This window comes from Brachyhypopomus gauderio, chromosome 6, assembly GCF_052324685.1.
Source record: "Brachyhypopomus gauderio isolate BG-103 chromosome 6, BGAUD_0.2, whole genome shotgun sequence".
Lineage (NCBI taxonomy): Eukaryota > Metazoa > Chordata > Actinopteri > Gymnotiformes > Hypopomidae > Brachyhypopomus > Brachyhypopomus gauderio.
This window is the reverse complement of record NC_135216.1, coordinates 21,462,359-21,566,611: the sequence shown is the minus strand read 5'-3', so window position 1 is coordinate 21,566,611 and position 104,253 is coordinate 21,462,359. Positions and strand designations below refer to the sequence as shown.

General features: G+C 41.0%; 7 protein-coding genes across 19 annotated transcripts in view; 2 read left to right on the top strand and 5 right to left on the bottom strand.

Annotated features, from left to right (window-relative positions):
• Nucleotides 1-8,333: 8,333 nt before the first annotated feature.
• chd4a (chromodomain helicase DNA binding protein 4a) lies at nucleotides 8,334-32,472 on the bottom strand. Of its 3 annotated transcripts, none has more exons than XM_077009613.1 (41): nucleotides 32,248-32,472; nucleotides 31,582-31,777; nucleotides 29,500-29,618; nucleotides 29,069-29,314; nucleotides 28,837-28,955; nucleotides 27,935-28,203; nucleotides 27,148-27,272; nucleotides 26,779-26,911; nucleotides 26,140-26,309; nucleotides 24,832-25,068; nucleotides 24,406-24,609; nucleotides 24,049-24,260; nucleotides 23,548-23,679; nucleotides 23,308-23,407; nucleotides 22,566-22,757; nucleotides 21,375-21,575; nucleotides 21,069-21,206; nucleotides 20,692-20,813; nucleotides 20,401-20,574; nucleotides 20,001-20,142; nucleotides 19,748-19,879; nucleotides 19,548-19,665; nucleotides 19,262-19,386; nucleotides 19,061-19,153; nucleotides 18,805-18,943; nucleotides 18,469-18,638; nucleotides 18,174-18,351; nucleotides 17,311-17,397; nucleotides 17,134-17,225; nucleotides 13,457-13,590; nucleotides 13,208-13,352; nucleotides 12,923-13,088; nucleotides 10,887-10,996; nucleotides 10,573-10,798; nucleotides 10,229-10,291; nucleotides 9,997-10,152; nucleotides 9,809-9,917; nucleotides 9,579-9,711; nucleotides 9,278-9,473; nucleotides 8,847-9,010; nucleotides 8,334-8,621 (listed from the first exon to the last, which is right to left on the bottom strand). In XM_077009613.1, exons 2-41 carry the CDS (start codon nucleotides 31,643-31,645, stop codon nucleotides 8,607-8,609), a joined length of 5,850 nt encoding a protein of 1,949 aa, XP_076865728.1. In that variant the 5' UTR covers nucleotides 31,646-31,777; nucleotides 32,248-32,472; the 3' UTR covers nucleotides 8,334-8,606. The 3 variants fall into 3 exon arrangements, with proteins under 3 accessions (XP_076865728.1, XP_076865731.1, XP_076865729.1); XM_077009616.1 differs by lacking the exon at nucleotides 32,248-32,472 and adding an exon at nucleotides 32,076-32,094; XM_077009614.1 differs by lacking the exon at nucleotides 32,248-32,472 and adding an exon at nucleotides 31,911-32,037.
• A 9,128-nt stretch (nucleotides 32,473-41,600) lies between these two features.
• LOC143517282 (cell division control protein 42 homolog) lies at nucleotides 41,601-50,645 on the bottom strand. Of its 2 annotated transcripts, none has more exons than XM_077009611.1 (6): nucleotides 50,553-50,645; nucleotides 48,940-49,044; nucleotides 45,780-45,852; nucleotides 43,783-43,892; nucleotides 42,946-43,143; nucleotides 41,601-42,546 (listed from the first exon to the last, which is right to left on the bottom strand). In XM_077009611.1, the coding sequence occupies exons 2-6, from the start codon at nucleotides 49,042-49,044 to the stop codon at nucleotides 42,457-42,459; spliced, it is 576 nt and encodes a 191-aa protein (XP_076865726.1). In that variant the 5' UTR covers nucleotides 50,553-50,645; the 3' UTR covers nucleotides 41,601-42,456. The 2 variants fall into 2 exon arrangements, with proteins under 2 accessions (XP_076865726.1, XP_076865727.1); XM_077009612.1 differs by lacking the exon at nucleotides 50,553-50,645 and adding an exon at nucleotides 50,512-50,533.
• Nucleotides 50,646-54,740: 4,095 nt separating this feature from the next.
• eno2 (enolase 2) lies at nucleotides 54,741-66,430 on the top strand. Of its 4 annotated transcripts, none has more exons than XM_077009609.1 (12): nucleotides 54,741-54,909; nucleotides 56,669-56,754; nucleotides 56,975-57,070; nucleotides 57,156-57,214; nucleotides 58,249-58,318; nucleotides 58,630-58,763; nucleotides 59,288-59,510; nucleotides 59,903-60,100; nucleotides 60,281-60,482; nucleotides 60,818-60,926; nucleotides 61,494-61,552; nucleotides 63,921-66,430. In XM_077009609.1, the coding sequence occupies exons 2-12, from the start codon at nucleotides 56,670-56,672 to the stop codon at nucleotides 63,988-63,990; spliced, it is 1,305 nt and encodes a 434-aa protein (XP_076865724.1). In that variant the 5' UTR covers nucleotides 54,741-54,909; nucleotide 56,669; the 3' UTR covers nucleotides 63,991-66,430. The 4 variants fall into 4 exon arrangements, with proteins under 4 accessions (XP_076865724.1, XP_076865723.1, XP_076865721.1 ...); XM_077009608.1 differs by having other exon boundaries at nucleotides 54,742-54,909; nucleotides 56,666-56,754; XM_077009606.1 differs by lacking the exon at nucleotides 54,741-54,909 and adding an exon at nucleotides 54,985-55,010.
• tpi1a (triosephosphate isomerase 1a) lies at nucleotides 65,742-71,415 on the bottom strand. The gene is made up of 7 exons (XM_077009610.1): nucleotides 71,217-71,415; nucleotides 70,546-70,669; nucleotides 70,365-70,449; nucleotides 69,452-69,584; nucleotides 68,160-68,245; nucleotides 67,631-67,718; nucleotides 65,742-66,765 (listed from the first exon to the last, which is right to left on the bottom strand). The coding sequence occupies exons 1-7, from the start codon at nucleotides 71,326-71,328 to the stop codon at nucleotides 66,647-66,649; spliced, it is 747 nt and encodes a 248-aa protein (XP_076865725.1). The 5' UTR covers nucleotides 71,329-71,415; the 3' UTR covers nucleotides 65,742-66,646.
• Nucleotides 71,416-72,371: 956 nt separating this feature from the next.
• gnb3b (guanine nucleotide binding protein (G protein), beta polypeptide 3b) lies at nucleotides 72,372-76,419 on the bottom strand. The gene is made up of 8 exons (XM_077007825.1): nucleotides 76,363-76,419; nucleotides 76,003-76,148; nucleotides 75,080-75,143; nucleotides 74,668-74,824; nucleotides 74,366-74,432; nucleotides 73,704-73,905; nucleotides 72,967-73,183; nucleotides 72,372-72,543 (listed from the first exon to the last, which is right to left on the bottom strand). The coding sequence occupies exons 1-8, from the start codon at nucleotides 76,417-76,419 to the stop codon at nucleotides 72,437-72,439; spliced, it is 1,017 nt and encodes a 338-aa protein (XP_076863940.1). The 3' UTR covers nucleotides 72,372-72,436.
• A 15,729-nt stretch (nucleotides 76,420-92,148) lies between these two features.
• Nucleotides 92,149-100,081, bottom strand: LOC143517277 (CD209 antigen-like protein C). The gene is made up of 6 exons (XM_077009600.1): nucleotides 99,873-100,081; nucleotides 97,892-98,017; nucleotides 96,530-96,715; nucleotides 95,994-96,157; nucleotides 94,206-94,321; nucleotides 92,149-92,883 (listed from the first exon to the last, which is right to left on the bottom strand). Exons 1-6 carry the CDS (start codon nucleotides 99,988-99,990, stop codon nucleotides 92,730-92,732), a joined length of 864 nt encoding a protein of 287 aa, XP_076865715.1. The 5' UTR covers nucleotides 99,991-100,081; the 3' UTR covers nucleotides 92,149-92,729.
• An 88-nt stretch (nucleotides 100,082-100,169) lies between these two features.
• The window catches only part of LOC143517278 (uncharacterized), a 6,316-nt gene continuing 2,232 nt past the window's right edge, over nucleotides 100,170-104,253 (top strand). For 2 of the 7 annotated variants that reach the window (XM_077009602.1, XM_077009601.1), the window contains exons 1-2: nucleotides 100,181-100,706; nucleotides 101,522-101,637. In XM_077009602.1, coding sequence (XP_076865717.1) covers nucleotides 100,666-100,706; nucleotides 101,522-101,637 — 157 coding nt within the window. In that variant the 5' untranslated portion in view covers nucleotides 100,181-100,665. Of the gene's footprint in view, nucleotides 100,707-101,521; nucleotides 101,638-104,253 lie in introns of all 7 variants that reach the window. The other 5 variants (XR_013131912.1, XR_013131911.1, XM_077009605.1 and 2 more) reach the window with 5 other exon arrangements.

The following is a 104,253-nucleotide window of genomic DNA, read 5'->3' as shown; positions in this document are numbered from 1 at the left end:
AATGTAAATGAAAATATACATTTAAGTGGGAAAGTGATCCTGACCCAGGGAAGATTAGGCATGTGTGTGTTTGCTGTCACCAGTCTCATATGTAGTTTACTAAGAACTTCTAAGAATATTCCTCTCAGTACATTAACCTAGAAATTCAGTGCAGAGATAGCAAAATGAAATGTAACAAAGAAGCTAATGCAGATTCCAGAGAAAACGATCACCAGCAGTCTCATGGGCACCCACATGTTACATATATCAAAAATGGAAGTTTTAAGTTTCTTTGATTCGTACTGGTTAAACAACAGTAGCTAACTGAAGCTGGGCAAGATTTTAATACTGCTTACTGAAAGATGAAAGAACTACCATATTCTCATGAAGCTGCCACAAAGACGTGTTGTTTGCATTATAAAATAGAAGTTCTGATATAGGGGTGGGCGATATGGGAAAAAAAATAGTATCACAATTTTTTTCATAAAATCACGATTTCGATTTTTTATCACGATCTTCCATCCAAAAAAAAAAAATTGGGGCTACAAAGCTTTCTTTTTAAGCAGATTTAAATTAATGATATTGCAATTTTCCATGTGCAAACATTGTAAACAAAAAATGTAAACAACACACGTGACACTGTGTCACGTAGGGCTATGCCCCCCTCTCCTAGCTGTCACTCCGGTTTCCCTGTTCCTCGTGTCTGTTGTTCCCTGCTCCTTGAGCCCGCCTTGTTGTGTGTTTCTATGGTTTCCCCACGTCTGCCACGCCCATGACGTTATTGTCTTCACCTGTTTCCATAGTTGCCAGGTTTTCACGCCAAATTGGGCTTGTTTGAAAATCCAGCCACGGGTAAAAATTCTGGGGTCGCGGGGTGCGGTTCTTTGGGCTACTTTTGAGTTGGGCCACCATGGGGAGTTACAAGTCAACACAAAGAATTGATCGCGATATAATACTTAATTTGTCTCCATTTTAAACACTCACCACTTCTTTGTGCCACCATGCCCGTTTATATTTCATGTTCGGACTGCCTACCTGTTATGACCCCTGCCCGGTATTACGACTCTGTCCATTCAATAAATCTCGCTCTCCTCAGCGTTTGTGTACGCCTCCCTGCTCTGCGTCACGCAGTTCCTTACACTGTTAAAGTGCACTATTGCACTAAATATTTCCCAGCACTTTAAACTTAAAGTTAAATATTTATACATATTGTCGAAATGATTCGATATAATTAGCTTTTTTATCACATTATTTAATGGTGGTTTATTTTCAAAACGCCCAATCTTAACATCTTCACGTTCTCTCATGTTTCATCCTGGAATTACAAGAGGCTCGTATTTGTTAACGTAATACGAGAGAACTGTTCAGTCAGACAGCTATTTGTTGTGAAACGAAGTTACAATTTCAAGCATTTTCAAGTAGGCTACTTAGCCTAAATTCCAGCACTTTTCAAACCTGGAACACAAAGCAACATTAAAATTCGTCAAGTAAATGTTCCTTCCCCTGTTTTTGAGGGATGTTTCTTTATACTACCACATATCGTTCGCGCGAGGTGTGGCGGAGTCGCGCGCTATGGTCACTTGTGAGATGGCTGCCCGCATTGTTTCACTTTTGGCATATTACTTGGGATGTCTACGTCTCAAGTGATTGAATAAATTTGTTGTACTGGCATCGGACGTTTTCACGTGTTCTTTGCACACTTTACATATCGCTGTAGTTTGGTCTTGGTCAGTGGAAGAAAATCCGAATCAATTTCAGATTACAGAGCTGGATTTCCTCTTCTTTACCAGCTCCTCGGTTTGGCTTTCAGCCGTCGTTGTCCATGCAGTTTTTAGTTTTTACAAACACAACATGGAGGTGTGGAAGACGCACAGTTCACTGTGATTGGTCAGTCATACCAATCATACCAATACCTACGTCTGACGCATCGGTGGGAACCAGCATAAAAAAAGTCATTGTGCTGATTGGCAAAGGCGATCTATACGATTTCTCTAATTTGGTAGATCGCCTGCGATTCTCCACTCGTCATCGCCATTCACGATTTTATATCGTCATATCGTGCACCCCTAGCCTACATTAAGTCGCCCTCGAAATTCCGGCCTTGATCCGAATGGATCCCATACAAATAGAACCACTTCTCCGTCAAGGCACGCACCACTGTACTGGCCCTTTGATCAGAGGTGGGATAAGCCTGTGTGAGCTTGGAGAAAACATCTGTCACAACAAGCATATTCTCCCGGCCATCGTTTGCCTGTTCCAGTACTGTAAAGTCTACCGCCACAATCTCCAATGGCTTAGATACCAACAAGCTACCTGGAAAGGTCCTCACCTTGGGAACCACCGCTTTTGCTGCCACACAACTGGGACACTGCTGGCACCACTGATCAATATCTTTCCTCATCTTGGGCCAGTAACATCTCTGCCACACCAGGTAAGTAGTTATTTCGCATCCTTGATGTCCATGGTTGTTATGAAGGGCTGTAAGCATTTCCGACTGCAAAGCTTCTGGCAACACCAACTGCAACAGTTCTTTATTCTCACCTGGCATATGGGTCAGTCGATACAGCACACCCTGACAAACTCTGATTCTCTTCCACTGCTTGACCAATTCCAAGACTGGCTGTGCTTCTATCCTCCATTCCTCTGCTGAAGGAGGTCGCCCCCTCTTCCAGTACACCAGAAATGCACTGATAACTGGATCAACTGATTGTAAAGCCAATAGGTCAGTTTTTTGACGCAGTGGAAAGGCATCAATCACAAAGATTGTGCCAGAACCCTGTTGTACAGCTGGCAGCCTACCGCTGATATGGGGGACGGTGAATCCTGGGGCTACTTCTTCAACAGAAACAGAGGGTGGCCGCTCTGGCTGTCGAGATTTTGCACCCCCTGGGCGATAATTAATGTCAAAGTCAAAAAGAGCCAATTGTGATGCCCAGCGCTGCTCAACAGCTCCCAGTTTCGCTGTCCGCAAATAACTCAAGGGGTTATTGTCAGTAAAAATTGTGAACTTGGCCCCCAACAAGTACTCCTGAAACTTCTCAGTGACTGCCCATTTTAGTCCAAGGAGTTCCAGTTTCATGGAGCTATAGTTGGACATGCTCCTCTCAGTTGGATGGAGCCCCCTACTAGCATAAGCGACTGGCCTCTTCTTCCCCTCATGTTCCTGGGTGAGAACTGCACCCAGACCACTGTGACTTGCATCAATATCCAGTATGAAAGACCTAGAAAAGTCAGCATATGCCAGCACTGGTGCAGTCACCAACTTGTCTTTCAAAGTACAGAACGCCTGTTCACAAGTGTCATCCCACTTTCCTTCCAACGAGCTGACCCCTGGCTTCCTTCTTCCACCTTTAAGGATTGCTGCCAGCTTGTGCAGCGGAGCAGCATGCTTTGCAAACTGGTCAACAAAACAGCTATAGTACGATGCAAAGCCCAGAAAGGACCAAAGCTCTTTCACTGTTACAGGATGCCTCCACTCTGAGACTGCTCGGATCTTCTCTGGGTGAGTTGCCACCCCAAGAGGAGAAATAACATGACCTAGATAATGGACTTCTGACTGAAAGAAGTGACACTTCTCCAGCTTCAACTTTAAGTTGTGCTGCTGTAGTCTGCCCAACACCATTTCCAGATGCTGTAGGTGAGAATCAAATGAAGGTGAAAAAATGACTTATGTCGTCCAAGTATAGCAACAAAGAATTGAACCTCTCATCTCCAAAAATGGACTCAATTAACCACTGGAAGATGCAAGGTGCATTATAGAGGCCAAAAGGCATACGATTGAACTCAAATAACCCAAACGGGTTACAGAAAGCAGTCTTTTGTTTGTCCTTTTCGGCCATGGGAACCTGATTATACCCACTGGTCAAATCAAGAGTAGAAAACAATTGGGCACCAGTTAGAGTATCCAATGATTACTTTATTCTTGGCAGGGGATAAGCATCCTTTCTGGTCTTGGCATTTAATTGCTGGTAGTCCACATACAGCCGTATAGTACCGTCCTTCTTCCACCCAATGGAAACCCATTCCATGAAGCTCTTTGCACTCTGTTCTTGAGCTAATCTGAAGGCCACGTGATGTTTGGATGTCTGTAGTGATTGACTCTGCAGAAAGTTGGCGAAAGTTCTTCACACTAAGGAAATTTCATGACTGGATTTGTTGCACAGGTGGCATCCTATCACAATCCCATGCTGGAATTCACTGAGCTTCTGAGAGTGACACATTCTTTCACAAATGTTTGTAAAACAGTCTGCATGCTTAGGTGCTTAATTTTATACACCTGTGGCCATGGAAGTGATTGGAACACCTGATTCCGATCATTTGGATGAGTGAGTGAATACTATTGGCAATATATTATTGTAACTCACTGCTCTATGGTCTGCCTGCAAAAACGCTTCGCCCTCTTCAGTACATCCAAAATTTCACAGCCAGAGTCCTTGTCTCAACTAAAAAATTTGAACATATCACTCCAAACCTGCATAAACTTCACTGGCTCCCGGTTTCAGAACGCATCCGCTACAAAATTATCTTAATGACTTTTAAAGCCCTCCATGGCCTCACACCTGTCTACCTCTCCAACCTGTTGCACCCTCACATTCCATCGCATCAGCTCAGGTCCTCTAACTCCGGTCTATTAACCATTCCAAGACACAGACTCTCCACTATGGGTGGCTGATCTTTCAGTGTTGCTGCCCCCACTCTCTGGAACTCTCTACCTTCCTCTCTTCGCTCCTCTGCCTCTCTTCCTATTTTCAAAGCTCAGCTAAAGACCTTCCTATTCTCTCACTACTTCCACTCTCACTGATACTCCCAACTCTTCTCTCTTATGTTTGACTATGTTTATGTAAAGCGACCTTGGGTTTGTGAAAGGCGCTATAAAAAATTAACGTATTATTATTATATAGTGTATCTTCTAATCTAGATGATATCAATACTGCTATATGGTTTTTCAGTAACATCTAAATCTACCGCAAAAAGTTCCATTCAAAGTATCTTTGTTTTTTAATAAAGTTTTTGGAGAGCGACTGGATTTTATTGACTGGACTTTATTGTTTCCTTAACTTTGCCATGTGGTATATTTGCAAAACGACATTATATTTTCAGAATTATTTTCTGTATGAAAAAAAAAATTATAAAATGAAGTCTTAATAGAAAATTTATAAACGAAATGATTCTGAAAATGATTCTCAAAAGAAAGAAAAAAAAAGCGAAGTTGCAGAGCAAAATCTTCATTATAATCTAACCTATAACTTTCACATAACTTTACTGGTATTTCACCTGAATTATGAAACTCATTTTGTCTGCTCTCATATCCTCTTCTCTGAGGGAAACTCTCTGGTTTCCTCTAAATAGAATGAAGCTGTGCTGCTCCATGATGTTGCAGAGAAAACTTGACATAGGCAGTCTCAGAACTCACAAATTGGAAATCTGAAATAGGTATTTTTAAATTAGAAATGAACGGTTTTCTTTTTTATTATTCTATATTCTTACTACCGATTTGCATGAGTTTTCCGTTTTATTAATAGATGTCATGAAGTTGGATTAAGAAAACTTGTTTTTTCATTGTCCAATACCTCGTTAACAAAAGAAAACACTTTGGACGGTATGTATACGGACCTTACGCTATTGATTCTGATCTTTCATTTGACACGCACATATGCAACGTCACTAGCTGCCTTTTTAATTTGTTATATCGCCAAGCTGAGACACTTACTTTTGTTATCAGATGCATAGAAACTGGTCCACACTTTTGTCTCATCAAGATTAGACTACTGTAACGGTCTTTTAATTGGATGCTCTAAAATGTCCCTAAAGAAACCTTTTCAGGAAACCAGCTCTGCCATCAAAAAATGTCCGGGAAGAATTTCACAAACATCCAGGATTTTGTTTTACTCCGTCTTACATAGAATTTCGATAAGCAAAATTATTTACTATTATTTACCATTTGAAATTATTTACCATTACCTTATTTACTAGCCTGAAGAGTGTACCTTATTTAACAGCCTGAAAATCAATGCTGCAGTTGAAATGTCCATGGATGATGAACATTTATGTTTTTAAGATGTAAATTTAATATTGGTTAAGTTAATTTATATATTTTTTATTAGTTAGGCTGAGTCAAAATTTCTTACCAGTATGCTATAGCTTCAGTAAATAAACAGTGAAAATGTCTGTATGAAAGTATGAAATCAATAGTACTGTTTGATATTACAGTATACAAACAATGTGATAGTGATGACCACCATGATGGCAGTTAGTGACCATGGTAGCTGTGCCATAACATCAGTAACATTTCTATATGTCTTTTTTGTCAGAGATTCTTAATTCTTAAACTATCATCACTGTGAATATTCTTTGAGAAGAATATCAAATGCTTCCTCAGAGATACACATAAAAGCATGTTCACACTATACTGGAGGCAGGAATTATGGTTTTGGGAGGGATGGTGCTGGTTAGAAAGCTTTATGTGGCGTGTAATATGTTCTAAATAAATAAAATATTGAAATTGAGAAGATCTGACCTTTTTACAACTGAAATAAAAATTTTGCTATAGAGAGAGTACAGTACAGAAAAAAAGTGTAATTTGGTACTGGTACCAATTTTCATGTACCAGTTCCAGGTCCAAACAATTCCTGGTTCCCAACAATTCAGTTGACACTTATCCAACATCCCTTCTACATAATGCAAATTCACATAATGCAAAAGAACAGAACAGTGGCTCGTGGCAGATGGAAACGGATACATTAATCAAAATAACTGCTGAATCTTTATGGTACTCCGGTATTCTTTGTATATGTACTAAACCCAGGTCACCGAGTAAGCAGGTAGACTCAGAATTCTCCCTCTTTCAATTGACAAAGAATAGGGGTTTCAAGCATCTCTCCAAAATGTCAGACCATACCTGTGAACTACAACCAATATACAGCATTAGTGACTGTATCCAATTTTGTGATCCTTGATGATCAGTATTTAACCAATATTATAGGCTACTGGTTGATTTGGGGTCTGAATAAAAATCTGCCATGTGGAAGGACTGCCCTGGTTGCTCAGGGGTTTAGTTAGGATCTAGTAGGGTTCCAAATTCATAATGAATTCAAACAATCATTTGTGGTCTGGTTCAGATGTCTGGGAACAGGAATAAAGGATTCCTTGCAACAAGAGAATACACCACTGTTCAAGGCCGGTTAGGCATTGATGGGTACGAGGTCACAAGAAATTTGGGACAACCCATGGCAGACACATTTGAATGGCCAGAAAAGTGTGAACATTGAGGATAGAGGTGCATTAAAGTGTAGAGGAGTGCAAAAAAGAGGTAAAAATGACAGTAGCATATGAAGTCACAAGTTCCACCAACATCAGGAGTCCATAGTTATGTCTTAAAATTAAGGACAAGTCTGGTGCCACATTAAGCGTTGTACTGTCCTGTGATTGACTACCAAATATCCTTGATAGCATCCACTGCTAGCTAGGTGACGTTATCCTAGTTCGATACACTTGTGATAGAGCAATAAAGTAAGCACAGAACTCATTTGGATATGCCGTAGTTGTTCAATGCGTGCAGCTGCAGTTACGCTGTGAAGAGCCATTTCTGCCTTATCCCAAAGATCTTAAACTTGGTTGAAACATTGGGTAGTACAGGGAACTGCTGCAATAAACTCATTCACATGTTTCTGGAACCATTCAACAATATACCTTTGATACCTTGATGTGAACTTGATTGGCAGAATTCAGATATGCCATGACAGATGCTAGATAAACACTGCTCTGACATTCAGTGTTCAGACATTCAGGCACTAGGTAACCATTCTGAACACTTTAATTCAGAGGGTTTAGGTCTGCTTGTTGCCTCGCATGATTCTCAACATTTTGATTTGACCCCTCTGATCCACAAGGAGTTCTCATTCACAGGATAACCATTCACTGTGAGTACAGTTTTCCAGTTGCCTCTATTTAAAGCCCAAGACATCAGCTGTTCATGAAATCCTGGAAATATCATGCCCAATACAATCATTTAACATTTGAAGTCACACCTCAGTCCCTTGACACCTGACTTTTTTTTATGCAACACTTGTATGAAGGTGGGGCTGTACCCAACAAATAAATCAAATTTATGATTAACTTGAAATGGAATCACAAAAAATGACAAACATTTGTTCAAGTGCATTCAAAGCACTAAGGAACCAGGCACTGCTCAAGACAGATTTTTGAGACTAGTTAAGGAAAATTACAAAATAAAGGGCCAGGGCAAATTTATGGAGTTCTCAAAGTTTGTCTACCTCAAATTTGTTTTTTTTTTTTTAAAGCAAACATTAGGCACACACTGACGTCTAGGACAGGTGTATTAAAGAGATACGGTAGTCTTTATTACTTTTTTTATTTTCGGTCCCAAAAACCATAATAACATTATCAATAATAATATTAATAAAGAAAATACAAAAAAGAAGAAAATAAAATAGCTTCAGTTTCCACAGCCTTCAAATTTTAGCCTACAGATTCTTGGCATGTCCATTTGTAGGTAAACGGTGTGGCTTCAAGCTAAGGCGAGATGTCATCTGAGGTGTCAGTCAGGAATGTAGAGGTGGGTGGGCGGTGCTTAAGGGGCGGAGTTTAGAGGTCAGGCCTATTCCAGGCTACTGTTGGGATACCTGGAACCATAGAAACAAAAAAATATTAAAATCAAGAAACATGAGTCAGCACAAGCCCTGAACTGACAGCAGAGTGCTAGAAAGGGAAAGAATAGTCACTTCACGCTTCATGTCAGTCATAGATGAGCACTATAAAGTAAGACATTGATTAATAAAGCCAACAAGCCTTTTCTAGAAAAGAAACAGGCAGATGAAGGTGAAGGACCAAAGTAACATCATTAGTACCTGCTGGGACTGCGTGTCTGGACCTCTGCTGGCCAAGCGGCTCAAGATGTTTCTCTCGGACATCTGCAGCCTCACTGCTACAGGCGGTATCCTGGCAATGGTCGCTGGGAGACGGGTCACATCTGCTTTCATATCGCTCAGCAGCTCCTCCAGCTGTTTCAGCACTGTTGGAAATAAATGCAGAGCGCAGGAAATGAGAGCCAATTAGAGCAGCTTACACACACCCCTTAACTCTTGATGTCTCTCTAAACTGACCATATGTGAAACCTAAAAACATTTTACTTTTTTTACACTTACATTTTACACATTTTTCTTTGACAAAAAAGCAAAACCATAATATAAATTGTTAAACCAACATCAAACATGGAGTTTAGATAGAGCAACCAAAAATAAATGGTTGTATATCGATTATTTTTCCTGAAATGACCCACCTTTGTGCAGGACGGCATTGGCAGGCTTATTGCCGGACATGGACTCCTTGCTGAGGTGCTGGTGAGACTCAGCTAGACACTCCACCTCACTAAAGCGTGTGTTCAGAGCCATGGAGGGGTGAGACGGGTCCTCAGTCATGTTTAAATATGCCGCCCTCCGCAATTGCTCCTCAATCACCAGAGCCTGCTCTAGCAGCTAGGGGACAGACCAAGAGAGGAAGAGCTTGACAACTTTTCAAAAAGGAATAATTAAGAGAATTATGTCAGAACTATTTTAATTCTTTAACAACTAGCCCCTTACCTTAAATCTTCTGGCCAGAAACTTATTTTTGATTTCCAGGAAATTTCCTCTATTCATCTCGCCTTTGAAAGGCTCATTGAGGATGGCGAATTTAACATCGTTCTGAATATCTTGCCAGCGAGCATAGCCATGTCTGAGAGCACGGAGTTAAAGACATTCAAACAGAACAAGCACTTAACAATGGTGTGTACAAGGAGCTCAAGCAGAGTCGGAACCAATGCAAAGGATACTGTATGATGCCAGCAAGAAGCCAGTAATCATGGCGACGGTGCCAAATCTCATTGGTTTTCTTGGTGACCGTGGCTGCTCGTTCCTCATTCTGCCACAGGGAGTGCAATTCTGCACACAACAAAACACTGATTAAGCAAACGGACAGTGGAGGTGCAGTGGGAGTAATGAGGGTAGCTGCTCTCCTCACCCGTAAACCCTCCATCTGCAATGTTGAACATGAAGCGAGTCTTTGCTTTCTTCTTCTCCTCGGTGGCTCCTGTGGCCCCGCCATCTTTGGCACTGTCTCCATTTTGCAGTTTGGCTGGTTCCTCCGTCTTACCAACCTCCTTCTCATCCTTGACGTCTGAAACAAAAAGTAGGAGGGAAACTATAATATACTGCAGAAATGCAAAACTAGGTGTAGATGAGCCAAGTTATACCTTTCTTCTCATCTGAAGCAGGGCTGGTGTCCATCTTCTCACTTTGATCTTCTTTCTTTTCATCTAGCAACAGGATGCACAAAAAGAAAAACTATACATTTAGACTTTTTACTAAATCTTTCCTTTAAAAAAAATTAAATTAAAGTTAAATACGGCATATGCACCATAACAAAATGCACATTATCCCATCCATCTTCCACAAATCTCAAACTGTGCTGAGCTGCAGCAACAATGTGTGGGTTAGCTCATGTTATGCAGTCACTCAAAGCACGCGACAACTCAACAGTAACATGTGTCAAGAGATTAATAAAGATTAATTATGGGTGAGTAAACCTGGTAATCACCTTTGCTCTCAGTCTCTTCACTCTTGATCTCAGGTCCTTGAGGCTTGGCCTCTGCAGACTTGCTTTGCTCCGCTGCTTCTCCAGACTTTTCCTTGTCTTTGTCCTCATCTCCACTCCCTGCCTTGTCAGTCTCCATGGCAGACTCAGACACTTTATCCTTCTCTTCTTTTTCCTTTTGTTCAGCAGGGGAGGGCATTTTCTCATCATCATCAGGAATGGCGATGATCTATTGGAAAGGTCCCCATTTAGATCTTGGGAGTTCAAGACATCTTTTACTGATGCAAAAATGTGTCTACTTTTCACTCGCCACTGACCTCTGACTCCACTTTTTTCGTAGACTCCCTGCTCTCCTGCTCACCCTCGCCATCTTTCTTTACTTCTTTGTCAGGCTCTTTGCTGCCATCCTCTGACCTGGAGGGATCCTCTGTGGAGTGAAGGAGGAAGCCTTCGTCAATCAGCCAAAGGGATTAAAACCCTTTGGGAAGTAACCCTGAGCGGCAGCAGTGTGCATTGCCTGGTCTACTTTTTCCATGTATACATTCTATGCTCCTGTTCATTCTTTGTAAGTAATTCCAAGTGCATTTGGCCACAATATGGGATTTCATGATCAATTCACTACCAAAGAAATGTCAAAATGCTCTCAATTTATTTCTGGATGATTATAATTACAAGCTATTAAAGTAATACCATTTCACATATATACATATATACTATTCTACTCAACAATACTACAGTTGGCTTTTTAGAAGAACAGTTCGTGAATTATTTTCTCAGCAATACATACATACATACATACATATACATACATACATACATACATACATACATACATACATATATATATATATATATAACATATACATATATATACACATATACATACATATATATATATATACATATACATACACATATACATACATACATACATATATACATACACACCAGAGACGCTCACAAGTCATTTTTTGCAAGTCCAAGTCAAGTCTCAAGTCTTTGACCTCAAGTCCAAGTCAAGTCCCAAATATTTGAGTGACACTGTAGTCGCAAATCACTGTATAGTTGTAATGGTCTGTTATGACACTTCTGATGTATAATAGCTTAAACTGGTAAATAAAGAAATACAATTTTTAACAGTGCGCACGCACACACAAATGTTTTCCAGATAAATTTTGTATCCGTATTTTTCTCCAAAAAGTATTTTTCTTACAAAACATTTTTCTGGATACAATATTCTCTTCTTTCAGTAGAACATCTGCTATATTTTGTTTTAAAAGATAAAGGAGGGCTGTGAAAAAAAATAAAAAATCACATTTTTAACTATATATATATATATATATATATGAAAGGTCTGTATATAAGGAAAATAGCAACCAAATTAGTCATTATAAAATAAAAATTAAAAACAGAATTCAAATTTTACAATAATAATGATTCTGACATAAAAAGCCCTGCAGAAACAACTATTTGTCTCCTAATGAACGGGATCAAACTCAATCTATTTGAATTTCAAGGTGTCTTTCAGTTTCCAATACAAGGAAAATGTTTATGCAACTAACGCATTACATTTTTTAAAGATCAGGATTGACAGGGTACTTGCACTTAGCCTGGCTCGGTGAGGGCGCATTATGAGGCCTCCATGACTGAACACCCTCTCTACTGGTGCACTGGTGGCAAGTCAATACCAATATTGCAATATTGCTAATAACCTTTCAGGCAGTGACTAACCTTTCCGGGTGGGTTTTCAGGTGGCGAATAAAATTAGATGTGGTGGAACCAGCGTCCTGTATTTTTATGCCACACACGCTGCAGTTTGCTGCTCTTCTATTCGCTACTTGTACTTGTTTTGTACCCAAAACTTATTATGAATGGTGGAACAGAAGCGAGCGTCCTCACCAGCACCGCCATGATCGCGATTTTTTGCACAGCGCGCAGCGCTAGGTTCGCGTGTGCTAAGTCGCGCGCAACGGTCGCTTGCGAAATACTTGACGCGTCGCGACCGGACGAGGGTCGGCGCGCCGAAAATGTTACATCAGCGGGAAGTAAAAAGCATACAGACAGGCGGAGAAAAAGTTGTCAAATGAAACACAAAAGAACATTACAAATAAAAGATTGTTCACGAGTCTCAAATCACGAGTCCAAGTCGAGTCGCAAGTCTTTTGAATGCAAGTCTAAGTCGAGTCTGAAGTCACTGTATATGCGACTTAAGTGCGACTCGAGTCCGAGTCCCAAACTCGAGTCCCCATCTCTGATACACACACACACACACACACACACATACATACACACACACACACACACACACACACACACACTGTTTTATGTACTGTAAAATAGGGCGACGTCAAACCTGGAGCAGGTGTGTTGGGCTGCGTGTCAGCTGGTGTGCCGGTGGAAGGCGTTTTTCCTGGAGAGTCCGGGAGGCCAGCGGCAGCAGCCGCTGCCTTTTTATTTTCCTCCAGCTCCATCATCCAGGGCATGGACCACTGGCCGTTCACATGCTCAAACTCCTGCACCTGACCACAGACAGCACATGGGAGCATGAGCCGCAAGCATCACAACACAAAATGATGGAGTGAGGAGACTCGGCTCAGCAGAGCTGGCTGGTTCGTTCTGCTTCACTGATGCTAGTTACCTTCTTGCGAATCAGCGACATCACCCCGATCCGAGTTAGGACATGTTGCCTTGACAACCCTTCACGTGGCACACCATCAGCAAAGGTTTCAGCACCATCAGCACCGGGCTCACACAAGTGCCTCATAAAAAGCGAGACATATGCCCTAGGACAGAGGAAAAAAGAATTATACCAACAGGGACAACCAAAACGAACTAATCATAGTTTCCTGTGGCACGCCATGAAAAAATAAACAAGGCCAGCTCTCACTTGAACTCCTTTTCAGATTTGCCACGCAGGTCTCTGACAAGCCACTGAGTGGTGAAAGCATCCTGTGGTGGCATCCCATAGCGCATCACTGCGTTTAAGAACGCTTTACGTTGGCGAGCATTGAAACCCAGGACCTAAAGAAATAAAAAAATAGATAAAATAAAAAAAATTAGACTGATTTTCCCAAGTCCAAAGAATGTCATGCAACGTCCAACGCCTTCATCAATTCAAGGCTATTTACAACAACAATGTACAATGACTGTTTAATAAATTTTATGAGTTTTCAATAACTAAAAATGTAAACTCCATTCACTGTTTGTAACGTCCACAATGACGTAATGCACAATGACCGCAGACAGAGAATGTTGTTTACTGCACGCACCATCCACCCAACTGCAACCTCTGCTGAAAACAATACAGACATACACTGCTTATCTCTGGCTCACTGTCCTGCAACAAGGTCTTCTTATGCTCCCTCATAAAACTTGGGAATTTTACTAGCAAATGTTTCCAAGCTCAATGTTTACAAGCTTCCACAAGCATCTTCCTGAAGACTATCCAAGAGTCCTGTGTGTGCACTAGGCCATTTCTGATGGAAGATTAAGCTAAAAAAAATGTTAATGAAATGGAAAATGAAAACTTGAGTTATGGGGAAAAATAAAATTCAGATCATCAGAAACATCTAATCTAAAATATCATGTCTGGAACAAATGGGAATATTCTATACACATTGCCCTCATCCAGACATTCCATGCATAGCCAATGGCCGACTCAGGAAAAATAATTTGTAGCCCCATTCCTAAATTATGAGAAGGACTACAACTTTCTCACTGGCAGAAAAAAACTGAATCGGAATGTCCTTCCAGTTGCTGCAGCCATCTTTGCAAACTATGTCCACAAACTACTATGCTGGAGTGTATGTCATGGCTGAGATTAACTGTGGCCTTTGAGGTCATTTTGGACAGTAATGGGAGAAACTGGGTTCTTCATAACCATCAGTGAGGTCATGCCACAAATCCTCCTTGTCCTGTCTTGAAACCTGAACTGGAGCACTGGCTTGCCCTGTTACTGTCGTCTGTGGTACAATAGCACCACCAAAGAAGGACCGTGGTCTTGTCTGCGTCCTTGCTACCGAAATATAGATGATCTCAGCCTGCGTATGAGACCGATCTTAGGCTGGCTGTACAAGAGCTAGACAGACCCCTCCTGATAAGGACCCAGGGGGAGTAGGGAGTAAAAAATAAATAAATAAATAAATAAATAAATAAAATAAAAAAACACTTTACTTATTTCTAAACTCATCGGCTTTGTCAATATTAATGTCTTCGATAGCCGAACCACTTCCACACCACAGTTTTATCAACTTTTTTTTTTGCTTCATTAACGCTCGTCGAAGCTCGTTCAGTTACATTTGTATTGCGGTCAGCGGTACTCATTTTGCAGCTTGTACATTTCACATTAGAGTCAACTAACATAGCCTGCTGTTACTGAGCACTGGCTGTGTGCACATGGTGTAGGTCATTAATCACTGAATCACGGACGTAGTTTTGGGGGGGGACGGGGGGGACATGTCCCCCCCACTTTTTCAAAAGCCGGTTTTGGTCCCCCCCAGTTTTTACAGTTAAAACCAAATATTTAAGTAGCGACGAAGTCATGTCCCCCCCACTTTTTAACGGTTAAAAAAACAATATCCAAATAGCGACAAATCTAGCACTAGGATCATGCAGCTCCGAGCTCCCCCCCCCCCCCCGCTCAACAATTTTTGTTCACAGCGCTCAACAATTTTCATTCAACCCCCCCCCCCCCCCCCCCCCCGCTCAACAGTTCGCCACCCCAGGTTGTGTCCCCCCCACTTATGAAATCAAAACTACGTCCATGCACTGAATGCAATGAACTAACGGGAGCATGCTGCTATTAACATTGTAATGTAAATAGCGTTTATCAAAATATTGAAAATGTGTTTAAAAATCATATTGGCGTTATTGAAACATTTTCTATCGCAATATATTTAGAGTTATTGTCCAGCCCAACTTCTATAAGAGTCCTCCTCTCTTTGTGTCTGAAACTATCATAACCATCTAATATGAACCAAAATCTCAAAACACTTTTTAATGCGTCTCTTGTGCTGTGCATACTCCTTGACTGTCTTGTTTGAGGTATTGTAGGAAAGATTTGGTTCTTGGGGTACATGTAACAGTAAATTAACTGAATTTCAATTTAATGAATTTTACCTTGATGAGTTTTTAATTACTTTGCATACAAAGTTTATTTACTTAAATCACCAAACATTAACTAACTGAATGAAACAAAGATATAGCCTCTGTTCGAAAAAACCTTCTAGATTTTACTCATGTACTGATTGGGCCCTAAAGCACTACGCAGTATGTTACCAAAATTCAACATTTTGAAACATCCCTGGATGATGTACTTCCGCCAAAAAAAAAAAAAAAAAAAAAAAAAATGCGAACAGATCCATCATTGCCTGCGTTGCATGATGGGATGCAGCACAATCTGTAAACCATTATTTAGCTATTGAAATAGTGTTAACAGCCTCTAACTGTACCTTTAAAGCATGATAACCAAATTTCCTACCAGAGGCCAGAGACTACGATCAGGATAGTTATCAGGATTTCGAACATCCATTTGGGGTACACAATACATCCCAAATATTGTGTATTTTTCAAATACTGACACCAACTATATGCAGTACATTTAAGCAATATATTTGTTTAATTAATCTGTTTTTCCCCCCCAGAGTTTGATGGCATAAAAGTAATTAACATTGAATTTCAGTGTTGGACAAGAATGGGTTAATCGCAAAATACTGCAAACATCCATCAGTTATTTTGAAGGCTGTTGGCATTTAGCCCTGTGGATACCAGTAGTGTTAAACATGTGGTAGAAAATAGCTGTCTAATAACGCCAAGTAGGTGTTTTGTACCAACATTAAACTTCTATTCCAAAATCAAAGCTATAACTGTAGATGTTCTGAAAGGCTTTTCAGCACTTCTCATCGGTCTTCTCCAGTTTCTTTTCAAAACTGAAAAGGTCCCAACATTTCTAGTTTTCAAAAGCAGCGATAATCTTTGGTGTTGGAAAATAAACATGCTGAGCACTATACGTTCGCGTGACCCCATAGTATGGTTTGCATTGTCACATACTGGATACTGTACCGCACTACTACAAGGACCAGTATATAAGGTATGCAATTTTTTGGATTTTTTTAGGATTTTTCGAACATAGCTACAATTTTGGACATGTTTGGGGCAGGATGACTCAAGGTAAGATGCAGAAAAAAGAAAACCACTGGGGTGGTTAACATGCATGTCAGCTGCCAGGACAGCACACAGATCATGCTGTCATACTGCAGTGAGAAACCGTTTAGAATTAATATTTTTTTTCCTTTGCTTTGCATTCAATATTCACTGACTTTATGATCTTAACATTAAGAGTCTGCCTGTTATTTCACATCCACACTGGACATAATGTGATTTTATGAAAAACATTCATAATTTTCCACAGCAAGAAAAATTTTTATGAAGATTTCTAAAATCTTAATTTTTAAAATTTAATGAAGAATTTTTCAGTTACCTTAGTTATCTAGTTTTATCTGTAATGATTTGAGATTTAGGATGTTCATGAAAAACAGTAAAGAGGATTGAAAATTGTAAGCCCACCTCAATGTTGCCTCCCACTCTGGCCAGCAGGGGGGGTAATGGCTTGTCCTTGTCATTTCTGAGGCCTTTCCTGTTGGGTCTGCGGGAGTTTGCTATAATGGAGAAACAGAATACTGTAGATGAACAGTGTCAAATGATTGGTCATTACCAATCAGTGCCACTGAGAGAGCAATATACCTTCTGTGCGCTCATCAAAGTCCTCATCTCCTTCTTCTGAGGCAACAGAGTAGTCTGACTGACCATCAGACTGGTCATCCTGCCAGTCTGTCAACGGAACAAAAGCATGAAATTCACACTTTTCCGCTGGCATGGTACTGATCTCAGTTCTACACTTTTGGCATGCAGCAGTATTAACATTATTTGAGATATTGTCCTCATGAGAAATACAAGACAAATTTTATATGTTTATATGAAGCCTTCCAACTTCTGGACGATGCGACACCCACATATGCAACTGTTGGGCCCTCAAACCAGTAGAAATGAGAATCCATTCTTAAAAGTCACTTTGTTGGTGGAAAAGTGGCAATCTGTTGCTTATTCCTGTGTGACTTATTCCTCCCTACATTATTCCTGCTCTAAAACACCACCTCAAACACAGCATCTGAATGAAGATGTTGGTTTATAATATACAGTGTGTCATTCAAACTGAATAGACCTAAATTGAACAAAAGCACAACACATCTGCAGCATGTTCAAAAGCTAGAGTGAGTGACAATCTCCATACAATGCAGGAGATTGTAAAACGTTTATTTATTCTGGAACCCAGCACAATCAAACAGGCTTTCCTATACCTGTTTGGCAAAAAGTAAACAAAGTAATTTATGCTAGCTCCCTAGATAAAAATACGTTTCCTGCTATATAAGGTCAACTCTCCCCAAAAGTCCTGACATGTTTGTTTTAAACACACATGGTCATTTACAGATATTTTAAGAATGACTCCATTAAGTTTTTACATTGTACAGAGTACTGCAGAGTCGTTTACACAATTCCAAACATGCAGAAATGTCAAAGATCTCCGTAATGCATGGTGCAAGCGGTACCTCTATCCTCCTGGGACCCGTCGTTGTAGTTGACCTGTTTGCGGATGCGCTTGCCCTTGCCCAGGTTGCGGGCCAGGTCCTCCTGTTGCTGCTCGTAATGGTGTCTGAGCAGCTTCTCCCAGTAGTCTGGGTCCACACTCTCCTCCTGCTTAATAATCTCCCTCTGCACCTCCTCTTCCTGGGACAGAACGAAACAAGAGGCAGGCCAGACATTATATCCTTAGAACAGTACTGCCAATAGCAGTGTGATATAGAAGAGCTTTGTTGAGTGGAGAAGATTCTGCCTCGTGCTCACCTCGTCTTCCTCGTCCTTGACCACATACTGAGCAACTTTGAAGGAACTGAGGTACTCATTCATGCTCTGGAGCTCCGTGTCCTCTGTAGCATCCTGGTTGCGGTCTAGCAACCGGTCTATGGCCTTGTCATCATAATGAATCACACTGCTGTCCTCTTCTTTGTTCTCCCCTGTTGGAAAGAGGAGAAAAGTTCAGCGATATTTACCCCTCATTGGGCACAAAGCTCTAAATTTGATCAAGAAACAGTAGTTACAAAGTCAGAGCAAAATAAGCCCAGAACAGACTCTAGAACTTGTTCTCTAGTCACTGAAACACACTGACTGTTCTAGACTCACCCTCTCCCTCGTCCTTAAATAGCTCCTCTGTGCCAAATTTGAGGATGTCGTCCAGTTCTTGCTTGGACATGGAACCCGTTTTAGAGCCCAGGCCAGGGCGTACCACCAAGTGGGTCAACATCATCTTCTTCTTGGCCACCTGCAGAGAAGTGAACAAGATAAGAGTCAATCAGTCAAACATAGAGGTGAAAAATAGTGCTGTTATATTAGACAGACGATAACATCTTTAAGGTCTTCTAACAAAAAAGGGGAGTACCTGAGTAATTCTCTCCTCCACAGATGCTTTGGTGACAAAGCGGTAGATCATCACCTTCTTGTTCTGACCAATTCTGTGTGCTCTGCTGAAGGCCTACATAGGGGTTGGGGGACATATTAAAGTCAAGCCAAATGCTCACAATACAGATCTATAAAAGGGATGACTAATACAAAGTGAACTTTGTGGTGCCCGAGGGCTTGCCTGGATGTCGTTGTGAGGGTTCCAGTCCGAGTCATAAATGATAACTGTGTCGGCCGTGGCCAAGTTGATACCCAGGCCGCCAGCTCTGGTAGACAGAAGGAAAACAAACTGCACGGCACCCGGAGCTTGGGGAGAGACACGAACAAGTCAGCCTTCCTTCATCAGCAAAAGCCATTAGTTCCAAAGAGTGCGTTGCTCTTTCTAATGTTTTAGAATAATGGAATATACCACCACAGTGAGCTGTAGTTAATGAATTGGTTGTTAAAACCAAATAAACAAGACTCACCATTGAAGCGGTCAATGGCTTCCTGTCTCATTGCGCCAGTGATGCCTCCATCAATACGCTCGTATTTGTAGCCCTCATTCTCCAGAAAGTCCTCCAGCAGGTCCAGCATTTTGGTCATCTACAAGACGAACAGAATGAGCTATTGTGCTTTACTGCATGTGCACAGGCTGCTGTGTGCGGGTGTCTACCCGTGCTCATACCTGAGAGAAGATGAGTACTCGGTGGCCTCCATCCTTCAGCCTGCGCAGCATCTTGTGGAGCAACAGTAGTTTCCCAGAAGACTTAGTGAGGGCACTGCCATCGTACATCCCATTGGGCATCTTGGGTGCTTCCTGTTTCAAATAACCAGTCAGAGATCACTCTACCACCACCTAAGCAGGTGAATTTTATTTCTTCATAGAATTTTCTAATGAGTCCCCTGGGAGGTGTGGACCTCATGGAGAGAGAGCATACCATAGCAGCAACGGGAAAAAGGTAAGGGTGATTGCAGCATTTTTTCAGGTCCATCACCACATTAAGCAGGGACACTTGGTTTCCACCTCCTCGGGTGTTTAGGGCCTCGAAGTTGCGGGTTAAGATGAATTTGTAATACTTCCTGCAAAATAAATAATGATTGTTTCTTCCCATATCTGTAGGTTTTTTAAGATACATCAAAAGGTCATATTAGGGAAGCCCAGATGCTCAATCTTGAGGTCAGCTAGAGAAGCAGCAAGAATTCTGCATTAGAAATTCTTCTTAGTCCAACAGTAAATCCAAATCCAGAGCACCACGAGAAGTGCTTTTTAATGCTCTCGTTCTGCCCCAAGCCCCCCCCCACTCCACTGCCTTCTGCCCCCCCGCCTTCAACACTCACTTCTGCATCTGGCTGAGCTCCACACGGACGATGAGCTCGGTCTTGGAGGGCATGTGCTTGAAAACGTCGGCTTTGAGTCTCCTGAGCATGTGCGGTCCCAGCATGTCGTGCAGCTTCTTAATCTGGTCCTCTTTAGCAATGTCAGCAAACTCCTCCAAGAAGCCCTCCAGATTACTGAGGGAGAGAGGGTACGAGTGACACTACTGGGTGAGTGGCTGGACAGAGAATGGGAGACTAGTGTCCACCTCTCCAATGCCCCCCCCCCCAACACACAACCACACACACATCTACCTGAATCTCTCTGGGGTGAGGAAGTTAAGCAGGTGGAAGAGCTCCTCCAGATTGTTCTGGAGAGGAGTTCCAGTAAGCAGGAGTTTGTGCTGAAGGGAGTAATTATTCAGTACTCTGAAAAACTGCACAGCACACACAGAAAAAAAAAGTGACAGGATTAGAATAGCAGCCTACAATCACAGCACAGTCAGGAAAGCCGTTTCACAGCCACACCTTGAAAACTATTTATCCAAACTCCAGAGTACAGAGGTCAGCCAGCTCTATTTAAAGATTGATTTCAAACTGGATGAACAGGCAACCATTTACAGTAAACCAGAAGCTTCAGCTCATTAAAAAAGGTTAAACAAACAAAGCGGACTTCATGTCTCTGGACTCACCTTAGACTGGTTGTTTTTGAGTCGATGGGCTTCGTCCACCACCAGACAGGCCCAGTCGATGGAGCCCAGGATGGCCATGTCAATAGTGATGAGCTCATAGGAGGTCAGCAGAACGTGAAACTTTACCGAAGCCTCTTTCTACACGTGGGATAAATAGGGGGAAGCAAAGAAAGTATAGACAAGCCCAATAAAACAGAGGGGAAAAGTTATCTTCTATGCATTTTGCATAATACTTATAACTAAAACCAACTAAACCAAAACCACTTTGTACATTGCACCTTACATTGTCTCCAAGACAGAACTCACCTTCATCCTGGAAGCCTTCTTGCCTCCACGGATGGCATTATCCTCAAATGAGAATTCGTTCTCCCGGATGACGGCTCTGCTATCTTTGTCACCCACGTAGGTGACTACATACATGTCTGGAGCCCACATCTCAAACTCTCGCTCCCAGTTAATGATGGTTGAGAGGGGGGCACTAACCAGGAACGGACCCTTAGAATGACCCTACAAAAAGGAAGAAAACCCCTAAAAACCAAAGGACCACCAAAGAACATCTGGATAATGTGAGAAGTCATCACACTTGGAAAAGGATTCATGAAGCCAATTCATTTTGTAATTGGCTCCCCAAGGTATAAAAAAGATTTTCAGACAGAGGTCAGCACAGTTAATCTGAGAGAAATATATTCAGTTCCAAAGAAAAATAGTCTAGTAACTAGCTGTTTCGAGTAACTGGAGCCAACTAACACCAAAGCAACATTCACATAGTGTTGGACACTGGTGGCTCTCCTATAGAACTAAATCAACACTTACATTCTATACCTTGGCCAGCAGGTGGCAGACATGCAATATTCTAAAGCCATATACAAGCAACGATGTCCATCCATGTTGATTAAATCTGCAGTTCATGATTTGCTCTCAATTCAAAATGGCAACCCTGTTCCCTAAAGCATTACCAACCCCCCCACCCCCCCACACACACAAATGCACACACACAGCTTACACACGCACACACAAATATATGAACATACACACACACACAAATATATGAACATACACACACACACATATATATATGAGCAAGAACACACAAGCAAGAACAGACAATTGCATACACACAGGCAAAGACAAGCATGCATATGCGCATGCACGCACACACAAATACAAGTGTGCGCAAACACACAACTATACGCAAAAGATAAATGTGTGCACACGCACAAAAATGCTCACACACACACACACAATCACACACACACAAAGCATGCACAAAAACACACAAAAGACAAGTGCGCGCACACCCATCTCTCACACACACAAAAGACAAACATGTGCACACACCCTCACAAAGACAAGCATGCACGCACTCACAGGCCAAATGCACAGACAAGCATGTGCACAACACCCCCCTCCCCCCAAAGAAAGGCGTACTCACATACACAGCCCCCACCCCATCCCCCATAATAGACAAGTGTGCAACACACACACACACATCCTTACCTCTTTGTACAGTGAGTAGAGGAAGACGGCGGTCTGCACGGTCTTCCCCAGGCCCATCTCGTCGGCCAGGATGGTGTCTGTGCCCTGGGCCCAGGAGAAGCGCAGCCAGTTCAGGCCCTCCAGCTGGTAGGGGTGCAGTGTGCCCCCCGTCGTGTCCAGGTAGTCCGGCTGACGCTCAAACTTAATGGTGGGCTGAAAGACAAGAGTGCCAGAGACTCAGGCCCCAAGCTGAGTCTGACATCTTTCTACTTATTCATAAATGTCAAAATTCCTAAAACATTGATACAGTTTTCAATATTTTGGCGCATGCACATGCACACAGACCTTTCCAGCCTAAAATATCTACCACTAACAACTGGAGTGATCAGGCTTTAAAAGCTGGGTTGAACTTGGTATGCTTAATACGAACACAAGATCTTAAATATTATGCACGTTTTTCAGATTGAACTGCTTCACATGTAAAACCAATCCAACCTTTTGACAAATGTTGAAGAATGGAGAACAATGCAAGAACAAAGCAGAGCTTCTAAGAAGCTGCCTCCATGGAGAACCTTTACTCAAATATGACCGCAGAAAGCAGCACACTATTTGAACTGATCAAGCCAACTGCTGACATCATCTGCTATGCTAAACTAGTCCCCAGGACACTACGCTAACTCCAAGCAAAGTTTATATGGCAACGTTGTTCTGAGCACAGCCCTCTGGGCCTGACAGGCAGGGGCACAGCAAAGGGCTCACTCACATCCACAACAGGGTTCTCTGGAGGCCTGTCCAGTCGCTTTACTTTGCCTTTGAGCTTCAGTTTCCTACTTGGCCTACCATCATCTCCCATCATAAGCTCCCTGAAAGAGAGAGAGAGGGGGGGGGGGGGGGGGGGGGGAGAGAGAATATGACACTGAATGGAAGTATACACACACCCTGCTATTTCCATGAGGGGGGATCGGGTACTTTGGGAATGCAGGTGCGTGCCCATGCATCATACCTGTGATTCCAGTACTGTATTTTGTAAGCATCATATTCGGGGATCTCCATGTCCTCCGACTCCCATGTAGCCTGGTCATATGGCAGATCTCTCCACTTGATGAGGTAGTGACAGTTGTTTTTCTTATCAATACTGGAAAAGTTAAGATTCACACTTTCAGCATTAGGCAGACATCCCCAGCAACAGTACACATGCTACATGGGTCTTGAACCTGTGACCTTAGTGTTGCCAGCACCTGGCACTACCTGCAGGCAGGTAAGCTACAGCAGCAAGAGAAGCACCAAGACAAAGCATTAAAACATTGTAGAACATTTAGATTTACATGCTCCTCAAGATTTTCACAGATGCAAACTTAAAACCTCTGATACTTTCTGGGTTACTGAGAGCGGGGAGTTTGGTGTTCACAAGGGTCACAGGTCAAGAGTCCCACATGCTAAATTTACCTACAAATGGAAGATTGACTTGCAGCATTTCAGTGCTTCACCGCGACCCGCGACTGACCTGTGGTTGAGGATGCGGTGGATCATCATCCACTCCATCTTGATGCCAAAACGGTAATACTTCTCCTCCATCTGGGCATAGATGGGGTCTTTGTTCTTCCTCTTGTCGCTCTTGTCATCGTCCCCGTCTCCCCCAAAGTCTATGGGCGGGGGCTCGTCCATGTCGTTCTTGCGCTGATAGTTTCTGAACATCACCTGGCAGTGCAGCTCCAGCTGGGGAGGAGAGGCAGGGAGAAAGGCTTCAGTCCCCGATCAGGGTCCATCTTACACTGGCACAACTCGTTAGGATCACAGATCCGAACCCCTTCTGCACTACTCCGTTGTAGGAGGAGCTTGGTGAGCAAGCGTGTGCACGGACCTGCAGCTCGGACACCCAGGAGCAGTGCCAGTAGGACATGTTCTGCCACTTGGCGAAGAACTCCCTCTCGGGTCGGCCTGCCAGCGGCGGCGGGTCGGGAGAGTCGGCTGGGAGGTCAAGAGGTCGAGGTACAGGGGTGGGGGGCGGGGGGTCACCCCAGCGCCACGTCAGGATCTTCTGCACCTTCCCCTTCATAGGAGGACACTAAGGCATAGAACAAGAGGGGAGAAGCTCTGTAACGATGGCCCCAGTGATAGCAACAATTAATTACCCAGATGGTTTCCATTAAAACCAATAAAAGCCAATAAATAAAAAATTTACTTCTCAACTCTTGGCACTACATGTTTGCACCAATAATAATAACATCAAACAGTACCAGCCCCACCATCGAGCAACGCTGCTCGTCGGTCACCCTTGTCTACTCACAGTGCAGCGGGGGCAGATCCACTCTCCATTGGGGATCTCGGGCAGGGGCGGGTTGAGGCAGTGGATGTGGTAGGAGGAAGGGCAGGAGTCGCAGCACAGCAGCTCGCCGCCGTCCTTGCACACGCGGCAGAACTCCATGTGGTGGTCGTCCTCCTCCGCCTCGCCTCCAGCCACGTCGTTCTCCTCCTCTCCGTCCGAGCCCTCCTCGCGCGCCTCCCACTGAATACCCTCCTTCTCCTGAAAGGCAAAAGCAATTTTCACAAGACATCTCAGCACTTGGACAACTGATTGGGACACCTGCACGTTGGGTATGGATGCTCCATATATCGTTTAATAAATCAAAATCGCAATATTGGCCACCATGATAGTGAAGTCACAGAAGGGTGCAATATGCAAATAAGGCTTCTACCACATGGCACATGGTGTGTTGTGAGCCTCCTGACCAGTCTCAGAGAATGCAGATGAGCACTCCCTTGTTCAATGAGTCACAGCAATCACATGATTCAACAAATGTAAATAATTTGGGTAAAATTTTTATCTTTAAATCACATCATATCAAAGGATAAACACTGCCTTTAATATATTGCAAAACATCGCTCCATGACAAAACACAGCTACATCTCTCAGTACAATAATTTCTCCATCAACATGCAGCTCAAATATTAAGCAACAGCAAAATTCCCTTAAGACTGAGTGTAGTATCATTAAGAAAATGGAGGTAAAGCTAACGAGTTTAAGTGGGACAAAGTGTCAAAGCAAAATTAGGTCATTCAAATCGGGCATTCTAAAGCCATAAAGACTGAATACATGAAGCTTCTTTTTAGGTTATGCTGAATACCCGTCACATCACCTGGCAACCGAACAGCTAAACTATCTCCAGGTCATCCTCCATTTGTCTGATTTTAAATGAGCAACAACCATTGTTAGTGGCCTCTCTTCTATGGGGTCAGGTCAAGGTGTGTCCAGAATTGGTGTTTCATGGTAAATCAGGGGCCTTCTCTAAATCTAGCATACATACAGAACACCTGTCCTGCTAACAACCCTCAACTTGTTGAGCTAGTCAGGTAAAGGCAGAGACAAGATTTTCCTAGCCAATTTGACAAACAGCAAATTTCAGAAGGAAACATATTGCTTAGGACCAGAGTGGTAAAAGGTGGCAAAATTAGAGGCAAAAAAATAAAAAAAATAATAAAAAAAATCAATCATGTAGACTGTTTGCCCCAATCAAATGTTTTTTCCTTGGACAATGTAAAAACAGCAAGTGACTGCAGTGAGTGATAGGTGAAACTTTTTGAGATGGTCACATACACAGTGCGGGCAGCTCCAGGTGCCTTCTGGGGCTTTTTCCATGTCTGGATCCAGGCAGACCATGTGGTAGGCTCTGGGGCAGGTGTCGCACAAGATGATCTCTCCCCCCTGCTGACACACCTCACAGTAGTCCTGGTGGTCAGTCTCGTAGCCATCAGCATCATCATCAACTGAATCAGAGAGGGGGTGGCAGAGGGTTGGAAATGATCTTAAGTCAAAACCTAAAGAGTTATTAATATGGAGCAGACCTACATCATAGTCAGGAAATGACAAAGACTACAGTTAGAGCCGATCTATTTAGGGCTGTATGGAAGAACAAAGCAAAGATTCTCATAAGGAGGAGTCCATGAAAAAGTGTAAAGCAATAATCCAGTATTAAATGTCAAACAATCCAGGAATAATGACTGAAATTATGTTGTTTATGGAAGTACTTTTTTTGGCCCACTTCTAATTGTAAATCACAGCACTTGTCAACAAGCCTCCCTAAAAATGTAAAATGACTCAGATTGCTGAAAAATGTATAACTTCATTTTATCTTAAATTTAAAAGAGCCTTTGTGTGTGTGGCGTGAGGAGATGGACACTATTAGTTTGTACTCCAGGTGAAGAACCATCATCTAAGTACCAGAGATGCCCTCACCCTTCTTCTTCTTCTTGGGCTTGGGCTTCTTCTTTGAACGGCTGCTGCGGCTGTTGGAGCCATCAGACACGGACACGCTGTTCATGCTGCCATCGTCAAAATCGCTGTCTACGTCCATGTCGTCTTCTTCACTCTAAACAAGCAAGTGTGAAAGGGAATGCATAACTACAGTCTAGCCACAGGGAAAGACACAAAAGCTGAAGATTTATCTGTTGGGTTTGCTGGGTGTTCATTTGATCCTTTAATACAACTTTTAGGAATCAGACGGGACTTGTCAAAACGAGCGCGAGATGCGCTTGTGAAAAGATGTTGCTTGAGGAAATTCCAATTGGAAACGTAACAAAGCCAGAAAGCGGAAGGCAGACATACAGAGGAGCGCTTTCTCTTGCTGTTGAAGCCTCCTAGTTTGATCTTCAGAGGGGCAACCTTTTTGGTTTTGACCTTCTTCTCCTGAGGTTTGGCAGCAGGCTTGGACTTCTTACGTGCATTAGGACCTGAAACAGAGTTGCCAGAAAGTTCCAAAATATCACAATACCCAGATAGCAAGGGACTGTGGTCAACATTTCTACAACATTAAAGAGAAGGAAAAAAAAAAACCCACACACATACACACCCACTCAAGGTTATCCTTAAATAAGTGTCTTAATCTATTCCAGGGTGCATCTGATTTAAGAAATTCTTTCAACCAAGACCTGGAATGTCAATTAAATTTTCCTTTTCTTTTAAACAAATAGCACAACATTTTTAGCCACCCAAGCTCTCAAGGGAGCTCAGTCAGCTTTCTTTCTCATGTGCCTCCGCCCACTCAGGCAGTATCAGAGTGGCATCAGTTATCTAGGGCAGCCATTTTGTGCCCAGATGTACTCATCAGCACTAAGCTTTCGTTAGGGAAGCAACATAATACTACGAAGATGCAGTTAAAGACACTTCCAGCATCGCTTAAAGAGAGGGGCTGTATATTAGGGGAGGAAAAAGGGTGGTTTTCTGCTCTCAAAAGGACATCACGCTGACCACCACACTCGTTTCAGCCTCTGAAAGCAATTAGTTATAAAAGACTGCAATTCAGAAACCTAAATAGTACAAGCACACCCACTGCCTCACAACTTTTCTTCTGAAACTGTCCTCACACTAGGAAAACCCAGGAGCCTCTGCTCACCTTTGCCCTCTTTGGTCTTGGCCTTGCGGAGTGGAGGGGCAGGAGGAGGCTGGGGTTCGGCTGGAGGGGGCAGGGCAGGTGCAGCGGCCGGGGCCTCGGCGGCCACCATGCTCTCCACGGCCGCAGCCACGTTGGCGGCCGCCAGGGCGGCGTTGGCTGTGGCGGAGCCACGCAGCGGGTTGTTGGTGCTGAACTCACGCCACTTCGCGCCCAACACCATCATCATCTTGGAGACGGCAATCTTGGGGTTCTTGGCAGCGATCAGGGGCCTGGGAGAGACATGGAGGAGAGAATACTTGGGATGAGGAGATGAGCAGATTAGCATTATGAGGAGGTGACCCTTGATTAATACAAATTAGAATTCACACCGTAACATGGTTAAGTACTGATCACAAATGCAGGAGCCAAACACGGGGATTGACCCATATTTAACATTTAGAATTTAACTTGTATACATCTACACCCGCAAGTCTTGATAAATTGTTTTACTGCTCCGGATACATTTTAGGAACGTACTTACATTTGTAAATATAACATTTTAAAGATGAACATGATAGAAATGTATCTTTAAGAACAGTCTTTTAAAATATTCATCTTCTTATTAATTAAACACACACTGTACAAGCTCTCTATTGCAAATTAGGCATGCTGTTCTGCTCTGGCCTCTTTAATCACGGTGTATGTGTATTGTTTTTATTTTATGTACTGCAAAAGGAAACTTCATTGCCAGTTTGGTTTAAAACTCTATGTAGGGCATAACTGCTTGCAAATAAAACATGGTGAAACTTGCAATAAAAAGGTGCTATAATATACTGTGAAACCCAATAATCCCAAGTATCGGGAGTTGTTTCTAAAGTGTGACTCATTAAGAAGTGAATTATTTCTCTGTGAAGTTTCCATACCTGACAAATTGACTGAAGGCCTTATAGTTGGTTAGAGACCGGTAGTCCTCCTCAGTAAAGACATGGTCAATGTCCTCCATTCCCCAGTTATCCAACAACTGGGAGGACGTTTTGGGCTCCTGGAAAGCAATTTTAAAGACACTGCCTTAGCAAATATTATAGCAATATGTTGGTTTATATTCACATAAATTGAAAAAAGCTAGTTATGCTCCAAATTTCCTCCCATACCCACCGAGCTATCATCATCATCTTCATCATCATCTTCCTCCGCTTCCTTCCTCTTGGAGGCAGCTGAGCTGGAGTTTCTTTCGGCAACACTGTTCCTTTTCTTGTCTCTGGAGGTGCTGGCTCTCTTCTTCTTCTTCCTACCAGGTGTGTAGTCACTGCCCTCACTGTCCGAGCGCCCCCCGGCCCCGTCCTCCTCCACCTCGTCTACGTCGCCTCCATCTATGGGCTCAGGAGAGCTGACTGGGATGTCCTGGAGCACACAAGTATGACATTAGAGCAAAGACAGGCCACATCTATAGCAAACGAGTGAAGGGGTTTGCGGGGTGCTACTTAAGGAAAGGACTTTCAGATCCCAGGTGTACCAATCTTTACCATGTTTGGTTCAGAACTATTTGGCTATTTGGCCATATGTGGTGGCTGTACCACTGTCCCTACCTCCCTACGAGAGCGCTGCCTCTTGCTGCTTTTACTTTCACGGCTGCTCTTCTTGGCCTTCTTTTTCTTCTTCACCTTAGGGACTTCGTTTTCTGACAAGTCTTCTTCCAGGTCATCATCTGTAGGATAAATTGATAATATCTGTGTGTTCATTCATTCAAAACAAACAAGAGGTTTACACAACCACATTCAGCCAGTCAGACTACAGTCATAAAGCAGACACGATATGAACTTGACATGTGACTGTTGGTCACTGCTCTGGGTGAATGAGCCTCAACAATTTAGTTTTAGCACAACATGGATGCCTTATACTGCGCTGACTTTATGGATTAACTGTCACAATATGGCCATAAAGTGCAGAGAAATTGCAATATTTCACCAAATTACTGCTGTTCAAAAATGTGTGACTGTAGATTTAACAAACATGAACTTGTGTTCAATGTTCAAATTCTTCTTCTCGCAAACAAAAGACGTGCACACACACTATAAATCAAATATGGAGACAAAATGTTGAGTACAATGGTAGTATCTGCAAGGTCATATAACCCTTTTAAATTAAATGGTGAGCATATGCAAATAGTTGTAAGCCATTTCTTTTCAGACAGACCTTTAGTAGGTCAAATAAGAAAGACTGGGTACTGGTCACGTGCTTTGTATTATTTCCCGGTCAAGCTCTCACCTTCTCACTAAATATTTTAGTAGCATAGATAAAACCTGAACCATCATGGAGGAAAGTGATTTGAATAGAATATGATAGCCCTGTGCAGTGTTATTGAATCATACCAATAAAATTGAAGTTCCAATAAAGAGCCATGTTTTACTAAATACACCAAACAGAAAACGTAGGTGGATAGGACCAATGTTCATTTGAAAGCAACACAGTGAGTTTCAGTGGGAGTTTTTTTCTAAATGTGTTTAAACGTGAACTACAACCATTTAAACAAAGTAATGCTCGATCGGAGAAAAGCTAACGTTAAGTCTCGAGTCATGTTCACCCTCTTAACTCTTCCATTTGTTCACATGCCAGTTACCGGAAGAAATGATGCACTACACCTGAAAACAATCAGCTGAACGTTGTGAAGTTAGAAATGCATTCACCAAATTTCAATAAAATGCAGCCAAGAAGAAGAAATTCACAACAGCTCCATATTTTAAAAATACAAGCTCATGCGATCGCCTAAAACGTAAAGTAAATTGAAGCAAGTTGTGTGTCCACATTATAAAGTAACGCATACTGCTCAACGCAATAACCTCTGAAGGCATAAGCCTAATAAACAAGCTCGGCTTCGCCAGGTAGCGACGGAAACCCCCACACACCAGTCTCCCAACCTTACTAGACTGGAACAAAAACACACCAACATCTTCATTAGCTTTTTATCGGCGGACACAGCCCGGTACCCTCGTAGTTTTTGAGTTAAATAGTTAAGTAGTTGAGTTAGATAGTTAAGTGCCGCACTAACGTCCTCAGACAGCCGCTAACCGCCCCGCTCTCACCCGCACGACAAAATACCGGTAGGCCGCAGGACGGCGATGCCGGGAAAAGTACCCACACGTTATAGGCGGCACAAGACGAAACGAAAGTTGACAATTACACAAATTTACAGTTATATAAAGTAATGGCCGACAGCTTTGGCCACATTTCCTATTTCTTAAGGGCAACTTTTGATTTTGGACGGTCGCGTTTGAGACCGATGACCGAGCTTGTTGTCATGTCGGGCTAAACGCGCTAGCCGCGAGCTAGCTGACTAGCGGCTGGCACAGCACCAGCAAAACGGTCGAGTAGGTTGGTCATTGATTTAAAGTGTGCATGGCCAAATAAATTAAGTTTATTTGTGTTTTAAACAAAAGTCTAGAAAACTACTTAGGTAAGATAAGTTGATTAAAGTAGGTTGATTTTGCTCAGTTTAACTCCAAAGTGGCAGCAGTTTAATTCAATGGATAAAAAGGGGTTTATTTTAAACAGTTTCGAAAAGCAGCGAATGTGTCTGGAAAAAACTGCGAATTCAAAAGTCCATCGATGCGCATTTGGGGAAACTATTGGTGAAAATTCAGGCTAGCTGCGCACCCCGGCTAGCCACATACCTTGCATCATGGACCGGTCTTCTGCTGGTCCAAAATCATCTCTATCGTCATCACTTCCAGACATATTTGTGTTTTTTTCACCGTTTTGTCAGGCTGAAATCCACAGATATTTTTTTTTACTCCTTCCACCCAATCTTGTGTCTTCCCGAAGCAAGGCGGGAGAAGGGAGAGCCGGTTTCGAAGAGGTGGAAATTAGCTTAAAGAACAGTGAGAAAACGGAAGTTAGTCTCTATTGATAGTCAGTATATGTCACATCACACACAGCGATACATTTCCCATCATACAGACTCGGGATTTTCTTTTAGCTAAACATAGGCACACGTCGGTACCTTAGTAAGAAGTACAAAACGGTGGCTAAAAGTTAGACCAAAGCACAGATATCAATGTTCCACAACACAGGCTAGCTAACCATCAAACTAGCTACACGGCTAGCTAGCGCCTTCACCAGCGGGAAGCTAAGCAGGCTAACAAGTAAGTGTGGCTGTTAGCAGTACCGGCCAAATTCGGAGACGCGGCGGAATCGTGGTGTTATGTTGGCTGCAAGCTCTGTGTGCGGAAAAAATACACAGAACTTCGCTTTTGTTTAGTATTTGATCGATTTACAAATGTCCACGGGATGATTCCCTTGAGAAATATAAATGGATAATCTAACGTTAGTATACTCACATAACTTGAATATCCCCGTTGCTTGAAAAAGAGGAAAAATGTGAAGCAGCCTACAAGTATACAGTTTCCACACTTAATGATATCCTCTTTGAGCAGCAGTTAAATGCAGGTTAAATATTACGTATTTGTTAATTAACTAGCTAAGCAATATAATTTTCTCCGGTGTGGGATAACGTACGACGTCGCCGTCTCTCCCTCTCCCACTAACACCCCTTGCATACACACAAAGAGATCAGGGGGCAGACATCCCATAATAACCCCCCCACATACACTTACCCCTCCCCCCACTCTGCATAGTTACCTTGCAACATACAGACCATAATAATCCACCCCCCCACACGCACTCTCTTCCCCATTCCACCATGCCCCTTAGTAACCGTTACTATGGAGACATTCACCCCTCCCACCCGCGACAACATCCCATAATAATAATGAGCGTAGTCACTGACATCCCACAATAAGCATAACTCCAAAAAGAGAGAGCAAGCAGGAGAGAGAATAACACGTCACATGGCAACTCCACGCCACATGACTACATCCTTTCAGTCCCACTCAAACCTACTGTACTTGTATGTATACCCCATGTATAGGATCAGATGTAGGCCTATCTCTGATTCTGTGAATGTAGCATATGTTCTCATTAATTGAAGAGATACATACAGGAAATCATATAAATAACATATATATATATATATATATATATATATATATATATATATATATATATATATATATATATATATATATATATATATATATATCATAACATGGAGGGTACATATCAGTTTCCCTAAAGTGTTAAAAACTCATGCACGCAAATCCAGAATTTCAAAAAGTTCCTGTAGTCATAATTATTAATCCCAATCAAATTGCAAAGTGTGTGTTTTTGAGAATAATGGATGAAGATACAGATATAATGCATGCACAAGTTGAGCAGGAATCCTCTTTGAGGTCAAGGCACTGTTCAGCACAGATCTTGCCCCTTTTGAAGCACATACTATTCACTAAGTATATCTGTATGAGGGCCTCCCAGTCCACTGAACAGTAAACTTTAATTTGTGATTATGATAAGTGGCTAATGTTACAATGTTGCTTAGAACAATCACATAGGCCTACTATGTGGATGAGAAACTGACTGGATGAGAAACAGTCTGAAGGTCAGCTAGTCGACCATCCTGTGTACGCATACAGCTCACAGTGGCAAAGTGCACAAGCAGTTTGAGGATCTAGCATATTAATATCATGTAGCAACTGCTAATGTCTATCTGTTCATGCACTTCCATAGAACACACAATAAGTTTTATTGTGGAACTCCAATCGAGACCAATTGCATTCTTCTGTGGTGAAGTTACTCTAACAAAAAGATGTAATGGTTGTCATCCAATATACATCTCCATTTGTAGACATGTTTATAATTTCTTAACCAGTGCTTCCTTACTGTGCTCTATTGTTGTACTAATGCTTTGACTAGTCATAGCTCCTAGTGATAATTTGTCCCTGGGAAAATCTAATGCAATCAATGATTGCAAAAGTTGCATTTTCATGGTTATCAGCTTTTAAAAATTTTCCCATTCATTGTCTACATCCCATTCTCTTCTTTGTCTCTTCTTCTTTCTTTTTGTGTGTCCCTCTCACCATGTACTGTTTCCTCTGACTCAGCAACCTTCTCTGATGCTACTTTACCTCGTCCCCTACCCATCTGTATTTTTCCTCCCTCCAGCCCTCTCTTTGTTGTATTTATTCCCTCCTTCTCCTTCTTATTTCTTCCTGAGTTTCACTGGCATTCTCCCAAAGAGGCCAACCACAGACACAAAGAGCGCTGGAAATAAAGCACATGTACATTTCAAAGTTCTCTAGCACACACTCAGACACATACACTCACAAATACATTCATATTTTTATAGTGCAGACTGGATGTACACTAACATCCCATAATTATAGATAGAAAAAAAGGATATGGAGGTAGTTGTCGTGGCAACCTGCTCAGATGCACCCCTCCCCCATGCTCCAGTGGCGCTGAACATCCCATAATATAATTTCTGAGTCAAAAGAAAGTACAGACCATAATATTCTTCCTGTGCCGACAGTTGCCATGGAGATAAGCAGGCAAGAGGGGGTGGGGGTTGGGGGGTCAGATTACCACGCATGCCAAAATGCAGACCATAATACTTCTTCCGCTAGCACCCCCCCCCCCCCATACACCTCCATCCCCCTCACCAATCTACACACATCCCTTAATGTTACCCTGTCACTAGGCAAAAGAACTACATGCGGACTTTGTCATAGAGCCTTACTGACAGACATACAGAAAGCCACAAGGGAAGCCGGAGAGAGACAGCTGAAGATGTGGACTCATTGGTAGATGATTAGACAGATAAATGGGCCAATAGACCACATAACAGTCAGTCTGACTCATGGACAGAAGGAGAAAGTAGTTGAAGGAAACACCCAACAGGGCAGCATGTACTGTAGCTTTCACCGTGTTAAACGGATGTTTAAGGGCTCTTTGATCTCTCTCCACCCTATGGTTTATTCTAGGTATCAGTCCAATGTTTTGGTTTGTCTCTCACCATTTGCAACTGCTATGCCCTTGACAAAGGTCAGATGTCCTTGTAAAGAGTATTGATTGTACTGAGCTAAATATTACAGGTTCTGGTCATGTTCTCTGTGATGAATGCTTGAAGAACATTCCTAAAGTACTTCTAACACTGGCTATTATTTCTTTCTGTGTTTCATGATAGATTTTCAACTTCATATCTCTAAGCTCATGTCTTCTGTCTCCTTTCAAAAGCTACACCTGGGAAAAAAATCCCATTATATGAGCACACACACAGGCACACACATACGAAGGCCTGATCTTTGTGCTAGATCAGGCAGCCATGGCTCAGAAGCATTCTCTTACAAGCTTGAGTTTAAACAAAATAAAAGGCAAGAAAGAAAAAAGAAACAGGCCTGCCCATAATATTACACTCCCCTTTCCTACCCCTCCCTCTCTTTCACCCCTCCCCCCACCTAACAACGCAGACATCCCATAATATGCCGGGCGACAAGAACCACCCCTCCCTCCCCCATCTTGCTGCCACTCCATAATAATCAAAGAGCAGGAGAACTAATTCACACACCACTTGGACAGTATTGTACTCTCTCATTCTGCTGAGATATAGGTGTCTAAGGAAGGCTGCCTATAGCATAGTTCTAATGCTTTACTTTCTTCAATGTTAGTGTGCTGTCAAACTGTTAAGTCATTGTGACTATATATGTTCACCTAATTCCAGCCTCCACTCTGAATGTTAAGAAAAGAACACTGGTTTAGTTTGAAGTAAAATGTCTACCTGAGTGGAGCAGAACTGGGATTTGTTTCTGATGGGATTTTCTGTAGGTTTTGTACTACCTGTATAGTAGGATAGTAGGAAATGTATATCTTATGTTGAGTCTAGAAAATATTTATTATATTAATTTAACATTAAATTCTCTTTCCTCCATGTCTTCAGTATATATGAGGCACCAACAGTTTAACATATATCTCGACACTCCACCCCCTCTCACACACAACCCCCCCCCCCGCCCCCCCACATACCAGGGCACGTTGTGTGACAAAACAAAGAACATCCCATAATATCAAAATCAGCCCTGCTGCTGCAGTAAGCATGGCAACCAACTAAAGTGTAAGGCCACTGACTTGTCGTGTAAATATGAACGTGTATGCATATTTTTGCTCATCAAAAAGGAAACATACATATTTTGGGAACTGATGTCACACTAGATAAGAATCTTTGGTATCCCTCAAATATAATAATAAAATGTGGGTACTTATTTTTTAACGGCTATTTTGATCTATCATCACGCAGAGTCAGTGGTTAATAAAAAACTGCAATTCAAACCAGCACCCCTCCACCCGTTGCCAATGGCAACATTTTCATAATGGGGTCAAATGGCCTTTCAGTAAAAATCACTACGCTGAATTACTCTGCTACATTGGGTCTGTTCTGTGTTATTTTGTCATTCCAAACATCTTGTCTTGAGACATCTTATTTAGCAACCTTACAGTCTGTTGTTCACTGCAACACAGCATACTATACATAACACATTGAAGCTTAGGTGCAAATGGGCCCAGTTTCTTGGACTTGGAATTAAAATGGTAATAGTACTGGACTACAATGAAGTGCAGTCACCATTCTTGTTAATATAGGTTCTGGCATTATCTGGGCCTAAGAAACCGGACCATAGTGTTCTACGGTACACTAAAAATCAAATCACAATTGCATTGGACTCTATTTAATATGTACAGCAACTAGTTCAATGCATACAGAGATAGCAAATGCCTTGAATGTGAATGTGACCACATTATATTCTACTCAAAAACTGATATGTAGCAAACTTTACTCTCTTGAACATTGCCTGAGGCAGCAGGACTGGGATGTTAACCAGGGCTACATGGTATACGAATAAGACTGGAATATGTGATTCAGTTCAATTACGTTTATATTGCACTTTTTACAATAGCACAGAGTAGTCTTATATGACTCACATTCATTCACATAAGAATTATTGGCTCTTATAAAGACATCAACCTATACAGTTGTGAGAAGAATAAAGAATTTAGAACCACTAAATGATCTGCATTTATGAATGTGATCTAATCTTTACCTTTATTATCATAACTTACATAATCTTTCATAACACACATTTAACATTACTTGATTACTATTAACCCTCCTGTCGTGTTCGGGTCAAATCTGACCGATTTACAACTTAAACCACTCATAAATATTGTGTTTTACATCTGATTGCTGCAAGGCCTTATGCCATCCTCCACACTATGCACTGGAACATATAAAAGTGTTGATCATCTTTTTCATTGAATTTTGAGTGTTTTAAACCAATGTTTTACATCTGTGTTGTTGCCGGTCAAACGTGACCGTCACAGGAAATGAATGGGTATTCAGAATATATTCATCTATCAGACAGAAAACATCCCCATACACACTCACACACACACACCTACACACACCTACACACACACCTACACACACAGACACACACACACTCACACACACACACACAGACACACACCTACACACACAGACACACACCTACACACACACACACACACACACACACACACTCGCTCTCTCACACACACACACATGCACACCTATACACACACCTAAACACACACACACACACACACACACACACACACCTACACACAGACACACCTAAACACACACAGACACACCTAAACACACACAGACACACCTAAACACACACAGACACACACACACACACACCTATACACACACAGACACTCACTCGCTCGCTCACTCACTCGCTCACTCACACACACACCTACACACATACAGACACACACATATACACACACACCTACACACACACCTACACACACAGACACAGACACACACACACATGTTATGCCTATGTTTGCAAGGCCCCTCTGATCTGAGTGTGACATGCCACTCATGTGCATGAATTCACACACACACACACACACAGACACACACACAGACACACATACACACACACACCTACAGACACAGACACACACACACATGTTATGCCTATGTTTGCAAGGCACACTCTGATCTGAGTGTGATGAATTCACACACACACACACACACACACGCGCACACACACACACTCACTCACTCACTCACACACCTACACACACACCTAAACACACACAGACACACACACACTCACTCACTCACACACACACACACCTACACACACAGACACACAGACACACCTACACACACACCTACAGACACAGACACACACACGTTATGCCTATGTTTGCAAGGCACACTCTGATCTGAGTGTGACATGCCACTCATGTGCATGAATTCACATGCGCGCGTGCACACACACACACACACACACACACTCTCACTCACTCACACACCTACACACACACCTAAACACACACACACACACACCTAAACACACACAGACACGCACACACACACACACACACACTCACTCACACACACACACCTACACACACATCTACACACACACCTACACACACACACACACACACCTAAACACACACAGACACGCACACACACACACACACACACTCACTCACACACACACACCTACACACACATCTACACACACACCTACACACACAGACACACACACACACACACACACACTCTCACTCACTCACACACCTACACACACACCTAAACACACACACACACACACCTAAACACACACAGACACGCACACACACACACACACACACTCACTCACACACACACACCTACACACACATCTACACACACACCTACACACACAGACACACACACACACACAGACACACCTACACACACACCTACAGACACACACACGTTATGCCTATGTTTGCAAGGTGGTGAAAAAAATTTTTGTGTGTTAAAACAGACCGGTCTCTAAAGACCGGGAACACTAAAGTAAAAAACGTGAGGTCAACAAAACCGAAGGGTTAAATAAATGGTAAACAATTGAAGTCATTAGTCAGAAAAAGTATATGAATCCCTAGAAAAACCTTTTCTTGAAAACAGTATAAGTAAAGGCATGTTTTCAGAACAATTCTAGTATGAGTATTATTCATCCTGCTTGTAAAACACAGTGCTGTTTGTGCTTTTCACAATTCAGTTTGGCTCAAGTGTAATAGGCTCCACATAAAAGAGATTTAAGCAGATCTGAAAAGTTTATACCTTTCTCAAGTTTGATAGAGACCATTTGGTAAAATTTTTTAACTACAGCAACAATTTTCTGTGGACAGAGAGGAAAACGTTGATCTTTCCAATACATTTACACAGCAGTCTGTGAGAAAATGAAGGAATTCATACAGACACCAAACCTTGCTCATACCTGTGAAGCATGATGGAGGGAAAATAATGACGTGGGCCTTTTACTACCTCAGGTTGTGGGATTTTAATAATTGAGGAATGGATTATTGTTGTACCAGGAAATTATACCGCAGGATATCCTCAAAGAGAGGATATTCTGTATATTACAATAGCTAAGAGTAATGACCGCATTGCTCTTGCAATGCTTTAAGCAAGACATCCCAAAATATTCATGACATTTTTGTCCAGAGAAATGGGAGAAAATAGCAGCGGCTCAAGCCTGATCAGCTACTGTTGCAATAATTTGCTTAAGGTTATTGGCTAAAAGCAGTTGCTTCATCAGTCACTAAACATAACAGTGCACATGCTCTTTCCATCACCTTGAGGTCTTTAAACAAAACATTTGTGTTTAGTGCATTAAATGAGTGTTATCACTACGTAGATGCAGATTCACAGAGAGGTCCAGAGGAGTACTCCAAATTTTTTGCAATACTATATGACTGACCTGCTAAATGTTTACTGGTTCCGTGAGCACACATTTAAATAACAATGAACACTGGCTATATTACATCAGAAGGTGAATATGTTAACAGCTCATCTAGGTTTCAGGTTCAGGTTCACCCGTGCCGTGTGCTCTTTGCAGTGCTGTGTCTCTTCCTATGCAATTCATTAACCATGCGGGTGCCTGCCTGTACGTTAGTGTCAAAGGGGTAACAGCCCAAATGCAGGGAAGCATTTCTAAAAGATTCAACGACCCTCACACACTTCAAGACTCATTGTGCAGATGCACCAACAGATGACTACTCTTGTACATTAGACCCTGGCTACACCTGGCTAGCTGTTCTGAACTGAAAGAAAATATGGAAAAACAAAAACAAAATCTAACAACAAAAATGCTAAAAAGTTGCACAGCCTGAGACTGGTCCTGGAGAAAACAATAAAGTGTTTCCTCCCAGAAAGGAGGAGTCAGCCACCATGTCTTTCTGAACTTCATTCATTAACATTGTGGAGCAGTTGAACACTTGGAGGAGAGTGTTGACCCTCTCCACTGTTGTCTCTGTGAGTTGACAGATGCCCAGAATTAGGAGCAAAGTCATCATTTACAGAAAAAAAAGTTGCTCTCCTGGCCTTTGATGGCTATGGCCCAGTCAAACTTTTAAACTTAGACTCTGGTATCAAAATGTAGTTTGTGATGAGTTAGCTATAAGAAAGCATAATGAGATTTGTCAAAAAGTTTAAGATAAAGTTTCTGAAGCTGGGATGGAATGAATCCAATGGATCAATTTGGACTGTTCTTGCTATGAATGTTTCAAGAGGCTGAAACTGTTTAAATCATTTACACAGTAGTTAGGCATTCGTTTAGTACTTTTGTTCATCTGTTGGCACAATTGCCTAAGGCTCTTAAATAGCACACAAATAAAAAATATCTGCACACGATTAGGTGTTTTCCTCCCAGAAAGCTTCAGTTCAGGAGTGTGAATATCACTTCAGGTGGAACTGCTCACCACATTTAGTCTCCCAGTTACTGTTTATTATTAAATTTGTTCATTACATACCTGGAATGTTCTCACTATTTACTCTTTCCGTCATGGCAAAAGCTGAACAGATACCTTTTTTATTAATTACTGCACATAGACCAGTGGAGTATGGACAACATGTAAAGTTAACCAAATACCTCCCTCTACTGGTCAAACCACAAAAGATTGGACTCAACCAGACATAAGCAAACAAAACCCAAAGAAAACTCTTTGGATTTATGAAACCCTTAAAATGAGTGAAAAAATATATATCAATAGAAAGGGGCCAGCAGAAAGTCAATGCAACGTTACTGATGGTCAGGGAGCACGCTTATATACACACAGCTTTAAACCAGAAACACACATGTAATATTGATACCTGTGAAATGTGCAAACACGTTTTTTTTTTTTTTTTTTGCTTCATATCTATCTATGGTGGTCCACAGCTGTTATGGCAACAAATGACAGTACTTTATCCAGCATGATCCTAACATGGAGTAAAATGTTTTAACCTTATTTATATGCAGTCAATTACAATGAGTATATGACTTGCAATCTGGATAAATAAAGGGTAAATTAATGTACTTGAAATGTATTTTGGGTGTTGCACGAAAAAAGATGCAATTTCTCATATTTAAATATTAGTATTAATAGAAAAGGTGTTCCCCCATTTTCACATGTCAGCTTCACAGTCTGGGATCTGAAGACACTACATTTGGCTTGTTTCCCATGGCTTCCTTTTTCAAACATGGCTTCCTTTTTCAACAAATTCCATGGCATCTTACAAATGTACACTTCAAAGGGGATTAGTGAAAAAAACAAACAAACAAAAACTAAAATGTAACTCTAGAAGCTTCATAGTGCAGTGAAATAAATCCTGTTGTATTTCAAATTCATAATCAGAGAAAGGATGGGAGGGGAATTTGGGATACTTTAACAATCGATTAAGTATGGAAAGACAGTATGACCTATAAAGTCTGTGTTAAAAACAAAACTATTTATTTGTCAGTTTTATAATTCCACTCAGGCATCAATTTCACATCCTACAATGTTATCACTGGGAATTATTATTGCTTTTATTATCATTACTACTGACACAGAGATCAACTAAATTTAATAGATTTGCTAAATCAAAAATACCAACCAAAAATATGAAGTTACACTCAAGAAACAACAAAAGAGATCAAACAATATTAAAAATAGGAAATAGAAAAATGTCCTAGCTGCTACACCCATTCCCCAGAAAGAAATCCAAAAATCATACAATACTCATTGTTACAGTGTTGTCATTATTAAACAGACTGCAAAAACAACAACAATAACAAAAACAAAAAAAAACCAAAAAAAACAAACACCATTCAGTTCATTCTAATGGCCTGCAGAGAGCAGGAAGGAGGTAAGAAACACTTGGAGTTCCAGTTGCGACAGAGCAGACGAAAAGTGGAATACAAGAACTGATCCTCCGATCGGTTTCGGCAGAGGCTTGACAGAGTTAAAGTCGCAGCTGTGCATTCAAATAAGAGACAGTCAACCCTTTCTGGGAGCTGTGGCTTTTTGTTAGTTATTGCAAATGGATGGAAGAACAAATTAGGGGGAAACCCCTGCCAGCCATTTCTCATTTTTATATCTTTTAAGGCATTTATTTTTTCTTGTATACAGGTCTTATCAAGAGGGATTGGTCATTAGTTGGGAACAGATACCTAGCATGTTACCACACAAACCACTCTGTTAATTCTGTAAAACTAAAGGCACTTTCTGAATGCCTCATCACCACCCCCTTCCTTTCCACTTGTTCCCAAACGGCATGGTTCTCTCTTTCTCACCGTTCTTCTCTATAAGAGAATGCAGCGTTTCTTGGGTTTGGTTTCAGGAGGTTCCAGGGCAGCTAAGATGGCCTCGTCAAACACATTCTTTAAACCTCTCTGCAGGGAGAAAGGGAAAGCAGTGAGAAGGTTAAATTCTACTGACAGATGGATCACCACACCGTTACCATAACAAGAACGAACACGAGAAAATACACAAGATCGATACTCTACATACAGGAGTAAGCATTTGATTGTTCTGTAGTTATCAAAGACGGTGTCCACAAGCAGACTTCATAAACTGGTAAAACCTGAATTCTGCGTCTGGTCATATTACAAGTTGTTACAATTACAAGTTCTTACAGGTGGGGCTTAACAGGGGACACTTAAGATAGGCACATACTACCCACACTTTACTAACACACTTTACTGAGTTAGAGTTGTACATACTCTAGCCAGGTGTCAATTCTGGACAGTACTGACATTTTTTGAGAATTTAAAATGGGTGAACAGGAGTACCTGCGTGAGGGCCGAGCACTCCACATATTTGACAGCTCTGAGATCTCTGGCCAATTTGTCTCCACTCTCAGGTGACAGAGGGCGCTGTTTGTTCTTAGCAAGCTTCTCCACAGTGTTACTGTCGTCTCTCAAATCAACCTGCGTGCCTACCAGCAGGAACGGAGTCCTGGGACAGTGGTGAGAGATCTCTGGTACCCACTGCGAGAAAATGTAGAAAGAAAAAGTAGGGATAAATGGTAACTTTAAAGTTACAGTGATTTACCCAAACAGTAAAACCTCAGGGAAGAGGGAAGAGTGAGTGACATGAGGTTAAACACACTTAATAAAAGTATACATAAACCAATATGTTACTAATCAGTACCTGCAATATCTTTCCCAGGGTGTTCTCAACTGAAACATTATATCCACAACAACAGCTCTTAAGAAGAGAAAAAGTAGGTCTATCAACTACTTCTAGTGTGGCTTGACCTTGAGCCACAGAGTACAGACCTGTTTCTCAGAGAAAGGCATGTATACACATGTATACACAGTTGGAACAAAATATCCTGCTGCTGGAGAAACGGTAAAAACAAAAAAAAAAAACAAAAAAAAAAAAAAAAACACACACCTCCCTTAACTACACTGCATAAAAATGCCAGTGCAAGGCAAGCCTAGGTGGAACACTACCATTGTACAAAATAAAAGAGATCATACTAGCCATTTGTGCATTCTTAATGACAGCACCCAGCCAACTTGTGTCAAGAGTACCTAACGAAATCAACATAATATAATAAAAAAACTAAACAGTGTGTTTTTGAGGCACAAAGCGAAAGCACACAAACATTCATTCACACTGACCTTTTCTCTGACATTCTCAAATGAGGAAGGCGAGACAACAGAGAAGCACACAAGGAAAACATCCGTCTGGGGGTAACTAAGGGGGCGCAGCCTGTCGTAGTCTTCCTGACCTAGAAGGGAAAATGGTGAAGGGCAGCAATACATTAAATATTCTAAAGATGATGAACCCTCTCTATGAATATTTATTTACATCCCAAAGTTGAAGCCATGGCGTCTCTTATAATGAAAAACACATGCCGATGACGAGTAATGAAATACTTCTATGCTTAGCTACCAAGCTAGATTTTTGTACATTTTATTTTTTTTAAATAATTACAATTACACCTTGGTCACTTCGGCAACTACAAGACTAATGTGTCTTTTTTGCACCTGCAGACTAGATATGCTTAGGCCTGTCTTAGGATACCAGACACCTACCAAAGCTTAGACACCAGGGGGAAGTTACTAAAGAAGTAAATACTGACTTGAGTCAAGTTACAAATAATGAAACTGAAGAGGTTGGAGTGGATGCCCATGAGATTATATTATCAGGATTAACACACCACTGCATTCTGACTTTTGAAAAAAGTGGTTCTGACTGTGTATTCTCTCCAGCCAAGTCTCTTTACGGAAAATGTTTCTTCATTATAGGTCACATAAGTTTAAAAAGTATGTAATGTCCATTAGACAAACACAAGAAAGTTTTTGTTGTGTTTACATTTTGTAATGTTTTCCCACTGACACCATCAAACATGTTCAATACTACTGTTAAAATGGTACTAGCTCATATTTTGAATTTTGAAGACTGTATGTTTATGGTACGCCGTTATCCTTGTCTTAAATTGAACAAAATTACAGTAAATAAATTTACATGACCAGAGAGCCAGACCTGTAAACCTGTAAACCAAGAATTCTTGGAAAATTTTAATTTCTCAGTAAACAGTCAGTCGCACATTTTGCTACACACATAAAACTAGGAAGTTTACTCCACATATTCCTAGACACACCTTTCAGTTCCAGTCAGTCCTACACTGGAGAGTGTGATAAATCTAGACCTGTATTAAGAGAGAAACCATCCTTCTAAATAGTTGTGAAGCCCATCTTTTAGTCTTGCTGAGTCAGTGCTATAGCCTGCACTCTATGAATGCATTGCAGTGCTGTAAAAGCAAGGCTTCTAATGCACAATGCACAGAAGAACAAATAACAAACACTGTTGTTTGTCTTCTTAAAAAAATATATCCCCACCAGAAACTGTTCTTCTGTTTTTAATAAAGCTATCAAAATAATTATTCTTCCATATTTTAAGCATCTAACAGAAATGATTTTTTTTTATTTTAAATAAAAAATAAATAAAATATCACAATCCAAAGCACACAGACCTCAGTTACTTTATGTCAGCCTATGATTGTTACATTAGCACTCCAGACAAAAAAAAAATACTCAAGGAGCCAGTAGCTACGAAAAGGAAAAAATTGGTGCCGATAACTATCATAATATACAATAATAATATGCCATAATAATCATAATAGATCAGAGACGTCCATGGGAGTGGGAGCCCATCGTTAACTTTTAAAATACAAACTCAAAATAAAAATGGATATTTTTTCCAATGACAAAAAAAAACTCACCCATACAAAATGTAATTATAATTAAAGAACAAATATAATATGCTACATTTAGAAAAAGGGGTCAATGCATAAAAAAGTTATTGCATGACGTAATTCCATGTTTCACCTGATAACATATAAACTTAAGGCCCAAACTTTGATTTGCAGAAATTACTACTTATTAAATAATCTAAAACAAGTATATATATAAATATATTAATACCATTTTATTAATCAGAAGAGACAAGCCTAGTTCACCTTCCAATATTAAAAAACATTTTTAAATATATACTTTATACTGTTTACTGTAAGAAATGTACAAGAAAATAACAATAAATTATACAAAAATTACAAAATGTTTTAGAAATACTTCAGATGAGAAATACTTTAAAAAAATTTATTAAATCATACCTGCTGTATCAAAAAGTCCAAGTGTGTACGGCTCTCCTCCAATCATGACAGTGACGGCATAATTATCAAATACCTAAGAGAAACAGAGATGGGGACGACAAAGACACTGATCAATAGATTGATCGATGCACAAGCAGATATATGAGGACATCAGCTTATACGATTTCTCTGTTCTTGACTGCATCCCCCCACTTCTTGCCGTTCATCACTAGTTCCACTTATCATGCCATTTCATATCTCATATTAACATTAACATGCATGTTATGCACACATGTATTAATTAGTGCTTTCTGTTACATTTCATATCCAAATGTGACAACTGAATGTACACTACATTTAGCCTGTAGAAAAATATATGCTAGTCAGCTGGCTGACTAATTCATTAGCTAACAAATACTTTCTCTAGTAAGCTCCATATAATTCTAAGCAATTTCTAGCTTTTGTAGCTATATTCTTTATTGTCTTTTATTTTCCTATGCTTTTAGCCAATATGGCCCAAAGCTCTGGAACACTTCATTTCATCCAGAAACAGACATTTCATCCCTACATAGTTTCAAGAAGACTCTCAAAACATTCCTGTTTAGATCTGCTTTTAGTTAAGAAACTCTATCTTATTTACTTTATTACATTATGTTGTCTATTATTTTATAATTTGTCACTTTATTTCATTACTGTTTTGTGTTTGTTTCCTTTTTATCTTTAATTTCTTTTAATATTTTATTTTTGTCTTCTTATCTTTGCTTCCTTTTAATGTTTCTTTTTTATTTATTCTGTTAAGCACTTTGAGTTGCATGTATGTATGAAAGGTGCTATACAAATAATGATTATTATTATTGCCAGTTTCTTGGTAGCTAGTGACCAGAGTAATTTAAATGTAAAGTTTTCAGGCACTGTTTCATGTCTTTGGGATTGAGATTGCACATTAGCAAGCTCACAAATAAATGAGACTATAAAGAAGTAATGAGATTAAAATATATTGTAAGAGGGACTTGAGACTTGACTCGGACTTGTACAATGTGTGAATAATGAACAACTCTGCTTTAGAGTAAACTGGTCATGTCAATTATTATATCCAGGCCATGTAGACAATGACTGTGTATTCACCATATGCACACAATGTACATGTCTTACATGGACACTGTTAATTATACAGTACAGGTCTTCTTAGAGAAAGTAGACATCTCTAAGAAGTCTTTATTAGAGCACCATAAAATTCCAGCACCATAAAATACCATTTTAATTAAAATATAATCTGAAAAGCATGTAAATTTTGCTCTCCCTGTAAATGCAACCCTTCCAAAATTACTAGATAAAAGTGACCGACACAGCACAGTGAAATGGCAGAAAATGGATCGTTTTGCAGTTGGACCTTTTGGACGATTTAGATTTTAATGCATTAATGCACCAAGGAAGAGGCTCTACCAATCTGAGACATTCACTCTTTAAAACAATGACTGGAAACCCTTCTGGATATATGGCTCAATTTCGCACTCTATTTTTGCTGCATTTTGGTTTTTCACTTCAAGACAAAGGATTTTCCACTTCTTTGAAGCAACTAATCATTTGCACTGTAGTGGCATGTCTTACTATTCATCATTCACCTGTAATCATCTCTCTGAATGCCTATTAGCTCTTTACTTTGCAAGATTTTCCAGTGTCAAAACTCATCAGTCTCTTCGAAAGCAACATTCTCAGGGAAGTGCTACATATGAGTGAAACACATGAGTTTACTAAAACATTTTACCACTCAGATTCCCATCCTAATGCCTTACTGCTCTGTTACTGCCTTATTTGAGAAACGCCCTGCTGAGCTGATCTCTGGTCAGTGCGAGGGAGGTACTGACAGCTCTGACCCTGTCTGTCTACTGTCCCTGAACTCACAATGCACATTGTCAATCATGCTTCCCCATTTGAGCACAACTGTGATTTGTATCAGCACAGCCAGTTCTCCTGCTCTCTGCAGGACTCTTTCCCTCATCTTCGGAGAGCAGGTGCAGAACGTCATTAGCGACAGTTGCCTTTTGTGATATCTGGAAGCAAACGGTATGCAAACTGACCGTACGAGGTCTAACAGTGATGAGGCAGAGACCTGATTTTAAGGCAGATATAATCTTATCACAGACTGTGTTTTGGATGAACACAGAGTGAACAGAACAAGTGAACTAATCAGATGTGTCAGTTTAGCTCTGCTCAGTGGACTGCAGTTTACAGTGAAATGGCCATTCTAATATCATACATGTTACAGAATATGGCTTTATGAAAACTTTATTCTGTGTTCTAATGAAAGAAAATGTCCTTACAATATGTCTACCAAGACTTCAAATCTGGCACAGCAGTTATATTCCACAGTTATTAAAATATCAGGATTAACTATAGCAGTGTTAGTTAAAATCGTTACACCAGTTTAAATCTTCCACTTAAACATTGTCCACCCAAAATCAACAGTATGAAGGTTCCCTTTGTTTTATACAGAGGATGTAATCCCCCTTGTCTTAACCAACTATAACAATCTCATCACTTTACCAAAATATAGACACACACAACAACAAAAAATTTAGCAATTAACTTTTCAGATTGTATTATGACAAAACCTGTATAAACATGGTTAAACATCAATAGACTACAGATTTTACAGTGCTGAAAATATCTTACATTATTCAAACTGTCTAGAGCATTATGCAAAGTGTTTCTTTCGTTTTCACTTTTGGTTTTGAAATACTGTCATATTAACTTATTACAGCTCATTCTATTCCTAAATCTTGACATTTCACAATGTACAAATGTTTCGACACCCCATCACACATGAAGACAGGAATAACAGCACGGTGGGAATCACATTCTGAACTGTGTGCAAGGGAACTGCAAGGAAGGTGTTCACTAGTATAAATGAACAGAATGATGTGTTGTGACATGATGAAAGGCAGGCTTACTTAGACCAAGTACGTGCTACATGTGGAGACTTATTGCCTTGTCATTATAGCTCTAGGTGGTAGATGACAACATCACCTAAGGCATTGCTGCAGCACTAAACTAGGCCTAATCTTAAAGCCCAGCTTGTGACTGACGGTCATAATCGGTTATATTCCCTTGTCAGGCCACTTCCTCTCTTTCTCTTCCCTCCATCCATTCCTGTTATTGTCCCTGTATTTCACACACTCACCGTAGGCACATACTCCGAAGGGAATTTGTTCGTTGTATAGGAGATCAATAAGCAGGTCTTCCCCACTGCACCATCACCTACCACCACACACTTTATGGTCTGCATCTGGGGAAAGCAGAAAATATATTGTTTAAAAACAATGGCTGTTTGTGAGTGAACAAGATTACCAAATGACCTTTACACTCTTATCCTAACTAAACTTTGGTGCAGAAAAGCAAGGGCCTATAATGTTCTGCATGTTAATAGTTTCAGCCTGTACAATGGGCAGTTAGATGGTCTAAACAGATGTCATGCTGTCACGTAGTGCTCACAAGCCCTATGACCAGTAAGGCCATTTGAACAACACATGCCTAAGAAATCAACCATACAATAGAGCCTAAAGTTAACCAAACTGCTGATGCTTAGAAAGTTGTTTACAGGAGAAATTGAGCAGCAATAATTGCATTCTTAAATGCCAGTGCTACCTAGGTGATTAAGCCACATTTCTTCTTTCATTTGTACTGTACTGTATATAGCTATACAATTGTATAAACGGTTTAAAACAGTTTCACTTCTATATTGGCCTCGTCTCAGCATGCACAGCCTGTTGTCACTATATACTTCCCCCTCTGTTACTGTCTCGGCGACACAGTAAGAAACGACATTGGCAGAAATATCCAGTATGAAAGGCCGACAGGTCCACGACACAAGGACACTTTCAGGAATGTACCGAGCTATAGAACTTGGTCCTCGATAACCAATCATACAAACCTGTTCTGCACTTCCGCATTGCTAGCTGTAGTCGTCTAGATGTTAAACTAGAAGATTTGCTAGTTATCAGAGTATCGGGATCCGAACTAAGCAGGCATTTAGCTAAGACAAGCTTTCTATTTTATCATTCATGCATTCAGTTAGCTGGCTAGCCGGCTAACTTATAGTTAGCGAAATAATTAACCAACTCGACTTTCCAACGCTGAATATTCCGAGTGGCATCTCAAGCAAAGGATTAATCCAAACAGTTGTCGTTTTCTCTTTTCTGGCATACGATCTAGCAAGCTAATGTTGAAACCCGTTTTTGTATTTACTATAAAATAATACAGACAAACAAAAGATGACGATTCTGATGGATCTCATTACTCGAGTGTGACAGCTAGTTAGCCATGCTAGCTAGCTAGCATAGTTAGCTAGAGAGCAGGACACAACTGATAACATTAGGATTAAAGTCCTAGCTTGCTAGGGTTAACAAGCTGCTAGATAGCTAGAAACTTTATACATATATATTTCCCAATCAGCAGGGACACGTATTTAACCACCAGAGTCAATGATGATATTTCTTATTAACTACTTTGAGCAACTTTGATCTTTCAGAGAAATTAGCTAGCTGGCTAAGTTAGCCACCCAGCTAGCAAGTTGTGACACCAAAACTAATTCACCGAGAGTTGACAGATTCAACAATAGCTAGCTAGTATGAAAGGGAAAGAAACCCCGAGTTAACTAGCTAGCTAAACCGTCTAGATGATTTCATGAAATAAAATAATGCACTACACTACGTAATATCGATTAATGTATAGCAAAATTCCTTTAAAAACTCACAATTGTGTGTTAAATGAAGCAAATGAATCTCGGCGACTCACCTTTCACTCTGCGAGCACTGGCGTCGTAGCTAACATCCGGGTGTGGTGGTGGAGAGAGAACTTCGCTGAGTGGGCGTGTCTATAAACCCTGCCTCTTCAGGACAACGCAGAACATTCAGAACACGGCACTTAGAAATGAAACATTTATTTAGAACAGAAAGAGTATGAAGTGGTTACATAAATAGATTTAGATATTTCGCATATAATTCGATTACCTAGTTTTCCTTAGGATCATTTTCTGATGTTATGTTAGTGTTTTTGTAAAGGAAAACGTTGAATTAGAGGAAAATGGTTGTACTATTGCATCTTATATACGGAAAACTGCACTGATGAAAGCAGTAATATGTGAGCGCAATTGTTTATTTTTCCCATTTTTTCTACTTGTACTGCATATTCTGTAGATATATGATTTGGAGCCATGCAGTTTGTAATTCAGAGTTTTGCCACTATGGGTCATCCTTCAGCAGTAAATGTTTTTAGTAAGGCGAATGCATTTTTAAGTACAGTACTCGTCAGGCGCGCGTGTTGACTTTCACGTGTCTAATGGAGTCTGTAAGGACCTTTGTTCTTCGTACTGCTGAAACACTCTGCAGTATGAATTATTGCAATGAAACATTGTGGATAGAGATATAAATTGAAATCTGGTAGGCCTACCCGTACTGGTTTCTCTGGAACAATAGCATAATCCCTGACCAAACTAGAACAACCAGCAGGCATATTTTGGATTACTTTAGTTTTGTGGTTTACCATCTTGGGTAATGGACAGAGCAAACATTAGCCAGCGATTATGGAATCACATTGAATAAAAAAATTATTGTAAACATTTTTACTTGTTCAATATTCATTTGTACCTCACATGCATAACAAATGTAATTTCAGACATAGCTTTAAGACAGAACCATACAACATGTTGTTGTGAACAGATAATGGAAATATCTGACAGTTAGCATGTGTATAAAACATCCATTACTCGTTAATGCAACCAAATGGTAAGTGCCTCATTCAAATGTTACAACTACTGACTTAGTAGGATGGGTTTGCCATTTCAAATCTGTACCTTATTAGAATTGATTCTTTAAGCATTTACAAATAGGTATGAAACCACACCACCTTGCTTCAAGGTTTAGTATTAAGAAATCTCCTACTCCTCCCTATGTAACAGCTCTACATTAAAATCTCTCCCCCATTCCTGGATTGGACCTTTCATCTTTTTCTCCTTGCTTCCTAAGTGTTCTCACCTGTATAAGTATTCTAAGGCTTAGGAGATGAAACGTTGTTCTGTTTCTCTACTCCTCACTAGAAGGCACTGTTTGGAGCCTGGAGGCAATCCTAACTCCTGAGCATTGGTCATTGGTCAAGGATATAAGGTCATCTAGCAGATATCCCTCAGGTCAGCAAGTTTAGCCTCACACTCATTTCCTGGTACATCAGGTCCCTAAAACCTTAATTTAACAAGCCTTTACTTACCAGCATCTGACTTACTAGAACTAGCTCACTCTGTCAGGGCTGGCTTGGATGCCACGCCTTCTACCTCCACAAGAGGCACCCGAGTCAGTCCTAGACTGAATCGGCGCAATCAGCAATTATCCATTTCACCTTTTGAGGAAGCTTGTGGAGACAGATCATTGCTGATTCGTTTTGGTCATGCCTGTATGTTTTCAGCCCTTCTCTGCTTTCTCTGCCATTGCGCTGTATTGTAAGGTGTCTCGCCACCTTCCTCTCTCTTTATGTTTCTCTTGTAAATCTTGTCACTTATTCTATCTCCTGCACCGCTACCTGGCCTATCTCAAGTTTCCCTTGCTATCTGTTATACATTTATTTTGGGAAGGTTTTGTTTGTTGCAGTGTTTTGCCTGCAGCCAGTTACTTCACCTGGCGTTCTTGCTTTCGTTTTTACGCGACAAGTTTTTTCCGCGTCTTTTGAGTTGCCTTTGTTATTTTTCTCCCCTCTCTCTACGGGTGAGTTTTGCTTTGTATACGTTTTCCGCATCGTTTTGTGTTCTATTTTCTCCTGAGTGTTCACGGTTGAGTTTCAGTTTACGCATTGAGTTTTCCGCGTTGTTTTTGTTTCTATTTTCTCCCGAGTGTTCACGCTTGAGTTTCATTTTGCGTGTTGAGTTTTCCGTGTCATTTTGTGTTGGGGTTTTTGCCACTGTGCGTGTGTGTGCTTCACTCTCACACTCACTTCTTACATCACGGCTTATTGTGCTAGTTTGAGCCGGCACTTGGGTCCGTTTCTCAGTTTATTCACACGGTGGTTACGTCACCATACCCACCGCGTTACACTGACACCACATTATACAAAATTATGAAGCATGAATAACGTAATGTCTGGAAAAACTACAGATAATTTTAAGCCTTCATCAAGGAGGTCATACAACCATCTTGAAAAAGGACCAACATATAAAATGTTTACATCTGTGCATGATGATGTAGGCTTATCTTTATTTTCACAATTTCCTTCCTTTTTTCAAAGCAGCATACTAGTTGTGCCACCAAGGATACAATCGTATCTGCACAGCATGCCCATGTGAAAGTGTCATTATTTTGATGATAGGCACCTGTGTGTTACCGTGTGTTTTGTACTTCTCTTCAATGGATCCCAGTTGTTCCTATGGCATATGAGATTTTCCAAATGAGGATGTCTCACAGATACTTGAATATCCCTGCCAGTAGGACAGGAGTGCCTTTCTGGCACATAGTCCCTCTGGCCAGCATAATGACCTGCTTTCTGCTATGCCCATCAGACTGATACCTTCCCAATTAGATAGTGTGATGACAAGCGTCCCTGACAGGATAAGGGACACCACCAGCAACATTCTGTCTCCTGCACCTCAAGACAATACCTGGCTTGCACTACCACATTTTTAAAATTAAGATTTAATCTACATCTAACTGTCAGTGGCTCAAGCCATTGCCCCAGTGAGGAGTAACCAAGAGCATTGTGTGTTTCTGGCTACTAAATTAAGGTAGCAGACGCTTACAGTCATTGTTTGGTGGAGACAGATCTCCATGTCAACAAAATAGTTCTCATCGTCTCATCGTCTATAATATTGAAAGTTGCATTCCCTTTTATATCCAACTTATTCTTATTGGGTCAATATTCAGTCTAAGTCTAATTAAAATTATTTTCATTCAATCTTCATCATATAGTATTATGTAATTATAATGTGAAATAATTTCATTGCAGTTCTGTTTTCTATTTAAATGGTGAACTGATACCTACTGGGATTATGTAGGCCTACAAAAATCCCAAAGTTGAGATAATTTGAAAATAATCACGTGTATATGACATCACACATGACAAAAAGCATGGACCTAGCACATTAATTATGTTTTACCAAAATACTTTAATCCCATCAGCCTTTGCAAAAGCCAAACAACTGGATGCTGAGTGACCGGATAGTCTTTCATAGATGGAAAGCAGTGAGGTGGAAGGTCAGCTAACCTCCTAACTAACAAAGCAGAAGATTAGTTCATTACAATGCAATCTCTATGTGAGTGGGTTTGTGAGTGTGTGTGAATCTGTCTGGTATCAAGAGGATTGAGGCCCTTGCTTCTCTGAAAGATAATTTAATTACAGCAGGCAGTCAGTTTAATTACAGATGATCTCTTATTCATCTTTATGTGTCGGTCAAATAAGCCCCATCATGTTTATGAATGCGCACACACAAAACAATGATAACCATCTAATGTGCTCATGTACTTACTCTCATAGTTCATGAGTCCTCAGTAATAAAATGAATTGAATAGCATAAAATAATAACAGAATGATTTTAATAATATACTGTATATTACATAAAGGAAACTAAAATGAATGCACCCTTTAGTCAGTGTCTATTCAATGCAAGCCAAGAAAGCCTAAATGTGTATTGAATATGTGTATTGCAGATATGCAACTGGGTAGAATTTCTACCAGTGTGTACTCCAAAGCTCTTTGTCGTGGTGTGCTAGACTACACTGGTAAATTCAGGTCCATCTAGCAGGAAGACCAGAGCACTTGCTCTCTTTCTGTCCTCCATCTATTTTCACTGTCAATCTGTACTTAAAAATACAGCACCCTATCCTTTTCTCCTTCTTCTTCCTCCCAAATCCCTTGTTCCCTCTCATTAATCAGTCCCCTTGACCTACTCCTCCTCCTCCTTTCTCCCTCTCTCCTCTCCTTCTCAGCATCTTCCTCTGACTCATCCTCCAATTCCCTCCCCATTCTGTCACACATTTGCCCCCCTCCTGTTCTTCTCCTCTCGCTCCCTCTCTCCTTCTTTCTCTTGCCTGATTCGCCCTCCTCTTTTCCACTGCCTCTTTCCTCAGCATTTCCCAGACTGCCTTTAGTGAGTCTACACCCGCGCAGACGACAGGTAAAAACAGAACCATTTCTCTCACTCCTGTTCTGTTCTTCCTCTTTGCTGATGTCTGTTATCCCTCGTTTTGTTTCTGTAGCTGCTATTATGTCTGCAGGGTGAGTGACTAAGAAGGCAGTGATGTGGGTGTAAGTGATGCTACAGTGTGCAGGCTGTTAAGTTAGGCTGCTGGTATTAGCATGTTAGTCAGTGTATATTTTTTTATGTAGGAGCAGCGCTGGCTTTTTCTTAGTCTTTTTATTGATTTCGTTGAAACAGTTTGTGTGTCAGCTATTTTTAACAATGCAATGTTGTAATGTCCGCAGTGTGAGTGCCTGCGAGTGTGTGTGTGTATGTGTGTGTGTGTGTGAGAGAGAGAGAGAGAGAGAGAGAGAGAGAGAGAGAGAGAGAGAGAGAGAGAGAGAGAGAGACGGAGGCAATGGAGAGGCAGATATAAGCAAACAGGCAATTTGAGAGTGACTTGGGGCTTAATATGAAGTCATTTTGCTTAGACTCGTAAGTATGAGTGTGGCGGTGTGTCAGTAGGCTATATCAATATCTGTATGCAGGATGCTAAGATCCAAGAGAATGTACGTATTTGCGTTGTCGGTAGGAGGGGCTGACAGTTCTTGTCCTGCGTACGCACAGAGAAACAACCCGTGCGTCTGCCATCGTGTGTACAATCTGTGCTCATTTCTTGTGAAAATTACGCTCTCCTTTTTAATGAAAGCTTGCGGTCATCTCGCTCTGTTGTTCTTCGTCCTCCATTCATTTTTTTTCTACCTCTGAGTCCCTCACTACTTAGTTCAAAGGGAAGCAAAATAACGTATCTTTCCCTCTCCCTATCGCCCCACTTTCCGCACTCCTCACCCCACCCGTTATCCAATGCACCCTCCCCCTCCCTCTCCATCACTCACGCTCTCTCTCGTGCTCCGTCAGTATTTTTGCTGACAGCGTGGCGCTGCAGTATTGCATAGGTAACCTACAGAGGAAAAGTGCATCATTACGATTACGTAACTCACGACTAAGCTACTTTCATAGCCGTAATGTAGCTGAAATAAAAATATCGTACGTGACTAGTCATTAAAACACTGTCTGTGAAAACGAGCCCATCTGACTAATTTGAAACAGGGTAGAAACCACAGACATTTGCTATGATTGAAGCACGTCTCCTGCAATATAAATCAGGATCTCAAGGTCAGACATTTTGGTCGTGACATTAAAACCATATATCCTCACATCTGTCTGGCCGTTAAATTTTACGAGTATTGGCGTGAGTTGATTATCGATGCTGCATCCTTGCCCGGTGGCAGTGCTTTTCTTTCGCTTCCAGAGAAAGAATGAAGAAAAAGCATGTTTTACTCCAAGAGCCCACGGCTGAAAATCCATAGAGACGTCAGCAGCTTTGGTGCTGGCTTAGGTGTGCAGATTTGTAAACCTATCGAGTCATAATCTCGTACAGTGCCATGAAAATATACTCCTGATGAGCCCCCACAGTCGCATGGTCTTAAGAAGACGTCCTGGTAGAAGATTGCTCAACGACATTCCTCACTGATATTCCATTTTCGAACTAGGCCTATTGCAAGGGATTCTTAACATTGCCCTCTAGAGATGGTTGAATCCTATCAGATTAGAAGCTACATTATAAATCCTCCCGTGCATGATTAAAAAAAATATTTTAGGATGTGTGAATGATTGTGTTCATTGTGTGTAAGATTAACATTGAAACTTGAAATAAACATTTTCTATTTGAAAATGTTAATTTTTTTCCTAGTAGGATGTCCATTGTGAGCATTGTTGCCAGGGAGATCCTGGACTCCCGGGGAAATCCCACAGTAGAAGTGGACCTGAGGACTGAAAAAGGTGCCCCCACGCACGCACGCACGCACGCACGCACACACAATCTCCAAGAATAATTAATTTCAATAAATTTACATTTTATTATCAATTTAATTATATATGTGATTCTTAATAAAAAGTACATCTAAAATTACATTTTACCTAACAGCAATTTAATTTCAGCATTATTTTCAACATTTGTCCTTGTCAAATGTCTCTTTGTGGCTCTCTCTCTGCTCTTCAGGACTGTTCAGGGCAGCTGTACCCAGTGGAGCATCCACAGGCATTTATGAAGCTCTAGAACTACGAGATGGAGACAAGAATCGCTTCAAGGGCAAAGGTGAGAGTTTAACTGTTACAAGCAGTCAAATAGAACTGCGTTTTCTTTGGTCATATTTCTTTATCTCTGTCCTATTTTTTCACAGGTGTACTAAAAGCTGTCGGACACATCAATGACACTCTTGGACCTGCCCTCATTGCATCCGTAAGTGCACCTCCCTTACAAACAGATGACCTTGAAGTAGCATGACCAGAAGCAGTAGACACAGTGCTTTGTGTGAAACATCTGCATGAATGTGTGGGCTGTATCCTCATGGAAACACTAAAGCTACAGCAGTGCTTACGTGCGTTATTCAGGGCACTTCAGAATTGCCGGCACAAGTAATATCAGCATACAGCTCAGATGAGAAAACATATCACATAATACAGATGGCAGTACAGATTTAAGAAAACTGTACCACATAATACAGATGGTGGTACAGATTAAAGAAAACTGTACCACATAATACAGATGGTGGTACAGATAAAAGAAAAATGTATCACAATACAGATGGCAGTACAGATGAAAGAAAACGATATCACATAATACAGATGGCAGTACAGATTAAAGAAAACTGAATCATATTACAGATGGCAGTACAGATAAAAGAAAACTGAATCACATATTACAGATGGCAGTATAGATTAAAGAAAACTGTATCACATAATACAGATTAAGGTACAGATTAAACCCAGTTGAGGCCAGTTAAACCCAGTTATTTTGAAAGGATCTATTATCTACTATCTGTTATTGTGAAAGGATCTATTTGAAATCCTTTCTAGTCATGGACTGAACTTTCATTTGTTGCTTGGAAACCAGTGGGATACGTTTTGGGCACAAGATTTGGTTTGTTACTATGAGGCTGAAAACTTGGCACAAACATGTCTTTTCCACAGTCTGTTGGCATTCTCTCTCCTAACTAAATTAGTTAATATGATTAAATGGAGTATCTCATAGGTGGTTGTGAGACACATGATCTTTATTGATTATGTGCTGGAGAGCCTGAAATGTTCATGACATTTTCAATATGTTTTGATCGCAGTTTGCTTATTTTGAATTTTATATCATGAACAAACTTATAGCATAAAAATCACCAGTCCTTTGATCTGTATTTATTGCTTTCAGTTTACAATTTACATTTTTCAATACATGCACTGCCCTTAGTGAATCATAATGGGGATTGTGTTGGTGATCTGCAGGAGATCAGTGTGGTGGAGCAGGAGAAACTCGACAATATGATGATCGAGATGGATGGCACAGAAAACAAATGTGAGTCAAACAGTCAATACAGTCACTCAGAGAGCCATCATTTAATTAATTTCAGGTGTTTTTAGTGTATGCCAGTATTTTTTTTCCACAGAAATGTATCAAAAGCTAAAGAATGTTCACAACTAGGATCAAAATTAATGCATCCTTGTTCAAATTAAGAGTGGCCATTCAAAATACCAACATTTTTGATATTCTTTTCATTACTTTAAGAAGTAGTAGCCTTCATTGATATTATGAATTGAGTCATTTGCATAAGGTGCATTTCTCAGTATAATGAACAGAATAAGAATTGCATCTCCCTACCTCTGCAGCCCAGTTTGGTGCCAATGCCATTCTGGGAGTTTCCCTGGCCATCTGCAAGGCTGGTGCAGCAGAAAAGCACATCCCTCTGTATCGTCACATTGCCGCCCTGGCTGGAAACACAGAACTAGTCTTGCCAGTTCCTGTAAGAAATATAAATTCACTTCATTTATTAAGGTCAATTCATAATTAGATTACTCAAATCAACTCATTATAATTATACTAAACAATACTTGTAGATAAACATTTTCATTAATTCAGGTAATTTTAGTTGTTTGTGCCTGTTACATGTTTATTCATTAAAATTATTTAAAATGAATAAAATGTATATTCAATAATACTTTAAATAATATATAATAAGAATAATATATAATATCATAAACAATATATATTATATATATATATTATAACATATATTATAGGATATATAAGAGGTTTATCAAGATCTATAGACTGTTTATAACAAGATAAGAACTAATGCATACCTATTCCAATTAATTGTGGAAAGCATACAAAAAATATTTTGTAACACTTTAACAAGGTTTAAAATATACTTCAAGGGATTGTTTAATGACTAGGACAGCAGGTCACTTATCTGTCATGAGTGAATTAAAATACTTTATTCCTAAGCCCTTTCTCTCCAATCTCTCTGTGATTTTTCTTGTACAGGCCTTTAATGTGATAAATGGTGGATCCCATGCTGGAAACAAGCTGGCCATGCAGGAGTTCATGGTGCTTCCCGTAGGTGCAGAGTCATTCCGCGATGCTCTGCGTGTGGGGGCGGAGCTCTATCAGACACTGAGGGGCGTGATCAAGGAGAAATATGGTCAGGATGCCACTAACGTGGGAGACGAAGGAGGATTTGCCCCAAACATTGTAGAAAACAGTGAAGGTGTGTTTATTTGTGATTCTGTGAGTGTGGATTACATTGTACTGTACCTGGTTTGCGGTATTTATTGTATTTATTGTAGTGTTATGGTACTTATTGTGGTGTTATTGTTCCATGCTGTACATTTTGCACATTTGTTACCCCGTTGCACTTTATGTCGTCTATTGTATTGTATCCATGTTGTACCACGTAATTTTGTTACACTGTGTACCTGTACTCAGATGTAATGACAATGAAAGCCTCTTGACTCTTGATGAAGTCAAGAGGGGGCCTATGTATTTCATGTAGAATCTGCATAATTAATTTTTTTTGTAAATACCCAGCGATCCTCACGCTAATCTTTTTGGAGCTTCTCATTTTCCTTGTTTCCTCCTCATTGTCCTTGTTTTTCACAGCCCTTGAACTGATAAAGACGGCCATAGACAAGGCTGGTTTCACTGATAAGGTTGTGATCGGAATGGACGTGGCTGCTTCCGAGTTCTACCGAGATGGAAAGTATGACCTGGACTTCAAATCACCGGCAGACCCTGACAGACATATCACTAGTGAGGAGCTCTTAGAGATCTACCAGGGCTTTGTCAACAACTATCCAGGTAATGCATAATCAGCAAAGGAACCTGAGGCATCAGGCCGTGTCACACTGTTTCTTAAGTAATGTCTTCAGATTTCTAAAACTGTTAAAGAATAAAGGACTTAATAGTGCAAGACATCATGAAAATGAAAAAATGCATTAATACTCCTCTAAGATCACGGTGCTGTTTGTTCCCTCACAGTGGTGTCCATTGAGGATCCCTTTGATCAGGATGACTGGGCAGCCTGGACCCACATGACTGGTTCTGTGGGGATCCAGATAGTGGGTGATGACCTAACGGTGACAAACCCAAAAAGGATAGAGAAAGCTGCAGAGGAGCGTGCGTGCAACTGCCTGCTTCTCAAGGTCAACCAAATCGGCACGGTCACGGAGGCCATCCAAGCGTGAGTAACAGCCACATGGGCTTCCAGTCTCCTGGTCCAGACACTCACTAAGCTTCACTCTGGAGCATTCATCTTCTGCCCTTTGTAATAGCTGGGTTAGCTACAAGCTTTAATTGCTTCCTTCTGTATTATTTTTCCATTCAGTTATTGCTTCATAGACCCTCTTTCTCTTTTTCTTAGCAAATATTGTCTTAAGGTTATGAGATGCTCTTAAGTGCTAAGCACGATGCAGTGGTGAAGAATTGTGAAAATGTTCTAGAAAGATCCAGAAATTGCCACATGACACTCCTCTCAGTGTATGTGTCCCAGTTCCTCTGTCCCCCTCTGTCTCTCAGGTGTAAGCTGGCCCAGGCCAATGGCTGGGGTGTCATGGTGAGTCACCGTTCTGGAGAGACAGAGGACACATTTATCGCAGACCTTGTAGTGGGACTGTGCACTGGACAGGTAAGACATTACTAAAGTCTATTCTAGGAAACCTGTATTAAGACACCTGCAACAGGTCAGCCTTTCTGGCAGGCTTGTTTGGCAGCTGAACTTTATCACTGCAGTATAAGAGCTTTCTTTAGCAGCAAATATGGAATTTACTCCACTTTTATTTGTAAGTCTACTTGTGTTGTACTATGTAAGAAAACCTATCTTGCCTTGCTAGTTATTATCATAGTACTTCAGTTAATAGTTGTACCCAGCATTAAAGAAAGCTATTACACTAGTAATACAGCAGCAAAGACTTGGTCGTGCACAGATAAACTCACAAATATACACAAAGACTAAATAAAGATTTATATACACAGATAAGAGATAAAGGCAGACATTTAGAAATAGACACATATATTGTGTATGTAACTGAGACCATATATTTGCTTGTAATTCTTTTTCTTGTATGTTGATAAAGAAATAGACCATTCAGTGTGTTACTCAACTTTTTATTGATGATCTTTGTGGTATGATGCTGGTATGATTGCAAGTCATACACAAAGCAATATTCAACACAATCTCCATCTCTCTTTACAGATAAAGACTGGAGCTCCCTGTAGATCTGAGCGCTTGGCCAAATACAACCAGCTGATGAGGTAAGAGATCAGTAATATTCCTCCAAGTAATTAGTATGTTCACTATAAAATTAATTATTCAAACCCATGAACATGAAAGGAAGCATTACGGCTACAGAGTACCTTAATTTGCTTCGAATTAATGTTTTTGACAGAGCTATTCTGAATGTTTTGATTGCTTACTCTGGCTTTTAAAGCTCAACCAATAAAACCACTGCTGTCATAGGGAGAAATCCCTCTCAATATCCAAATGATCCAAAAATTCAAACTCTATATCCTGATTAACAAAGGCAGTGGATTAAGTGATGGAAATGGTGACAGTGGAATAAGCTTCCCAAACAAAAGGTTTGTTCAATTTCAGCTGGAATTCAGCTGCAATACTCACCAAAGGTTAAAGGTTAAAAACATGCATTAATTATACCAGTTGTGACCTTATATGTACAGCCCCCTAAACAAGTCATGGGTAGCTGAGGAGAAGGTTTCTACGTGCGATCTGGCTCCAAAAATTAAATCTCATAGCAAATCCCTTCTTGTAATGTTGGCTGCTCCTTCATATATACACACATACACACATATACACCTGTTATTGGCTTCATGATTCATTATCTTCTTCATGTTATTAGTGTTTCATGGTATCGGTGTTTGCTTATATGTTATGCATTTACTTGCAGTAAAACACACACTGTCTAAATAGTTTGCCTTCTTGAGGTCTAAGTGCACACACACATCTGAATGTTTTTATTTTTCATTTGTAAACCATTCATGAGTCATGGTCAGTTTCACCTGAGGGAGTGGGTGGTTGGGATATATGGAAAAGGTGTTGGTTTTGGTCTCTTCTTTTACTGAGGGGATGGCAACCCCTTGTACTTCGCCTCAAACTGATCTCTCTATGTTTGTGTGTGCATGTATGTATATACATCTGAAGAAGATTACAGGTGAGTAACTGCAATGTAGTGATATTTAAAATGGTACACAAAGTTTTCAGAAAAACCAGATGTTTTCAGACAGAGATCCTTCATCAGCCGGTTCTTTGATCCTTCATTTGCTTGGGCAGCTAATTAAGAAGGACTTCTGAAACATTCTGTTTTCCCTCTCCCCTCATATATATATATCATAAGTATTTGAACACCCTGCGACTTTGCAAGTTCGCCTACTTAGAAATCATGGAGGGATCTGAAATTTTAATCTTGGGTGCATGTCCACTGTGAGACATAATCTAAAAAAAAAAATCCAGAAATCACAATGTATGATTTCTAAAAATAATTTGTGTGTTACTGTTGCAAAAAAAGTATTTGAACATCTACTGACGATCTGTGGGTAGTTCTCCAAGATACTGGAACAACTTCTCTGCCGAGATCCTTCAAAAACCATGTGCAAGTATACCTAGAAGAATTGATGCTATTTTAAAGACAGAGTGGTCTCAAAAAATATTGATTTTATTTACTTTTTTTGTTCATTCAGCTTGCTTTTTGTTAATTCACAAACTTCTATTTTTGGAGCATTTTCCCCACACTTACCTAAAATATCTGCACAGAACTGCGTGTTATATATATATATATTCCTATCCTACCCTTCTGTGGGTGGCTATGTCTTTTTTTCCCCTCATACTTCAGCCATCTACCACAGCCCTGGGAGTTTGAGGGTATGGTACAGCATATGTGCCTTTCCTTCGACAGTACATTTCTGGACTGAGATTGATATTCCTGGGGTCTGTTGAAGTCACTCTTCCAAGTGCCCTCGTCACCCCATGCCAATATGGATGTTAACTATCCATGTTGGTTTCTTCTGGGCGTGTTTGCTATCTTTCTAGGTTTTTATATTCTTTCCTTTTGAATGTTTCCATCAATTGGGACTGCCACAGCTATTTCCACTGCTTGTCTAATATGATGTCTGGTTGGTTTGTCACTTATTTACTGTACCTGTCTGGATCTGGATGTCCCAAAGGATCTTGGCCTTGTTCTCCACCACTGTCTGTTTCCTCTCATTTGGACTTGGGGGGGTATCCAGCACAAATGCATATGTCCTTGTTTGTGATCACGGACAGTAGGTTGTGTGTCTCAGTGTATGCTTACCCTGCCAGCATCTTGCATCCTGCCATTACGTGCTGGATTGTCTCAGAGGTTCCTTAGCACAATCTGCAGCACAGGTCTTTTCTGGATCTAAATTTAAATGATTATATATAAACATAGAGATATTCATAATTTTAGTGAGGTGTACAGTTTCCAAAGAAACAGGATGTTTCAGACACAGGTCCTTCATCTTCTGGGCACTCTTTGCACAGATGCTGAAGGATGTGTCTCCAAAACATCCTGTTTCTTCTTTCCACATTTCCTAAACTTTTGCCTAGACCTTTACTGTAGCTTACTGCCTTGCTTTCTCTGCCCCACAGGATTGAGGAAGAGCTTGGCGATCAAGCACGTTTTGCAGGCCATAACTTCAGGAACCCCAGTGCACTGTAAAAGCACTGCCAGCTGCACAAAGCCCACACAACACCTGACACACAGCAGCCACCATCAGACAATATGCACCGACCAAGTATGACTGCACTGAAAAACTAACAATGACACAATGCACTAAACTGACCCAAGGACTGTTTGCTATGGCTACTGATGTAATACAATCCAAGACAGATGGAACAGCTGATGCCCACATGCAGGACAAAAACACAAAAACAATATGCACTTGACTGGACAGACTACAGAGTGACAGAGCCAATAATATGCATGGCAAAAACCCAGAAAGCAAATTTCCACAAACGGCATGGCTTGAAAAGACAGGTTAGGTGACATGCACTTGCACAGGATGACGTGAGACAACGAATGAAAAGTAGAACAGAAAATGGTAGGTCTAGTCATTATTAATTACTGAAAAAATACAAAACCTTACCTTAGTTCAAGAGAATTTAGTGGATGTTGATCTTAGAGGAAATCTATAATAAGTTAGATTTAAGGGGTAGTTCTGTAGGAAAATGCATTTTTAAGTTTTCTTCCAACCTCAGGTGTTACTGGTAATACATTGCTCCAGCCTATTCGGTGTTACCGAATGACCTACTTTGGAGTGTGATGTACTGTTGTGAGGATCAAATATAATGGAGGGGGGTTGTAGATAGAGCAAACTAATCCAATGATGGGAAATATAGTAACAATGCTTCCAGTTTGAATAATCATAGAACAGTGAGCTCATTCCCACACAAACTGTACTTAAAAAGCCAAAAACTGATTCAAATCACGACTTACAATGGATAAGAGTGTGAAGTGACTCCAGAAATGATTGAGAATCTGATTGTCAACCAGTGTGCAACTCTACGTGCCCTGGTTTACTAGCTGAAGTAGTGAGCAAATGTACTACAGCAGGCAGTGACCCAAAGTCGAGCCATAGAAGGGGTAGGGGGCTTTGGAGGAGTGAGAAGACCTGAAGCACAAAGTCAAAGCAACAGATGGACACCCACTGACAGGACTCACCTGCCAGAGAGATGGGTCAGGCATGCTTACGCTGACAAATGCACGTGTGCGCGTGAATGTACATGAACACACACACACACACACACACACACACACACACACACACCTCATTTGTGTGGCAAACACCCTTTCACACAGTCGAGTGCACTTTTAACCCTTCCCCCCCCTCCCTCCATTCTTGTACCCTACACTCCCTAATCACACCCCTTCCTGGTCATTATGTTGTCAACCCCCTGCCCCTAGCATTGCCATGATTACAGATTTGTTCCTCCATGCTTGAGGTCCCCATCCCTCCCTCCATACATTTCTCTGTGGAATCACTGTGGACAAACCAACAAGAGAGGGGAGGGGGAAAAAAAAAAAACCCTTGCTTGCTATAAAGAAATGCCATGAAATAAAATGGTCATTTACTTCCAACCCGCTGGATTGTTTGTTGCTGGAAAAGAGAAACACGTTAGATGTAGTTGCAGGGGTGTGCATGCGTCAAATTTTAAATGCATAATATGGAATACATGGGTTAAGCAGTCCATTGAATTTGAACATTATACATCTGCAGATGTGCACACAGATCCATCCAAATGGTTTTTCTTGAGAATAATGGCAAGGTCTTGAGAAGAATGATGCAACTTTGTGGCTGCATCACAACTACAGGGCTGTAACAACTACAACAGCTCTCAGCCCAGTGGAAGAGGAGTTCAGCAGACAGAACAACCCCCCCCCCCCCATTAAAAAAATAAAACAAAACTGAAATGTAGGACAAAATTATTTATTGCAGAGAAAGCAGGGGGGGGGGGGGGGGGTGGAGATAGTCACTTATCACCTGGTTATACTATGCAACTGAAGCTGAACCATGGTACCATTTTTAAGAGTGTGAAGTTTGTCCTCCTAACCATCAGAGACTCCAACAGAGGTGAGAAAGCTCTTCATGCTGCGTTCAAGTCATGGCAGATGACTGTAATTATAAGCTTCTTCAGTGGGGAAAACATGCTCAAGCGTCAGCTGTAATTATTAGTTAGAAACTCAGGAGGGGAAAATGAAACCAAAGCTTTAGTAAGACTTCTGATGCATAATGACTGGATCTAGTCTCTTTGGACTAACAGTACTTGAAACCCATGTGCTTCTTGGCTCCCATCACTTCCATTTCAGAGATCTGGGCAGGTACATGTACCAGAAATAGAAACCAGTTGTAAAATAAGCATTAAAAAAGGTTTTGGAACAGGACTGAGAGGAAACGTGTACACAACCTAGATCCATCGTTACCATTTCTCACCTATGCAAACATGATGCTATTCTTACATAAGTCTAGTCAGCAGATCAGACCGTGCACTCTGCAAATAAACAGGTTAATGATCTCAGGTGCAGCAGTCTTTATCCAAGGGCATTGACATCATATTAAGCACACTTAGTGGAGGTAGGGAGGATCATGGAAGCCAGTGGTCCAGTATCAAAATTCACACCCAAACCTTCCTCTACATACATGCTGCAGCGTGTTCGAGTAGACCCTTCAAAAGGATAAAGGCAGTCTAGGACTCAACCGATAAGCGGTAGGTGTTACTATCATTCTTACTTACAAATGCATTTATCTATGGAGCCTAGGGTAAGTGGTTAGGGTCTCAAAGTGCTGGGTTTGAACCCTGTGATCGTTCCTGGACATCTATGCCCGTGCGTTGATTACATCAACAAACTCTGGTTTAAGCGAGGCCCCTCCCACCAGGAAGCCATCAACATCAGCTTTGGCCGCAAGTTCCTTGCAGTTAGCACCAGTCACAGAGCCTGAGAGAGAGAGGGAAAACGTGTTCACTATTACACACAAGACCCATTTATGGTGGATATAACTTTAAAATGGGTCTACACTTGCAAATCAACAGCGCTGGGACAGAAGACACCGGGTACCTTTTCTTTTTGGTTTAAAGTCCTGAAATAGCTCATGTAAAATACTAAAGCCTTCTTGGTTGCTTGATCTTGCACTCAACCTCCTTTTCATTCTTGTGCTGGCTCTTACAATTCAGTGTAATGAACACTGGAGATTTTTATTAATTCCACTTCATATTAGCTCCATTTGTACTAGGTTCATACATGGCTTTGCCAAGCAGCTATGTGAAGTGGTATGAGTGAGTCCAAAGCCATGTTCATACCTCGAATTGACATGAGTCATGGGTGACTCAAATGGCCACCACAGATGTGAATGGTCACTCAACCACTTTCAGAAATTGTGTGGGACACATTTAATCTGTAGCATGAATAGTATCCTGCATTTGACAGTGATAAAGTACCACCCACACCAAGTCATTGCCAAAAAATATGTAGGCAGATGAAGACAGATTTGGAAATTGCTGTGCATGTAGTTAAGCAAGCCGTGCTACATATGATCATGGCTGGCATACATGTGAATCAAAACGCTTAATTTTCATTTGGGCTGAAAAATCGATCAATGTTGGCAACAGTTCTGGAATGTGAGCAAGGATTTGCAAGACATTTGTCTGAAAATAAACATAGGGTGATGCAGTGCTTTGGCAAAAATTATGCAAGAAACCTGATCACAAATGGTCTTTGCCTCAACATGCATCTTGGGTGATCTGATCACAAGGGACAGCTTCGTGTGAACAGAGCTCATACAGCCAAGCACCCTCATACCAACCTCCATAGATGATCCTCACTGAATCCGCCACTCCCTCAGAGACATTCTCTCTCATCCATGCCCTTAGCTTCTCATGCACCTCCTGAGCCTGAGAAAGAAGAGAAATTCAATCTTCTGGTCACCTAAAGCTCTCCTCCCTCACCCAAGCAAACGGACAACCACTGGCCTAATAGGCTGCCATTCAAATGTAGGATCGACAATTTCTAGGTAATGTTGAATGAGGACTTTGGCAGAGTATCAGGGGCAAAACAAGCTTGCGAAAAATACCAATGACTTCCACTGAAGTTTAGTCTATACAAAATCCAAGCACAAGACCACCTCATGGTAGCAGCAATATGTATGGACTTCCCCTTCTTATGAGGGGAGACCTCCACCTTACCACTTCATCTCAATATTCTTGCAGGGGACCTTTTTGCTATCAATCATCAATTTACATGGCAAACTACATTTGATATTCCTATGGATAGTCATCCAATTAATTATGTAAACCGTTCTTCAAATGTTGAAAAAATAATCTGAATAGACCCACCTCCTCTGGTGTGGCAGTTTTGCCAGTGCCAATGGCCCAAACTGGCTCATACGCCAACACAACTTTACCCCAGTCACTCACATTGTCTGTAAACAAATTACAATAGATTGTGAAATTCACAGCAATTTTCAGATACACTATATTGCCAAAAGTATTCACTCACCCATCCAAATGATCAGAATCAGGTGTTCTAATCACTTCCATGGCCACAGGTGTATAAAATTAAGCACCTAGGCATGGACTGTTTTTACAAATATTTGTGAAAGAATAGGTTGCTCTTAGGAGCTCTGAATTCAAATGAGGAATTGAGATAGGATGCCACCTGTGCAACAAATCCAGTCGTGAAAGAGAGCTTCATGGAATGGGTTTCCATGTTCAAGCAGCTGTATCCAAGCCATACATCACTAAGTACAATGCAAAGTGTCAGATACTGTGGTGTAAAGCATGCCGCCACTGGACTCTTGAGCAGTGGAGGCACATTCTCTGAAGTGATGAATCGCGCTTCTTTATCTGACAATCTGATGGACCGAGAGCCAGGCCTTCTCGTCCAACATCAGTATGCGACCTCACAAATGCGCTTCTGGATGAATGGTCAAAAATACCCACAACACATGCTAGACATTGTTAACAGCCTTGCATTATTTTATGTCTGCACGCATGTCAACTCATCAGTGGGTGAAAATGTTCACCAATATACTAGGCAGAAGCAGAACAGCTGAATTCTGACTAAAATGACTTGACACCAAAACATGGACTTCATATATGGATATAAAGGATGTTTTATTAAGATTTATATTTAAAAAATTAATCTGAAGCACATTAGATATTCTATGAACAGGTACTGAAATATGGCACTTCCTGTTTGTGTCAATCAACAACGAATTCTAGGCAAAGGAAGGGTGGAGAAACATCCAAGTTCTGTATTTACTTTAGCAGAGGAGGTATAGAGCAGTAACCAACAGTACAGCTTTATACCAACAGCCATTTTTAGTTCACACCAAAAAAGAAATCCTATTTAAAAGGACATCCAATACCTGATCTTGTGATCAACGTTGCTACTCAGACTAAACTCCACCAACATTCAGGTTTATACATTACAGACTGTTCACTCACTCAAGGTGCCAAAAGTAATAAGATGGTAATGGAACCAAGGCACTCAATATAGTAACCAATATCCATTCTGCAGATGGAGAAAAGTGATCTGCAACCCTCATAACTAGAATGTTAATCACCTTGACTACAAGTTCATTCTTTTATAATAGCACTGCTGAATTGAAGTGGACATTGTTTACCTGCAATGACTTTGGTCTGTGCAAACACCACCTCCTCTGTGATTCCAGCCTCTCTCTCCTCCAGCTTCTCACCAATACACGCAATTACGCTCAAATCACTCTCTAGAGCATGGGCCACTTTCTGACCAATCAGCTGCAAGAGAACAAACACCAAGTCAGATGCATGATTGCTCAGTTATTTTTTCTAGTGACTAACAGCCCCATAGGGCAAGATTCCAAAATGGGAGGGCTCCAAAATACACAATGATTGGTGGCAACAACCACAGCATGAGCCCTGAAAGGCCGAAGGACAAGCAAGATCCAATTGAGAATAACAACTACCACCTGTCTGGAAAATGGCAATGTTAAATACAGAAGACGAATTTTGTACAGCACCGATTTCATGAAATCCGACATACTTCATGAGGATCTGATTTAATAGGTAGTGAATACATTTTAAAAGTGATTAGAATTGGTTGTTGGTGTTAAGTACCTAGCTAGCCAATATACAGAGATTAAGGGGCTCATTAGAACCTTAGACTAGGTCTAGGTGGGTGAAAGTTTTAAACCAGGAGCGCCCAACTCATCTGGAGTCCACCAGTTTGGTGATTTTTCTGTACGCACACCCCTACCTGAACATGGTAAATTGCAGAAACAGATATAGCCCGGATTAACGCTAAACCTCAGATCTAAAAATAGCTCTGGATTTTATAATTGCTAATTGTTAACCAGGTTGGACATTTACCACACATTATTCCTAGGTAAAAGGAGGTTGAAAGCGTATGGACCAATTCAGTAAACAAGGCAGTGACTGGAGTGAATATGTACTGCAGATGCTTAATTCTTCAAGTAGTGATAAAGAACACAGGAATGCAAAGAAAGAAGTGCATCAGGACAGATGCCACCAGATGTAGCCATCTGAACACCACCTTACCTCATCACTTTCACCAAAGACATGCCTCCTTTCTGAGTGGCCTAGAATGACCCAGTCCACGCCACAGTCCTTGATCATTGCTGGGCTACACCATAAGGTTGGAGTGAACAAAGGTTGATTTTTCATCAAGTATGAAAGTAAACAAGTAAAAAAATGTTAATTAAGAAAGAGATAATCATACCTAATCTCACCAGTGAAAGCACCCTTAGCCACCTTATAGCAGTTCTGGGCAGCTACGCCAATTTTGGGGTCAAGGTTGGATCTGGTATAGTCCAGGTAAATGGATGGGGCACCACACACCACATCTAGGTTGACAAGAGACAGATACAGTCTTAACCAATGTAGGATAAAGCATTACACTTATTCCAATTATGTCAGATGGGGTGGCACATTCAGTACATTCTGAAAACTATTACCAACCCTATAGCACAGGATAGTTCCAGTCCTATTCGGTGTTCCTGAAGACCATTATTAGCTGCAAGTGTGTAAAATTTAAGGTAGGACTTGGGTATAGGAGAAAGTTTTGTTTTTCCTGAATAAAGATGCAAGCGTTATATTTAACATCAAGTCTAAGACAATATATACGTCATCACTTATAGCTTCGGCGTTTAGTCCCTGCGCATGACACCGACCAATGACAAAATGGCATCGTATGTATAGAGGCTGCAGAGCATCTCAAATATCAACACGTAACCACTTCCTCATCCTTATCAGCTTTGACCACAACCAGCATCATATTCAGCACCACGACGGCATTCCAAAAAGTAGGAATATCCTACTAAATGCAGTAGCCCTAAGTTCAGATGCGATTATTTCCAAAATGAAAAGCAAGAGGCATGTCATTGTAGCTACCTGTTTCATCGTGTAGGCTGGCTGTGTTCAGCGTCGTTATGAGTTCTCCAAGACTCTCTTTGTTGCCATTCATTTTCCAGTTACCCCCCACGAAAAACTTTCTGGATGACATGGCTATACAATAATGGCAACCGAGCAAATAACGCAAACACCCAGGCCTAGACGCACCGCACCGACCGAAAGCGTTTCGCTTATAATGTGTCACGGGATTGGTTTACGCCTCTCTTACAATTGAGGCAGATAATGATTGGCTTTTGGCGTATACACTTCGCGTGATTCTCATTGTAGAGGCGGCCCATTTAACCAATCGCAGAGGATTTATTTGCTATTTACTTCCCTATAGGCCAGTTTTTGCAGTCTATTGTCCATCGTTTTGGTAACACTAACGCTAATGTCTAATTGCTCTTCTTTTGGATACAAGCCTGCTGCCCTGTTAATTTTTTAGTTTCAATGTAGAGCAATTCGTAATATTATGGTAGCCATCTGGTTTTATCTCTCCAACACGCATTTAAAATAAGTTTCTTAAATTCATCAATTAAATTGTTAAAAAATAAAAATAAAGTAGTGAATGACTTTTGTAGTGATAAAAATGCAAATCATTCATAACTGCGTAGGTATAAATAGGTAGTGCTTATATTTACCCAAAAGTGGCAAGTTGATGCTAATAATAATAATAATAATAATAATAATTATTAGCATAATAATCTTACATATATTTTTTTAAAGGTCAATAAGCATCCTTCTCAAAATACCTAAAATATACAGACAAACGAACATTCAAACATCTAACATGAGAAAATGAGAAAGCAAAAATGAGAAATGAAGCAAACAAAAAACTTTATTTATTTTTGTAAGTCACATTTTGTTTTTTTTTATTACCTGAGTGGTTTAACTTATCTGTTGCATTATTTGACAAATATCTAATAGAATTGTCATCCCAAGATCAAAAAAGGAGATTCATTAATATAGTTAACTTTTACTTTTTTCAAATTATAACTTCTCATATATCATTGTGTTCTTTCTCCAGTAATTATATAAGGATTAAAAAGAGAGAAAACAGCTTTTGTGTCACAAGCAAGTGTCACAAACACCCCCGTGCCACCATTTTTTAAATAAACCTGAACCTTGGCCATTTTTTTTCTCTCTCTACTTCTCTACTCCAAGTCTAGCCTCATCTTTTCTTTTTCTCATGCTCTTCCACTCTCTGCTGCTGGAGTGGCTCAGTTCCAGATCTTCAGAAAACTGTCCCATGAGCCAGTGCACACACACATGCCATCCAGTGGCACACCGGTGCAACTCACCCTGTTGTCATGGCCAGCCAACACTCCTGAAAAAGAGCACAGCAAGCAGGAGAAGAGATGAAGATTGAGGGCTACGTTCAGGCCTCACAATGCAAACATTTCTCTGCCGATCCCTGTTTGCTCCACTCTCTGCTCCACCTGCCTTCCCTCCTTATAATAATAATAATAATAATAATAATAATAATAATAATAATAATAATAATAATTATTATTATTATTATTTGTATAGCACCTTTCATACATACATGTAACTCAAAGTGCTTTACAGTATAAATAAAAAGAAACATTAAAAGGAGATAAGACAAAAAGACTTTTAAGTCTTTAAAAACTATTAAGATAGAGTTTCTTAACTAAAAGCGGATCTAAACAGGAATGTTTTGAGACTGCTCTTAAAACTATGCAGGGATGAAATGCCTCTGAGCTCTTCAGGAACCAACTTTCCAACTCACCAACTTTCTCGCCCTTCAGCGAGTCCCAGATGTTGCAGTTGAAGTTGTCATAACCAGCAAGGATGAGGCGGCCTGACAAGGACAGGGTCACTGACGTCACACCGCTGTTCAGCTGCGTATCTTCATAGGTCATCACTTCCTGGTCAGAGCGGATGTCAAACGTCTTGCAGGTGCAGTCATCTGAGCCGGTCACAAAAGCGTTTCCACTGGGGAAGTACTAACAAAAAGACAAGGAGAGATAAAGGTACAAAAGTTGTAGGCCAGAATCCCACACAAAGTGAAAATATTTTGTTAGTGCAGGTTGCAGTGCAATAGCATTATTGATACTGGTCCCAGCCATTGGTGTGATAAGAGATTGGCTTATTGGTTGACTAGAAACCCATCTGTGAGTGTAAATGCAGGCTGTAATTTGCAATGTGGTATTATTTAGTTTGAACATGTTTTTCTTCTTATATACATTTCATATTCACAAATCATTTTAAGTATTAACATAATTTATATTCATAGGCTTCTTGGATTGCAAAACAGGCAGCTGTAACCTTGTGAACTCCGCTGCTGTATATTGCAGAAATTGACCTGTGAATATGCGTGTGTGTGTTCCCTATGATCTCTGCTGCATCTTCCTTAGTTTGCAATTCTTCATGATGCAAGGCCAGACCTAGTCATATACAGCCATCACGAGACTAGACAGGTCAACTTAGCAATCTGTGATTTGAGTGCCTGACATGCTCACTCACAGCTATGGCGTTGACGTCACTGGAGTGACCCTGGAAAGTCTGTTTGCATTTGCCATCCCTGATGTCCCACAGCTTGGCCGAAGAGTCGCAGGCCCCAGAGATGAATGTCCTCATGTCAGAAGCCAGAGCCAGACACATGCAGTCACCCACGTGATTCAGGAAGACTGTCTTCTGCTTGCCAGACTCTATGTCCCACAGAGCACTGAGAGAATGGGGATTAGAATGGAAAAAATACAGATTAGCAAGAGGTATTAAATACAAGGGGAGTGATTTATTCCTGAGCGAGGGGTGGTACATTTTATTAATGCATGAATGAATAAAATTAGATTTATATAGCGCCTTTCAAGATACACTAAGTATGTTTGTGAAAGATTGAAAACATACATAAAATTTCCATATATTTATGCTTATTGTGGATAAATGGAGATATAGATTAATTCTCAGGCAGGTTGACATTTGATTTACTGCAAGTCCTTACAGCATACCTCACTGGGTGTGCTACTCAGGTAGAGTAACAAAGGATTATTTTATATTAATTAAGTCCTATTCTTTGAAATTAAATATAATAGTAGGGGTGCACTATTTTACTTTACAGTGTAATTAGGACATACTGTAGGAGTAATGCATGGTAAATCTTTTCCACAGCCTGCCCAATAGCTCACCAGGTGGTATCACCAGAGGAAGTGAGGACCTCGTTGTCACTAAGGAAACGGACGCAGGACAGGTAACCTGCAAAAGGTCACAAGGAGTCATCGCTGTAATTTTACAGTAACCAGACAAATGACATACAGTCCATGCTATCCTTGTTAAATAGACTACAGTGACCACTTTTATGAATCCACATATATCCAATCTGAACATGCTATAATGGAGAGAGTGGCAAGCTTTTCAGTACACAGACAGAAGAAGCATGATATAGACCATTTTGTCATGAATAGGAAAAAAATATTATTCTCGTCCTGACCTGAATGTGCATCCAGTTCTTTTACTGTCTTGATAATGGGCGTCTTCATGTTATAGATAGTGCAGATGTTGTCGAGTCCACCACTGGCCACAAGGTTTCCAGACGGGGAATATCCACAGGTCATTACCCATGAGGATTTTAGAGGAACAGCATTTATCTGGATAAACAGGAAATATATTAGTCACATGTTTATTTGGATTTATGTAGGAAAAGGGAATTAGAGCTTCTGAGAATCATAATTTTTTTAATATTCAATATGCTGTAAGTATCTATATACATAGGCAATTCATTAGCATCTACATAGACATATTTTACATAGCATTTATTTACAGGCATTCAAGCACAATGTGATAAATATGAACATTTTTATAGGGCTTTTTCTATATTTCCACACATACACTGTGCACCTCACCTTGTTTCCAGAGTGGGTGTCCCATATAAGGAGTTTGCCATCCTGTGAAGCACTGACCATTAGCCTGACAATGGAGGGGGATTCAAGGTGATAGTTAAAGTAAAAAAATTCACATGTATTTGTTGGTGGATTGAATGTAGTGCATACAGCTCTGCATACATTACACTACATGGAAATGATTGCAGAAGATGCCACACGCAGATTTTACAGTCCAGCAGTGAAACAATATTACCATTAATCTGGCCCTTGAACATACTCAGTATGCTCTACAGTACCAGACTCAAAGTATGAAGCCCTCACAGCAACAGAAGATCACTGTTGTCCTCTTTGAACTTCTGTAGCTATTTCAACCTGCTGAGTCTGGTAACTGATTAAATTAATTCAAGATGGTTGCAGGATCAAGTAGATTTCTATAAAATAAAATTCTACTGGCTTAGTACATTATAGCTCACTCACTGGTTTGAGCTGTTGAACTCTTACGTGACACATAACTCATGTCTTGAAATTTTACTAAAGCTCTCTATGGTGGAAAATATTTCTGCATATGTGTTTCCTATTACAATAAAAAATAATAGCATATTAAGATGTGCACAATACACTAGGAACAAATGTGTTTTATTCATGTGTTTCAATTTTATGTGCAATTGTTTTCACATCCCACAATGAGAAGAGAGTAGTTCATGAAAGCTGAAATCAGCTATTCAAACCTTAGCAAGATACATAATTCCTAAGATGAAACACAGATTGGTCAAGGTATTTTTTTCCTGTCTAATCACTGATCATCACTCCAAAAATGCATATGCGCATTAATTGCACACAATATGCACATTAATTGCTTTAGGACATGTGAAACAGATTTTCATAGTGCTATTACAGCACTGATACTGAAACAAAATACTTCAATGACTTGTCAATACTCTCACCTGCTATCTGTAGCCCAATGCAGGGCGTATATTTTAGCCAGGTGGCCTTTCAGTGTCCTTCGGGTCTTAGGCTGGATGGTGGGCGTTGGGGACACCCCAGTGGCAGCAGACGCCAAGTCTGTATCATGGACAGCTTTGCGAGCCTCCTGGTGGAAAAAGTATGAATTACACTTTATGGAAAACAACCTGTGAGATGTAATGGGAACTGGACATGGATGCACTGTCAGTCTTCTTTTTATCCAACTTCCAGTTTGAAGATTTTATTTACACTTTACTCTCATAATGTCCAGATTAAACAACACACAAGCAAAGAGGGCGTGTGAATCTGTGGTAAATGTTTGTGCCTTTCCTTTGTTATACCTCAATCTGAGTCTTCAGGGCATCGGCCTCCTTTTTCATCTTGTCCATTTCTGCCATGGCAACTGTTGATATGGGTGCTTACCGATGGAAACAAATGGAGACAAGGAGCAGGGGACCTTGCCATTGATGTAGCAGCGACAGAAACAAATTCAAATATTGAATTGTGACCTTTTATAATAAAGATGCCAAGATTATGAAAGAAAATCTGATGGTCAGTTGCATTACATGATGTGAACCATTAAAACAGTAAGAAGATCCCAGTCTCTTATGTACTTTCTAAACAAAATGGAGAAGCAACACTGAAACACTGTTCTAACCCTAGCGTTAAATAATGAGTCTTTCAGTTGTGATTGATGGTTCTGGAATGATCAGCATGGTTCAACATTTGCCCTGGAGTGGGGAGTAACATAATTTTTAACAACAGTAGTCTTGTTTTAAATATAGTAAGTTGTTTTAAATTTAAGTAATGTTAATTGTTAATGTTTGTGTACTGAATCTGTGTTTATAATATAAGCCTCTTGCTGAAATAGAGAAACATTCAGCCAATTTTCTTATTTCTTATTAATGTTTTTCCTGTTTCTTTTTGTAAAGTCTGAATTACAATGACGGTTACATACATGACTGTTACATACTTACATTAATTGACTACATACATACTTACATAAATGTCATTGTCATATCAAACTGCCCTAAATATAAGTAAAAAAATCTTAACACTTACACCATTTGGCAGAAACATCATTTGACTAACATATCTAACAGTGTGATTATACAAGGGCTCCCTTATAGACTGAACATGTGACATTCGTACTGTTAGTACCTTGTTCTAGCTATCCTACCAGGAGGGCTGTGGGAGCACAGTGAAATTTAGTATTTAAAGTCATACACTCTGCATTCTGAGCTGGTGGAGAGGTGGGATGAAAGGTGCAGGGGGTTAGGAGGATGGCCTAAGGCCCAGCAGGAGCTTTCCAATCCAGTCTCCTGTCATCCGATTACTGACTGCTCTTTGCTACTGAATAGACAGTGGGGGTGCCTGATGGCACAGGGAGATTTGGAGGAATTGATTGTCAGACACTGACCAGATCTGCTACTGAAATTCCAAACACTCTTGAGAACATGATGGTGAGTGTTGTGCTCTGGAGACAGAGATGCTCTCAGATGAAATTCAATAGCTTTAATATTGAAAAGACAATTCAAGCTCAAAATAAAATTAAAACACAGGCAAATGTTGGCAATGAAACAGCAGTAAATCCAGGCAGACAAACCTAATAAGGACAGACGGTAAGGCAAAACCAAGGAAGGCAGGCATAAGTCATACAGAGCAAAAATAAAGACACAAAGGCACCAGCTCAGAAATGGTCAGGCATAATGAAACTCCACAAAGACAAACGAGTAGGAAACATAAGGAGAGACAAAGGGACTAACAAGACACAGATGCAACGTATGGGAACAGAGAATGAACAGGAGGATTATGGGGAATGTAGTTCACAGGGGGCCGGTCAGAAGCTGAAGGTTTGACAGTGAGGGTTCAGTTTGCAATAGTTACCACATGCACCCCCAAGTATATCAAAGCAGTATGTGACCTAATAGATTTAATGCATGGATGCCAACCTAATAATAATCCACACAAGTCAAGTCAAATGAAAATGACTTTGTTATGAGTAGAGGTTGGTTAATGGTCAGCATTTCTTACAACTATAGTTGTATGAAATCTAACAAATCTGCTTGTAATAATTTTTTTGTGAATTTTGTTGCTACAATGAAGTTAAATCAAATCACTAAACCCTTCCTTTTAAGATGCATTTCTGAAGGATATATCACTGGCATACCAATCAATATTTCTAGTTTTTTCAAGCTATGATGGGAGCCTTTCTGCTAAGTTCATAACTTCACCAACTAAAGGTCACCAAAAAACCTGCATACTATCCATGATAACCCTCCACTAAACATCAAAGGAGGATTTCCCAAAAGCTCATAAAAGTCACTCACCTTTTCTGTTTTCGTTCTTTTTGACAAGTCCTTTATCTCTTTCTTGTTCCTCTATGCCCCACTTTGCTTTTGTAGCCTCTTTTCCTCTGTTCACCCCAGTCTAAAGGACAGTCCTCTCTCTCCTGTGCTCTCTTCCTCTCATGCGTTCTCACAAAAGTCTGGACATACTGGTGAAAAATTCTCTCTTTCTCTCTCCCTTTCTCCAGAGAGGGGCATATGAGGGATTGGGAGGGATGAAGGAGATCAAGGATGAACAGATAAGCCTAAAGATGGAAACAGAAAGAGAGAGAGAGAGAGAGAGAGAGAGAGAGACACATACACACAGCAGGAGACAAGAGAGAGAGAGAGAGAGAGAGAGAGAGAGAGAGAGAGAGAGAGATAGTGAGGAGAGTGAAGGGGATGACAGAACTCTGAGAGAGCAGGTAAACTGATTGCTGTAGGATATCAGGCATGGGGTAAATTATTTAAACAAGGCCTGTGTGGGGAAAAAGGGGGGTAGACCATGCTGACGAAGATACGAAGGAAAAGAAGCTACTAATGAGAAGATCAAAGTTATTTCAGACACTCAAATAGACCATGGAACTTTATATTTGAGTTCCACCACCAATACATAATGTGGAAATTATGATCAATACCACATTTGAGGCAAATGTCCTTTCAATCATTTTCCTCACTGTAACTTAACTCTGATAAATGCACTCTGTGAGACAATGTGGCAAAACAGAAATGAAGCAATGGCAAGGGATGATAATTATTGAACCTAGATAAATAAAATGATCCGTAGAACTAAGATTGTGGTGTGGTTGGTATGATGGTATAAGAGGGGCATTGTACTTTAGTGCCCAGGTTGAAGGGGCGGCATTAGTTTGTCAGATCTAGCGTGTTGATCTCATTTAATCAGGATCTAGTTGGATTTTCTGAGAATCAGCAATCCCTTTAAAGAATTAGAGCAGGCAAATTTCAAGTGTGCGTCACATAGGAAAGGGAGTCAAAGAGAGACTGGAAGGAGAAAACTGTTGACACATGTTTGCTGATATGCCTACCCCATAACACTACACACATCTAATTAAAAAGTTGTTTTTCATTGAGAAAGATTCTTGGTTTGTGAACTATGGCATTTATCTGAGACATAACCTGATTTGCATCCCAAATGAGTGATTTGACAGATCTATAACCTTGGATAGTGTTAAATACAAAAAGACTAGACATGGAATGTACTATGGGGCAAGAAGCTAAAGTTGGCAGGATCATCACTTTAATGTCAATATTTCTCACAGGTTTCATGGTGCAGGCTAGTCAGCTGCATTAATTTACATGGACAGCTTTCAGCAATAATTGCTTTGAATAACTACCTAACTACTTTTTGCCAGGTTTCATTAGAAATAACAAGACAAACTGAACCATCACAGATAATGGAATTCTACTGATGGGATGAGGTCTTGCAACAGGATGGTCCCACTCCCAGCATTTAAAAAAGGTATATATGACATTTGCATGGCTGTTTGCAACATTAAGAACCATTTGGGACCCAAGGTAATGCTTTTATATATTTCATGTCTTCAGATTAAACCTTCTCATATTTTATTTAAATTATTTCAGTGACTATCAACATCTTAAACATCTGTTATCTGCAGTAAATGGTCTACCATGTGTGACGGCAGCAATGGGGACACAGAAGGCGAGGGGTGAATGTAATATGCAAAATGGCAATGTAATCCTAAATTTGCATTTACATGTTCCACTCATACAAGCAATTTTGAGCACAAAATAAAAATTCAAATGCAATACTTCCATTTACATTTGCAATTTGGTATTCATATTTAATTTACAAATACATTTGCTGCTTGTTGCATGCTAACAAGCATGCTAAGAGTCGTCCCAACCACCAGCTTGCAATTCGTGCCAATCGACAGCTATCTAATAAGCATGCTAATAGGGTTAGCCATCGGGATACTAACGTCGGGCGGCGAACGTAAACGTAACGTAAAACGTTACCGGAGGAGGTTTAAAATGGACACAGCGAGAAAAAAAGTGTGCAGAAACAATCTGAATCGTGGTTTGATCTAACCTAGTTTTTTTGCCGGGACGGAATATTAAAAAGACGAAAAACCGGGACAAACCGGGACAGCCCGGGAAAACCGGGACAGGCACGTGAGAACCGGGACAGTCCCGGGAAAACCGGGACAGGTGGCAACACTACTGTGAAGTGATACCCATGATTCCACACATATTGCATGACCATCCAGCTACAGAAAGACTGATTGTACATGTCGGCTCTAGCGATGTTTACAAACAACAGTCTGAGATTCTGAAACAGGATTTTAACCATCTGCTCGACATTCTGGAGTTTTCCCGGTGTGAAGTGTTCATTTCTGGACCGATACCAACTGCACGTCGAGGCAGTGGGCACTTTACCAGACTGCTGGCTCTAAACAGCTGGCTCACTACAGCCTGTGCTCATCGGAAGGTAAACTTCATTGACAATTTCAACATCTTTTGGAGGCGTCCTGAGCTTTTTAAACCTGATCAGCTTCACCCTAACAGGGCTGGGACTCAAATGCTTGTGGATAATCTAATGTATGGAATCACTCACATGCAGAACCTGCACCCAACCGCCAGCAGTAACGTCAGTAATGTCAGTCACAGGAGCCCACCATCTCCTGTCAGAGAATCTGTCCACAGTCTCAGAGGTAAACTCCAGGAGATTGAAGAGGTTCCACAACACTACAGTCTGCAGTCTTGTAGGAACTCACCTACTTCTCCTGCACACTCAGTGATTTCTCAGGTCTGACACACTGGAACCCATGCTCCTAGTCAGTGCTACATTCCAGTTCTTTTAAATAGCCGGTGGCATGGCTCTCAGAATCGAAATAAAAATGTAATCAGAAGAAAACATAAGGGTACAAAACATTGTAACAAACTAAATCTGATCCCAGTGAAATGCACAAGTGATGTAGGCGATGCTGATCAAACACATCAAGTCTTCAAAGTCTCCTTACTAAACGTCCGCTCACCCACAAACAAGTCTTTTGTAATAGCTAAATTAATTGAAGATTACTGTCTGGACTTTCTTTTTCTAACAGAGACTTGGCTTGATAGCAATGGAGCAATAGTGCTAAATGAAGCTTCGCCTCCCGACTTTAACTATTGTAATGTCTCCAGAGTAAATAAGAGAGGTGGTGGTGTTGCATGTTTTTACCATAAAGCATTCTGCTGTAAGCAGATCTCATTAGGGGAACATCCTACGTTTGAATATCTGGCAGTACAACTCAACAGTACTTATTCAGTTCTTTTGATTGTTATCTATCATCCTCCCAGACTACATGCAGATTTTCTTGAAGATTTTGAAAAAATGCTTTCAAGGATTTTAATTGATTTTGATTATGTTTTAATTGTTGGGGATTTTAATATTCACATGGATATATCCACAAATCCAATCACTTCAGAATTCATGAGGATGCTTAACTCTTTCGATCTCATACAGCATGTAGGCCCAACTCATAAGCATGGCCACATTTTAGATGTGAAAAGCGTACAATAACCAAGCGCTATCTCAGTGCTGGCAGTGCCGTGGCCTTCACAGACATGATACAGTCCCTCCCTCCCCTCTCAGAAAATGGGAATTAACTAGTTGAAACATTCACACACAGAGTTAGGAACTGTATTGATGCTGTGGCACCAAAGGTAACTAAAATAATCTCTGGTAAAATTAAGATGCCCTGGAGAAACACTCCATCTATTGTAAAATTTAGGCAAGATTGTAGGCAGGCTGAGAGACATTGGCGAAAGTCAAAATTGCAAGTACATTTTGATATTTATAAAACAACATTGCAGAATTACAACAGTGAAGTGAAATCAGCAAGGAAAAACTATTTCTCTACCTTAATCAATTCATCCAATAATAACTCAGCTGTCTTGTTCAGAAGCATAGATCAGCTAGTAAACCCCACCTCCTGTGGCTTCCCTGAGACTGTTTCAGTTGAAAAATGTGAGGAGTTTGCTATATTTTTTAGGGACAAGATTACTAGTATAAGGCAGAACATAGCAACAAGCACTAATAGACCATCAACCCTTACATCAGTTACTCAGCCTAACTTTAATATGTCTTATTTCCAAGAAGTTGACATGGTAACACTACTTGATGTGATCTCATCACTAAAATCTTCTACTTGTGAACTGGACCCTCTACCAACAAGTTTTTTCAAGCAGGTTCTGAGCTCATTAGCAAATGAAGTTCTAACAATTGTTAATCAGTCTCTGCAATTGGGTGAATTCCCTAAAATTTTTAAAACTGCAATGGTTAAACCACTATTAAAGAACAGAAATCTTGATCCCACAATTCTTAATAATTATCGACCTATATCTAACCTTTCCTTTCTTAGCAAAATAATTGAAAAAGTAGTGTCAATCCAGTTGAATGACTATGTCAAAGTAAATCAAATAAATGACACTTTTCAATCTGGTTTCAGAGCTCTCCACAGCACTGAAACAGCCCTAGTTAAGGTAGTAAATGACTTGAGATTGAATAAGGATGCAGGCAAACTCTCAGTCCTTTTTCTGCTAGATTTAAGCGCCGCTTTTGACACCGTTGATCATAAAATACTTCTTGATCGACTACAGAGCTGGGTAGGCCTTAGTGGCTTAGTCTTAGACTGGTTTAGATTATACCTAACTGTATGTAGGTATATGTAGGTACCTCTTCCTCCACACGTCAAAAAATAACTTGTGGCGTTCCCCAAGGATCAATTCTTGGGCCGTTATATATTCAACCTATATATGCTTCCGTTACCACACATAATTAATAAACATGGTATTAGTTATCATCAATATTCAGATGACACTCAACTGTATATCTCGCTAGAACCTAAAGCCCTAAAATCAATTTGCTCACTGTTTGACTGCATAGATGATATACAGACATGGATGTCTGACAATTTTCTACAGTTAAATAAACAGAAGACAGAGGTTCTTGTTCTTGGCAGTGATTCACAAAGGAATGATGTCCAGACTTATTTAAATCAAATGAATCTGAAAGCCAGACAATGTGTTAAGAACCTGGGCGTCACCTTTGATAATGAGCTCAACTTCAAATCACACATCATGACTACATGCAAGACAGCTTACTTTCAACTTCGAAACATCGCTAAGGTACGAGATATGCTCTCTCCTGCTGACAGTGAAATACTTGTCCATTTAGATTTTAAGGTTCTAGTGATGGTTTTTAAATGTCTTCATGGTCTTGCCCCTCTTTACCTCAGTGAAATGATGGTTAGATATGTTCCAGTCAGGTCTCTCTACTGGTGATTCCTAAAAGCCGATTAAAGATTGGCGAGGGTGCTTTTAGCCACTATGGCCCAAAGCTCTGGAATTCTCTTCCTGAAGAGCTCAGAGGCATTTCATCCCTGCATAGTTTTAAGAACAGTCTCAAAACATTCCTGTTTAGATCCGCTTTAGATCTTATTTACTTTATTACATTATGTTGTCTATTATTTTCTAAATCCAATTATCTTAATAGTTTTATCTTATTTACTTTACTTTTTTACTTTTTATTGTCACGTTGAGGACACCGGCCCCTCCCTTTTGGGCGTGTGTCAACGTTGTCCACGTGCTTTGTCTGCGTTAGTGTATATACGTGGTTAGGGTTTTGTCGTGTGATTAATAAGTCTCACCTGTGAATCGTCTCGTGATCACGTGGGGCTAATGTGGTTTGTCTATTTAATGTGCGCTCGCGCAGTGTCCTGTGCTCGTCATTGTCTAAAGTCTACACGTTGTGTGTGTGCTTGCTATATGTTATTCGTGCGTTGTTGCGCAATATCTGTAAGAATAAAGTGACGTCAGTGGAAACTAAGGATTCAGTGTCTCATCCTTTGCCACAGCCCCAGCGTCACAGAACGACGAGCCGTTCGAGACACCAACCCAAAATGCCAGGCTACAAGAGGAAGCCGAAGAAGGGCAAGAAGCCCAGTAAAGCTGGAAACATACTTGCTGTTAACTACGCGTTCGCGTACGCATCATGGTTGCTTCGCGTATCCTGCGTCGGTTTGGTGTGTAGGTCTTGCACGTCCTCCAAAAGTTAACGCGACGCGTACGCGAGGTGCAATACACACAAAACCGCTAGGGGCAGTGTAGCCGCTAACCAGCATCAAGATGGACACAACGATATGCAACGACACAAACTCGCCATTCTCACAACGTCTTTGATTTAACGGCCTTACATACCACCTACGAAGGGATCGCTGTCGTCGTTTTTTCTGCCGTGACCGTAAAATTACCCAAAGGCTAATATCCTCGAGTGTTGCCATGTTTGCGTCGTTAAAATACCGAAGCCCTTTCTACGTTCTGCCCTCTAGTGGACGCCTCCAGTTTCACGCGTTGCACATAGGCTATTATGTTCTCAGTAACGTTCACAACGCAGCCGGTTGTGTACGCGAACGCATGGGCAAACAGCAAGTATGTTTCCACCTTAAGTGGCATCACCGCTCTTCGTCTTCTCCCCCACGCCACGAAGCTCCGCCGACTCGGACGCAGCTCATGGAGGACCCGGAGTGCTCCTACCTGCTCTGCGCGGCTCGGGAGACCACTATTCCCGAGCTGAAGGAGGAGTACTACCGGACTGCGGTCCGAGTGTGGCAAGAGCGGCACCCCGCACCTTCCCGGGGGGGCTCGCCCATAAGAGTGAGCGTCCCGGAGTTCTACCAGGCATCTCCACCAGAGGGCGAGCTTGTAGAGGAAGAGGACCCCCCGACACAGGAGCAGCTGGAGCAGGATCCCGTCTGCGCGTTCCAGCTGGCCGCAGCACGGAGGACGCAGGACCCCGAGTTGGCCAAGGAGCTCCGCGAGGGGGTGGTGCGGATTTGGCGTGAGCGCTTCAGTTGTGTGTGTGCTTGCTATATGTTATTCGTGCGCTGTTGCGCAATATCTGTAAGAATAAAGTGACGTCAGTGGAAACTAAGGATTCAGTGTCTCATCCTTCGCCACAGCCCCAGCGTCACATTTATGTTATTTTAATATTTTTATCTTTAATTTCTTTTAACATTTTCTTTTTGTCTTTTTGTCTTATCTCCTTTTAATGTTTATTTTATTTATACTGTAAAGCACTTTGAGTTGCATGTATGTATGAAAGGTGCTATACAAATAAAGATTATTATTTATTTGTGCCTGTGACGCGGGGGTCGTGGCGAAGGATGAGACACGGAATCCTTGCAAGTTGACTGACGTCACTTTTAATTTTACAGATATTGCGCAGTAGCGCACGAGCAACACTGAAAAGCACACACAACGTGTAGACTTAGACAACGACGAGCACTGGACACTGCGCGAGCGCACATTAAATAGACAAACCACATTAGCCCCACGTGTTCATGAGACGATTCACAGGTGAGACTTATTAATCACACGACAAAACCCCAACCACGGATATCCACTGACGCAGACAAAGCACGTGGACAACGTTGACACACGCCCAAAAGGGAGGGGCCGGGGTCCTCAACGTGACAGTGCCTTTATTTAAATGAAAATGTATTTCCCGATTTGAATGATCAAGTTTCATGTGATCATGCAAAGTTTGTATAAAAATTCTGAAAAAAAATTTTATTCACTTAATATGCATTTGTATTCCGTGATAATGCATTTGAAAAATGCCAGCTCCCAGGAAGGCATAACATCACCTTCATCAGGGAAGGAGGAAAACCCCAAGTGGCACACAAGGCCCCAACTGGGCTACTAGCCTAGTAATGCCAGCTAATGACTGGAAATTAAAAGTGGACCTTGGGAAGCAGCTGAAATTCCCAGAGCAGATTGCAAGAACACGACTTAGGCCCGACTTGGTACTAACATCGGAGTCCTCTAAGCAAGTAGTGCTGCTGGAGCTTACAGTCCCCTGGGAGGAAAGGATGGAGGAGGCTCATGAACGAAAGAAGGCAAAATACCTGGACCTGGTAGAGATGTGCAGAGAAAGTGGCTGGCGGGCCCGCTGTGAGCCGATAGAGGTGGGCTGCAGGGGTTTTATAGGACAATCTGTGCACCGGGCATTCAAGCTCCTTGGCATTAGAGGGTTGGCTGAGAGAAGAGCCACAAAAAACATCAGTGAGGCAGCAGAAAAAGCCTCCAGGTGGCTGTGGATCAAGAGAAGAATGGAGTAGCATGCTGCTTGGACACAAACCGGGGACTGATCACCCCCGGTTGGGTCGCCCAGGTGAGGGTGTCTGATGATTTAAGACCCAAAACACCGAATGATCCTGGGTTCATCACTGACGATGTGTCCAAGCTGCACCGGCAAGGTGTTTCAATTGCTTGAAATGTAATTTTCAACCTCACCACCATGCTAAAAAGATGTAAAAATTCAAACTAGCTCCTCTCCTGTTTGCAATAACATTACGAAACCAACAGGTACCCAATCAGGACAGGACTAGAGCACGCTGCAGAAGCATTCATTAGATTAATTCAAAGGGTAGCAGACGAGTCCTTATGGTGAATTTACACTCGATTAGTGTGAAAGGTTAATTGAGCAAGTGGCAGACATCTCTGCCTTATCTGGTGCTGATGTGACTGTTGTTATTGCCAAATTGAAAGAGGTGGCAGAGCAATTGAGCATGCCTCAAACTACGGCAGTCGAACGGCAACATGAAACTTGATCATTCAGATTGGGATATACATTTTCATTTAAATAAAGGCACAAATAAAGCAGCAAATTTATGTGTAAATGAAATATGAATACATGAATTTGAATTTTGTGCTCAAAGTTGCTTGTATGAGTGGTACAAATGCAGCGCAGCATTGATGGTCTCAATCTCTTTAGGAAGCATGCAGGAAGCATCTGTTATCTTTGGCTTGCCAATGTGCAGCACAGATGATGGGTACCTGTGAGCTTAAATAATGAAGGAAGAACAAGGCATAATCATCATAATCATCAATAATTGGGTGATTGGGAGAGTGCCCCGCTTCCTCCAACCTCCTGGAGCAGGGCTTCCCAGGTGGTTAATGGGCCGGCTGGTCTGGGTGAGCTCAGTGGAAGGTGGTGAGCAGGGCTGCATCCAGAATCTGGGATGGCGGCACCCTGCTGCGTTTCTCCATGCCATACCCCTACCAATCCATTAAATATTGGACTACCCAATCCTGTCTTCAGGAGTCCTGCTACCCTGCTACTCTGCGCCGCCCTTCAGGTCCACGAGAGGGGGAAGTGCATCAGTGTCGCTGGTGCCCTGGTCAATGGGGCGTTCCTTTACTGGCTTCAGGGCAGACACATGGAAGACTGGTGATGCACGGCTGCTTCCTGGTAAGCTGACCCAATAGGTGATGTAATTGAGCCAGTTGGTAATGGTAAGGACCTGCGTACTTACGAGCCAGCTTACCTCTTGGTCCCACTGGGCCATCTTTTGTCACGATCCAGACTCGTTTCCCACCTCATAGTGCGAGGTGTTGTCACGCTTTGTCAGCTTTTTTATATGCTAAGATGAGATGGCCCCTCTCAGTCATTGGTACAATTCTGCCCACACCTCCTCACTGCGTCGACACCATGGCTCAACGGTGGGCTAGTTGGGTGAAGAGAGTTTCCAGAGATACAGCAGAGGCTAAAAGCCAAGCACACACTCAAAACGGCATAATATTTGTACCTGTGAGGGAGCTTTGCAAATAATCCACTCAGAAGAGGTCAACGCTCCACGTCTCTGGGTGCATCTGACAGTACAGTCATAGAAATTTTGTGAGTTCTTTGGATGGTTCGCTCTGCTTGGCTGTTTGCTTGGGTTGGATGTGAACTGAACTCCCCTGTCTGACACAATGTCCTCCGGGAGACTGATTTGCCTGAAGAGCAGTTGGAATTTTAGAAAATTGATCCACCATGACAAGGATGGTGGTGTTGTCAGACACTAGCAGATCTGTAAGAAAATCACAATCCAAGTGAGACTAGTGACGATGTGGCATGCAATGTGGGAGCAGTTTACCCACAGGCGGTATGTGCGGAGTTTTGCTCTGTCTGCGCACAATCTGCACATGAGGCAATGTGATGCACAATGTCTCATTGGGCACCAATTGACTCCGGGGCAGCTCCTCTAGCCGCCGCTGGGGGAACTTCGTGAGTCAAATCTCGTCAACGCAATCAGCAGTGATGGGCTGCAGCTGCCTTCTACCCTATTTAAGAAGGGCAGTCATGGCCTGGTGGTAGGGAACTGGTCTTGTGACCGGAAGGTCTTGGGTTCGATTCCCAGACCTGAGGCCATGACTGAGTTGCCCTTGAGCAAGGCATCTAACCCCAACTGCTCCACGGGTGCCGGGCTAGGGCTGCCCACCGCTCTGGGCACGTGTGATTCACAGCCCCCTAGTGATCACTAGTGTGTGTGTGTGTTCTAACTGCACAGATGGGTAAAAAGTGGAGGACAAATTTCGATTGCGATGAAAAATCACAATTGACAAAATATCGCACATTTACATTTTTTATTTTTTTTAAGTGCAGTTGCAGCCCATCACTGCTGAGTTGTTGTGGTTGTTGCTGCTACTTTCAGCCAGTTTCTTTGTTGGTTTCATGTTGCATTTGGATGTCTCCCCTTCTCCATTTGGAGTCTCCTTTATGCCTTTCTATGCCTTGTTTTTCAAGTGTTCTTACTCCTGCACCATTTCTGGCTTATCTCAAGTTTTCCCGTACTGTTATTTTTACTCTATTCGTGTTTGCAGTTTTTTGTGTTTGCAGTGTTTTATTTCGCATTGAGTATTCCGCTAGTGTTTTTGTTTGTCCCCCGTTTTGTTCGTCTTGATTATAATCTGTGAGTTTCTGTTTCCGTTCTTCCCCAGTTTTATCGTGTTGATTATAATCCGTGAGTTTCAGTTTTCAGTTTTCTCCATTGACCGGCACTTGGGTTCGCTTCACCTTAAAACTCCGCAAAGTAAACTTTCGCGTCTGAAATCCCTTGCCCTTACACCGATAACATGCACTCACATGCACTGCATGGTGTGTGTGGATCCTGGATGTTCTGAGTCAAGCGGGATGTGGCTGTGAAGGGACGTACAGTATCTGTGGCTGACATTGAGGATAAGGGTTGGCCACCTCAATCATCAGGTTGAGGTTCCAGTTGACAGCTGCAAGGAAGCATGAAGGGAGAAGCACTGGCGCTTGACTTGTAGATACCACCATCTCACTGGTTTGGCAAGAGAGCACAACCACCTTCAAGTTCTTCTCTCCTGGTTTGTAGGAGAACTGGTTGGGCTGCTGTAGGACTGGTGAGCTGGCGACAGCTTACTTTAGCTGGCAGAATGCTCTCTCTGCCTCTGGCATCATGACTGTCTGCAGAGCAGGTCAGTGAGAGGCCTAGCTAGGGCGCTATAGCACTAGATAAACCGCTGATAGAAGTTTGAGAAGCCCAGGAACCTCTGGAGCTTGTGGCACTCTGGGGTCCTTGCTGGGCTGCATGTGCATGGAGCCCTCCCTGATGATGTAACCCAGGATGCTCAATTCAAAGAAGTGGAACTCACACTTCTCCAGCTTGCAATAGAGGTTATTGTGCAGAAGAGTGCTGAGGACTGCACATACATCATGCATATTGTTACATGCCCAGGAGCAGCGTAAGTGTAGTCAGATTACTGTGTACCCTGTAAACAGGATAAAATAGATGAGACACGAGGAACTGTTAACATCTGCAGATACCTCTCAAATCTGAGAGGCGGCGCCAACGGATGCAGTAACTAGCTCAACCCATGCCTCAGCTCCGCCCCTGACCATACCATGACTGCAGCTAGAGGACCCAAATTGAATCAGCAGAAGTCGATAACGATATATGGATATCGAGAAAAACAAAATACATCCCAAAAATGTGATAACACTTTGAGGTTGTCACATATGTTGGACCTGAAATAATGTATACCTGAAATACCTGAAATACAAAAGAAGATATTGCTAATCCATAAAGGAGAACGAGGTATTCATAGTGCCCAGTGAAAGTGCAGAAGGCAGTCTTATACCAGTCTCTATCAAAAATCTTTATTAGATTATAGGTGCTACGCAGATCTAGTTTAGTGGAATAATTATTCCAGTGAAGCTGCTCTGGTACCAAGGGCAGCAGGTAGATGTATTTCACCAAAAGGGAACTGAGCCCTCGATAATCCATGCATGACCTCAGCTCATCATCTTTCTTCTTTACAAAATAGACTGTAGGTGAGGATGGCGAGGAGGAGGGGTGGATGTAACTCTGAGCTAGGGCCTCTCGGGTGTACTGCTCTTCCTCTTGAGGTAGAGAGTAGATTCTACTCCTGGGCAGCATGGCACCCTCCTGACTCCTGCTACACTGCCTTAAGTTCCCACATGAAATCGGGAGACTTGGCTAGCAGTGGCGAGGATCTGGTGTCTGGTGTACCAACAGCGCTCCCCAATCCGGGGTGTTCACCTCAGCCCCTTGGGGCTGCACATTCTATGATAGCAGCTGTAGTGTCTAAGCTTATGTAGTACTTTATGTAGTGATTAAATTTAAAATATAAGAGTGTCTAAAATTAATTTCTTCTTTCCTTATGAGTGAAAGGTCAAAGGTCTGGTGGGCCATTTTCCTGCCTCTGTCTAGACTAAATATTGAGGCCCCCTTTCTCTCTTTTAATCGTCTTTCTTTATCAATATATATGAAATATTATGCAAATATGAGGGGTGCTAGTTTTCACGAACAACTAGCATGTATAGGTGTGGAGATGTAAAGCTTGAGAGAGGAAGATTCACACTGGCCCGAGACCTTTCTTAATTTGATGTTGTTCTTTTTGTAATAAACTTATTATGGACAACTAAGACAGTGTCGGCGGAGACGTCTTCATTCATCATCACAGCATTGCTAAAGAAGAATACACCTCACAGCAATGGGGGCACTTAAGGCGAGGGGTGAGGCTGAGAGTCTTTGTTGTCCATCATAAATAAGTCAAAACAGAAAGCAAAGGGCTGTCGAGGCAGTCAGCGAAAGGTAAAAATGCAGTGCAGCGTTGATGGTATAAGTCTCTTTAGGAAGCACACAGAGAACATATCTCATGTTGGCTTGGCAATGTGAAGTAAAGATGACTGGTACCTGTGTGCTAAAAAAATTTAAAGGGGGAACAAGGCACAGGTACTCATAATCATCAATAATGGGTGATTGCGATTCTGGGAGTGCCTGTGTGTGTAGACCTGTCTCTGCGTGGGTATATTATTGAAGGCAATATTTGTAAGTAAGTATAAGAAAACCTACAAAACCTTGCTGACTGGAAACATTTATTAAGAAACTGAAGTCCTTGAAGAAGCCTTGCACAGAATAACACATCATGAATTGTCTGTAGTAATTAACCATATATTGGCAGTACAATGAAAAAGGCTGGTGTAAGTGGTGAGTTGCTTTGAATTTGTTCTCCAGTGTAAACAAGCCAGTTGGAGTAATCTTCTAACCCACACTCCTGCAAGGGTGCAGTCTCAAAGCTATTTCAGCTAACAAAGCTATTACTAGAGTTAATAATAGTTCTGCTGGGGACTACATGCTCAGTAGAACTATCATTATTTCAATAGCATCAGATATTCATATTTACAATGAAACATAGAGGGGTAACCCTGAAACTCTTTCTTGTGACTTCTGGTGTGCCATCAGGGAGGTAATATAAATGGCAGTGCTCTCATAATCAGACATGGGAGGCAAAAATCTCCTGGCTTGATTTAGGAAGCTGATTCAGCAACTACTGGAATCTCCTCTAACCTTGTGGGATAACATACAAGTCAAGGACATACTGCAGAGCATTATTAATGCAATCTGATTAATCCGAGTATCAGACAATTACTATCGTTACGCGACATTTAAACACTACTGAGGATCCAGGTTTGTGAAGTTTGTTTATTGTTGAAGTAAAGACCTCAAAGAGACATAACTGCTTAAGCCTAGAAAAGAACTTGTCTATAGCAAAGTCCCCTTAACCACAGTCATAATACAAAAGATCAGCACATTGGTAAAATGAAGCAATATTTGTAATGCTGCCCTCTACCGACATGAATAAGCATTAGCGCCAGACAGTACACATGTTTATCTTTAAAGCTGTAAAAAGTGTACATACTGACCAAACATTCAGCCTATATGAGGCTATGAGGTATTAAAAGCTTCTGATCATTTTCATTTTGCAAGATTCATTGCAAAAAAAGAGGCACTGGCACACTGAAATGTTACACAAAATTAATTTGAAATGTGTGGTTGTGGCCAAAACATATTTATCATATAAAAATGATCATATAAAATTGCATCATATAAAATTTTTATCATATAAAAATGCAGCATTATTTGTTATTTGAAACTGGTACACATGATAACTAGAAAAAAGTTTAAAGGCTTGAAGTCTTTGAAAAAAGTGATGTCTTCTTGTGAGACCTGTAGATAAAGCCTTTGTTTCCTGTTCTCCATGCGCTATCTGGATGCCTTCTCACAGATCCAGGGCAAAGACATGTGGCATGGTGCATCGTACCAGCTCCTTATTGCCACACGGGTCAGAACTTCAGTCTTCACTATGTAACCACAGTCTTCATCAATGTGGTTATTGGGCTCCCCATACTCCCAGAAACTATAGCAACAAAAGGCATGAGCGGATGTGTTATTAGATGGGGGCTGTTTCCTTACCAGGGTTCTCCAAGGCTCAGAGTTTTGGCAGAGATATTTTCATTAAAGCACAGCAGTAGGTGAGAGGTGGGTTTCATATTATGCAGGACAGATGGCAGACTACTGAACACACTTCCATCAGTTAGATGCTCAAATAATGTTTAAACTGTATTCAGTTTTGTGAATAAAATACATAAATTGCTTCATGTTCATTCCTGCCAAAAATAAACACCTGGCTGATGGGGGACAATACTGTACGTGTGGTTCACTCATTGTGGATGCTGAAGAGAATATGCTCATGCAAAATCTACTGATAAAGACTCACAAACTAGGACATAACAGATAAATACATAGTTACACTCTCAACAATCCCTACCACAGAAACATTTGCCTGTATTTTATAAATCATTGAGGTAACACTTTACATTAAGTGTTTACTTACTAACGTGAAATAAAGCATTAGATAACATGAACAACACATGAAGTAACACATCAACAATAATTAAATAATGTTAAGTAAATATGTAACAGTTGCGGCTCCTGTTTTGGCTCTTTGTTGCTCGCACCTTTTTAGAGCTTTAGTGTTTTAGTTTGGATCAAAAGGGACTAAAGAGCTAAAAACAGTATGGACACACTTCAGTTCCTATGCTGATAGATTCTGGATATTTCCCAGTTACCCATTACTTATGTAGGTAAATCAGTACAATGTAATATATTCCTTTAAGGTCACACCAAAAAAGGTGCAAGCAACATAGAGCCAAAACTGAAGCCGCAACTGTTGAATGTTTACTTAACGTTAGTTAATTATTGTTAATGTGTTACTTCATGTGTTGTTCATGTTAACTAATGCATTACTTCACATTAGTAAGTAAACACTTAATGTAAAGTGTTACCGTTGGACAGAATCAGCACTGCACAGTTCAGAGCTTCCCTTCCTCTAGCACACCTGATTCAACTCCCCAGCCATCAAGTTCTTCACTGATTGAATCTGTTGTGCTAGGGCTCTGATGCCTGGCTGGATCCATTTTCATTGGTTAAAACCTTTGCTGGTTTATCCTGATGCTTTTATGTAAAATGCAGGCAATATTTCTCATCCTAGAGCACTGACAGACATAAGCTAAGGCTTGATGACCTCACCCCACCTCTCCTCCAGGACTGGTAGTGTCCCCCACAGACATTTGCCTTAAATTCTAACTTGCTGGCTCAAAAATGATTAAGCTATTGGATTAGACAGGATTAGACCTTCAAAGCTCCATTAACAGAAAAGATTTGATTACTGTCACTCACCCTCCAACCAGTTTGGTTCCATCTACCCAGTACCAGTCCCCTTCCAACTTTTCATCACTTATCCCAAACCAGTAAGAGTTCCAGTGACCACGTGGCAGCAGGTTCCATAGAAAGGTCTAGAATCAGACAAGAGAAAAAACAAGCAAAGTACATGCCATTACAAAAGCGGTTAATGAACTATTTTGGAACATGCACACAGTATGTGCAAAACATGTTGCAGCAAAAGCAGAACAATACTGAAACCTTCCTGCAGAAGATTCATATCCACTTCTGTATATTACCAGCTATTTTGAGCACAGTGCTGTTCAACGCTGAACTGCAGTCACGAGACCTATACTGACTGCAAAATTGAAGAATAAATATTTGTTCTGTTCAAACTGTGCCCTGGTTCATTTGTACAAGGTTGTAAAGTGGAAAGTAGAGTCCGTTCAGGACAGAAGGAAAAAAAGAAAAAATGGTCTGGGGAAAATGTTTTTAATATTTTACAGTTTTTCTCAGTTGCTTTGGTGCATTTGGTATATCAGAATAGAATGGTCCAACCTCCACATTGTAACTTGTGCATGTCATGAAAGCAATTTCTCATTCATTTTGAACAAATACCAAATGCTTGGTGTAGTCAGGAAAATAATTTTGTACAACTGCCTGCTGTCTCCTATGTTATAAACTGCTTTTAGTCATGTCAATCAAAATATATGATACTTCTCTCTCTATTGAATAGTTCTGTCCTCCAAAACATATCTGCATTAGTTCATTGTATAGGACTTTACATTCTAAAGTGATGAACCAGTTGTCATAACCTGTAAACTGTATTTTGTACATCATTATTACACTATTTGTACAACCTTTTTGGTTAATTTCTCCTGAACTGATAATTGGGTGAATCATAATTTTCATGATAATGAAGGGGAGTGTGAGTGCTTTAGACCAACACGACTGAGAAAAACTGTATTCATATTAAAGTATGATGTCATAATCATCAACATTCCCTAGCTGTGCAATGAAAATGTAGAAAAATAAAGATGGTGGCAGGAATGTGCTGCTTTCAGGATGTAGTTCAGTTTCAGACCAGCAGTGGTCAGTGTGACCCCAGATCTCAAAGCCACCCACAGCCGTTTCTATTTAGGCTTTATAGCAGGGGTAATCAATTAAATCTTTCCGCGGTCCATTTTTGGCAGATAGCTCAGACCTTAGGTCCGGGTCCGCGGTGGCGAACGAAAGTTGTTGAGCGGGGAGGGGGGGGGCGAACGTAACACTCAAATGGGTGGTGAACGTAACACTCGTCTGAAAATAAATTCTCCGGTTTAAAATATAGTCTCCCGTTAAAAATGTTTTCGCATTTGGGTCCGTATCCAGTTAATCGGGAATGTGATTGGGTCCGGACAGGACGGCGTTCGGTCCGCCATTTGGTGATACCTGCTTTATAGCAACAATGTCTAATATTGCAACATTTTCTGTGCTGCAAGGTGTAATGTTTTTTTTAAGTTGTAGCTTAAAACAGTTGAAATTGTTGAAATTGAAATTGAAATAATTAAATACAGTGCAAGTTAAACATGCCTCTTAAGCCAGTGATTAGCAGAGTGCGTGCTGCGTTTCTTCGAATATCTAAACGGGTCACTTTTACTTTTTCCTGCTCTAGTCCTCATGCTGGGGTGTTTACAAAAAGCTCGCTAGAGTACAAGAGGCCAATGCCTTTTTTTTTCCTGCTGATCAGGCAGTTTCTGTTCCCCATGCTACCAAGTGCTGACGTTTGAAGTTGTAGACTTCTCTTGTTCTCTTGGTTCCTCTCACCTGCTCCTCAGCTGTGTGGATGATGGCGAGGTGGCCTCCATTTGACTTGCAGTACCCCTGACTCTCTCTCCAACTCCTACCAAAGGTCGAGATAAAGTAACAGCTCTCATTGAAATAGTGCCAGTCTTCAGAGCAGCGGACTGGTTTTGGAGTCGGTCCGGCCTCTTGAACAGGGAGAGAGGGGGAGAGGGAGAAATGGAGAGAGGGATGGAAGAAGATAGGGAAAGGTAGAGAGAGGGAGAGAAAGAGATTGAAGCTTTAGAAATGGAATCCCAGCATACATTTTTCTACTTGAAAATTATGTCAGTCCATTGTGCAAGAGTTCTCAAACAAGCTCAGATGACAAAATTCCATAAATTACATATTCTGATACTGTAAGCATATTCTATTCAAGTTATTTGAGTTTTACATTGCATTATGCGATTGTACATATAATCTGTGAACTAGATTCCACTTTGTCTTCCTTACTAATAACTGAAAATATACCCACCACAGCCAGTACAAACTGACACACACACACACACACACACACTAACCCAGCTGTTTAATTTTGGCCTTCAGCTGCTCAATTTCTTGCATCAGTTCGTTGTTTTCTTTCTTCGTTGTTTTTTGCTCTTCAGTCAGGGCAGTCACATTAGGACAGCCCTTCTGCATCATTGAAAATGAGGAGGAATTCTGGGAAACTATATCTTGGCCTTTGCCTCCAGCTCTACTGCTGTTCTCTATAAACAATGGAAAAAGAATAGTAATGCAAGAAAGCAAGCAGAGCTTAAAATGACTCAAAATGAGTCATAATTAAATATGACTCATTAGGAAAACACATAGCTAATTATGTTATCTGCTCAGATTACAACAAAGTCATTGTTACTCAGTCCATTTTGCTCAAGTTGAGAGGATCACATGAGAATAATTATTAATTAAAATATTTGAAAACAACTGCACAGAGTATAGTATAAAAGTCTGACCACCCTATCAAGAATTCCTTGGATTTCATAATATGTCAGCCACAAACTTTTGCCTGTATGTATCTGAACTACTTTGGCTGAACCACTCTTGACTTTATAGGAGAGGGAAGTGGTCAGATTGGTGGTCAGGTCCCATTTACATATAAAATAGAGGATAACATTTTGTCCTGATCAAGATTTGGTTTGAAGAACATGTTTATAGATAAAATTAAAATATGTTACATATATCATATAACAGCATCAAACCAAAATGGGATACAACGGGAGGGGTTTACTGGGGTGTGGTATCCTCTCACATCCCCCGTATATCAAATGCTGACTCAAAGAGTGTGTTGTCCAAAAGAGAAATGTCTAGTCCAAAATTATGTTTGGATTGTTGTAATCTCTTAAGCAATAAGCCCCCAATTTGTCTGAGTTATCTGTGCATCATCACCATTACTGTAAAAATCAACAGCTTTTACTGTAATAAAAGTGTTGACAAGTGTAACACAGACACTCAGCATCAGATGAGAAGTGTTTGGTGAAGATGCTTGAGGCCAAATTTGTCCTCCCATTTGGTGAAAAGTTCTTTGTAATGAACTCAGATCTCAAAACCCCACTACTAACAACACATCAGAAAACATCCAGATAAATCCAGATTAATGACACTGTTTCCATTTACCAAAACTCCAGTGGGAACAGCCATCTTATGTAACAAGATGAAACAAGAGTACACTTGAAAGATAACACATGCTTATTATGTGCAGATGGTGGGAAATAAGTACGAGTTGGAGGTCATTGTGGATTACTATGGGGGCCCTGAGACTGTGTGTGAAATGGTAAACAATCTTAAGCAGTGAGAGATATGTTCATTGGTGCAAAGATCACTTGTCAGTAGACAAACCACCCAATAAGAAATGGAGAGGAGCATGGTGCAAATTCAGTCACACTCACGGCGGACACTGATCGCCACTAACACCATGAGCAAAAGGAGGCAGAATGCAGTGAGGCATGCTGTAGCCACTCGGTATGGTCCCGGATGATTCCACTGCCGACCTGAGGTCAGTGAACACACCATCACTGTGGACAAAGACAGCAATATGAGATGTACAGGGAGCAAAGTGTCAGAAGTGCTAATGAGTCTCTGTAACTGGTGATGCAAATTCAGACTAATTTATGGCTGAAAAATACAGGTTGCATCAACATGCAATTAATTAATTGCAAATAAACACAGATCTAAAATCAACTTGAAGTTCTTCAGCTTTATCTCACCTTTGATGCACTATGATGCATGAGAGAGCACTCACCATCTTTTAAAGTTCATCTAGTGCAACAATTACACAAAGAACGAAATGTCTTGCTGCATGTTGATAATGTTTAAAATCATTAAGAGTATTTAATATAACATGGTTACATAGTTAGCTAGTCCAATAACTGAAATAATTATTTAGCACATTTTCCTCTTACGTTTGACATGTCACACAAAAAAATAAATATTTCACAGAATAATTGATACATACAGTAAATCAGTTATATTAAATATGATAGTTACACTTAGATGATTAAACTGCTATAAACTGCACATGAACTCCTTTGGCAAATTACTTTGGCATACTATTTAGTATAGAAGTATGCCATTTCTGATGAAGACATTTTGCCTACGCCCCGTCATTACTCATAATTTCTCCATCCAGTTCCAGCTGGGAAAATGAACAAGTTGCAAAGTGGTTTGTTTTGTACATCTGCGGAAATTGGCACAAGATTTAGTTTTGTTTCAAGACTTCAGAAAAAATAGAATCTGGGAAAGGTTGGCCACTGATTTTCATAAAAGTACCATAGGTTGAAATATCAGCATCTTAAAATTACAGCATAAGAAGCAGATGTGAAGAGGACTGACAGAAATATATGGAGTCAACTGTTTCAAATTTCACTGTCAAACCAATTGAACAATCCGTCCATGTAATTTAGATCAAAAACATTAAACTAATGTAAAAACCTGCACCTTAAAATGAACTTATAACCTCATCTATATCTGGAGAAATATTAATTTTCAACCTATAAATTAGACAATTTGAATCAAGTTTAGGCTAAAGCAAAGGGTTTAAAGTTTTCTCTTAAATGTAATCCCTGTCCAGGAAACCACTCATGACAGTAAGAGCAACATCCTTATTAGTTACTGAGTAATGACCAAATATGAAAGTGGCACATATAATGTACACAACCTTCTTCAGAGCACTCACTGTCCTGCTTCTGTGTGTTTACATCAAGTGTGTTAGTTCAGGGTAGAAAGATTTACAGGTTTGTGCAAGTTCTGTATGTGGAAACCAAGCCCGCCCTTCTCTCTGGGGCACAGTTCAGAATGAACTACACTGAGAAGGTCTCCAGTGCATGCCGTGTCTTGCCATTTCTATTGTGCCTATCTAGTGCAGTTTACAGTTCAGACCTCTCCAAGCAACTGCTGAACTGTAATCACTGTAATCCCCTTAGGCTTGGATCACAGAATGAATGACTGCTGAGGTATAAGATACGCTGTGACATGTTATGTATTGTCATTTCCTGAATCTGAAAATACAGAAAAGGATTCTTCCAACTTTAAATTACTGCAATTTTTAAATAAACACCATGTTCATGCAGTTTGCCAGAATTACATTAGTGGTGCCAAATGTAATGTAATAATTTTTTTAACTAAAAGGCCTGAAAAACTGCTGTCATGATTGATCTTTTGCTTACATTATGTTATGAACTGAAACTTGTGAAATGTTGTCGAGGTTCAAAATTTTCCAAATCAGTCTTTCAAACAGAACGCATATGCATATTGCACCAACAAGCACAGAAAACACAAGTGTTAAAACTCGGTAGGAAATGTTAGAAGTGACACTTACCAGTGAACAAAGATTCACTGGATGACAAAAAATACTGTTGGAAAAAGACTTACGAGTGGGTTGTGCATCTCTACTGCTCTGAGCACTGTCAGTGTTTCCTTCATCAACACTTCTGTCAATAAGCTTTGTATACATCCCCTCACTTGCTAAGGAACCTGGTTCGGTAGACATGATGAGAGAAACACGAGAGAATGTGGTCTCCAATGATATCAGTGTCTGTGGTAGCACAGTTGACGAAAGTCCACAGCACTGACAGAGTCCCTTTCAGAAGGCTATTTAAAGGGAAACATGTTTAGGGGACTGGCATGGGGTGGAGTGGAACAGAGACACAAGTAAAAAAAATCCAACAGCTTATCTAAACATTTTTAGCAACTGCTTTTTAATCAAGATAATTGTATTTGAGAAAAGCATTTTCTGCACAAGGGAGTTAACACGTGCTACTTTTTCTTTCAGTGGTATAGAACCCCAGTATTATGTTCACTCAAATATAAAACAAACCTTTGAGGGTGATTTTCTTCATTCATTTCCAGCAAACCTACATAATGTGACGGGGGTATAGAGGTGGCCGGAGGTTGCATGTCAGGAGTTTTATTATCCATGACAATAATACAATTTAAATGAGTACGATGCAAAGCAAAGCAACAGAAATCCACAGCTCACAAAGAGCAAATGAACAAGCATAGAGTTTAAGTCTTCTCCTTTAAGGCACGGCGTAGTGCAGGACGTCAGAGACGCTTCCGTCCTCAAAGGAATGTGCAGCACTGGATTGCACAACCTGTGAGCATAAGAAGGGGTGCACACTGATAGTAAACAGGTGTTAGTAGTTAGGTGAATTGGACCGGGGAAATGGTTTGGTGCAAGGGGGTGTGTGCGAAGAGCGTGAGCGGGTGAGTGCACGCGCCCTCTTGTGGTCTCCTGGCCGACCCACCGTGACACATAGATTATTTTGAAATATTTAAAATGGATTATGTATTCAGGATTTAATACATTCATGTTAAAAATGTATCCAGGATTTACATGTTTTAAATCTTGCTGCCATTTAGCATGAAACATTCTAATGTGAAGGGTTTTTTTTTGCTTATTGCATTTAAATGACAGGTGTCTTATATTCCAAAGCATACCTTATAATCTCTTTTTTAGCCCATTAGTTATATTTGTGAAGCACACAACTTTTCTGATCATGGCAGTAAATTTACCAGCACTCTATATTTTTATGCTTTTAGGCTTAAACACATTCTATTCAGGCAATCCTCCAAAACTACGATTGCCTGTATGAAAATGACTCCTAGTATTGTTATATGCATTTTATGTTTCCTGGGTTTCATTTTTATATATTTGCATGTGTGAAGTGTTGTCTGTTCTTAAACCTGCTTACAGAGAGCAGATCAAAGTAGAACATTTATAAATCATTTGTTGTCACGTTGAGGACCCCGGCCCCTCCCTTTTGGGCGTGTGTATACGTGGTCCACGTGCATTGTTTGCGTCTGTGAAACTCCGTGGTGAGGGCTATGTCGCGTGATAATCTGTCTCACCTGTGAATCGTCTCGTAATCACATGGGGCTAGTGTGGTCTGTCTATTTAATGTGCGCTCGCGCAGTGTCCTGTGCTCGTCGTTGTCTACAGTCTACACGTTGTGTTGCTGTTTCTCGTGCGCTATTGCGCAATATCTGTCTATAATAAAAGTGACGTCTGTCGCCACAAGAGGGATCCGTGTCTCATCCTTCACCACGACCCCATCGTCACAGAACGACGAGCCGACCAGAGACACCAGGACCATGCCGGGCTACGCAACCCGGCCGAAGAAGGCTCCTCGCCCGAGTAAGCAGCGTCACCGCACTTCGTCCTCCCCCCCGCGCCGCGACTCTACGCCAACTCTGGCGCAGCTGAAGCGGGACCCCGAGTGCGCCTACCTACTGTGCGCGGCTCGGGAGACCTCCATACCAGAGTTGACGGAGTTGAGTACCGCAAGACAGCGGCGCGGGTGTGGCAGGAGAGACACTCCGCGCCTCCACGGGAGCTCTCGCCCATACGGGTTAACGTCCCCGAGCTATACGGAACAGGGACGACACCAAAGGGCGAGCTCGAGGGGGACTCCTCCCCGCGCCACAAGATCGGACCCACGCAGGAGCAGCTGGAGACAGACCCAGTCTGTGCGTCCCTGCTGCGACAGGCGCGGGTGCACCACGACCGCAGCACTGAAACAGCACTAATTAATATAGTAAATTACCTGAGATTGAATAAGGATGCAGGCAAACTGTCAGTCCTTTTTCTGCTAGATTTAAGTGCCGCTTTTGACACCACTGATCATGAAATACTTCTTGATCAACTACAGAGCTGGGTAGGCCTTAGTGGCTTAGTCTTAGACTGGTTTAGATCGTACCTAACTGGGCGTGATTACTATGTTGCATTAGGTACCTCTTCCTCCACACGTCAAAAAATAACATGGTGTCCCCCAAGGATCAATTCTTGGGCCTTTACTGTTCAACCTATATATGCTTCCGTTACCACATATCATTAGCAAACAAGGTATTCGTTATCATCAATATGCATATGACACTCAACTTTACATTTCTCTAGAACCTAAAGCCTTTAAATCAATTTGCTCACTGTTTGACTGCATAGGTGATATACAGACATGGATGTCTGACATTTTTCTGCAATGAAGTAAAGAGAAGACAGAGGTTCTTGTTCTTGGTAGTGATTCACAAAGGAATGATGTCCAGATTTATTTAAATCAAATGAATTTGAATGCAAAACAATGTGTTAAGAACCTGGGCGTCACTTTTGATAATGAGCTCAGCTTCAAATCACACATCATGACTACATGCAAGACAGCTTTTTTTCACCTTCGAAACATCGCTAAGGTCCGAGAAAGCTCTCTCCTGCTGACAGTGAAAAACTTGTCCATGCATTTATCACATCAAGGCTAGATTATTGTAACGCTGTTCTATCTGCTCTTCCAAAGAGCTCTATTTCTCACCTACAGCGAGTTCAGAACTTCTGAAGGGTCCTGACCCGCAGGAGAAAGAGAGACCATATTTCACCTGCACTTCACTCACTGCACTGGTTACCTGTCAGTTTTAGAATAGATTTGAAGGTTTTTAAATGTCCTCATAGGCGTGCTCCTCTTTACCTCAGTGAAATGATGATTAGATATGTTCCAGTCAGGTCTCTCAGGTCTTCAAACAGTAATCTACTGGTGATTCCTAAAAGCCAATTAAAGATTGGCAAGGGTGCTTTTAGCCACTATGGCCCAAAACTATGGCCCAAAACTCTGGAACTCTTCCTGAGAGGCATTTCATCACTGCACAGAAGGCACTGAAGGCTTCTACTGATAGGTTGTTACATCTCAGTCCTGTGGACCATCATAGGTTTGTCTCTATAACTACAGCTTGCTAACAAGCTCCTACTATAATGTGTTAGTGTGGCAATGTTCAGCTACCTGGATGACCATTCAACAGAGTGTTTCGATATTCTCCAGACAGCTAAACAGAGTATTAGCAGATATGCTTTCTGTTTTCTTGTGCAACATTTACATTACATTTACATTTAGGACATTTAGCAGACACTCGTATCAAGATTTAATTACAAAGTGCTTTGCATCTGTTCACAGAATACATCCTAGAGAGGAGCATAGATTGGTCAGAATTCAAGATACCCTTGAGCCAGACAACTACTAAAGTACAGGAATCAATGCCAAAACCTAGTATTGCAAATAACAGTAATTAAAAACTGATACTTAGAAGTGCAAATAACCATAAACAAATAAAAAAGGACAAGTGCTATCTGCAGAGTTAGTGGTCATTTGTCATCTGCAACAGCTACTGGGATTCTATTCAATCACGAGACACTGCATTATAGTAAAAAAAAAGTGCTTACCATGTAGGTTTTGAGATGTCACGTGTCACAAGGAAATGTTTCTTGTTATTTCCCCTTCTTCTGGTGCTGACAGTGCAATTTGTTTTGTTCTTGAGAATCAATTTCAGAGGTTAGGGTTAGAGATTAGGGGTGGTCAATAGCTTATGTATCTTTATTATTTATTGCCATTTGTCAGTGTCCAATGCATAGCTGAGAGCAAGCTATTAAACAGAAGGTCCCAGTGTGTGTCTCACAGACTACATGATTATCAGATGGCACAGCATGCATACTGGATGTTATTGAATAATCACCACCAGACCAAAGAGTCAAAGTCAAAGTCAAATTTATTTATATAGTGCTTTTTACAACACATGTTGTCACAAAGCAGCTTTACAATCGTATGGGTCCAGATCCCTAATGAGCAAGCCAAAGACGACAGTGGCAAGGAAAAACTCCCTATGATGGTGGGGATTAGGAAGAAACCTCGTGAGGACCAAGACTCAAAAGGGAACCCATACTCCATTGGGCGGCCCGCTAGCACAAATGCGTATTTGTGGTCAAAAAGTAGTTTTATAG

Bases quoted from the DNA above. Each gene is read 5' to 3' on its own strand.
- chd4a (XM_077009613.1), bottom strand. From the start codon at position 31,645: ATGTCTGGAAGTGATGACGATAGAGATGATTTTGGACCAGCAGAAGAC. The intron at 23,680-24,048 runs GTCAGTCGCGGG...TAACTTTTCCAG, and splicing joins CACCGCATCCTCAACCACAG to TATTGATAAGAAAAACAACT. The intron at 10,292-10,572 runs GTGATTACCAGG...TCCTGTTGCTAG, and splicing joins TGAAGAGACTGAGAGCAAAG to ATGAAAAGAAAGAAGATCAA.
- LOC143517282 (XM_077009611.1), bottom strand. From the start codon at position 49,044: ATGCAGACCATAAAGTGTGTGGTGGTAGGTGATGGTGCAGTGGGGAAG. The intron at 45,853-48,939 runs GTGAGTGTGTGA...TGTTTCTCTTAG, and splicing joins CTTCGGAGTATGTGCCTACG to GTATTTGATAATTATGCCGT. The intron at 43,893-45,779 runs GTATGATTTAAT...TTTCCCTTCTAG, and splicing joins TGGACTTTTTGATACAGCAG to GTCAGGAAGACTACGACAGG.
- eno2 (XM_077009607.1), top strand. From the start codon at position 55,385: ATGAAGTCATTTTGCTTAGACTC. The intron at 59,511-59,902 runs GTGTGTTTATTT...TGTTTTTCACAG, and splicing joins CATTGTAGAAAACAGTGAAG to CCCTTGAACTGATAAAGACG. The intron at 60,927-61,493 runs GTAAGACATTAC...CTCTCTTTACAG, and splicing joins TGGGACTGTGCACTGGACAG to ATAAAGACTGGAGCTCCCTG.
- tpi1a (XM_077009610.1), bottom strand. From the start codon at position 71,328: ATGTCATCCAGAAAGTTTTTCGTGGGGGGTAACTGGAAAATGAATGGC. The intron at 70,450-70,545 runs GTATGATTATCT...CTTATGGTGTAG, and splicing joins GCTTTCACTGGTGAGATTAG to CCCAGCAATGATCAAGGACT. The intron at 68,246-69,451 runs GTAAACAATGTC...ATTTGTTTACAG, and splicing joins ACAGACCAAAGTCATTGCAG to ACAATGTGAGTGACTGGGGT.
- gnb3b (XM_077007825.1), bottom strand. From the start codon at position 76,419: ATGGCAGAAATGGACAAGATGAAAAAGGAGGCCGATGCCCTGAAGACT. The intron at 74,825-75,079 runs GTGAGGTGCACA...CTGTTTATCCAG, and splicing joins ACACCCACTCTGGAAACAAG to ATAAATGCTGTTCCTCTAAA. The intron at 73,906-74,365 runs GTGAGCTATTGG...CCATTCTCTCAG, and splicing joins TCCTCTGGTGATACCACCTG to TGCTCTGTGGGACATAGAGT.
- LOC143517277 (XM_077009600.1), bottom strand. From the start codon at position 99,990: ATGTCTACCGAACCAGGTTCCTTAGCAAGTGAGGGGATGTATACAAAG. The intron at 96,716-97,891 runs GTGAGTGTGACT...CATTGTTTATAG, and splicing joins AGTGGCGATCAGTGTCCGCC to AGAACAGCAGTAGAGCTGGA. The intron at 96,158-96,529 runs GTTAGTGTGTGT...TCCCTGTTCAAG, and splicing joins GGCCAAAATTAAACAGCTGG to AGGCCGGACCGACTCCAAAA.